This window comes from Petaurus breviceps, unplaced genomic scaffold, assembly GCF_028583685.1.
Source record: "Petaurus breviceps papuanus isolate PSGF00001 unplaced genomic scaffold, PetGlider_PUasm1.0 138, whole genome shotgun sequence".
Classification (NCBI taxonomy): Eukaryota; Metazoa; Chordata; class Mammalia; order Diprotodontia; family Petauridae; genus Petaurus; species Petaurus breviceps.
In genome coordinates, this window is record NW_027185694.1 from 11,499,236 (window position 1) to 11,643,414 (window position 144,179).

The 144,179-nt window shown below is 37.3% G+C and overlaps 2 protein-coding genes and 1 pseudogene across 5 annotated transcripts in view; 2 read left to right on the forward strand and 1 right to left on the reverse strand.

Annotated features, from left to right (window-relative positions):
- The window catches only part of COL15A1 (collagen type XV alpha 1 chain), a 197,300-nt gene extending 184,168 nt beyond the window's left edge, over positions 1-13,132 (forward strand). For both annotated transcript variants that reach the window (XM_069105698.1, XM_069105700.1), the window contains 6 exons: positions 2,812-2,940; positions 3,336-3,395; positions 6,320-6,379; positions 6,840-7,025; positions 10,942-11,057; positions 11,930-13,132. In XM_069105698.1, the coding sequence (XP_068961799.1) occupies positions 2,812-2,940; positions 3,336-3,395; positions 6,320-6,379; positions 6,840-7,025; positions 10,942-11,057; positions 11,930-12,143 (765 nt within the window). In that variant the 3' untranslated portion in view covers positions 12,144-13,132. The remainder of the gene's footprint in view (positions 1-2,811; positions 2,941-3,335; positions 3,396-6,319; positions 6,380-6,839; positions 7,026-10,941; positions 11,058-11,929) is intronic.
- Positions 13,133-34,017: 20,885 nt separating this feature from the next.
- On the forward strand, positions 34,018-104,382 carry TGFBR1 (transforming growth factor beta receptor 1). Of its 3 annotated transcripts, none has more exons than XM_069105710.1 (9): positions 34,018-34,292; positions 71,430-71,672; positions 72,773-73,009; positions 79,855-80,085; positions 83,451-83,618; positions 90,323-90,479; positions 96,159-96,283; positions 98,932-99,062; positions 100,031-104,382. In XM_069105710.1, the coding sequence occupies exons 1-9, from the start codon at positions 34,040-34,042 to the stop codon at positions 100,154-100,156; spliced, it is 1,671 nt and encodes a 556-aa protein (XP_068961811.1). In that variant the 5' UTR covers positions 34,018-34,039; the 3' UTR covers positions 100,157-104,382. The 3 variants fall into 3 exon arrangements, with proteins under 3 accessions (XP_068961811.1, XP_068961809.1, XP_068961814.1); XM_069105708.1 differs by having other exon boundaries at positions 34,065-34,292; positions 72,752-73,009; XM_069105713.1 differs by lacking the exon at positions 34,018-34,292 and adding an exon at positions 34,399-34,417 and having other exon boundaries at positions 72,752-73,009.
- Positions 86,974-88,470, reverse strand: LOC138175335 (nucleosome assembly protein 1-like 1 pseudogene; annotated as a pseudogene).
- Positions 104,383-144,179: the final 39,797 nt, after the last annotated feature.

Consider the following 144,179-nt stretch of genomic DNA (forward strand, 5'->3'; position numbering starts at 1 on the left):
TTTCTTCTTGCTTGACTTTTCTAGCTCCTTTTAAAGATTTCTTTGGTTCCTTCTCCTATATTTTCTGGGGGGGCAGTCAGTTTTCTCTTGATGTTTTGGTTTGGTTTGGGGGTTTAGGGAGTCGGAGGCTTGATTTCACAGTCATCACTGCAGTGATGCATCCTTCCTTGAGGTCAACAAACAAAGTGTCAGATGGATTCATCAGGTCTTTGGCTCTTCTTGGCTAGTTTCAAGTTGCCTTGCTGCTCAGGCATGCTTTCTTTGCTGCCAGAGATGATGGCTTTTTTAAAAAAAACTTTTGAATCACTGCTATTCTATGAGCTTAAGTTTTGGGAGACAGCATGGAAAAAAAAAACCCAGCATTTGGAATCAGAGACCTGGGATTTAAATGCCAGTTCTGCTAACTTGCTACCTGTGTTAACTGGAGCATAATCATTTCTCCTTTATAGGCCTCATTTTCCTCATCAATAAGATGAGAGCATTGGATAAAATGAATTCTGAGCTCCCTTTCAGCTCCAAAACTATGATTCTATAATCTGAAACCTGGTCTCTAAGTTAAATACATCTGTCCTATACTTTCTGTATAAATTAGGGGTAAACAAATTTTTTCAATGAAAAATCACTGTTCCCCAGTAAAAATTTGATAGGGACTTTACAGCTTAATTTGCTTACAGATATTTTGGAGGGAACAACAAATACATTTGGAGAAAAATTAAAAAGCTTCAATGTATGACTTTTCTAAATTTAGAATAGGAAACACAAAACTTCAGCCAATATGTAAAATAATGTGGAAAAGTATACTTGAATCTCATTGAAACGTCACAGCCTGAAGAAATAGAGGAAGAAAAAGGGCGTGGCAACCAAATCAACCAAGAGACAGGGAAGGAAAAACATTGACTGGAAAAATGGGAGCAGCATAAATTTTATGATTTTAGAATCATGAAATGGCAAAGTTGGAGATGTCCTTATCCATACAAGCTAACCTTGTACCAGATGCACAGCCCCGTTGATAACATCCCTCTGCTTAAACTCTTCCAATAACAGGTTTGTCACTAGTTTTGAAAGGCAAGTAGTGCCCTTGTTGGACACTTTGTAATTGTTGGAAATTTTTTCCTTATATTGAACTGAAATTTGTTTCAATGTAACTTCCACTTGTTGGTCCTAATTCTATTATTCTCTGTAGCAAAAAAGGATCAAGCTCCTGCCCATAAAAACAGCATTCATCATCCCCCTATATCTTTTCTTCTCCAGCCTGTCCTTACTTCCTTAAGCTATATCTTATATAGAATGCATTCTTTATATTTTACCACACTGATCCTCCTTCTCTGGATCTAGTCCAGCGTGTCAAAATCCTGCTTATAATTTAGTATCTTAGAGTGGAAACAGTAACCCAGAAGTAGTATCTGCCCAATACAAGGCCCAATGTGATGGAGACATTATATTTCTCTTAATTTAGCCAAAGATAGTGTTTGTCTTCTTTGTTTTTAGGACAGAAGGAGTAAGGGAGATCTATAGGTCAATATCTTCCAACTATCCACAATACTCTTCATGCCCCAGCCCCACCTTTCCAGGGTTTTCTTGTTGTCATCTTCCACTCAATCTGCCAAACTTGTTTGCTCTCCCACCCAAACCTGTTTCTATGAAACTTCCCCCTCATCATGATCATCATCATACCTTATATTTTTATAGTGCTATAATATCTCCTTTGATCCATATAATAAATAGCCTTATGAAGTAGGAAAAGTAGGCAATTCTGTCACCATTTGGCATATGAGTAAATAGAAAGGGAGGTTAAATCATTCACTTAAATAATTATCAGTAGAGATGAATTTAAAAACTTCAAGGTCATTTCCAAAAATTCACTTCAGCTCAGCATTTACTAATCACCTGCTATGCACAAAGTATTCTTCTGCTGCTAATCACATGAAGCTACCTCCTCACCCCACCCCACCCCCCAAAAAAACTAGTCCCTTCTCTCTAAGAACTTACAGAGTGGGGGCAATAGGGTGGTTAGTTAACATAAACACATGTAGAGATAAATTGATACAAATTATTTTAGGAGAGAGGGGTGACTCAGGAAAGAGATCCCATAATAGGTAACAGAATTCCCACTAAGGTCTTTTCTTATCTAAGGTTCTTTTATCCTTTACCTCCCATTGCAGGCCTTAGGCCAGAAAAATACTGAATGGCAGATAACTAGATAAGAGGCCTGGGAAGCCTAATAACTGACTTTAAACTGTTTCCTCCAGGACAGCAACAGTTTCTAGGACTTTGAGAATTAGTATTTAAATACCTCTGCTCTTTTCCCTATTATAAGCCTTTTTTAGGCTCATATCCCTAAATATATTTTCCTTTTCATATTTCTTTGTGTTTTTTCTTCTGTTGCATTCCCCTGATAATTCTACTATTCTCACTAATTTCAACTTTAATGTGTTTAAAAATGTTCAGTAGTAACACTGTTCATAGAGCTTAATAATTATATAGCACCTCAATATCACTGGAGTAGAAATAAAAACATACTACTGAAGTCCAATGCTTTTATATATAATATCAGAAATTGATGAGATTTTACCATTGGAAATGACATTAAGGAAAAGGCACTAACCCCTCCTTTGCTGCTTCACCCAAAGGACCATAGGAGCTTTGCAACTACCTTACAACTGAAACCTTCCACATTATAATATGAACTCCAACATAGCAATTGCTGAATAAATACTTGTTTCATTTATTCAATCATTCACATATAATCTCAAATTTTATAGAAGAATTTGGTTGTGACTGATTAACATGTTTTCTTTTAATGTCTTACAGGTAACAACATTTGGAAATATTGAAAGTATGATGCAAAATGCTCATTTGGTGATAGAAGGCACACTAATCTATTTAACTGAAAGTGCAGAATTTTTTATACGTGTAAGAAATGGATGGAAAAAATTGCAGGTAATTATTTTTACACTTTCCCTTTTCCTTTTCAATGAAACAGTTACATTACCTATCATCTAAAAGGAAAACATTGGTCCTATGAATTTTATTTATAACCTTTTTAATTGAAAGGTAGCATAGTCTTCTGCATAGAGTGCTAGCTGTGAAGTAAAGAGAATTTGAGTTCACATCCTGCCTCTGACACCTAATAGCTATGTGACACAAATGATTTAATATTTTAGTACCCTAGGCAATGCACCAAGGCTGTCCATTGAAGAGAAGGGGCCAATTTGACTTGTTAGAAAGATTTCCTCACCTGAAATCATAGTTCTCTATCCCTGTCATCTATGTGCATGCATATGTATAGTTTTCATTTTGTACTTAATTATTTTCTTCATCATTTTGTCTTTCAGCTTGGAGAGCTTATTCCCATTCCTGCTGATAGCCTACCACCTCCTGCATTTTCCAGCAATGTAAGTATAAATAATTAGTGATAATATAGGCATAATTGTAGATAAGGATATAGTCACCATATTGTAGTCTTTCCAGTTATGTGGCTTACTTTATGGCTTATTTGATTATGCAGAGTGTGGATGTGAATATAGCTGAAAATAATTGAATTAGATGTGCCATGAACAGTTGAATGTCTCTTAAATAACCTAGAACTAGAACTTTAAAGAAGAGATCATCCAATCCAATCCCTTCATTTTACAGATGAGGGAATTGATACTTAAAAAATAAAAATTACTTGCCCAAAGTCATAGAGAATATGGGATACAGCAATAGGGAACAGAGTCCAAGCTAGGTGGTGCAGTAGATAGAGAGCTGAGCTTGGAAGCAGGAAGACTCATCTTCTTGAGTTCCAATATGGCCTCAGACACTTACTGGATGTGTGATCCTGAGCAAGTCACCTAACCCTGTTTCTCAATTTCCTCATCTATAAGATGAGTTGGTGAAGGAAATGGCAAACTACTCTAGTATCTTTGCCAGGAAGACCCTAAATGGAGTCCAGAAGTGTCAGACATGACTGAAAAACAATTCCTGACTCCAAATTGAATGTTCTTTCCACTATAACTAGTTACTTGCTTATTTGTTTTGGGGAGGGGAAGTATCTGTATTTGTCATTTCATTGGTGTAGAGAGCTTCTGGCACAGAAACCTCACTGTACCAATGTAAAACAGCAACTTGTCTGTAACTTACAGTACTATTTGGAGCTCTGAAAAATGAAGTTACTTGCCATGGTTACACAGTAAATAAATATCAGAGTCAGGGCTTGAATCCAAGTCCTTTTGACGTTAGGACGGGCCCTTTAACCTCCACACCAATGCTGCTTCTCATAGCCTCATCAGAGTTCACTACACGCCCTCCAAACAGGGGGAGCTTTATATTCCTCTTCATTGCCATGATAACTCATACTTATGTAGTGCTTTGGTTTACTAAATGAGTTATATACATCATCTCTTCATTGATAGTCGGTAAAGAATTTACTAAGCACTTAATAAGTACCAGATATTATGTTAATAGTTAAGATACAAAAAAGGGGGAAAAGATATTTGTGCCCTCAAGGGGTTTATAATCTAATAAGGGAGACAATATTCAGATGACTACGTACATATAAGATATATAAAGTAAAACTAGAAGATAATCTCGGAGGGAAGAAGGTTGAGGGGAGGAAGAGGAGCAGGTACAGAAGGCACCAGGAAAAGCTTTCTTAAGAAGGTGCTATTTGAGCTAACTTGCAAGGGAAACCAGAGAAGTTAAGAGATGGGAAGTGAGAAGGGATAGCATTCCAGGCATGTAGAACAGCTAATACAAAGGAATGGAGTCAAGATATGCAATTGTGTGTGAGGAGCAGGGAGTAGCCAAAATAGCTGTATTGTAGACTATGTAGAAAGGTGTAAGATGAAAGAGAGGAAGGCACCAGCTTGTGCTGAACAACATTTTTTATTTGATCCTAGGAATAACAGGGAATCATTGGAGTTTACTGAGTAGGGAAAGATGTCCAACCTCTGTTTTAGAAAAAATCACTTTGGCAGCTGAGTAGAGGATAAGAATGGAAAGGGAAGAAACTTGAGGGAGTTTACCATTCAGAAGGCTGTTACAACAGTCCTTATGAGAGTTGGTGAAGACCTGTACCAGGGTGGTATTTGTAGGAGTAGAAGACCTACCTATGTGGGAGATGCTTTAAAGGTAGAAATGACAAGATTTCACAACGGATTGGATGTGTGGAGGGAGTGTGAGTCAGGGGTTGGAGATGGCACCAAGTTTTTGAGCCCGGTTGACTGGAAGGATGTTGGTACCTTCTTAGATTACAAGTTTCTCGAGGGTGTATGCCATGGTTTCTGCCTTTCTTTATATTTCCACAATAGTAATGAGGAAATTAAGAAGCAGAGAGAAGGTGTTTGAGGAAAAGCCAGTGAGTGAGTTCTGTTTGGACATGGGTTTGAGATGGTTATAAATCTGTTCATCCAGTGTTTATTGAGTACATACTAGGTATCCAACATTATATTATCTTAAATTTCTACAACCACCCCTGCCCTGTTATTATTGTTTAATATTAATTTCCAAGTCCCAGAGTAACATATACATTGTTTGGCCACTCATTCATTTACTTAAGTATTTATCAACTCAGGTCTGCTACGTGCGGTTCTGGATACTACATTTTAAAGGAGTCATTGACAAACCAGAGTAAATCTGGAGAAGACAAACTAGAATAGATGAAGCATTGTTTGATTTAGTTAAACACACATTTGTTATCTGCATACTTATTTGTTGCTGTTCATTCTTCATTCTCAAAGAGGGCCACTGATATCAGGAGGACTCAAAAATGAATTGGATTTAAGTGAAGCAGAGCTGTGCAAAGCCATCAGCTTCATTGTCTCCTCCAGAGTCATCAGAGTCCAACGGCAAGACTTTCCTCAATTCTTACCTGGCCTTAATCACTGAATGGGTATTGCCTCAGACAAACTGAGACCTGGGAAAGGCCTTAGCTTTAAAAGGTCAAGGTCTCCCACTGCATCCAGAACCATTACCAGCTATCCTGACCTATGTCTTGCCACTGGATTCCAATGCATACTATTTTTCAGCACTAGGAGTACAAAAATAAAGACAGTAGAGGCAGTGTGGCCATTACAGGAAACATATGAATTCTAGACTTCAAATATGGGTTCAAATCTCAACTCCCACCTGCAAATCATGTAACTATTCCTATTGATAATATGGAATGTGGAGTAACCTATCAAATGTAGTCAAGCATTCTCTGTTCACTTAATGAGAATGGGGAAGCAGAATAAAGGCGAAATAATTGGTATAAAATTGTTTTTAGAATCACTAAAATTTTAAAAAACATTGAAGACAAAATAATGATACAAAAGCATTTACTTCTTTTAAATGACAGGTTCACCAACCTCTACCTCTACCAATTCCAGCTTCAAATGCCAATTATGAGAAACCTGCAGTAAGTATGTGTGTTTAAAAACTATCAGCTTGGTATATTCATGACATAGCTTTTTTCCCCACTGCCATCTTGAAATAACTCCATTCCCTTTCCAACAATAGAACAAATGTAATGAGCAATTCAGCATGGCTCTCCTTTTATAACTCTGCTAAAACATAAATGAAATCAATTCAATAGCATCACCCCTGGCTGTATGCAAATGCCAGTCTTGGCCATGAAAAGCCTGGAATGAAATAATGACAATATTGTAAGTCAGAATTGAAATGCTGTGAAGAGGGAGGATTCGGAAAGGAAAGCTAGCTTTGATGTTTCCACAGCCCATACAGGCAGTTCCTGGTCTCACAAGAGCTCACAAGAGCAAAGAGTTGGCCTGCATTTTTAAAGGAATAAAAAACATGGCTGTCAGTACCAGAGCCCAGCTGTGGATATTCTAAGCTCAAATTTCTTTTTGGCTTTTCAGCTCCGCCTAGTTGCTTTGAACATACCATTTTCTGGGGACATTAGAGCCGATTTCCAGTGCTTCCAGCAGGCCCAGGCCGCCGGTTTATTGTCCACTTACAGAGCTTTCTTATCATCCCATTTACAAGATCTATCCACAATTGTGAGAAAAGCAGACAGCTACAGCCTGCCAATAGTTAACCTTAAGGTAAGAGTGAACTTTTTTTTTGCCTGTTGTTTCTATGAAATCTTTACCACTAAACCCTAAAGCTGCTCTCTTAGAGAGTTTCTTCTTTTTTCTCTCTTGTGCTACCCCCTCGCCACTCACCCTGTACCTAAAATTCCAAATTTAATTGGACAATTCAATTCAACATTTACCAAGCACCTTCTTTGTGCCAGGTGCTACAAATATGAAGATAGAAAAAAAAATTATAGTCCCTGTCCTCAAGGAGCTTAGAATCTATTAGAAGGTGGAGAGGGAAAGAATATGACACATACACAAGTATGGTATGAGGTAGAATGTGATATAAGTGCATAGCAATGCTATCTAGGCAGGGTGCTATAAGAAAATGCAAAAAGGGAGAAATCTTTTCTTCAAGGGAATCGGGAGAGATTTGGTAGAGGAGGTGGCACCTGAGTAAGCCTTTTAAAGAAGAAGGATTTGATACGAGACAGGATGTAATGTAGGCATGGAGTTTGGACAACATGTACAGACAGAGATGGAATGATGAAGGACACAGTCAGAGAATAGCTGAAAGTCCAGTTTGGCTGGTATTTCATCCAGTCCTCCTTCCTTTAATTCAACTCAGGACAAAGGAATAAATAGAAAGAGTAAAATGGGTCAAAGTAAGCTATAGTGTTTAAGATGATAGAATTTATATAAATTTAGAGATGGTCTTTGTCATTGTTCCTTTTGACCTCATCTGAAGAGACTGACCAGTCCTCTTTCTGGCCCCTTAAACCTCAGTAGGAGAGTGAGTGGAAATTCAGAACTCTTTGAGCAGTGCAAAGTAACTGTTAAAAAAATCGTTGAAGGGGTAAATTCACACCCCAGGCATGATCACAGACACTCTGACTCCCTTTGGGGATAACACACCAAAGTAAAAAAAGAAACAAATGCAACACCTCCATCCCCTTGAGTTTTTCTGAGGACTAGCCCTAGCCTTGTGACCTGGGTGCTACAGCCCAGGTGTGTGGAGATGTTTCACAAGAAAAATACCAGAGAAAAGGCATTTTTTTCAAGAGCCTCCCAAAGAAACCAAGAAACAGGCAGAGCCCTTGGCATGGAATCACAAAGCCTGAGTTCAAATCCTTCTCAAACTCATTAGCTACATGATATTGGACAAGTCATTTAACTTATTTCAGACTCAGTTTCCTCATCTGTTTATAATTCAGTCTTCAAGCCTGTTTGCCTAAGACTCTCCTCATTGGTAAAGAATGATGACTTCGATGCTGAGAGGGGCAGAGTTGGCAAGAGCTTGAGGAAGGAGAAATCATAAAGTTTCTGACTTTGAGAGAGGACACAAAAGATTCCAAATTCTCTAAAAGAAGAGAAAGAATCCTGAAGATGTCACCTTAGAGGCAACTTTCACACAGACCTGGAGAGTAGAGAATCCTCCATCAATTAAAAGAGTCTAATGCAAATGAAATTGAGCCCTGGGTTGTATTAAAAATAGAGGGTTTGGATTAAAAAATCTCTGAGGTCCCTTCTTGCTCTAAATCTGTGATCTTACCAACAGTAGTTCAAGGTTGTTGGGGTTTTTTTCCCAAGAAGTTCTTCCCATCCATTCTGTATTCCATTTTCTGGGTTCAATTAGTGTAGGGATAAAATTTTACTAAATTGGGTTACATAAAGGTAGAAGAAGTCATTCTCTCACCAAAAAGACATTCGTGGCCCCTCAGACAGTTTTGTTTTTAATTTCTAGTTTTATTTTTTCAGTCATTTAACCAGAACAATAATCAACTTTAAACTCAAATGAACAAAAAATATTTTTAAAAGGATTAATTTACAACAAAATCTTCTACTTAAACTATTAGTCCTTTTGTGTAGGACCAAGGAGGCCAATAAGTTCCAGTTTAAGCAGCAGATTTGCACAATTAATACATTTTTCTTGCATTTGGTAGCATAAAAACATATAGGTTATTTAACTCCTAATAAGACAACCCCCACCTAGGAGTTATGCAAAGAATAGTGACCTGAAATTCCCTTTCCAAGGTCACTCTTGAATTCTGTTCAAAGGGCCAGGCCCAAGAGGTATTTAGTTGATTCAGTGGCGCAATCTGGCCTCATAAACATACTAGCTGTATGACTCTGGACAAATCACTTAACCTCTGCCTATCTTAATTTCCTCAACTGTAAAATGGAGATAGTAATAGCATCACTCACAGGACTGTGAGGATCAAATGAGGTAGAAATTGTATTTTGCAGAGTGCCTAGCACATATCAAGTGCTTCAAAAATGTCTCCTTCCTTCCTCCCTCCTTTCCTTCTTTCCTTCCTTCCTATCCTAAGCAAAACAACAAAAAGGACAAAGTTTGACTTTAGCATTAATCATCTATTGCCTACAAGTCCATGCACCAAGTCCATACCTTTGGTTCATAAGTCCATGCCACTTATTGCAAAGTAATTGCTTTGGAAGGTTCTCCCATCCCATGTCATCTTTGTGCCTACCAAAATAATGCTAATGTGATAAAAAAAAATAACCCATACTAAAATGCATCCCATTAGTAGTTGGAAATCAGAGTTGATTCTCAGAGTCCTTCCCCCTCACTCTTATCTCTAGTAACCTAAGTTCATTTTAATAGTGAGCTTCAGAAGAAAACCAACCTAAAGGAATGATAGCAGTTTGGGGGATTTCAAGTAGAAATGAAAGAAAATTATCATAGCAGGTCCAGGGCAAGATGGGACAGGTTAAGAGAGTTTAGGACTGTGAGTACCATGGTATCATATTGATCTCAAGTATCTGAATAATCAGGAGTCCTGGATGGTGAGAGAATATGGAATAATGGGAAGAATAATAAACTTGGAATTGGGTGGCTCAAGTTCAAGCCTCAGCTATAATATTTATTAGTCATGTGACATTGGGCATGTCCTTCAACCTCTATGAGTCTTTAATTCTTTATCTATAAATTGAGGATAAGTACACAAGCTATTCACTTTGAGAAGCTGTTGTAAGGAAAATTCATTGTCAACTTTAAAAGTCTATATGTATCGAGGAAGCTAGGTGGCAAAGTGAATAAAGCACTGGAGTCAGGAGGACCTGAGTTCAAATTCAGACTCAAGACACTTGATTTTTACTAGGCTAGTCACTTAACCCCAATTGCCTTGCCTTCTCCCCTCAAAAAAAAGAATGTATGTGTGGGTTGTTATTATTAAGTACTATAGGAAAGGAGTTCAAAACCCATCATGTTCAGATGGAGAAGCAAAGTACAGGAAATTAGGACAAATAGGGAGGAAGTGGATGGGTAGAAGAATTCTTTATTCTCTTGCCTGAAAATATACTGTGTGTGAACAGTCAGTGACTCAGCAAGATGTGTATTTTTAGTCATTCAGCAAACATCTATTAAACACTTACTATGTGCCAATTAAGCAGTTGGAGATACTAGAAAAGGCAAATACCCAGCCCCTGCTCTCAAAGAGGCTACATTCTAATGAGGGTTACAGCATACAGTATACCTAGGAGAGCTATTCAGAGTAGACAAAGGTAATCTCAGAGGGAAAACAATGAGGATGGGAGAGGGGATGGGAAGACCCCTTGCAGAAGATAGAATTTGAGCTGAATCTTGAAGGAAGCCAGGAAAACCAGTAGGCAGAGCTGAGGGGGGAGAAGATTGCAGAATTACTCCAGACTATATCAGAGCAAGAGAGATAAGCCTTCCAGGGAGCACTAGAAGCCACATCAAGACAGGTTGGCGAAAGAAACAGCTTTAGACAAACAGGACCCTCTGGCATCCTTCAAATCTAAATAACTCAAAATCTTATTAGAAACAGATCATAGTTTACTTCTGCACTGTAATACTCAGAGTACCTTGAGAGCTTCTGAAAATTTATTCAATGCTTATACCATGCTATTACAACTCAAAGTTAAGCTCCAAATGTTAAAATATTGCTTTTGATTTCTGCAGGGAGAAGTACTTTTCAATAATTGGGAGTCTATTTTTTCTGGCCATGGAGGTCAATTCAATAACCACATTCCAATATATTCCTTTGATGGCCGGAATGTTATGACAGACCCATCATGGTAAGTGCTTTTTATACTGAGAAGCCCTAACAAATACCTTAAATCCTATTTTATCTGGCATTCAATCAATTGGACAGCTCCATCAGTTAGCACTTTGGAGTTTGTCTGATACAAGGACAAGTGATGCTGATAAAGACCATCATAGATTTTGAACCATTGGGTTGAAGGTCTTCCTCATTTTACAGATGAGGAAACTGAGTCCCAAAGAGATTCAATGGCTTACTTGGGATGGAGAATAGCAGAACCAGTATTTGAACACAAATCCTCAGCTACTAAATTAAATCTCCTTTCTCTACACTGCACTAAACACTACAAGATCTCAAAGTGACTTGATTAAAAGACAAAAAAATTGCCATGTTGGTCCTAATGTAGATTACATTTCATTCATAAATTTTACTCAAGTGGGTCTATAATCTTACTACCACAGGTGAAAATAACAATTACAGTGACAAAAACAGAGAGCACCGTGATGTTAAAAATGACTGAAACACCTAAAAATGAATTGATAAAAATGTTTTAAAATGTTTCACTTGAAATATTTTTACATAATGATTTTATTTTTTCATATAAAACTATTTTCCCTTCATTTAAGCGAGGAAGGACAGCCTTTCTTCTTGGGAAACCTATATTTGGATTAACAAAATGTAGTATATTCAACATGGTTTTAGTTCTGTGTATTTGATGAAATTCTAATCTTTTGGAAATTGCTAATCCTCATAGAAATCCATTATACATGTACATGTATGGAGTATACATATACATACATACATATGGATAGTAAGAATTTAATATAGCTTTGCCTTTGCCTTCAAGATGTCATTTCACTGATAAAGCACCATTTCTAGAAATAACTGTACAAAATTCTCCTGTAGGCCTCAGAAGGTAATATGGCATGGCTCCAACACAAATGGAATTCGACTGGTAAACAACTACTGTGAAGCATGGAGAACGGCAGATATAGCTGTAACAGGAAACGCATCACCACTCAGCACAGGAAAAATCTTGGATCAAAAAACCTATAGTTGTGCTAATAAGCTCATTGTTTTATGTATTGAAAACAGCTTTATGACTGATGTAAGAAAATGATGGCCATCTACCCTACTGAAGAAATCTACAATTTTATTACCTAAAAAGTGGACACTGAAATTTGATTCTTAATGTTGTATATATTGTGTTTTTAATTGCACATTTATAACTAAAGTAACCAAAGAAAACATACCTCAGTACACTCAGTACTAAAAACATAGAAAGAACTCAGATAAAAGACAAAATCTGATTTATACTTTGGTGCTAGAATCTGCAAGGATTCCCCAAGTGGTGTGACAAGAAAACATTCTTACACACATCAATAATAAGTGTGCAAATCAACGTAGGCACAGAAATATGCCCATGCAATATCACCGCTGCTTTCATGCCACTGTCTCCTCAAGAAAGTTGTTTTCTCGTTGTAACTGTCTCTGCTGAGTGTCAGATGCTTTTCATGTTTTCTTAACAAATTTTTAGCAACATTATCCCATTTTAAGTTATATGTGAACCAAATGTTTTATTCCTTATCGTGCATCCATCATTTATAACTGCTATTGTTCACAAAGAGGGGGGGAAAACCCTGAAAATCAACTAATTTTTATTCTTAAATGCTATCAGTAAGTGTTCATTTTCTTCAACAGAATTATCAATTTGCCATCATATTTTAGCAGGCTTACTTTTTAAAAATAATCATAGCTTAGTATGGCATTTGTTCATGTACCATAACCGAACTGACTTGCTGGAAAAGTTGAAATTCCAAAGCATCTTGAATGAGAAATGTGACTATAAATAGATGTTGCCTGCCTCCTTTTTAAAAATGATTTTGTGACTTGTATTTGACAACTCTTGAATTGTAATACTTTTGAATTTCCATGCAAATTATTTTGCTTGTAAACATACATACACATATAGATATATAAAATATTGTTTTATTTTTCCATCTGAATTAACATAAAAACATTTTCCCAAGATTATCCTATGCTCTCTCCAAATATCATATTTTCTTGTTATGATATGGAAATAAACTTTTGAGGGATTTTTGAACCACATGGAACTGTGTACTTGGAGAGCTCAAGAATCCCAGAGAGTAAAAACTCAAGTAGATCTGTTATCTTCTCAAGGTATGTGCTCCTTCCATCTATGCAATTCACCACCAATTCATGCCCACCTATTCTATGTGACTCCTCTCTATGTTGTCCCATAAGTTCTGCCTCTGAGGACTACCCAACATCCTGGGAGCATTTTTCCCAATATTACAATTGGACCAAAGCAACACATGGGTTACCTATCACTTATTCCCTGTTTTCACTATATAACTAGCCCATCATCTTTTTTGATCATACATTTATTCTAATTCTTACTGATACTTCCAATTTTTGTCATGTTCTGTACCCAAAATACACTGGTAAGCATTACAATTTTTTGGATTATTTAGCGTCTTATGACTTTAAACTATACTGCATTTCTCCATATCTCTTGGGATTTCCCCTGCTTAGGATTCAATGAAAAAGATATGAAAAAAAGATGAAAAATATCTCCAAATCTGATGGTTTCTACTGAGCAAAGGTCAGTGGGTAAAGAAATAGAGAACAAGATGAAGGAGGGAGCAAAACTCCTGAAAATTCTATTCTTACTTTTCTTAGAAAATGTCTCTGCAACTACCCACATATTCGAAGGCCTCTTGATTCTAGCTTCCTTCACAAGCATTGTGTAGAAAGGTGAAATTATGAAGAACATTGCCTAAGGCACCCCACATTTCCTCTTTCTACTTCCTTTTCTTCACTTCAGTACTCCCTTCCCCCATCCAAACAATCAGTCAACCAACACAGTATCCATTTCACTCAGGCTTCCCAGAATAACGCATCTGATAGACATTCACAAAGGGGTTAGTGAGTGATCATAGTATCCTTCCTGGTAACATTTTGAACAAGAAGTCCTTATTTTTATTAAGCCTTATATCCTCATCTAACATTGCATTTTTAAAAAATATTTTTGTAGCACTTTAAAGTTTGCAAAATGCTGTATGTAAATTATATTATTTAAACCTCACAATAATGAGTAGTTTCTACAGCTATTATTATTATCATGCCCATTTTACAGATTAAAAAAAAACCTGAAGTTCAGTGATTGTCCATGAACACATGGCTAAAAAGTGTGAGAGACAGGATTTAAACCCACATGTTTCTGACTCCAAGTTCAAAACCCTAACCATTATATTGTAATATCTAATCCTTTTCTTAGTAAACCTCTTAAAATTGTTCCTCTTTGCCTTGTTTTCCTATCATTCATATCATACACTCTTACTTTCTGCTGAGCTTCAGCCATATTTGAGAGAATTGAATTAGTTTTTCAAAGACTCCTTCAAAATCCATCCTTTCCATTACCATTTTACTCCTTGTATTCTTTCTAGCTCACATCCTGTTGACTGATTCCTGTATTTCCACTTCTCCTAGGAGGTGGATTCTACCTATAATGTGCCTCTTGTCCCTTTCTTCATGCCTTTCTCCAATAATTTCTCTTCATGTTCTCTTTCATTCAATTCTCTACCTAAAATCAATGAGCAAATAGTAATTAGTTCCAACTATATGCCTAGTACTGTGGTAGGTGTTACAAGTGACAAAGGGAGAGGTGTGTTAGGTATTTCATAGATCTGGTCAGTGATTGGTCATGGATGGCAAGAGAAAAAGGACTCAGAATGGAACTATAGTGAAGCTGATTGTGGGAGTATGTGAGCATGTGTCTGGTTCTCTTTTAAAGACAAGTTGCGTATGTTGAGCATCAGTCAAATACTTGCACCACTTTCTACATTTCATCTTCTGGACTCATTGTAGATACTTGAAGTAAGTATGTCAATCTCCTACCTCTCCTATATTAGATTGGTGGGTTTTACTTGCTAGTACATTGCAACCTTCTTGTTTCATGGGCTAGTTCATCTCATTCATATTTATTTCTATTGTTATGTTTGCTTTTCCTTCAATCAAATCCTTTTATATTTCTTCTGAAACAAAACAAAGCAAAACCCAGTCAAGCAAACAGCACTAGATATCTGTAGTTTTTATTACATGGAACCATCTGATCCCAATCTTTATTCTTCCAATTCCCCTTCACTTTCCAACACAAAGTCAAATCACCCAGTCTTGCTTCATCCACACCTATTTTCACCTTCTAATCAGCTCTGTAATCAGTTTTATTTTTTTTAGCTGAAGTCCCCTCTCCACTTTTACCTTCTATCTCTTTTATCTCTCCTTTTCTATCACATCCCCAGTCCTCTGCTTACTTTATTGTATTTCTGTTGCTATTTTTTTCCCTTTTTAACCATCCCTTTTTTGGCCCAGGAAAAGATGAGGTTCCCTCTCCTTTCCATCCCTCACTTCTGTGATTGAATAACTTTAACTTATGGTGTCCAAATTACAAGAAGTAATAGTTTTACTTTTGAAAAACTAGGCCAGATAGTCTTTTTTTTTTTTTTAACTTTGTTGACTCTTAAGTAGGAGTAAAAGGGAACTATGACTTTTTCTCCTTTCATTATCTGAACACTGGTAATTACCTAGAACTTTTGAATTATTTAAAATTATTTCCCTCAAACTTCTGTGTTTGAATTTCAGAGATTCTGGACAATTTTGGTTTTCTCAAAAGGAATTACATCTATTTTGTTTTAACTCATGGTTTGTGTTCCCCTCTGTGAGACTATGCTCAACTTTGTAAGGCAATGTGTTATTGGGAATTTGCCTTCTGTTTTTTAGTATATTCCAATAGAATTATTCCAATAATTCATTTTTCTCATTATTGTGGCATAGTCTTATGTGATTTTGACTAGATTTCCTTGGCAAACTATCTGTCCCTTCCCGGTCACTTTCAGTATCTTTTTCTTAACTCTGAGTTTGAGCTTGACAATAAAATTTGTGGGTAACTTAAATTTGGAATTCCTCCCTAGTGGTAACCTTTGAATTCTATCTATTTGTATTTTGTCCATCTGGTCCTGAGAATTCCTGTTAATTTTATTTAACATTTGATATCATTGATCTCATTGCTAATATTTTTCTAACTTACTATTAAGAGTTTTATATTCTCACCATATCCATTTGGTTTTGATCAGTAGAAATTACTCTTTTGTCTCTTTTCAAATTTTCAGATGCACTCTAACATTCTCTCCCTTTCCCACTCTGTTCTCTTCTCCTCAACATTTTCTCTTGAATCCAATTTTTTTTCACTAAAACTGCTACTCTTGGTGTATTTTAAGAAGATAAAAGTTATTTATGAAGTATTTCCTATGCTCTCTTTAACAAGTTTTTTATACCTCATGAGGAGTACATATACCCCAGTTTGGGAACCTCTGATCAATGTACAGCACTAACTGAAATGTAAGAAGACCTAGAAAGTAAGGTAAGAGTTTTTGGTGACTTCAATATAGGTTTTTTGGCCTTATAATCTAACAGAAACATAAATAATGCATTAGGGTTCTGAATAGAACTTTATAATTTTATGCTAGATCTTTTAAAATTATTAAGTGGGACTTTGGAGGATTACAATTATTTTTTAGCATGATATGCTAGTGCATAAAAAATTTAAAAATATACTAAAGAAGGAAATAATATGAAATGCATCCTTTAGAGACCTTAATACAAAAATAGCATAACCAAAAGACAAATAAGAACAAGGGACATAAAGCTCAATGGAGAATAAATTATACTGTCCTGAAAGAATGAGTCAAAGAAAAATCATTGAAATCATAATTTTATTAAAGAAATTGTGACAATGAAATAGCATACCAAAACATAAGGTATGCTAAAGCTAAAGGACAGCTAATGCAATTTTTAGAGGAAAATTTCTGACTCTGAAATTCATATTCATTAAATTGAATGTACAACTATAGAACCTTTGAAAATCAATGAATCCCCAAACTAGTCAAAAAAGTTGACTTTTTTAATTAAAGAAGAGATCATATTTAAAACAAAAAGACTACTGAGCTTAAAAAATAAAACTAACTACAGTTTTACAAAAGTCCAATAAAACTGAACAACCATCAATTAATATAAGTTTTGTTTAAAGGGAAAGAAAAATAAAAATTATCAAAAGAAAAAGGATTCACAACAAATGGAGATGAAAAATGAAAATAACCAGAAATTTCTGTATCCAATTATATGTCAATAAAATTGAAAATTTAATGAAATGGATGACTATTTACAAAAGAATATAAAATACCCATATTAACAAAACAGAAACAATCTCAGTGTGATGTCAGAAAATGGAATTGATCGAACCAAAATTGAAAGTTCAAAGAATCAAGGATCTACTCTCAGTTTATTATGTTAATAACTAAAGAGTAGTTGAATAAAGTTATATTTATTGTTGCATCTATGAAGATTTTTTTGCACGTACTTAATATTCCTGGTAAATACTTTGTTTTAGGAGAATCCTTAAAGTAGAGTTATATGCTATCAAACCAAATCCTTTCTACAAGCAACAAACAATAAATATACTGTTCTGTACCTTTTGGAAAATTATATATAGCTTAACATGTGGTCTACTATATAATATCATTTGTTAAAGACTCCCTAGAGCCAGCTAGTGACACAGCATGGTGATCCAATGCTAGACCTATAGTCAGGAAGGCATAAGTTCAAATTCAGCCTCAGACACTTACTAGCTTTGTGACCTGGAACAAATCATTTAACCCTGATTGTCTCAACAACAACAACAAAAGTATGCCTTGATGGGGCTTAAGACATTATTTGCTAAAGAACTAGTCAAATTCTACATGGTGGAAATAATAAAAACAATATTAAAAATAATGTCAATAGTATGACAACATATCAAAATGTATGGGTTGCAGAAAAGTTCTTAGAGGGAAATTTATTTGCTTAACTGCTTATAATAGGGGAAGGGATAGTAATGAGCATTTATAAAGTGCTTACTATGTGCCAAGTATTGTGCTAAATGTTTTTTATAAATATCTCGTTTGATTTCACAACTTACAAGATAGGTGCTAATATCATCCCCATTTTAAAGTTGAAGAAACAGAGGCAAAAAGAGGTAAAGTGATTTGCCCGGAGTCACCCAGCTGGTAAGATTCTATGGACATATTTAAATGTCCATAAGCTCAGGACTTTCTGACTCCAGGCCCAGAGCTCTATCCATTGTGCCACCAACTGCCTAACAACAATGACGACGACTACAATAATAAAGAAAAAAGAGGAATAATTTGGGTTTACCATTGAAATATAGAAAATCGAATTAAATAAGATCAAAAGAAGAAATTGATAAAATCAAAGGAGAAATGAGCAGAACTAACAGCAAAAGGGAAATTGATTAAGAGGTGTTTTTTTTAAAGACCAATGAAAGCAATAAAACATTAGTTTATTTAGAGTCAGAGACAGTGAGAGATAGAAATGAATGATAATAATAACAGTAATAATAATAATAACTAACTTTTACAAAGTACCCACTATGTGCTAGGCATTATACAAAGCACTGCACAAATATTATCTTAACTAAGAGAGGTGAATAGAGAAAAAGACAGAGAGAGAGAGTAACATAAAAAAACAAAAACAGAGGGAAAGAAGGAGGAATATTGAATTGATATTAAATAAATATAGCATTTGTCAAGTGCTTACTTTATATGTATAAAAAGAAAAGCTCTGCTAAGTGCTGGGGATAGAAAGAGAAAAAAAGCCGCTGCTTTCAAGGAGTTCACATTCTAATGGAGTGAGATAACAACATGCGGAAGTTTTCAGCTTCAGTTCAGATGGAGAATTTTCCTGGTTCTTGGGGTTCAGCAGAAAAGCAAATGTTGATGCTTCTTCTTTAAAGAGAAAGAAAGGAATTTCATACTGGTCATTTACCTTAAACTAGAGAACATGCCCCTGTTTCAGAAGGAAGCTCTAGTCTTTGCAAGGCTGTTCCTTGGTTCTTGCATGACAAGATAGTTGTTTACCATTTATCTTTGATCAATGGTTACTCAGTCCTTCTTAGAGGCAAGAACCATTTCAAATTTTTCCATGAAAGATCCTGTCACACTCTAAAGTCATTTATCTTACGCTCTCCAATTTCTTCTTTCAACAACAGACACAGTTTTACATAACAGGCAGATAGGTTTAGAGTCTTTATTTTATACATACATATATATTTTTTCCAGTTAAAGCTATTTGTGTTTTAAGTTATACAGATGGCACTTACAAAAAAAATGTATAGTATTGCCAATGTGTTTGCAAGTATGGAGTTGGTGCTGCTATAACTAGGTCATCCAATTAAAGGTTTGTGATGTTTTCTTCCCCCAGGTTTCTCATTGGAAGCTCAAACTAAAGAAATGTGACACTCTCTTTCTCTCTTCACTTTCCCCTCCATCAAAGAAAAAAAAGTAACCTTAGGGGCAGCTATGTAACACAGTGGATAGAGCACCAGCCCTGGCATCAGGAGGACCTGAGTTCAAAGCTAGCCTCAGACAATTGACAGGTACCAGCTGTGTGACCTTGGGCAAGTCACTTAAGCCCAATTGCCTCATCCAAAAAAAAAAAAACAAATTAACCTAGACCTTTTGTGTCTTGAAGCACAAGGGATTTTGTTCATACTTTTATAAAAAAGAAATGTTTCTATTTTTAAAAAAATTACTTTTGTGTAACAGAATCAGTTACAAGAAACTAATCTAAATTTCTTCCTCCTATTATGTACAAAAAAAAGCTCTAATTTCTTTCTAATACCAGTATATTCCATAGTAAGTAGTACTTACAAAGTGTTCATGAAGGAGGAAGTCAGTGTCAGATAATAATTTTTTTTTCTTTTTTGGAGGTCAATTGGGGTTGTGACTTGCCCAAAGTCACACAGCAAGTATTTGTGTTAAGTGTCTGAGGCTGGATTTGAACTCAGGTCCTCCTGACTCCAGAGCTGGTGCTCTATTCACTGTGCCACCTAGCTGCCCCTAGATAATAATTCTTTATGGTATTTACTTCATTACTGAAGTTTTGGCTGACTTTTAAATTCTCCAGGGAGAGCTGGCCTTGGAGTCAGGAAGACCTGAGTTCAAACTGGCACACACTAACTATGTGACCACAGGGAGTCACTTAAACTCTCCCAGTCCTTGGCAACTCTCTAATACTGTTAAGTTTCAGATGAGTAGACCAATCTGCATGGAGTCCCTGCCCCAGGAGTTCCACAGACTCATTATATATTACAGATCCTAACCAAAACCAAATTACTGCCATCAACAGCAAAAAGACAAAGATCTAAGCATGTCATCCCCTTGCTCAAAAATCCTCAGTGTGGAAGGTATCCCATCAGTGGCTTCAGCGTTGGTTGATGACAGTCTGTTGAGTGCACTATGGAAGTGTTCAGCCCATCTCTCCAGGATCATCTCCATATCTCTGATCAGTATGGTTCCAACAGCCCTAAGTAGTTGAGATGAACCTTAAGCCTTAGACCCATAAATAGTCTTTAATACAAACTCTGCACTCTAACATTCAAGGCTCTGTTCAACCTTTCTATATTTTTCATGCTAAGTCCTTTTACCAACTTGACTACTTGACATCCCCTAATCCCATTTTGACCTTTCCCACTTTGGGGCATGTGTACATGTTTTACCCCACAGTTTTTGTTTGTTTATTTGTTTGTTTTTTGTTTTTGCTTTTTGGAGGGGGGAAGGTAGGGCAGTTGGGATTAAGTGACTTGCCCAAGGTCACACAGCTAGTTTTGTGTTGTGTCTGAGGCTGAATTTGAACTCAGGTCCTCCTGACTCCAGGGCCAGTGCTCTATTCACTGTGCTACCTAGCCGACCCTTACCCCACAGTTTTAATGGATATTCGTCCTCCTTCTCCAAACTCCCTACTGCAATATGCTAACCATATCTGTTATATCTGTTTCCTTCAAGGGTCAATTTTGGTACTATCTCTTCCATGAAAATTCCCTGATTCTCTCCATCTTCAAAGGATTAGTTATTCTGATTTAACAATCTTACATACTTAAACTTATAGTTGCTTGTGTACATGCCTTAGTCCAGGGGTGGGGAACCTGTGACTTTCTAGGTCCAAGTTTTACAGAACAAATCTTTTTATTAAGGGGATTTGTCCTGTGAAGTTTGGATTCAGTCAATGGGCTACACTTGAGGACCTAGAAGGTCCATCCTTGAAGCCACAGGTTCCCCACCCCTGCCTTAGTCCTTCTATTGGGACAAGAAAGAAGTAGCTGTCCTTAATACCCCAAATAGAACTAAATTCTCCCAGCTTTTATGCTGATTACTGGTAGCCTCAGGGTAGGAGAGAGGCCTCTAGGATGGTATAAAGTCTAACCTATTTTATTGTAGGAGGAAAACAGCTGGTAAGTGAAGGGGCAAGGACAGTTGTAGAGTTTGATGTCGCCCAGTAGAATAGCTCAGGGTAGAGGTCTGAGTAAAGAAGACTGTGATTCAGGTACTGAACTTGTTGAGGTAAAAGGAGAATCTGGCAGTTCACAGATGGTAACAACAAGGATTTGTGCAGGATGGAGCGAAGTTTAGAGGACAGGTGACTTTTAGATAATGGTGGCAGAAAGGAAGTCTGAAAGTGGCACTGCAGAGTAAGGAGTATATATGCCAAGTCCTCTTCCTGGGTGTATAAGGGAGTGTGAAACAGGGGGAAGCCAGCCTTGGAGAAGGTATAAAGGGCTGTGTTGTCTTAAGGAAAAAAACTAGGTTTCAGTAAACACCAGGAGAGGGAAGGAATTAGAGAGGAAAAAAATCTGGTATCACAAGATCATAGACTGAGCTAGACAGAATCTTATAGGTCATGTGGTCTCAACTCTTTGGAGGAAACTGAGTCCAGAGAGATTAAATAACTTGGACAAGGTCTCAAGTGAAAGAGTAATGATTGGGACTCATCTGACTCAAAATATAGAGATTTTTTTTTCCCATTACACAATAGATATCCAAAGGGCACAGAGAAAATGGAGACCAGAGGACTGAGGACAGTTAGTTCAAGGTTTACTGAGGTATTTAGGGAGTACTAGCACCTCTGGTGTGAGGGTTTGCCAAGCCCTTTACAGGGCTACTCATCTACCTTTGGTGCGCACCTTCACCTAACTCTCACCTGTGGCTACAAGAAGCTGTAGCCCGCACAGTGACCACACCCCAATAAAACTGCCTCAACAGATGGGCTAACCCAGGTTGAGGCTAACTGACAGACCTCAGACCTGTCGGTGAGTTAGGAGGATGTCTGCCTCAAGCATGTGAGGACTTTCCTGAGCAGAATGAGCAGAGAAGAACAATTTTTTCCAATGTCCATTATGGTAGCTGAAGCAGGCACTGTGAAGTTCTTAGAGCTTGGCCAGACTCCAAAGATGCCAAGGTCATTCACTGCATTCTGGGCCCTCACCAGTTATCTTGCCTTTTGTCCTACCAGTGAAATTTAATGACTCAAGAAGAGAGAATGAGGCTGAGGCCTTTGTGTTAACTCTGCCTCACTTAAATCCAATTCATGGGCAAGTCAAGACATCACCCTAGATGTCACTGGTCCCCTTCAAAAATGAAGGACAAATAACCGGGGAACTGGAAGGAGGAGGGGAACATAGTAGCAGATCGAAGCAGAATATTTCCTGCCCCCCCCCACTCCATTGCTACAGATCCCAGAAGTTGATTATGGCCTAATCCTAAGAGTCTGAGAGTAGAGTCTCATCCCCCTCACCCCAGGCAGAAGACTTTCTAGAAGGTTTCCTCTTATGACAGTTTATTTTCTCCCACCTCCATCCTCAATGACAGCTATGAATCCCTGGAGTTTGGTGACCTGAGTCCATGAGAGGGATTAATGAGGAAGTAGGCCTATTGAGGTGAGGAAGGGCCTCCTTTACTACCATACATAATTGTACATAATAACATCTGGGACAAACTCCTGGTTACTTCACAATAGTTCCAGCCCCCAGCCTGGTGTTTTTCTCCTTGTATATCAAAAATTCCAAAATGAATGAATGACTAAATGTCTAACCTCACTTCCACTCAAATCTGGGATAGGTTTTCTGAGAATGATATATATTGGACATGTTTCCTGACTGAATGAGAAAATGCTGAGCCATGACACTGAGTGGAGAAGAGACTTATTTCGGTTTGTTTGAGACACACTGAGCAAGGGTCTCAAAAGAGATTGAGAAAGAGGCAAGGAGTGGACTTTTAAGTGCTGGTCTAGAGCTACAGACAAGTAAAGGAGCTCAACTCTATCCTATGTTTTGATCTATCACTTGCAACTGGAGAAACTCTTAGAGCAGACAAATAGTTAGATATAGATATAGAAGTATGTATATGTATTAGATGGTCCCCTACTACCACCTGCACTCATATAACTTATGAACAAATGAATGAATAACATTTAAAGGTTTATTGTGTGCCAGGCACTGAGCTATATGTGTGTGTGTGCATATATACAAGAGAGAATTATGCCTGCTCTAAAGGAAATTTAATTCTAATAGAGAAAGGCAAAATATATAGGGGGATGATGGGTAGGGAAGGGAGTTTCTGTCTGGGGAATCAGAAAGGATGAGTTGGTCCAGAGGTGACTGATTCACATGTCTTTTCCAGGAACAATGGTGGTTCTGACTTGATTACTATGCCCACAGTAGGAAGTGGAAGGGGGAGGGGAAGAGTATCTGTACAGTGTGGTAAATGCTGGAAGATGGCCATGAAACATGACTTGATCTAGGTGGCTGGAGCTGCCTTGATATGGTGATCTCTCAGGCCCAGGGAAGTCCCAGAATTCTTCATCTTGTATGAGAGAAACACATCTTAGATGAAGACAAGTGTGCAGAAGCACTGGGGTTGGCAGCCACTAGCTCAGAAAGTATACTTTCTCCTAAAGGTTTGTTGTATGTTTTATAATACACTGTAAAGGATGGCTCCAACTCTTCACAGTAGTTACCAAAAAAAAATTTCCTGAACCTCTCTCAAATAAAACAACCAGGAATCACGTACAATAATAGCAGGAATAGCCGCCGCAGCAGCAGAGCCTGTTAAATACCCTGTATCCCAGGGGTGAAATCGATATTTGAAGGATGGCATTTGAAATGTTATACATCCTCCTTATTAGTTTTGGTGGTAAAACAATAATATGAGGGAACAAGGGCATGAAATAATAGAGCCCAGTTGTGGCATGTAAAGGTGCCTTCTCTGTCCAAAATCTCTCTTTTGTCGTTATAGTGAATCTTTCCAACCTCTTTTAAAAGAAGAAAAGGTCAGGAGAAAAGTACAGGAAGAACACTAAGGGGATGGCATAATTCTTTCAACCAGCATGGAAGGAAACAAGGTTATTCAGCAATATGAGACTTTGCTAAAAGACAAATATAGATCTATGAGAACGTTCCCACTAGGACTCCCAGAAAATACCTTTTCTTATCATTTAATTATTGCTGTTGTGGTTTGTCCTTCCTTCTCGAAGAGGACCACGGCATCAGGAAGCTGATGCCATGACTTGCAAGTGAATTGGATTTAAGTAAGGGAGGGCTGTGCAAAATCGCCAGCCTCACTTTCTCCTCTGGAGCCATCTGGGTGCAGTGTTAAGACACAGATCAGGACAACTGGAGATGGCCCCCTTATATAAGCACAGGAAGGCATCTTAGATTCACCTTCTAAACTCATACAGATGAGGAAAGTTGATTTGACTGACTCAAGTTAATTCAGTCAACCTTTTATTAAATGCCTACTATGTGCCAGAATGTTGGTACTAAGCACTGATGATACAAAGAAATGAAAAAAAAAACCCACTTTGTACCTGCTCACAAGGAACTCACAGTCTAATGTGGAGAAAACATATAAACAACTATGTACAAACAGGATATAGACGAGATAAATTAGAAATAATCTCAGAGGGAAGGCATTAGCATTAAGGGAATTGAGGAAAGACTTCTTACAAAAGTGGGGACTGGAGCTGGGACCTGAAGCCAGGAATATTAGGAGGCACAGATGAGGGGAAGGGGGAGTGGAGAGTATTCCAGGCATCTGGGACAACCAGTGCTATCCTGCCCTGATCTCACTCCCCAGCAAGGGCTGAGAGGTGGTGTGGTTAGGGTGAAGAACAAGGAAACCAGTGTCATTGAGTACACCAATTGGGAAGTAAGTGGTTCAGTGGATAGAGTGCTAGACTTGGAGTCAGGAAGACCTGAGTTCAAATTCTGCCTCAGTTGACTGTGTGACCGTGGGCAAGTCACTTGACCCTGTTTGCCTCAGTTTCTTCCTCTATAAAATGAGGTGAAGGAAAGGGCAAATTATTCCAGTATCTTTGCCAAGGAAGCCCCAATGAGGTCATGAAGAGTCAGACACAAAAGAACAACAAGAAAAAGGTATAATCAAACTGGAAAGGTAGGAAGGCCCTCAGTGACTTTCTTCTAAGATCACCTTTTATCTACTCTGTATATATATATTGGATGTATATAGACATATTTGCCTGTTTTCTCCCTAATTAGAAGGTGGACTCCTTGAGAAAGGGCAGGGACTATGTTTTTGACAGGCTCTTTATCTCCAATGTTGCTCACATCCTCTGGTATGTAGTATGTGCTTAATAGCCAATCATGGGTTTTATGTCCAATATAACCAACCACAGCTCCAATTTTCACCCATTATACCTCAATACGTTCCCACCATGCAAGATCTTGAACTTCTAAGTCAGAAGTCATTCTCTCTGGGCAGTTATAAGAGAATTCAGAATTAAGTAGCCATGGTATCAGTTGCAAAGTACAATCAAGAAATTTCCCCTTTTCCTTCCTTACCTTCCCCAAATATACCCACCAATGGAAAATAAATACTGATAAAGATCCACTATTGGGGCAGCTAGGTGGCACGGTGAATAGAGCACCAGCCCTGGAGTCAGGAGGACCTGCGTTCAAATCTGGATTCAGACACTTAACATTTACTAGCCGTGGGACCATGGGCAAGTCAACCCCAATTGCCCTGCTTTTCCCACCTCCAAAAAAACCCAAAAACAAAACAAAAAAAAAAGATCCACTATCAAAACATTTGAAGGCCAAGTCTTAGACTCCTCCCACTACAACATGCTGCCTTTCCTCTGAAGGGTAGGGTCCTGGAGACTTAGAATTATTAGAGATAGAAAGGACCACACAATAGCACAAATCCTCTATGAACTTAGTCACTGGTTGAAGACCTCTAGAGAAGGGAAAGTTATTATCTCCTTAAAAAAACCAACTAAATAAGCAAAAAAAAAAAAAAAACCTTTCCCCAGTTGGACAAAAAATTATTAAGCATTTACTTTGTGCCAGGCATTGTATTAAGTATGGAATAGAAATACAAAAATGAGATAATCCCTAACCTCAAGGAAGGGATGTTTTGGTCTGGGGACTTTAGGAAGATAATTTGATTCATGAGACAATCAGTTTTCACGCCCAACCTAGAAATTAGTATTGATGTGAATACTCTGCCCAAAGCAAGATTTGGAATGAAAAATGGAGGTTGTATAGGGAAGGAGAAAGTTGTTCTGGTCCTGGTTAGATACAGTGGGCTATAACTAATTTGAAAGTGTTCCATTATATTGAAATGGAATCTACTTGTCCTTCTCTACTTTGTTTTTAGGTCTAAACTGCAATATAAGTATTAAATCTTTTTTTGATTGTTTCTTTTGCACATATCTTCCACCTAAGTCACCTAAGATGGAAAAAAAAGAATACTTGATTTCCTTTTGACCTATTTAAGCTTATTATAGGGTACAGAGATGGTCTTCTGTAGACTTAATTTATGAACTGTCAGACAACTATTCTGCTGAATGTTGGTGTGAGAAGTTAGAAGATAATATGTCATTCTATGTGGCTAGTGGCCTCACTGAAAAATATTTCCCATGGAAATTTTTTCTTAACAACAGGAAAATTAACATAATTTAAAAAATCTGTTCTTTCTCCTTATAATACATTTAACATTTTCCTCCATTAACATTTTCTAAGTTCCAAGGAAAATGTTCAGGAGTTGTTCATGTATCATAAGATATCGATACACTAATTAACTGTGTAAGGCAGGGCCATGAAGTAGTATACATGTATATCAGAATCAAAGAATGTGCAACTACATGGTGCAGTGAACAGAGCACCAGCCTTGGAATCAGGAAGACCTGAGCTCAAATTCGGCCTTAGACACTTGACACTTAGTAGCTGGGTGACTTAACCCCCAATTGCTAGACTGGAAGGAACATTAGAGTTCATCCAGTCTAACACCCCCATTTTACAGATGAAGAAATTGAGTCCCAGAAAGGTTGTTTCCTTTTTTATAAAATAAGGGGGTTGGATTAGGATTTCAATGATTTTCTTTCTAGCACTAATATTTTGTGATTCCAAGTCACAGGGAGGAGGAGAGCTAATGATAGCATAGAGAATTCAGGATTCCTCATTTTCCAGTTCACTTTTCTTTTCACTCTATCATTGAACCATGCTTCTTCACAGTGGATTAGTGAGTCTTTTCCAATCAGGATAGCTACCTGGGAATACAGTTCACAGGTTGGGGTAGTGTGGAGAAAATAAAGCTTGGTCTAAGGAAAGCAGACTTGTGTAAATCTTGAATGGGCTAGATGACTGAGATTTAAAAATCAACGTGATGAGAGAAGGGGGGATGGGCAATTACAGCAGATCATCCCTAGAATCAGCCCCAAAGGGGGGATTTTAAATAGCTATGGAGGGAGAGGGAGAGTAATGGCTTTAGTTTTCCTTGAAGGCCAGCCAGGGAGAATTAGGATTATAACTAATAAGTAATGGGCAGGTGACTAGTGTTGACTGGCAGAAGGGCTATGGTGATTACTCTAAATTGGGATATGGGCTAGGTCCCCGGGATGAAGATTCTCAGGGCGATGATTTTGAAGCTCAAGAGCCTGGAAAAGGTTGATTTTTTAAAAATAAATTAATCAAGGATTGAATAAAGGAGGGTTGGAGGTTGCAACAGTGCATCACAGTCCTCTCAAGGTTTTAATTTTTTTGTCTATCTGTCCTTCAGATCTCTTAACTACTTGCCTATTTGTCTTCCTCCCCCCTTTTTCCCTTCAGCCTCTTTCCTCTTTTCTATTCATTTTCTCATAACTGGATATCCTACATTTTGAAATTTAAACATATTTTTCAATTTGCTTTGTTTATTTCTTTAAGCTCTGCTCTTAGTTTTTTAAGTGGGTGAGTCAAACATTTTGTATTTTCTCTCTCAATAAGAGCAAATGAAATCATTCCTAAATGAAGTTGCTTTTTATTTAAATATGGCTCTCCATTGATTTTTTTTCCTCTTGTGGTCTCTGCTTGATAGGGGAAAAAAGTGTTCTCCACTCTTTCAAATGAGAATATTTATAAAGCACTTAGCCCAGTTCCTGACATATAGTGGGAGCTTAATAAAAGCATGTTTCCTTACCTTCCCCCTAAAAATTTTACTTTAACTGATACTTACTTCACCTCTGCCAATAGATTAAACTTGTTATACTTTTATTATCGGCATTAACTAACTCATTTTGAACTATTATTCCTTTAGCCTTTCTTTAAGGATATACTTGATTGTGTGTATGTATGCACACACACATTAGTTCCCACTATTTAGGCAAGTTTTGGGGTTTTCCTCTAGGGATCTTTCCCTATTTCAGATATTTTGAAAGTAGATCCTCAGTGCTTTCAAAGTTGTGTCACCTGAACCAGATTCCTTTTATGGTATTAAGTTTATACTATTCCTCCTCTTGACTTCATACTTTTAAGTGTCGTTTCAGTTTCACCATATAGCACAATTATATCATTTAATTATCGATTTAGAGCCGGAAGTCATCTGGTCTAACCTAATCAAGCAGTCAACAAAGATTTTTCTTTATGTGCTAAGTGATAGGGAATACAAAGAAAGACAAAAACACTTTACAGATTAGGAAATTTAGGCCAAGAGACATCAAGTAGCTTGACCAATGTCTTATAGGTATTAAATTACAGAGCCAAGATTCGAAGGAAGGTGTTCTGGTGTCCAGCCTACCACATTTTCTACTATAACTTGCTATGGCAGTGAAGGTAAGTGTGGTGGTTTTCCTATAGTCAGTGATGACAAATTGCTGTAGAGATACTGGCAAATGCATTCCACTTTTCATCTATTAATTCTTCCAGTTTTGTCCATAAATGCTATTGGAATAATCCTCTTAGTTGGATCTGACGGCAAGCTTTCTGGAGAATCATTTTGCCCCCCATTATTTCTTTTGCTGTTACATGAGGTGGCACTATCTATAATCAATCTGTTGCCATCCTACTCTATGTTTAGCAAATAATCAAGAAGAAATTATAAAGATAAATCAATTGATTGATTCAAGTGGCTTATCTTTATAATTTCTTCTTGAGATTATACTTGATAAAAAATATGAGAAGGTAACAGGCAGGCTTTCACAGATTACTTTCCACAGCTTATCACATCTTCACAGCCATACAATTGACTAAAATGTACAGAGCACATAAGGCCAAACAGTTTTTCTAAATTATAAAACATTTAAGATAGTAGAACAAAATGCTTTTCAAAGACTGTTAAGGCTGTAACATTGAGCTTCCTATACCTATATTAAGATTCCTTGATAGATGTAACTACAGAGATATTTTTGTTCAATGATGTTTTCAATATTAATATATGTGGCATAATAAAATGGAGCTATGTGTTGCCATTGTTATAGGGACTATCTTGTGCAGAGCCCAAAGACAAGAAAGATTTCCTATAGATAATTAGGTCCTCCCAGTGTTCTTATTTGAAGATGATATTGGGTTGATTATATCAAGCCTCAGAATTCCATATGGCTTCCTAAGAAAGATCAGGGTCTCTCACAAAAGATGGTTAACCTTACTATTCATGAAGGAAAGAATACATGAGTAAAAAAGAATCATTTCAACAAATTCATCTATTAAGTACCTACTATGTGTAAGGCGCTCCACTAGATGCTGGGGATATAAAGTTAAAAATTAAATACTTCCTGCCCCCAAGGAGTTTATATTCTACTGGGCTGGTTCAATGTGTGTCTGGATAATGATACATGTATTATTTGTATATGTATATATGTGTGTTGGGGGGAGGGGAAGTGAGCATTATAGGAAAAAATGCCAGTTGTCTAGACTATAATATGCATTTGGATGGGCAGTCTATTAAAATATTCTACTAATACATATATCTTAGAAAGACGTTACAGATGGACAATGTTCCCAGTCCAAGAACATAGAAGAATAACGGAATATTAAAAGGTATATATGGGTTATGCAGTTAGAAGTACTCTCATCAATCAGATCATATGTCTGAGGAAATACTGAAATATTTACAAAGCACCCTGAAAAGGATATAGTAATCAAAGATAATTCAAAATTACTTATATGTAATATACATAGGCTGATATAGGAAAACAATTATATTGAATTACAGTATATAGCTTAAAACTTCACTAAGACATACATATATACATCCTGTATAGTTTTAATTAAAAAAAAAAAGTTCACTGACCCAAGTTAACAACTCCCGTTCTAGATATTTCATGAATTATCCTATTTTGCCTAAGACTCCAATATTCCTAATCAGGGAAGTGAAAAATAGCCGACTTCCTTCTGCTATAGGATTTTACCTTCACTTCCAAGAAAGGTCTGATTACCTTTTGCTTACAACTTGTATTAGGAAATGTCCCATGGACATTTATGGAATGGAATCTACTTGTCCTTCTCTACTTTGTTTTTAGGTCTAAACTGCAATATAAGTATTAAATCTTTTTTTGATTGTTTCTTTTGCACATATCTTCCACCTAAGTCACCTAAGATGGAAAAAAAAGAATACTTGATTTCTTTTTGACCTATTTAAGATCTCGCTTATTATAGGGTACAGAGATGGTCTTGTGTAGACTTAATTTATGAACTGTCAGACAACTATTCTGCTGAATGTTGGTGTGAGAAGTTAGAAGATAATATGTCATTCTATGTGGCTAGTGGCCTCACTGAAAAATATTTCCCATGGAAATTTTTCCTTAACAACAGGAAAATTAACATAATTTTCAAAAGAAAATTAACATAATCCCCTCAAAAGAAGGGGAATAGAAGGATGTGATATGCAAAGACATTACTATCTTCATTATATAAAAACTGATAATTTCAAAACCAAGCAAATCGATAATTTAGTAAACTCTTAGAATTACTAGCTCAAAACTAAGGTCTATGTGATGGTATCAGGGGCTTTTTGATATAGAGGGATAAGTAGATATTATTCTGTCTATATTAAAGACCTCTGATATCACTACCATAGACTTCAGTTTTAAGCTAGTGGTTCAGGGAATTTACTAATGAATTTGAAGTATTTTCCAAAATATCATCATAGAACAGCTGCCATAAAATGCAATTCATGAAAATTAACTTGAGAATTTGAGGGTTCACCTGTTATTGTCCTTAGTCATTTATAGTCATCTATTAAGTACCTACTAATCCCCAGACACTAGCTCAGGTTCTGGGGATATAAATAAAAATTCAGAGAGACAGTCCCTACCTGGGAAGACAATTCACAACAGCAGGATGAAAAGGGAGTGGGGCATCTGGCATCTGCTCAGAAACCAAGTTGGGTAACTGATGGAAAATGAAGAGTTAGTTGAAAGGTTCTGAGCTGACTGCTTAGTTTTCCAGCCCCTCCCCGCCCTCCCCCCAATCTAAGGGGAGAGGCCATTGAGGGTGCTGACGAGGTGCTGGGTTATCAAAAGCTGAGTCAATCTGCATGGCAGTGAGATTTTAGGTGAGGGACTTATCCTGGGGGGAGGCATGAATTTCCTAGAGTTGAAACCAAGCAAAAACAGTTGATGATAAATAAAACTAGTAAGATGAAGGCCTATGGAGAGATACAATTGGTCAGTGTCTACCTGGGACTTTCTGAGGGAGAGAAATACTGTATCTGGCCCATGAGCACATTCTAATCACTAGAAAAAAAGCTAGATCAGGAATTAGAAACTTTTGAGAATGTAACATCAAGTGGCCGAACCTTTTTCCCAAGAAGGGAGAGTAAATTAGGAGTGGAAGTGAAGGTCGCCTCCTTTCCTGTTGTTCCTTCTCCTCTCACCACTACAAGTAAGTAGACTGCACATAATGGTCTCTAAATGGGTGGGAGTGGGGAGTGGGGGGGGGAACTGGGGTAAGTGACTTGCCCAGGGTCACACCCCTAGTAAGTCCCTGAGGCCACATCTGCACTCAGGTCCCCCACACTCCAAGTGTGGCAGTCTATCCACTGCTGCTCTGTGTCCCAGACACCAGTGAGTTAATTCATTTGTCTTAACAATTTAAACTACTTAAATACGAGCCACTCTTGGGAGGATTAAAAGCTATATTCATTTGCATCAGACAAACCCCATCACTCCCACTCTTACTAGGCTTTTAGTCTCTAGATTTAAAGTGTTTTCTTAACCACTTTGATTAAGACGTTATCGCCAAACACATTGTAAGGGAATTCATCAATGAAGAGGAGTTTCTTATCCAAGTCAACAAGTCAAATCAATAAACGTGTATAAAGCACCTACTTTGTGCTGGGCACAATACTAAGCATTGGGGATACAAAAACAAAAAGTGCTGGCCATCGAGGAGCTCAAGGTTTAACGGAAGAGACAACAAGCAAGCAACTACGAACAAACAAAATATATACAGAGATAATCACTGAAGGAGAGGTATTAGGGGGACCGGAAAGGCTTGTTGCAGAAGGTGGGATGTTAGTAGTGACTTGAAGTAAGCCAGGAGGCTAAGGCAAGGAGATATCATTCATTAAGTTTAAAAAAAAAGATTTAAATCAAACAGAAAATATTTAAGTTTTCTGTTAAAAAAAAAAGCTCAGTGCTAAAAAAAAAAAACTGCATAGTATTTGTATCGAAAGTAAAAGTATTTTATTGCAGAATCAGAAGTCTGGCTGCTAAATTATTTTGGCACATACTGAAGTGAAGGTGGGAGGGTGTCTCTCAGTCGAGAAAATCAAGAATGGAAAAGTAGTTCAGCTTATTTTCGTCTTGAAGGAAACCAAAGATTCCCCAAAGAGGCACACTGGATAACCGTGGTAATGCAAACACTGTAGGTTTAAAACATTAGCCACTTGTGGTTTGCAAAACGAGAAGCCTCATCTCGGCATATGGTCTCCCTCCTCCTTCCTAGTTTCTCCCGAGTTTATTTGACTTGAATAGAAATGGGCGAGCCGTAGAGGCACGGGCTCCGGTAGTCCTGGGGGCTCTGGGCGATCGTGAGTGAGGAAGACAACCAGACCATCCTTCCCCTATCCCGCCGCTGGAGTTCTTAGAAAACGGAGTTGGGCAGTCTCGGCCTGCTTTCCCTTCCGGGCTCAGTAGGAACAGTGGTTGAGAGCAGAGGGCCCTGAGGTCACGTCTCTGCGGGCACAGTGGGAGAGGGGGCCTCGAAGCTCCAGCCCCCAGCTCCGCAGGGCGGGCAGTCCAGAGGCCGCGGAGCGGGGACTGGCCCGGCTCGGAGGAGTGGGGGTGGGGCACAAGAGTGGCCCGGAGCTAGCGGCTGCTGTGCGGTGGCCAAGGGCGATAACGGTCCCCTGGGAAGGGGGTAAGGATGCCACAGTCCCCGAGAACAAAGTGTGAAGAATGTAAAGAAGCCCCAAGGGTGGCCCCCAGTCCCAGAGCACTTCCCCTTTGCTGGCACAAGATGCTCTCGCCCCGTGGCCGCCCCCCGGCTCTAGGGACCCTAGAGCCCCTAGCTTCGGCCGCTGCTTCCTCTTCCACTGCACAGCTCACTGCTCCCCCCTTCTTGCACCATCCGAAACCTCCGGCGTGGGGGACGCGGGGTGAGGGGGTGGGGCTGAGCAGGGGGCGGGGGAGTTCGGGGAGCCTGGGAAGGAGGCGGGGTGGGAGGGGTGAACCTGTGGAGGGACTAGAAAGGAGGCGGGGGCCCGGCCGTTGCCTGCGCCCTCCGGCCCCGGATTGGCTGCGGCCCTGCGGGCCGGGTTCTCGCCTCTCTTGTTGTTCTCCAGTCTCGGCAGCTGCCGGGAGGCGGGGCCGGGACGTCCCTCGCAGCCAATGGGAGGGCCACCCCCGAGCAGTTACAAAGGGGCCGAACGAGGCCGCGGCGCGAGGCGAGGCTCTCGGGTTCCTCGGGGCGGGGGCAGCGAGACGCGGCCCCGGCCCCTCGAAAGGACCGGACGCGGACTACGACGCGGGACCATGGAGGCGGCCGCGGCGGCGGTGGCCGTCGCGGGGAAGGCGACCGTTCCCCCCCGCTACCAGATGTTTCTCCTCCTGGCGGCCACGGGGCTGGTCCCAGGGGCGGCGGGTGAGCCGGAGGAGGGGGGAGGGGCCGGGGCGGCGGCGGAGGCGGACGGGGGCGCTGGGGCTGCGGCCCCTTTCTCCAACATGGCGCGGGCCCCGGGGGCGCTGGTGGTGGTCGGACGGCTTGGGGTAGGCAGGGGAGGACTCCTCCCGGGGCCCCGCCGCCGCCTTGGCCAGACAGACCGCAGACAGAGATTGTGAGGAGGCGGGGGCGGCGGCGCGGAGGGGAGGGGGTGCCCGGGCTGCCCCGGGCGGGGAGGGTGTATGGGGGGGCGGAGCGGACCGGAGGAGGGACTCGGGACCCTCCTGGGCCGCGTGCGGGGCTGGGGAAGGCAGGACTCCCGTCACCTATCTTTGTATTCACTCCGGGCGCCCAGGGCTAACTAGGTGTGAAGAGCGGCGGCCGCTTCCCGGTGCCTGGGGGTGGATGCAAGTGAATTCCATCACCCGTGACTAAGAATTATTTTCGCCATAGAAACTTGTCTGAATATTTGCTCAGCGCTCCGAAATGTTTGAATGGGAATTACTTTTTTTTTTTTTTTTTACACATTCATCAAACACGTGTTTGGGAAGATTTGTTTTTCCTCTTCTTGCTGCTAAATCATCAGATCTCTAGTGGGAGAAAGCTGACTGTGGTGAACGTAGCAGGTAGCTGCCGTCCTAGGAGGACTGGTGTGGACTTGAGAGCTTGGTTTTCTGGTACCTGAGTGCGAGATCGTTCTAGGAGGTGGAGGGGAACGCAGACCTGCTGTGCTGCTCCATGCACGCACAACGCCCACAAAAAATAAATAAATAAAAGCACCCAAAACAACCAACCTTAAACCTCTCTTTTTTGGAGCTGGGTAACATATATAAAGAGTGAGGTTGGCGGAAAGAGCTCTGGGATAAGAATCGGCCACTCAGCAAGCATTTATTGAGTGCCCGGTGTGCCAGGCTTTATGCTAAAAAACAGGTCCATGCCCAGAATGTGAGTTACCCTGCACTCGAGGTGGGAGGGACCGGACCGGGAAAGACCTGTTGTAGAAAGAGGGACTTGAGAATCTGGGAGTTAGAGGTGAGGAGGGAGAACTTTCCAGGTGTGACAGTAAAAGGTCTTGGAGAGATGGAGGGTGTATCGTGTGAGAGGAACCCATAAGTAGGTTAGCTAATAGCTAGAGAGTGTAGAGTAGGTGGCAGGTTGTAAGGTCTAAGAAAACTGCAAAGGTTGAAAGGGAGCAGGCTTGAAAGGTTTTCAAATGCTAGGCAAAGTGTTTTATATTTGATCACGTTCCTCTGCCCTGGCTAAGATACCCCAGTTACCGTGGGCAAGGAGGCAAAGTCTCTCTGTGCCTTAATTTTCTTATCTGTCCAATGAAGGGAATGGGCAAGATTATCTCTAGGGCCCCTTTCAACTACTGAGGTCTGATCCTATGAAATTACATATATATGTGGAATTCTCTTTGTTGTTAATTTCTTTTCTATCTTTGTCACCTTGGAAGCAGTTGACCCATCACTATTTATTTACCTTGTGGATTTGCCACACAAATTTTAAAATCTCAAAGCACTTTCTTCTGCTTTCCAGTGTTCTTTTTCTTGCTATCAGTATATGTTAAGGGATTACAAATTAATTTTAAGATTGCTTACAAAAATGCTTTGCTTCTTTTGATGTGGAACCCTTCCCCCACCACCAAGCTCATCATTCCTTTTGTCAGATTCTTTTTTGAATGTTTCTACACACTTCTGTGGAGCGTCTCCCCAGCAGAGCCCTTTCTGGGGGCCTTTTGGACTGTCCGTCCCTCTGTTAACCCTTGCACTTGACACAAGGCCAGGCCTCCTGGTCCTGTGTGTTATGGATGACACCTTTTGTGTCAGAATTCTGAAGCTGCCCAAGGAGGTAATAATTAGAAGACAAATCTCCTGGAAAAAATAATAAAGATATTCTAAAGGCTTCATTCATAAATGACTTGTAGATTATCCATACCGTTTAACATGGACAATAATGGAAAATTACTTTTACTGGTTTTTAAAAATTAACAATCTGGCTTTGTTTTTGGGTAACTTTTGAGTACCTTTACTGTGTAGAACATTGCATAGACGTTCAGAAGTTAGAAATTCTGTGTACTGGACTATGCACAGAGAGAAACAGCTTGAAACTGAAGCCAGATGATACCTACTCTATCACTTTCGGCCAGTCATTTAACTGTTAAAAAATAGAGATCATAATTAAACTCCCTCCCTTACCAGATTGTTGTGAGGAAAGAGCCTTTAGTATTTTATAAATAACTTATTATACCTTGGAGGTTCTTTGGAGGGAAGGCACAAACCCCAAAATCAATCATTTAACAAGTATTTATTAAGCAGCTGCCATAGGCCAGGTATTATGCTGAGAATATACCTACAGAGAATGAAAAGAGACAAGTATGTATATAGATAAATACAAATATATACAAAGTAGTAAAATACCAGGTAGTTTAATGGGCTCACTAGCAGTTGGAGGGAACAATGAAAGGTTTCATGCAAAAGATGATCCTTGAGCTGTGTCTTAAAGTAAGAGGGGAAAGTAGAAGTAAGGAGGGATGACACTTCAGGCTGAATGAGGAAAGTACACATCATGTGGAAGGGTATTACAGGATGTTTAGAAATGAATGAATATTTATGTACTTACTGATACACTTAAATGCCCTGCTTTCACCATCCTAGCACTGATTCACCTTGTTTAAAGCTGCTAAAGAACAGTGGCAGTTGAGTATAAGCATATGAATACCCCACAGCTAATGAATAATTTACTTGGTTCTGTGAATTATAAGACCACGTGAAACAATATTATGGGATAGTTTGTTTCATAGCAACAATATTATACATGGAAAGGAGGTTACAGCATGGCCAAAATTTTAGCTATATAAGTTTAAATCACCCTCAACAGAGAACTGAGACTGAGTATTGGGCTGGATGGGGCTGCATGGAAATAGTAACATTGGAAATGCAGAGACATGTGACAACATCAGAACATTTAATGTCTGAACAATCTCGCATGCATTGTATTCAGGCCACAGAATTTTTTAGTACCTTGTCTATGATGAGAATTTCATAGACACAGGGAAGACCAACACATCTGAGATGTATACAGGCACAAACGGGGGAATAGGAGAAGGAAAGGCAGAGGAGAGGAAAGGGAACTAGCTTGAGAGTAGAAACAAAGAATTTAATACTATCCTAGAATAATACTGTGGGCTGGAACTTGCAGGGAAAAGTGGCTAACTGCTTGTACTCTAGAAGTTAATCAGTGGTACTTTATCATATCTATCAAAGTGACTGACATGACAACATAGGAAAATGATAAATATTGGGGAAGATGTGGGAAAATTGGAACACTAATGCATTGTTGGTGGAGTTGTGAACTGATCCAACCCTTCTGGAGAGCAATTTGGAACTATGCCCAAAGGGCTATAAAACTGCATTCCCTTTGATCCAGCAATACCACTTCTAGGTCAGTATCCCAAAGAGACCATAAAAAGGGGGAAAGGACTCATGTGTATAAAAATATTTATAGCAGCTCTTTCTGTGACCAAGAATTGGAAATTGAAGGGATGCCCATCAATTGGGGAATGACTGAACAAGTTGTGGTATGTGAATGTAATGGAATACTGTTATTCCATAAAAAATAATGAGTAGGCAGATTATAGAAAGATTTGCATGAACTGATGCTCAGTGAATGAAGTGAGTAAAACCTGGAGAACATCTGTATAAAGTAACAGCAACATAGTTCGATGACTAACTTTGATAGACTTAGCTATTCAGTGATCTAAGACAGTTCCAAAAGACTCATGATGGAAAATTCTATCCACATCCAGAGAAAGAACTATGGAGTCTGAATGCAGATAGAAGCATTACTATTTCTCTCTCTCTCTTTTTTTTGTTTCTCTTTTTTGTGGCTTTTACATTTTGTTCTGATTCTTTCACTACATGGCTAATGTGGAAATATGTTTAATATGATTGTACATGTATAGCCTATGTCAGATTGCATGCTGTTTTAGGGAGGGAGAAAATTTAGAACTCTTAATCTTATAAAAGTGAATGTTGAAAATTAAAAATAAATTAAAATAAAAAAAAGTTAATCAGTGACATGAGTTTGGATATATAGTTTCTAAAAAAATGTCTCTTTTGTTCATAGCTGGGAACTTCCCTAGTCAGACCTGAGTTGGATATAATCTATCTCCTTAGAACTGACAGATGGATAAGTGCTGTACTCAAGATCAAGAGAAAGGGGCCTGTTGATTAGAACAGGACTCTCATCAGGACCCCAATTTCCCTGTCCCTTTCAGTAATTGAATAACCAGAAGAACAGTGCATTTGATTTGCAGAAGTTGAGTTAAAATTAGTTGTGTTTTTTTTTAATCAAGATGCTTTCCTTTTGTATTTCAGAAATTGCTAGTTGTAATATTTATCTTAGAATCATAGGATTTAGAGCCAGAAATGAAACTGAGCTCTGAAGAAGCCATCACTTGATACATTTTTATGAACGAGTTGCAAATCAAACTAGACATGTATCAAATACTTTTAATATGCCAGACATTGTGTTAGGGGCCATAAATACCAAAGCAAGATAGTCCCTGCTCTTAAGCTGCTTATATTGCCCTGAGTGTGACTTAGAGTGCAGAATACAAAACAGGTACATGGTAGTAATGAAGAATAATGGGGACAAAACCTGTGATTTCATTGTTGTCAGTCTCCCGATGTGTGGAAACTCCCTTACTAGTGCAGACTGACACCCTTGTAATTTGTAGTCTTTAGAAGTTGCCCAGTTGCCTCAGTGCGTGGAACACTAAGAGGTTAAAAGACTTCTCCAGGTTCGTTTCACCAGGCCTTAACAGGACTCGAATCCAGACCTTCCAGACTTCTTGACTTTTTTTTATCAGTGCTGCCTCTTTATACATACAGTATATATATATATATATATCTTTTTATACTCTTGTGTGTTCTTTGTATACTTTGTATACATGTGTGTGTATCTGTTCAACATAAATACACAGTGATTGGGAGGGGGAAACACAACAAGGGAAGTTAGGTAGCATTTGAGTTGACAATAAAAGTACCAAGGGGTAGGGGAATGGGAGGATAGTATTCTAGTTAGGGAGACTTCTGCCTGGGGACAAACACAATTAGGAGATGGGATGTAGATAATAGTATGTATACTAGTTTGGCAGGCTGATAGAATGAATCCTGGAAAAGGGTTAATACATAATCAGCCTGGAAACAGACTGGAGCTAGATTGTGGAAAAGCTTTAAATGCCAAAGAGTCGTTTTTATTTTATCCCAGAAGCATTGCTGAATTACTGAAGTTGCTTGAGCAGAGAAGTAATGTGGTTAGATTAGTAGTATTTTAGTGATATCACCTTTACATTGGTGTGGAAGATAGACTGGAGAAGGGCCAATCTCAGAGTACAGGTAGATTAGTTTATTAGGCTCTTGTGGTAGTCCAGAGAGAGGTGATAAGGGTTTGGTCTGGTATGACTGTACTGTGATTAAAGATTAAAATGAATGGATAGGAGTGGATAGTTAAGAAGTTGGGATTTATAAGACTTGGTAAGTGATTGAATGTTGTTAGGAGGAAAGTAAGATTGAAGAATTAAGGATGGCTTTTAGGTTTTAAACATGAGTTATTAGAAGTAAGGTGGTATCCTCATCAGAAATGGGGAAGTTAGGAGGATCCTGAGTTTAAGAATAAAGAGAATGTGTTTGTTCTGTTTTGCATTTGTTGAGTTGAGATACCTGTGGGGCATCCAGGTTTGAGAAGTCTTATCATACAACTGGAGATGGAGGACTGAAGCTTAGTAGAGAGATTAGGGCTAGATATGTAGATTTGTGGGTTTATCTTCTTAGAGATGATGGTTGACTCTTTGGGAATTGATGAAGATTATTCAGAGAGTATGTAGAGAGAAGCGCAGAAGGACTAAGACAGAGATCTGGGATATGCCAATACATAGGGGGTAAGATATGAGAGATTATCTTGCAATGAAGATTGAGAAAGATGAATCAGAAAAACAGAAAGACAGGACATAAGTAGTGTCAGAAAAATTAAGGGAGTAGTGTTTCCAGAAGAATAGAGTGGTTCATAGTATTAAGCTTCAGATATTTAGCAGGATAAGGACTGAGAAAAGGCCATTGGTTTTGCCAGTAAAGAGATAATTGGTGACCTCAGACCATAGAATGATTGTGATGGAAGGAGAAGTGAAAGGCAGGTAAGGAAGTGGAAGCAGTAAATGTGTACAGCTTTTTCTAGGATTCTGATTTAAAAAGGGAGTTAGGCCAAAGAAAAAAATTTTAAAGATAGGGAAGATCTAGATATGTTGGCAGTATGAAAAGGGCCAGTGGATAAGGAGGTTGAAAATTAGAGATGGAGGAAGGACAGTGGAAGGCACTGAATTCTTGGAGGTGATAGAATGGGATGGGATCAAGGGCATCAGTAGAAGAATTGGCATTTACAAAAAAAGGGGCATTCTAGCAGAATTAAAAGGATAGGGGATTGTGTTGGGGAGATTCTACAATTGAGAGGGAACTTTGTTGGAATGGCCTGGTTGTTTTTTTTTTTTTCTTCAGTGAAGTGTGAGGGAAGATCTTCTGTTGAGAGAGGGTGGGGATGTGGTGATGAGGAGTTTGAGAAGAGACAATTTGGGACAGCCAAAGTGGGAAAACTGATAGAGATAGAGAGTGGATCAAGGAAAAGTAAAAGGATTAGCTATGTGGACCTAGTTGAGGGAAGAGTATAAATTGTAATGATCTCAGGTCATGAGATTTGTGTGACTCATCCAGCTGTGTTTAGCTGCACTTGATGGAGCAGGCAGAATATGGGAGTATTTCAGAGCTGGAGTTTGGAAATGCTTCCATAGGAATGGGCTATAAGGTTCAAGGACAGAGCATAGTTGAATTGGTTAAACTAAATGATTGAAACTTTTTGAGACCTAGAGAGGAGAGAAAAAATGGGGGGGGGGGTAGCGGGGGAGGGTGTAGTGTATCTTAATAAGTATCTTAGATACCTATTAACTGTATGTTCATGACCAGATTTGTTTTTAAAAGGTCTGTGATATAATCCTTCATGAGTTGTTTCTGTAAAGTCTGAAATTGACATTTCTCCTCTGCTATACCCCAGAGCTGGTTTGTTTCATCTTGGGAACTGAAAAACCTATATGGGGAACCCTATTTTAGAGTAGGGCTTAAAGTGTGGTTTAAAGGAAAGCATGCTAGACTTTATAAGAGACCCTCAGTTCAAATCCTAGCTTTGTCACTAACTAGTTGTTGAAATCTTAGGCAAATTATTTAATCTGTTTGGCGTTAGTTTTGTCATCTACAAAATTTACTCATGCAACATGTAAGTACTTATGTCTTGGACGTTGTGTTTAAATGCTGGGATACAAAGACAAAAACACAACTCAAATTCTGTGGGAGAAAATAATACAGATAAAGACTGCAAGAATACCAGGTTTGTTTTTGGAAAACTTCCATTTGAATTCTGGCTGCTACCTGTGACTGTGGCAAATCACTTATCTTTTCTGGACCTCAGTTACTTCCTTCGTAAAATAATTTAGAGGTTGAATTAGATGGTGTCTAAGATCCCTCCTAGTTTTAACTTAGGATAAGTAAATATAAAGCAAGAAGCAGCATGACATAATGGATACAGAATAAGCTAGCATAGGAGTCAGGAAGATGGGTTCAGGTCTAACCTTTTATATATAGGCTTTGTAATCCTGGGAAAATCACTTAAACTATTAGTGCCTTAAGACAACTCTCAAGATTTTATGATTTTGAACAATTACTACACTATTGGTGTTTCCTTGTCAGGAATTCTTTTTGTTGTCCAGTCATTTCAGTCATGTCTGACTCGTGACCTCATTTGGGGTTTTCTTAGCAGGGATACTGGAGTGGTTTGTCATTTCTTTCTCCAGCTCATTTTACAGATGAGGAACTGAGGCAAACAGGGTTAAGCGATTTGCCTAGAGTCACACAGCTAAGCAAGTGTCTGAGGCCTGGATTTGAACTCAGGAAGATGAGCCTCATGCTCTATCCACTGTACCACTTAGCTGCCCTACATCAAAGAAATTCTCTACATCATCGAAATTACAGGTCTGTGACACTGCCCCCTCCCCCTTCCCCGAAAGAGCAATTTGAAGGTCGTGGGGAAGATAGTAGCAAATGCATTTCCTATTTATTAGTGGCTTTCCACAATGTATTTTGGGTGTTCCTTAGATATTGACTATCTAGTAGGTTAATTAACTTTGTTCAGTTTTTTCACCTATAAAATAAAAGCTCATCAGTTTTAGATTTAAATTTCTGTGATTTCTGATAAAAATACCTTTTATTTATGTAGTATGTTATAGTTTTCAGAGTGCTTTTGTGCTTTTGCCATGTGATCCTGTTCCATAGGAGGAATATAGGACAGAAGTATTTTTTACTTTTGTGTGCAAATGAGAAAACTAGGGCTCCATGAGATTCACTGATTTGAATAAATCCATACACAATATTTTGTAAGTGGTCAAGCCAGGATTAGCAGTCTTGTGATTTAGCCATCTTTTGACACCTGATCCACTGTTAACTCTTGAAAGACTTAAGTGTATTAGGAATTGCATTTTTTTTTAACCTTTGCATCCTCTGAGGTGCCAATATGCACACATCTACACAGATGCTGATAAATAAATGAAGGATTGTGCATGTTAAATGCCTACTATGTGTAAACATCTGGCTAGATGTTTGAAAAAGTACAGAGTTTGGAGAAAACACAAGCTTAAAGGCTAGAGGAACATAAGATCAAAAAGTTTCTAATACACATTATGTAATAAGTGCATTAGAGAATTTCAAAGCAAAATTCTGAGGGATCTGAGTGGGAAGGATACAGCAGGGATTGAGGGAGAATTAGGGAAGATCTTCACGGAAGAATTGGTACTGAATTGTTTTTAAAGAAAGGATAGGAAAGCCATTTCAAGCATAGGGAATCATTTAAAGACTGTTTTGAGGATCAGGGAAGACTAGTTTAGCTAGAATGTAATTTTTGGAGGTGGGTAATGTGAGATAAGGCTAGAAAAATGTAGTCTGATTATAGAGGGACCTCAAGTGCCAGATAAAGGAGTTTGAACTTTTCTTTTTTTTAGAAATTGATAAAATAGAAGAATTTTATTTTAATTAATTTGTTTCCTTTGAGTTTACAGGATTCAATTCCATATTTCCTTGAGTTTCACATTTTGTCCTCCTCCCTCCTCTCCCCACCATGGCGGCATATAGTCAAGTATAGGATCTATAAATACTTTCACATTATACATTAGTCAGGTTATAAAGACGGATTGTATCAGATGGAATGAAAAATGGTAAAGAGGACATAAAACCAAACAAGAAAAGGATAAAGATCATGTATTTTACTTCCATCTGGATATAAACTCAGTTCTTTCTAGTTCTTTCTCTGGATGCACACATTTCTCTCCCATCATGAGTCTTTTGGGATTGACTTATATCACTGCATTGCTGAGAAGAGTCCAGTCTATCAAAGTTGGTCATCACACATCCGTTGTGTCTGTAATTGTGTACAAATTTCTCCTGGTTCTACTCTTCTCACTCAGCATCAGTTTGTATAAGCCTCTCCAGGTAAATATGAAGACTGTCTGCTCCTCGTTTCTTATAGCACAATAGTATTTAATAATATGCATATACCACACCTTGTTCAGCCATTCTCCAATTGATGGGCACCCCCTTAATTTCCAATTCTTTGCCACCACAAAAAGAGCTGCTATAAACATTTTTGTACATATGGGTCTTCCTCCCACTTCTATGATCTCTTTGGGATATAACCCTAGGAGTGGTATTGCTGGGTTGAAGGATATGAAAGTATTTATAGCCCTTTGGGCATAATTCCAGATTGCTCTCCAGAAAGGCTGGATCAGTTCACAACTCCACCAGCAATGCATTAGTGTTCCAATTTGCCCACATCCTCTCCAGCATTTGTCATTTTTCTGTTTTGTCACCTTAGCCAATCTGACTGGTGAGATGTGGTACCTAAGAGTTGTTTTGATTTGCATTTCTCTAATCAATAGTGATTTAGAGCATTTCTTCATGTGCTTATAGATATCTTAATTTCTTTCTCTGAAAATTGCCTGTTCATATCCTTTGACCTGAACTTTTCTTAATAGTAAATAGTAAATAAAGATTTTGAGTCATGGAGTAAGATGTAAGAATGATTATTCTGCTGCTGGTATGAAGGAAGACCAGATGAGATTGACGTGAGTAGGGTCATGAAGATTTATCAGGAGGTGATTACTACCACCTAGCACTCTGGCTAGGTGGTAGTAAGAACTTATACTAACATGGTGATGGTGGGAGAAGAGTGGATATGAGACAAATGTCTAAGACACGAAATACATCTTACAGGGAATGAGAGGTGAGGAATATAGACAAAGCAAAGATACAAGTTTTAACTGCTGATGGATCTGTGGACCTCCTCTGTTGAGGTGTCCTAAAGCTAGATGGAGATACTCCTTTAGATTTAAGAAGCATGATCCTGATCATGCTAGAGATGGAGATTGGTGTATAATTATCCCTTCCACTTGGCGATTAGGTATGTGGCACCCCCTCGATCTGGAAAATCCTTGTAAAATTTATTGGTCCTCCCTTTGTACCAGAAAAAAGTCTGAATTATTATTTTCTCAGTTTCTGTGTCATAACTCCCCCAAATTCCCATTTAATTTCTTATGCTGACTCATGATATAGTGAAATTTCAATAGAGAAAGTCATAATGTGGAAGGGACTACTGTAGTCTCTTCATAGAGGTAGGAGTTGAAATTTTGAGAATGAATGTGATTATTACAGGAGAGATGATAGATAGAAGAAAGAAAATTACTGGGCAGCAGCCATAAGAAGGCTTGAAAGAGGACAATGAATGACAGTGAAGGCACCTTTTAAGGATCATGAGAAATAATGTTTCTCAAGTCAGGGAACGCAGGAGTACCCAGGAGGGAGTGGTCAGTCATGTCAAAGTAGAGGATGGGTCAGGAATGACTGACTAAAGGAAGATGATCCGATCATTGGGTAGCCATTTGTGTCCCTTGAGCAGTTACTGTAGAGTGGTGAGGACAAGAGCCAGATTTTCAAGGAGTTGAGACAGCGGGGAGTAGGAAAGCAAAAGTATTAGGCATGGACAGGTAACTGGGTGGGTATAGGTGAGATAGGAGAAAGTAAGCTAGGGAAGGATAGGAGACTGAAGGATGAAATTATGGAGATAAAGGAGTGATGAAAATGTTTAAAGAGTGATGTGGAGGCACAAAAAATTAGTCATTGACTTAGATTGAACAATTGTGTGTGTGTGTATTATATACATGTGCACATATTGTTTCACCCTATAGAATATAAGCTTTTTGAGTTTAGGGATTATTATTTTTGTCTTTGTATTCTTGTGCCTAGCGTGGTGCTTGGCATATAGAAGAGGTCTATTAAAGGTTTTTTTGATTGAACAAAGATTTAGAGTTTAATAAAGGTTTTTTTTTTGATTGAACATAGACTTATAGAAATAGAAGTATGGAGAGTTAATGGAAAATGAACACAGAAGCATAGCATGATTGTAAGACTTTTCAAGAGTGTTGACACTCTGGCTCTAGTGAGGAAAAATAAGACCAACAGTTTTTTAAGCTATGAGAAGACAAAGCTGAAAAAAAGGCAATAGAACTGCTGTGTTTAGGTTTGATCAGATGAAACAGTGGAGAGAAAGTAGAACCATTCAACTTTTATTTTGCTCCCTTTTTTGTACCAGGATAAAAATGGCTAGTAGGGAGCTAAGAAAACACTTAACTGCCCAGATGCTCATGGTGCTGAAAGAATAGGCAGAGGTGATTTCTGAGCTCACAGTCAAGAGATCTTTGAAAAACTGTGAAGAAAAGAAAGGTGATACTGTAGCATTTGAAAAGGGCAAATATCTCACTCTCACTCTCCCTCTCCCCCCCTGTCCCTCCCCCTCCCTCTCTCCCCCTCTCCCTTCCCCTCCCTCTCTTTCCCTCCCCCCTCTCTCTTATTTAAGGAAGAGAGGGAAGTCTAAATGAAGGGCCATTGAGCTAGAATTAAATTCTTGGCCAAATTCTGGAACGTGTTATTAAAGGTTGTTTCGTGAATGTCAAAAAAGAAACAGTGAACAGAAAGAGCAAATATAGTTTCCTCAAGGACACACCAGACAAATCCAAGAATTTTTTCGTTACAGTTTACCCAGATTTTCACAAAGCATTTGACAGATTCTCTCCTGCTCTTCTTGTGAACAAGATGGAGACAGATGGACAATAGTACATTTAGGTAAATTTGGACCTGACTGATTGATTAGATAAAACTGAAAGTGATCTTTACTGAAATTCCCAGGAATGGTGCACAGTTTGCCTTTTGCTGTTTAACATTTTTTTCAGTGACTTGGAAAAGACAGAAATGGTACCCTTATATTTGCAGATGATAACAGGTTGGGAGAGATAGTTAACCCACTGGATAACAGGATCCAAAAGAATCCTGACAGGTTAGAACATTGGGGTGAATCTTAAGATAAAAGTTAATAAGGACAAATGCAAGATCTTATACTTAGAGTCAACTTCAATTCACAAGGAGATGAAGGTATGTGGCTAGACAGGACAGCAAGATAGCAGTTAATTTGAAAAAGATCTGGATATTTTAGTTGACTTAAAGCCCAGTGTAAGTCAGTAGTGTAATATATCAATCAAAAAACCTAATGCAGATGAAGTCTTCATTTTTTTTCATTCCATTAGTTTTATTTTGCATATGTGTTTTTTTTAAAAAAAAATTATTTATTTTGGTTTTCACTATTCACTTCCATAAGTTTTTGAGTTTTAAATTTTCTCTCTGTTCCCCCTCCCCAAGACGGTGGGCTCTATATATACATTCATATTAAATGTATTTTCACATTAGTGATGTTGTAAAGAAGAATTAGAAACAATGGGAGAAACCACGAGAAAGAAGAAACAAAACAACAACAACAAAAAAAGCGAGCGAATAGTATGCTTTGAACTGCATTCAGGCTCCATAGTTCTTTCTCTGGAAGTGGACAGCATTTTTGATCATGAATCTTTTGGTGTTGTCTTAGATCCTTGCATTGCTAAGAAGAGCCATGTCTATGGAAGTGTAATGGTAATGGTAATTTGAAGATCTTCCCTGCCCCTTAATAAGCCTAAGGGAATTTGAAGACCTTTCCTGCTTTGAAAATAAACTCTACCCCCTAATAGGGGGAATGTCATCACATGGAGCCTCTGGTGGGAGGAGACTGCTGAAGGGTGGAGCAGAGCCCGCTAGACTGTTGGGATGAGAGTTTGTTTTTGAGGGAGACAGATAGGCTTGGGAATAAATATTGGTCACATATTGGTTTGGGGGTGACTAAAGGATGGTGTGACTCAGTGCTATTGTGGTTTATTATTTGCTGCTATTATGGAATTGTCTTATTGGTTTGGGGATTTGGTTTTCTAGTGTCTGAATAAATGTTTTGCTTCTGTCTTATATATGGAGAGTCTGTTATATTTCGTGGTTGAGCACCATGTTGATATATTTATAGTGATTGTGGGCACTGTAAATACTGGATTGGTGCTCCAGAAAGTTAGTCATCAAACAATATGGCTGTTACCATGTACAGTGTTCTCCTGGTTCTGCTCACTTCACTTAGCATGAGTTCATATAAATCTTTCCAGGCTTTTCTGAAGTCTGCCTGCTTATTATTTCTTATAGCACAGTATTATTCCATTATATTCATATACCACAACTTGTTCAGCCATTCCCCAGTTGATGGGCATCCCCTCAGTTTCCAATTCTTGGCCATCACAAAAAGAGCTACTATAATTATGTTTGTACGTGTGGGTCCTTTTCCGATTTTTATGGTCTGTTTGGGATATAGACCTAGAAGTGGTACTGCTGGATCAAAGGGTATGCACAGTTTTATAGCCTTTTGGGCATAGTTCCAAATTGCTTTCCAGAATGATTGGATCAATTCACAACTCCATCAACAATGCATTAGTGTTCCAGTTTTCCCACATCTTCTCCAGCATTTATCATTTTCCTGTTTTGTCAGGAAAGCCAATCTGATAGGTGTGATCTAGGTGGTATCTAGGAGTTGTTTTGATTTGCATTTCTCTATTAATAGTGATTTAGAGCATTTTTTTCATATGACTAAAGATAGCTTTAATTTCCTCATCTGAAAATTGCCTATTTGTATCCTTTGACCATTTATCAATTGGGGAATGACTTGTATTCTTGTAAATTTGACTCAGTTCTCTATATATTTTAGAAATGAGGCCTTTATCAGGGATACTGGCTGTAAAAATTGTTTCCCAGCTTTCTGTTTCCCTTCTAATCTTGGTTGTATTGGCTTTGTTTTTTCAGAAACTTTTCAATTTAATGTAATCAAAACGACCCATTCTGCATTTCATAATGTTCTCTATATCTTGTTTGTTCATAAATTCTTCTGTTCTCCATAGATCTGACAAGTAAACTATTCCTTACTTTCCTAGTTTGCTTATAATATCAGCCTTTATATCAAAATCATGTACCCATTTTGACTTTATCTTGGTATATGGTGTAAGATGTTGGTCTATGTCTAGTTTCTGCCGTACTGTTTTCTAGTTTTCCCAGTAGTTTTTGTTAAATAGTGAGTTCCTGTCGCAGAAGCTGGAGTCTTTGGATTTACCAAACAGTAGATTATTATAGACTGACTAATAGATTGACTATTGTATCTTTCATGCCTACCCTTTTACACTGATCCACCAGTCTGTTTCTTAGTTCCAAACAGTTTTGATGATGGCTGCTTTATAATACAATTTTAGATCTAGCAAGGCTAGGCCACTTCCCCTTGCATTTCTTTTCATTAATTCTCTAGGTATTCTGAATCTTTTGTTCTTCCAGATGAATTTTATTATTTTTTCTCGCTCTATAAAATAATTTTTCAGTAGTTTGATTGGTATGGCACTGAATAAATAAATTAATAAATTAATTTAATTTAGGTAGGCAGCTCTTTTTGTGATGGCCAAGAATTTGAAATTGAGAGGATGCCCATCAATTGAGGAATGGCTGAATGAATAAATTAATTTAGGTCATTTTTATTTTATTACCTCTGCCTACCTGTGAACAACCAATATTTTCCCAGTTATTTAGTTTTGACTTTTATTTGTGTGAAAAATGTTTTGTAATTGTGTTCATATAGTTTCTGGGTTTGTTTTGGCAAGTAGATTCCCAGACATTTTATAATGTCTACAGTAACTTTAAAGGGAATTTCTCTTTCTATGTCTTGCTGTTGAATTTTGTTAGTAATATATAAAAATACTGATGATTTATGTGGGTTTTTTTATAAATTGCAATTTTGCTAAAGTTATTTATTATTTCAAGCAATTTTTTTACTTGATTCTCTAGGATTCTCTAAGTATACTATCATATCATCTGCAAAGAGTGATAACTTTGTTTCTTTGCCTATTCTAATTCCTCCAATTTCTTTTTCTCTTATTGCTAAAGCTAACTTTTCTAGTACAATATTGAATAACAGTGGTGATAATGAACATCCTTGTTTCATCCCTAATCTTATTGGATAATATTTCTAATTTATCCTCTTTATATATAATGCTTGCTGATGGTTTTGATGCTACTTAGCATTTTAAGAAAAACTCCATTTATTCCTATGCTCTCTAGTGTTTTTAATAGGAATGATTGTTGTGTTTTGTCAAAAACTTTTTCTTCATCTATTGAAATAATCATATGATTTCTATCAGTTTTTGTTATTGATGTGGTCAATCATGCTAATAGTTTTCCTAATATTGAATGAGCCCTGCATTCCTGGTATAAGTCCTACCTGGTCATAGTTTATCATCCTTGAGATAAGTTGCTATAATCTCTTTGTTAATATTTTATTTAATATTTTTGCATCTATATTCATTAGGTAAATTGAATTTTCTTTCTCAGTTTTGACTCTTCCAGGTTTAGGTGTCCAGACCATATATATGTCATAAAAATTTGGTAGGATTCCTTCTTCACCTATTTTCCCAAATAGTTTATATAGTATTGGAATTAATTGTTTGTTAAATGTTTGATAGAATTCACTTGTAAATCCACTTGGGCCTGGAGATTTTTTTTAGGGAGTTCATTGATGGCTTGTTCAATTTCTTTTTCTGAAATGGGGTTAAGTATTTTACCTCCTTTTCTGTGTTAATCTGGACAATTCATATTTTTGTAAATATCCATTTCATTAAGATTGTCAAATTTATTGGTATACAGTTTTAATTTCCCCTTCATTGGTGGTGAATTTTACCCTTTTCATTTTTGATACTGGCATTTTGATTTTCCTCTTTCTTTTTATAATCAATTAACCAAAGGTTTATCTATTTTATTATTGTTTTTCATAAAACCAGCTATTAGTTTTATTTATTAGTTCAATAGTTTTCTTAATTTTAATTTTTTTTAATCTCTCCTTTGGTTTTCAGAATTTCTGATTTGGTATTTAGTTAGGGATTTTAAATTTGTTCCTTTTCTAGCTTTTTTAGTTGCATGCCCAATTCATTGATCTCCCTTTATTTTCAGACTAAGGCTTCATTAAGAGAAACCATAGTGTCTAGGCCTAGGGATTAGGGAAGTGATCAACACCCTCAGGTCTGTTCTGGTCAGACATATTAAGTATAGTGTTTAATTCTCTAAGTATTATATATATAACATATTTTATATATATATATATATATATATATACATATATATATATATTTAAGCAATTGGGGTTAAGTAACTTGCTCAAGGTTACACAGCATTATGTCTGGGTGTGGCGCTAAGTATCTGAGCCCGGATTTGATCCCAGGTCATCCCAACACTGGGGCCAGTGCTCTTACTTGCAGGGCTACCTGGCCACCCCTAAGCATTATATTTTAAGAAGAATCCAGAGGATTGTGGCCAAATTGTGAAGTATCTTGAGATCATGCCACAAGGGAATTTGTTGAAAGAATTAAGACTGTTTAGACTGGGGAATACATAGGAGTTTCATGGTACTATCTTCAGGTATTTCAATGACTGTTATGTGGAAGAGGGAATAGACTTGTCTGACTTGGTTTCAGAAGGCAAACAGAACTAGGAACAGGGGCTAGAAGTTTCAGAGAGGCAGATTTAGGCCTGTTTAACTTCATAACAGAATTCTGTAAAAAACTGCCTGGAAAGGTTATTGGTTCCATGTCACTAGAATACTTTCAAGCAAATGATCGATTACATTTTGTTAGGTATTTTGTAGAAAGGATTCTTTTTCAGTTATGAACTCTGAGGTCCTTTCCAACTCTGAGATTCTGCAAAGCGCATGGTTAGGATTAGAAACTTGGGTTTCATATGAGAAATAATTGTGATTTACTTTGGGAACCTAAGCAGAAAAGTGACATGATCAAAATGACAGTTAAAGGAAAGTAATATTTGCTGCTATGGGTTGGGAAATAAGAGATTGGAAGCAAGAAATTTTGCTTAAAAGCTTTTGGAATTAAAGTTTGTTAGTATCTGTATTTTTAAAAATTGTACATCCTGAGCAATTACTAAGGTTTTTACAGCTGAACTGTGTATTGAAAGATCACATAGCTTCTCTGATGTTGAAAACCTTTCAGTCTTCAATATACTCTTTTGCAGATATTTGAAAATAAATGTACTATTTTAGTGTTTAGTCTTGGTTACTCACAGATGAACTTTGTGGTGGCATGTTTTATGAGACTATATCACATTTTCATTCCTACTTCCTTGATTGAGATTAGAGATGTTTGCTTTGGGGGGATCTTTTTTCATTTAGCAGGACCATCTGATAGTGTACTTAGGTTGACTAGCCAGTAAATATTTTATTGATTGAGCTACCAGTTTAGCTTAGCAAAACTGTTATATTTAGAATATTTTTATTTTTTTTACTCAATTAGCAACAGAAAGGTTTTTTAACCATATTATATTACATATAGCTTAGAAATATAATTTTGGTTATGATATGTACTAAGTTTTCTGGTTTGTACTTGCAGATGGAACATGTGCACATTTTGGATTTTTTATTTTCCTTTGCTGATATACACTTTTTTTCCCCGAGATCAGGTAGTATAAAGCTGTTTATTCAATATTCAATTTATATAAATTAAATATTCAATTTATATAAACTTAATCACATTGTTTATAAAATTAGTTCCTTATTTTGACCATCACAGAGCAATAAAATGGTTGATAGGGATTCAAAATTATGTACTTTGGAGCTAAAAGTGACTAAGACTCAGAGAGCAGTGACTTCCTTGAAGCCAGGTATCAGTTAACCAATGGCAGAAGTAGGCTTATAGTCCTACGCTATATCCAGTGTCTTGAATGTGTATATACAGGGAAGAAGATGGAAAAGGAATTTATAGCAACTTTTGGAATGTTTTATTACAGATTATTTTGTAGATGTAATGGTCTTTGTGGCATTTTGCTAATATCACTAAATGGATTTTTTTTTTCATTTCGGCACCACATTTGAAGTTTTAATTTTTTCTTACAATTAGATAAGAATACATGTTTCCTTCAGCTCATCTTCCTTATTATCTTGTTAATACATTTGTTTCCCTGTCAATGAATTTAAGATAATTTGATCTTTATTGATAAATGATCATAATAACTTCCCCTTTCCCTATTTTAAATAACTTTTATTATTCATAATAAACTCGATGATAAAATCATCATTAAAGTTCTTTGTAATTTTAGATAGCTTACTTAAATTGTTACGCTGTACATTTTGTTACGCTGTACATTTTAAAGTTGCCAGAAGTTCAGATCCTCTGTAGAAGAAGCAACTGTGATAATCAATCATCTTGCTTTTATCTTAAGTCAGTCATTTGAGAGCTATGATGTACAGTGTTCTAAACTTTTTGGGGGTTATAAAAAAATATGAAACTTTGGTCTTGCCCTCAGTCAACTTTTACTTTATCTGGGAAAGCAAAAGCAGCAAAGTAAAGTAAGTCAACTGTGCTTATTGCCATCAGCTTTTACCAGTTTTCACCAGGTTTTCTCCCCTTTGTTTTCCCCCTCCACCCCACCAAATAATTTTCTCCTTAATTCACCCAAATAGCAATAGAGTTTTGAGAGCTTTAGTGAAAACAAAAAGCAAAATAAATATCTATTTTTTAAACTTCATTGATGCTTCCCGCCCCATACATGTTATTTCCCTATATATCCTTTCTGTCTTAATGAACTCTCTTCCCACAAAGAAAAAGTTAAGCAGAACAGACTGATAGAACAAACCATGTCTGATAGTATGTATTTTGTTTCCATAGCCTCCCACCTTCATCATATGTTTTCTGGAACCAGGAGTAGAGTAATATGTAATCAGTTTGGGAAGCTAGGGTGGAGCTAGATTGTGAAGGGCTTTAATTTTCAGCTATAATAAAAGAAAGGTTGTTTCATCATAACAGTTGTACATGCTTCAGAAAGATCAGTCTTATGTTGGACTTTGAAGGCTATATAGAATTTCTGTAGGAGAAGAGAAGGAAAGGCATTCCAAGGGAAGCAGAAAAAAAATGATAAATGAAAGATTACATATGTATAAGATACTATTAGCAACCAGTACTTAGTCATTGCCACTAGTACCTGTGTAGTCAAGAGGATTGTCACTAGATTATCCCTCTTTCCTTTTGCATTCCCCTATGGTAATCTCTTATTGTCCACCTGGCAAATAGAACTGTGCTTCCTGTTCAGAAATTGGTGATTATGATCTTAGCCTATCCTGATGCTTCCTTATTCTGCTACCTTTTTCTGTCAGCTGCTCAGTATTGTTTCTTTTTGGTTTTTGCGTCTGATCTCTGGAGCTGGTTATGTGACTCATATATTGTTTGAGCCCTACTTATTTTAGGTTAGCAGCTTTATCCATTTTTTCCTAGGTGCAAACCTTACTGATTACATAATAGTTTCTATTTATACTGTGAGGACACCTTGTACAGGCATTCTGTTACATTTTTACAATATAATATCTTTAAAAATTCATAAAACCTGAAATATAAAACTTCTGCCAAGGTTAGGACCAGAGAGATTTGAGAGACATCAGAATAGAGGTAATATAAAGTCATAATAATAGATGAGCTCTCTGAGGAGAGTTGAGAGAAAGATGACAGTCATCTGTGTATTTATCTAAGTAATTTAGTAATTTTAGTACCAATCATAATGGAGTAATGAGAAGTCTTTTTGCTACACACATACTTGTTGATTTATTTGATAATGTTTTCTCCTGTTGAAAACCTAGTGTTATGGTTCTATGAAAAACATTACTTTGTAGGTAATTTTTAGATCCTTAAAATAAATCATTTTGTCAAAACAAGCGTTTTTGAATTATTAAATTATTTAGTTCTAGTTGTAATTTATTTTATATTTGTGTACATTTATAGCCAAGCATGTATATATATTTGTGTGTATGTATATATATACCGTGTTTCCCCGATTATAAGACACTGTCTCATTATTATTTTTTTTTTGGACAGAAAAACACCAGAGGGCTTATTTTCAGGGGAGGGCTTATTTTAATTAACATTGACAGCAATTTTAATAAACAGGTAAATGTGAACAAAAAAATGTACCTTTATTCAATAATGATCATGTCATCTTCTTCAACAACATTGTCATAAGTGTCCATACCCTGAATTCCATCCTGGATGTCTCCATCCAAATGGATGCCTCCATTTCCTTGAGAAGAAGTGGACCCAATCTGTCATGTCCAGCAATATAGCTCTCTTTAAATGAATATGTCTTGTCCAGGTAACCTGCTCGTAGTGCCTTAGCGACACAGCTGTCAGTAATTTTATCCCATGACTTCTTCACCCAAGTCACGACTTCTTCACCCAAGTCACGACTTCTTGCAGACAGGGCTTCACAAAGTTTCCACGCTGATTTCTTTCCATTCTATTTTCAATGTAATCATTGACTTCCATGCGCAAATGGTCCTTGAATGGCTTCTTTATTGCAATATCAAGGGTCTGGAGATAGGCAGTCATTCCTGCAGGAATCATTACTTGATCTGTTCTTCTCTCTGCAGGGAAGTTCTTCATTTCTTTAGCGCGGTGAGTGCTGGCTGAATCCCAGACTGTCAGACCTCTTTGGTTACCTCGCATAACAAGTGGCAGCATTAAATCAACCCACTTTCTTATAACGGCTTGTGTACACCAGGCTTTTTCAGTTTCAAGAACGTAAATGCCAGATACACGTTCAATCTTATCTTTCTTGCCCTTATTGATGATTAGAGGTGTGGCTTTCTTTCCATCCAAACGAATTGCCAAAACACAGGTGACCCGTGCACTTTCATAGCCAGTGGTGGGAATGTAGATTGACGTTGCACCCCTGTGATGAATTGTTGTTTGAGATCTTTGTCCCATAAACACCGCAGTTTCATCCATAGCAATCATATTGCAGGTTTGGTACTTGGAAGTGTCGATCCTATCAATAAAGGACTTGAATGCAAGTGCACGTTTAATAACTTCAGCATTTTCCAGCTTAAACAGTGTTGTTGATCTTCTTAGGGACAGTTCATACCGTTGAAGGAAACCGTCCAACCAGTGTTGTGATGCTTTGAATCCTTCTGAGACCATTTCAAACTCTGGTGCCATTGAAAGGGCAAATGCTTGAATATCAGCCCTGCGCACAACCAAGGCCTTTGCTCTCCTGTCAGCAATCCATTCACCAATGAGGATCTCCAAGTCAGGATATAAGGGCTGCTGACCTGATCCAAACCTGCGCTTTTTCCCTTTTCCCTCATCCACCTGTTGATTGAGGTTATTATAATCTGCTCTCCATTTTCTGACCATTCGAAGATCCAAAAGTTTTTCTTTACAGAAAACTGCAAGATTCTTGCCATGTGACTCCTCTACAATTGCTTTCTTATACTCAACAGTATAGCTCTTCCTTTTTGTATTCATGTCTGGGGGTCAAAACAGACAGAATAATAAAATTATGACCATCAGTCCTTCTTTTATCCTCCATCATGTCCCCTCACTCCCGCTTACATACCGGGTTTTTATGTTGTCGTGCCTCAGCTCTCCTCTGCGGCACTGCTCTCAATGGCACCAGCAAGCAAATCACTGGGGAAGAACAGGATGACGTGCTCACTGCTGCAGCTCTGATTGGATGCAGCTCAGAGCGCGGCATGTGTTTCCCGGGGGAGGGGGACAGGACGGTGCATACAGAGGGTACCGTAATGTGGCGTGTAGCGGAGAGGATCACCTTCACTACAGTAGCAATCTCAATAGGGCTTATTTTTGGGGGAGGGCTTATTTCAGAGGAATCTTACACAGTAAGGGGAGGGCTTATTTTCGGGATAGGTCTTATTATCGGGGAAACACGGTATGTGTATATATATATATATATATATATATATATATATATATATACACATACACACAGAGTATATGCATAACACATTTTTAATAGCGGTATTTACTTGGAACCACCATAGAAGGAGTCATATCAAAGGTATCATATTTCTCTTTTTTGATGTGGTCAGTAGCCAGTCAAACAGTAGTTTCAGGGTTTCAGTAAGGCATCTGACAGTTCCTTATGGTGTTCTTGTTATCCAGATAGTTAAAAAAATATATAGGTTAAATTATAATAATATATTTTAGTGTATGTGTAGCTATTTGAATGACTGTAGCTAAAAATATTGATTAATGGATTTGATGTTAATTTGGAGGAAAGTCTTTCTCAAGGACTTCATCCTCAGCCTTTTTGCTGTTCAGTATACTTATTAGTCCGTTGGATAAAGTTAGAGAAGGGCCTATGCCTTCTGTCAAATTTGCTGGTGAAGAAAATCTGGGAGAGGTATAATTTTGGATAATCAAATCAGGATCTAAAAAGATCTCAACCACCTGGAGGCAGGCCAAAACCAGCAAGAGTGAAATTGAATGGAGGTAAATATGTTCACTTAAGATTAGGAATAAGGGATAGGTACTGTACTTGTGATTTCACTGGTATAGGAAATCCCAAACAAGGAAATTCCTTTTATCAGTGCAGGTCAGTTAGTACCTTTTTGGTGTTTTATGGTCAAAGAGTTGCCCAGAACACTGAGAGTTATAAATTGCCCAGGGTCATACAGCCAATATACTGTAAAACCAGTACTTTGGTTCCAGGCTTTGCTTCTAAGGCCAACTCTCTTCTTTGTGTCACACTAGCTCTTATTTGGATTTGAAAAGTTACACACAGAGCTAATACCAATCGATAATGAGGAAGGTTTTTCTTAATAGGTCTTTTTTTTTTTTTTGCTTTTTGTGGGGCAGTTGGGGTTAAGTAACTTGCCCAAGGTCACACAGCTGGTTTTTTTTTTTTTTTGGTGTGTGTTAAGTGTCTGAGGCCGGATCCAAACTCAGGTCCTCCTGACTCCAGGGCTGGCGTTAATAGTTCTTTTTATGTGAGTCAATTCATAATAAATACTAAACAGATTTAGTTTGCTTCAAGCTTAACATAATTCTGCAGTGTAACAAAAACTAATGTACTCTTAGGCCCGAAGTAAACAGAGCATAGGAGGTCCTAGCCCCTAGTTCTGCTCTGGTCAGATATTGATAAAGTTCAGTTCTGTGCAACACATTTCAAAAGTGAACTGACAGATTGGAGCAGGTCCAGCTAAGAATGACCAGGATGGTGAGGGGCTCACAAATTCATGTCTTATTAGGAACATTTGAATTGAGAAGAAAATGCAACAACAAAAATATTGATTAGGTGCTTATTATGTTTTACTTATTGGGGTTTGAAATAAGATGAATTCTTTGTCTTCTCTATCCTGGCAGGATGGAGAACGTTTGGAAGTAGCAGTTGGGGGAACAAGGAACATCCTGCCCCTGTGTTTTGGGAGCAGGAAAGAGTCTAGTATAAAGGGAAGTTTGTTAATAATTGAACAGGCATTCCAGGAGGCAGAGTGGAAGAAGAGGGATCAGGAGATATACCAGGGTAGGTAGGGCAGGGCAGAGCTAGAGTCTAGCATTTATATAATTCCTGCTATGTTCCAGACACTGTGCGGAGAGCTTAACAGATATTTTCATATTTGATCATAATAATCTTGTGAGGTAGGTGCTATTATTATCCCTGCATTACAGTTGAGGAAACTGAGTAAGACAGAGGTTTGAAGTGACTTGCTCAGGGCCACATAGCTAGTATCTGCGGCAGAATTTGAACTCATGTATTCTTTCTGATTCCAGGACCAATATTTTGTCCACTATACTACTTAGTGTTATCTCAGTTCTGGAACAGGATGCCTGCTTCTTGATCCTAGAGATCACAGGATCATAGGACCATAGATCTAGAATTGAAAGGTCCCTTAGGAATAATGTAATCCAACCCCCACCTTATGGAGGAAATAACATGTACAGCATGAGGCAGGTCACTTAACCTTTGTCTATTTCAACTTTGTCTTTCCTCAATTGTAAAATGGGGATCATACTATCTCCTCCCAGGGTTGTTGTGAAGACCAAGCGAGATACGGGTAATGCTCTTAGCATAGTGCCTGTCACATAGTGTAAATGCTTAAAAATGCCTATTTCCTTCTCCTTTCCCTTCCCCTTGATGCTAGAACACATCCCTGGTCATAAGTGGTCTCAATGTTCTTGTTTTTCCATGTAATCTCTTATGTTTAGGAGTTGAATGCTCTTACTGTTACATGATGGGAAGGGTGTTATGACTTACAAAATGCTAACCAGCAACACATTCAAGTCATGTCGAGTTAGACATTAAAATTGCTTATGTAAGAAGCTTATATGTGCATGCCCTCTTGGACCAGGGAAACCCATTCTTTCAATATTCTCAGAAATTTAGGCAAGCTTCAGTTGTGAGCATTTCATAGCCTGATTAAAATACATTTGTTTTCATCTAAATTTCTTTTTTTGTGAACTTAAGTATACACTTAAATTCCCTATCTTCATCTCCATAATATTCATTTATCTATCTCCTGCAAATCCAATACTCTCTATTTCCAACCATATCTTAAATTACAAATATACACACTTCAACCACCAGAGTTGGATGGGATTGATAAGAGTAGAGGGAGTAAGTAGGAGGGGAAATTCTAACAAGTATAAGAGAGCAGAAAATATGGAAGTTTTCTAGCCATAGGATGTAAGAGTATTTACCCTCCAACATGGCATTGATTCTTGAGAGGGTACTGGGGTCTTCTCTGATACCTGGAATCTTCAAAGACTTTGCTTTACCTCAGGCATCCTTAATTTCCCTGACCTTATAGGGTCATCATTTGGCCCATTGTATACTATGTCTTTCATGGCTCTTCTAGTTTTGGATAAAATAACAGCTTTACTCAGCCTGAATTCTTCTGGTGATAGAAAATACCCCCTTTATAAACCTCTCCTGCTCCATTGGCCAACTGAGCTTTATTCTAGAGGCAAAGAATCGCTATTTTGTATCTCCCAATCTTTTTTTTTTTTGGTGTTTGCTGATGTGTCAGCTGTCCATTGTGCTTAGTTCTCTGACCACCTTCTACTTTCCCTTTTTTATTAGCTTGCCCCTGGAGGAACTTTTTTTTTGCTTTTGCTTTTTGGAGGGCAGTTGGGGTTAAGTGACTTGCCCAAAGTCACACGGCTACTAAGTGTGTCAAGCATTTGAAGCTGAATTTGAACTCAGGTCCTCCTGACTCAAGGGCCCATGCTCTATTCACTGTGCCACCTAGCCACCCCAGGAACTTTTTTTTTTATACTAGATTTTATTTCCAGTTCCACATTCTCTCCTTTCCTTCTCCCCTTTCCCTACTCATTGAGAAGGCAAAAAAAAACCCCATTAAAATATGTATAAAATATATAAATATATATATATATAAACAAATTAGCTACCCCCCCAAAAAAAGGAAGAAAAAAAGAAATAGAAGAAAACATGCTTCAGTTTGTATTCTGATTCCATCAGTTTTCTAGAGAATGGATAGCATATTTCATCATGAGTCCTTTGGAATTGTGGTGATAAATTGTGTTGATCAGAGTTATTAACTCTTTAAATTTAGATTACTTTTACAACATATTATTGTATAAATAGTTCTCCCGGTTCTGCTCACTTTATTTTGCATCAGTTCATACACATCTTCCCATTACCTTCATCATTTCTTCCAGCAGTTGTCCATCACATTCATATACCATAACTTGTTTAGCCATTCCCCATGTGATGGGCATCCCCTCTGGTTCTAATTCTTTGCTAGCACAAAAATAGCTGCTAAAAACATTTTTGTGTTATGGGTTTGTTTCCTCTTTCTTTGATTTCTTTGGGGGTAAAATAGACTTAGTAGTGGTATTAAGCAGCAGCCAGGTGGTAAAATGGATAGACTGTTAGGCCTGGAGTCAGGAAGACTCCTCTTCCTGAGTTCAAATCTGTCCACAGATACTAACACGTCATTTAACCCTGTTTGCCTCAGTTTCCTAATCTGTAAAATGAGCCAGAGAAGGAAATGGCAAACCACTCCAGTATCCTTATGAAGAAAACCCCAAATGGGATGATAATGAGTTGGACACAACTGAAAGATTACTGAACTTCTAAATTGCTCTCAGAATGGTTGGACTAGCTAAGTGTACTTATTTTCCCACATCTTCTCCAATATTTGTCATTTTCCCTCTTTGTCATCTTAGTCAATTTCATGGGTATGATTAGGTACCTCAGATTATTAGTGATTTTGAGCATTTTTTTTCATATGGCTATTGATAGCTTTGATTTCTTCCTCTGAAAACTGTCTTTTCACATTCTTTGACCTGAATTAATTGGGCAATGGCTCTTAAGTCTTGTATATTTGAGTAAGTTCTTTATATATTTTAGAAATTAAGCCTTTATTAGAGAAACTTAACTGTAAAATCTTTTTCTAAATGTTTTGCTTTTCTAATGCAGTCAGAATTACTCAGTTTACTCTCTGTGAACCTCTATCTCTTGTTTGGTCATGAACTCTTCCCTTATCCATAGATCTGATGGGGAATTTTCTTCCATGTTCCACTGATTTGCTTATGATTTCACCCTTGATATCACGAACTCTTTTTTAAATTTTTCTTGGCTTATGGTGTGAGATGTGGCTCTGTGCCTAATTTCTGTCAGACTTTTCCTGGAGGAACTTTGTTGTCAGAGCCTCTGATCTTGGCCCTCTCTATTTCTTACAGGGTTTTGTTGTTCTTCATTTCCTTAACTCTTTCTCAGTTCCCTTTTAGTCTTTCTTTTTGGGACTGAGAAAAATAGCCCTCTACCCATGATCAAATTGGTAGCTTCCACACCACTCATTTCACCTCTTTTCCACCAGGTAGTCTTGGGAGAAGAGCCTTTTACATGTTGAATGATAGGGCAGACTTTCTTTTCCTAAAAGACCTTAAGTCCATCCTTTTCAGGAGGTTTGACCTTCAGATCGATGTATGTAGGGCTGTTGGCTTATTAATGGGATTATTAATTATTGTAAGAATCATCTATATCTAGTAAGCAGTGATAATGAGGTGATGAGATCATTTTCCCGAGCACTTCACAGCTAAATCTGGTAAAATGCAGGCTTCTCTTAATCCTTCTGGATAACAGATTCTCTTTCTTTGAAGACACAGCTAAACCCAATTAGTCCCATAAAAGCATTGCTATAAATGGTAAATAAGTTCATGGACAGTCAAAATTATTTCTTCACAAAAAGACCATACTACTAAGCACCCCTTAAAAAGAATACAATTATTCCTGGCCCCCTTTCTTTCCAGATACAGCCTTCCTATAACTTGACCCTTCCTGTAGTGACCTTGGTTCTGTCCTTTCCCTGATGACTAGAAAACTCATACTCATTTGGGCCAGAAATATTTTTAGCTTGCCAGGGCCAGAATGTCCCATTTTCCTGCTTCCTCCCTCCCATAGGAAGTTGCCCAAGAGCCTGCCTAAACTCTCACTAACCCAGAGAGATATGGTCTCTCAGTTATGAAACTTTTCCTTGGTAAATGTATCTTGGAAGAATGACTAATGTTGCTTAAGAATTTTTAAAAGTTAAAATGATAATTTTTTTATGAACAGCCAACTGTGAATACTAATGCATATATCTAGAGAGCTTAGTGTTATAATAAAAAAAACTTAGGTGATATGTAATTGAGCTACATGATGAAACAGACTTAAATGATAGGGGAGGTGGGAGGCTAGGGTTTAACAAGTTTCATCTTCAGAATTTTGACTTGGGTCAGTTCTACCTATAGTTCACGTACTATACTCCCACCCTGTTTTCTAAGGGACACTTTTCCTGGTCTGCTGCTGACTGTCCAGTACTGGGCAGGAGCTACAGACTTTGCTAATGTTGAGTCTTGTCCCAACCTGGAGCAATAGCTCTGGGAGAAAGACTTGGAGCCAAGATCACCAATGAGTCATAATTCACATTCCTTTTCCCCAACCCCTCAGAGAACAAAGGAATCCAGTGGTAATCAGCTATGGGAAAGGGTTAATTAGATGGAATAATGCCAGCTAGTTGTCATGGTGGGTTAAGTGCCAGTCAGGTGTCACAGTGAATAGAGTACCAGCCCTGAAGTCAGGAGAGACTTGACTTCAGAACAGGCTTCAGACACTTAGTTGCAGTGTGACTCAGAGCAAGTCACTTAACCCTGTTTACCTCAGTTCCTCGTCTGTGAAATGAGCTGGAGAAGGAAATGGCAAAAATGGTATCTTTGGGAAGAAAACCCCACATGTGGTCATGGAGAGGTGAACATGACTTAAATGACAACAACAACAAAAGATGGAATTAGGGATTACTTTTGAAATCTTTTTTTCTTTTCTGACTGCCTCGATATTCCTATGGCTTGCCTTCTTGACTAACTGGCACATCTGCCAGTGGGTTCTACTAGCCAGGAAGTGATAGTGACATTTTCTTTTTTGATGAAGACTTTTGCCTTTGTTTTATTGACTGCTAAAGATGGGAACCAAGGAAACCCTGATCTCAGGCTTTTATATCCTAATCGGATAGGAGACAGAATTTGAGTTGCTGAAACCTCTCAGCTTTACCCCCTAGCTCAGAGGAGGGGGAAAAGACCATTTGTTTCGTCTGCCCTAGAATAGGGTTGGGGGCTACAAACCCTTTTTTGTTTTTATTCTATTTGAACATAGCAATCACTTTCTATGGAAAAATTCTTTCTTCATCTACACACAAACCTTTATATTTAAAAAATTAAGCAAAATTGTATAATAGGGTAATATAGTAGCTTTTTATATATGTCACTTTCTAAACTTAAGCTTTATTTCTACAAATATTGATTAAACACCTTCAGTGTGCAATATGTGTACAAAGGAGCAGGGATTTAATAAGAATTCTTTGTTCATGGGGACTAATTATACACCTAATTCCCATTATAAATAGGACTTAATAGATTACCTGTGCTTGTTGGTAGGCACACTTTGGACCAGTGTATAGCCATTGGACCAGTGTATAGCCATAGGAATCTAAGGGCATCACAGATATGCTATTGCTTAATCTCAGATAGAACGTCACTTGTTCTAAGAAATTGGGACATTGATCACTTGGGGAAGAGAGGAGGTCATGTAATTAGTTAGCATGTCAGTCTTGTTCTTTATCAGAATTTACAAGAGAAAATAACTCCATCAATTAAGAACAGCCATGCATCACCACACGCAGAACCTACAAAGAGCTATCAGTTTGTGTTCAGACAAAGTGAGGCTTTCTTTTTGGTGTCATGACAAGGGGGAATAGTGGATAGAGAGGTGACCTCAAAACCAGGAAGAAGTAGATTCAAGTTCTGATTCAGACACATACTAACTGAGATGAGAAGGGACTGTCTTCTAAGCATCAGGGCAGAATGTATAAAGAGAGAAATGGAAGATGGAATGTCCCATTTTGAAAATATCAAGTAAACCAGTTTGTATGGAGGGGGTATTTACTTTATTATTGTTTTATTTTATTTATTTATTTATTTTGTTATTTGAAAGGGTAATAGTATGAAGTCAGGCAGCTAGGTGCTGCAGTGGAGAGTCAGGAAGATCCATGTTCCTAAATTCAAATCTGCTATTGCAGTAGGTCAAAGCAGAGGTGATAAAGGATTAAACCAGGTTGAGGTTCCTATGAATATATAAGAGATGTTATCCTGGAAGTATAACTTGATTGGATATAGGGTAGTGAGTTGGAAGATTCCTAGGTTGTAAATATGAGTAGAATAATGGTGGTATCTTCCACTGAAATATGCAAACGAGGAGGAGGGATTAGGCATTGAGGGCATAATAAGTTCTCTTCTGGATATGTTGATTATGGGATTTGGCATCCATTTGGAAGTATCTAATAGGGATATAGGGCTAGAGCTCAAGAGAGAGAAACGGGGCAGGGGGCGATAGTAAATCTGTATGTAAGTGATAGTTGAAAACATGGAAAATATACCTGGAAGCCCTCAGATAGGACCTTGGGAGAATACCCCCAAAAGAGGCAGAGAAGGAACCTTATCAGGTGGAAAGAGAATTATGCTTTCTCATTCTGGATCCAGTAGCCTATCAACTTTACCTAATCACCCAAGATCATAGCTTCTGATTATAAAAGTGTCAACGTAAGGAATTTCCCATGTAAAATTCTCTAAAGAAACCAATCTGTTGAAAGACTACTCCAGTAGTAGCAATGTTTCACAGCTTGGTATGGCTTAATGAACATTACCTTCTACCATTCCCTTTTAAGAGGGAAACCATTCAGTTTGCTCTCCCTTAATTTTAAGTTTTAGACTAGTCAAAATTTCTTATCAGATACCTATCTCCCCTTTTAACCTATATAATCACATGTCTCCTTCAGAAAACCTTTTTCCTAGTAAAGATCTCTTTGAATAGGTAGTTAAGGAACTCTAAGGTCTGGTGTATGTGATCTCTTTAGTTACTACCTAACATTTATATAGTGTCTTTAAGATTTGCAAAGGACTTTATATTATTTTGATGCTTTGGTAGTTTCCTGAAGGATAAATCTTGGTGATCCAGAGGCTATGTTTTGGTGTTCTGATATCTTTCTTTAGATCCTGACAAACTATTTAAAGCCTTCTCTCTCCTGGTTTTGTTTTGTTTGGGGGGAGGGTGTAAGCAAGAGGGGGTCTGTTTAGGAATGGAATTGAATTTTCTTCATGACCTTTCAAAAAGTTATATATTTTTTTTCTTTTTAAATCAGCAAAACTGCTGTCTCTACACACCATCAAAAAAGAAAGAAAAATAAAACTCTTTACAAACATGTATAGTCAAGCAAAATAAATTACTTGCATAGGCCATATTGAAAAAAAAAAGCTGTAAGCAAACAGTCTCAGTGAACACTTTGAGTCTGTAAATTCAATCAGGAGTTCGGCAGTGTTTCGTTATGAGTCCTGGAATTGTGGTTAGTCGTTTTGTTGATCAGAGTTCCTAAGTCTTTCAAAGTTGTTTGTCGTTATAGTATGGTTAATGTATATTGTTTTCCTGTTTCTGCTCCCTTCACTCTGTATCAATTCATGTAAGTCTTCCCAGTTTCTCTGAAACCTATATAATTTCTAATAGCCCAGTAGTATTAATTTCCTAATTGATGGGTACCCTTTCCGTTTCCATTCTTTGACACTGCAAAAAGAGCTATTACAAATATTTTTGTACATATGAGACTTTTTTTTCTTCCTTTGATCTCTGTGGGGTGTAGGGGCATTACTAGGTCAAATAGTCTGTACAGTTTAATAGCTTTTTGGGCACAGTTCCAAATTGCTTCCCAAAATGACTAGACCAGTTCACAGCTCCATCAAGAGTGTTTTAACGTATGGTGCCAGTTTTCCCACGGTCCCTCTAGCATTTGTAATTTTCCTTTTTTCCCCCAACTTGGTCAAGTGGGTATGAGGTAGAACCTCAAAGTTGTTCTAATTTGCATTTCTTTAATTGTTAATGATTGAGAACTTTTTTTCTTTTGATTTTACAAAGGAATATTTACTTCAGAGGTATGACAAGGATGAGTGTGCAGACGTTCTCCCAACATTTGAGTGCATACTCTCTTCCTCTCCGCTCTTAGGCCACCTCCATCTCTGGAGGGAGGAGAGGAATTAGGTTCACAGTTTAGCTCAATTCCTTTATAGCACAGTCCCAAGTTCCAAATCCAGAACTCCTCCTCCTTCCTTGGGCTTAAGTCTTGGGCATCCTGGCTGTTCAGAATTTCTGTGCTGGATTGGCTGGCTGCATATCTGGCCAGCAATCTTGGCTCCAAGATCACCATGGCTGGAATCCAGGTCTAGTGGGGATTATACCATCTGCATCTAAAATTGAAAAGGGTGAATAAAGCAGAACCAACCAAACCAAAACTACAAACTCATTTCTTAGGGCCACAGGGTAAATGGAGAGAGCAGACCCTCATTAGGGAGAGTATTTTTTCCCACTATACCTATTTATAGCTTGGATTTTTTTCCTTTGAAAACTTCTTGTTTGTATCCTTTGGCCAATTATCAGTTAGCTCTTATTCTTGTAAGGTTGAATCACTTCCCTATATAATATAGAAATAAGACTTTAATCAGAGAAACTCGCTATAATGTTTTTCCTCATTTATGTACTTGTCTTCTAATTTTAGTTACATTGATTTTGTTTGTGCAAAACCTTTTAGTTTTAGGTCATGAAAACTGTATTTTTTCACCCTCCAACAGTCTTTATTTAGTCATGAACTGATACACTGTCCAGACCTCTGACAGGTTATTTCTTCCTTTCTCCTCTAAGATGTTTACTTTCAGATTTCTTTTAATTCCTCTTTTCCTAACCCTTGATTCATGAGCCTGGTCCGGAGTTCTGGGAGGACAAGTAGTGAAAGTAGATGTTGCTTGCGAATACGTCTCTTAGGGACTGTTAGAAATTTCCTGTGAGGCTCAAAATTAGGATTTGTATTTTAATTTCCATAGTTCTGGTGAACATCTCCTCAAGTTTTGAACTATTTAACACTAACACATATATTTTTAAGACCTACTGGGATCCTTTTTTTCCTCTTGCTCTTTCCTGTTACTTTGGCTTTTAAGGCATAACCTTTAACATATGATGAAGTGGAACAAAACTTTTATTACCATTCTCCAGGTTTATTTGGCTCTGCTGAAAAAAAAAGTGATTGTATTTTAAAAAATACTGTTATTAGGGGGTGGCTAGGTGGCTCAGTGAATAGAGCACTGGCCCTGGAGTCAGGAGGACCTGAGTTCAAATCTGGCCTCAGACACAACACAAAAACTAGCTGTGTGACCCTGGGCAAGTCACTTAACCTCAATTGACCTCCAAAAAAATAAAAGCAAAAAAAAATACTATTATTCACAGACTCTGTGGAAGGCATTGTTATAGGTCTAAAATAGGTTTGGATATTTTGTACCTTATTGATTGGAATCAGTAGGGAAATAGATTAAGTTGGGATTTTCAACCATTGTAATGTGAAATAAGATCAAAATTAGGATTCCATCTAAACTTTTCCCTGGTATATGTACACTTTGGTGTAGTGGCAAGAACATAGGACTTATGTCAGAGGATCTAGGTTTGAGTTGTGACTAGACATGCTTTACCTATGTTTTCACCATTAGACTGGGGATAATACTATTTGTACTGTTACTTATAGGGTTGTTGTGAGGTGCTTAACGCCTTTTTTTGGTCCCCTTTCTAGGGTTGTTATCTTATACCCTCCCACTTATCCTTGGGTGGTTCCTAGAGCAGCTTCTTAAACTATGGGTCACTACCCTATTGAAAAATTTGGCAACAGTAAAAGATTTCTGAATGAACAATGACCAAAAATAATTAAAAATAAAACACATAATGAATCCAAGGTGTTTCTGGCGGCACTTGCCCATGCAACTCAGAACTTCACTGCAGGCTTGGTACTGAATACACAGCATGCCCACTTTTCACTGCACATGCTTCTCAGGTCGTGGAATACCAAGGAACGCTGCTAAAACACAAAAAGGGGTTGGGAGTGGAAAAAGTTTAGGAAACCTTGGCCTAGAATTTTCTCTGGTCATTTTCTCTGGCTGTCCCCCATTCCTGAGATTCTCTCCCTCATCTCTGCCTCCTGACTTCCCTGATTTCCTTCAAATACCAGCTAAAATCTTACTTTCTACAGGAAGCCTTTCCCAATTTCTATTAATTTTAGTACCTTCCGTCTGTTGCTTATTTCTTTTTTGTCTTGTACGTTGCTTATTTAGATATAACTGTTTGCAGATTGTCTCCTGCATTAGATTGTGAGCTCCTTGAGGGACTATCTTTTGCCTTTATTTGTATGCCCAGTGCTTGGCACGTAGGAGTTTAATAAATGTTTCTTGACTGATTGACTGACTAATTGTATATTCTCTCTCTTCATCAGCTTCCATGGATTCAGCTATCACTTCTGTGCAGATGACTCCCAAATCTGCTAACCCAGTCTTTTCTCTCTGGGTAAATAGGTATCTCCCATTTAAATGTTTCGTTAGTCATCTTAAATTCAACATATCTAAAATTAATTCTGCTACTCATCTTTTCCTGTAACCCAACATTCCTCCTAATTTTCCACATTTCAGTTGAGGGGACCATTGTTTTGCTAGTAACCTATGATTAGAAACCTTGTAAGAAGTATTCATAGTCAAGGAAAGCAAAATCCTTCAATGCCATGTAAAAAATACATGACACATTCTGCATTTTGAATACCTTTACCTCTTTTTCAGGTGGTAAGTAGCATTCCTTCATTACTGGTATTCTGAAGTCATTGCTGGTCGTTACATTGATTAGAGTTTTTAAATCTTTCAAAATTGTTTGTCTTTATGGTGTTACTATAGTATAAATTGTTCATCTGGTTCTATTAACCTCACTGCATCAGTTCATACAAATCTTCTGAGGTTTCTCTGAAACCATTCCATTTGTCATTTTTGTGAAGCAATGATGTTCTGTTACACATTTATATAACAATTTCTTCAGCCATTTCTCACTTGATAAGTACTTCTTCAGCGAGCAGTCCCCTTTCTAGTTCTTTCCCACTACAAAAAGAGCTGCTATAAATGTTTTTGTGAGTTATTTTCCTTTGATTCTTTGGGGTGTAGGCATTAATAGTATTGATATGTCAAAGGACATATGCAGTTTAGTAAATTTTTAGGCATAGTTCTAATTTCTTTCCATAATGACTGGACTAATTCGCAGTTCTACTAACAATGCTTTAACATGCCTGTTTTCCCACAATCTCTCTAGTATTTGTCATTTCTTCTTTTTGTTAGTTTTGCCAGTCTGAGGCAAGATGCCTGTCTCTTGGAACCCCTTCCCCCCCTTTAAGGCTTAACTCCAGTGCTGCCCCCTTCAGTAATTCTGTTTTGATTTCTCCAGTTATTAATGTTTATTCTCCATTCTATCCCTTCCCCCCAGTCATTGTATATTTATTTTGTATAAGCTTGTTTTGGGGGTGAACATGTTGTCCCCTCAGTAGAAAGTAAGATTCTTCTGTACAAGAACAGTGTTGTATTTTTACCTCCAGAGTCTAGCTCAGCCCATGTATATTCTTAATAAATAAATGTTTGTTGTTTGAAATGTAAACTTGGTAATTTGCCTTAGTTATAAAATTTATCCTTCAAAGGAACCAAGAAGGGGAAATTCTATTCTTGATCTCACTAACAGGGAAGAACTGATTGCTAAGGTGGATATAGTAAGAACCCTATAGGGAAGTGACGACTTACTTGGTGATACAGAAAGAGAGCATACCAGGACATGGTCTGACAGGCACACTAGATTTTAGGAAAGCAGATTTCAGAGGGTTTGGGGAAAGATAGTTAAGAGCCCATAAAGCACATTGATGCAGGGAAGTCATCCCAAAAAGGATGGGAGATTATGAAAAATGAAATTCTGAAGAGGCAAAGGGAAACAGTTCCAATGAGGAAGAAAAATAGAATTCTGTAAACTGTTAGACAAGCTGAATCTAAGAATGCACTGAGGTTAATGAGGGATGTGTTGTCCTTTGTTTTTGAAACTGAACAACAGATTTTTTTAGTAGCTTTATTGGAAGAAAGTGGAAGGTCAAAGAAGAGCTAGAACTTAGCTTGGGGTGAATAAGCTGCAGCTGAAAACAAATAGAAGCTAGAACTCAGTTCTTCTGCTTAGTTTTTTTTTTCTGCCAGTTTCCCCCTGGACCCCTATTGTGGAAAAAACAAAACAGGACACTAAAAACATGAGATCTGGAGTCAGACAGATCCACACAGTGGCCATGTCTAGAAATGTATGTCTTTTTAGGTACCTTGAATCCATAGTTTTCCCAGGAGATGGGTAATGTGCTTCATTATAGGTCCTCAAATATATATATTTGATCGGCATTCTTACTTCCTTCAAAGTTGTTTTTTCTGTACCATGTTGCTTGTTCTTCTAGGTTCTCACTTCATTCTACATTAGTTTTATCACCTTTCTCAGAGATTGTCTTTCATGATATCATATATTCATGTAACAGTTTTCTCAGCCATTCCCCAGTTGATGAGTACTTCCTTAGATTCTAACTCTTTTCTTTTTCTTCTTTTCCTTTTTGATTGCTCTTAATTTCAGTATTAGGAAGTTTGTTTTGCTTGTTTTTTTGAGGCAGTTAGGTAGTATAATGGGAAAGAGCTCTGTATTTGGAGTCACGAAGACCTGAGTCCAAATCCTGCCTCAGACATTTACTTGAGCAGGTTGTTATGTCTCTGTTTGCCTCATGTTTCCTTATTTATAAAATGGGTATAGTGACAGCACCTACCACACAGGGATGTTATGAGGATCAAATGAGGTATTTATAAAACACTTAGCATGTAGTAGGTGCTATATAAATGGGGGAAGAAATGGGAGGAGCATGCATATATCTTCTGTACTATTGTTAACCTAGGCAATGACAGGCAGAAAAGACAGTGAAGAGTGAAGTGATGATTTCAGGTTCTCTCTTTAATTACCTTAATAGTAGTATACCTAGCTCCTTACTCCATACATGTTTTCTTTATACATAAAAAGAAAAAGAATGCAGGTCTAGATACAGGCAAATTTCTCTACACAACCAGAAGTAATTACCAGATGTTGCAGATCCCAAGTATGTTAAGTATCTTGAGATAAGTTTGATTGGTCAGTTTAATATAGGTAGCACAATTGTTAACACAATTTTAAGTATTATGTATTATAATTACTATTAAGTATTATTAATATATTGTAATATATTATATATAAAGTATTATAGGGCTACTTAAAGTTTTTCCTCACTTCAGAGCTTTTTCTAATGATTGCATTTTTAACTTTCCAGGTTTGCAGTGTTTCTGCCACCTCTGTATTAAAGAAAATTACACATGTGTGACAGATGGACTTTGCTTTGTTGCTGCAACACAGAGTGCAGACAAAGTTATATACAATAGCATGTGTATACCAGAAGTTGATTTAGTTCCCCGAGACAGGCCATTTGTATGTGCCCCCTCTTTAAGAGATGGATTTTTGATGTCACCTTTCTGTTGTGCCAAAGACCACTGCAATAAAATAGAATTACCAACAGGTAAGTTTGTGGGTTTTTTTTTCTTAATTGTTTAGAATCATATAATTAAATATGCAAATAGAATTTCTAAATCGGAAGTTCTGAAACTTATTAGTCTCAGGACACATTTACATTCTTAAAAATCATTGAGAACCAACTGTCTACCCCCACCCCCAAATTTTTGTTTATGTAGGTTACGTTGATCAGAATCAGAAGCCAGGTGAGATGATGAGATGACTGCTCTTGGTGCCTTAAGTGGACTCTATGGGAGTTCTCCATGTCTCCCCTTCTAAAAAGCGAATTAGGGGTCACTGTTGTATGTGGTTCCTTGAAGGCATGGAGCTTAGCAGATAGGAAGGGTGGTTAAGAAAAGAATTATTATTTATTGGGGGGTTAGTGAATATCTCTCCTCTTTACAAGTATTATTTACTTAAGGAAATGAAAACTGTGACTGAAGTTCCTTAACTTCTCTGGATCTTAGTTTCCTTGTCTGTTAGCTTGAGCACGGTCAAACTAGATGTCTAAGATATAACATTTAGTTTAGCAATCTACCCATTAGTTTGTAATACTGTGAGTGAATTTGACAAAAATTGTTATGACTTGGTATTGGACCATAGTAGAAGAATTTTACCAAGGAACTTGATCAAGGGAATAAGAGTGAATACTTTAGTGTGACTACAGTTAGGTAGCAGCTTCACCAACACTGTAAGTCAAAGGAAGCACAAGTAGGGGATTTCTTTAACTCTGCCTAGAGTCTGGATCAGTATGCATATGTACTTGAGCAGCATAGTTAGGCTTTTTTCTACTTCATAGGACACTTTTGCCATTGTTTAGTAATAAAGAAGTAAGTAGAACTGTTATCATGCAACACCATTCAGCATGGTTTTTCCAATATCTTTTTTTATGTCTGTCTTTTTATGACATTGAAGTGACTTATCCATAGCCATACAAATAGATCTGAGGCTAGGCTAACTCCACCCTAAAACATCCATAGTTACAGATGCATGTAATTTAATCCAGAAGTGTCTGTTACATGAAACATGTAATAATGGCAGATATACAACATTGAACTGAATTTCAAATCAACTTACTGGCTACAGTTTCTTTACTCTTCTCTTTAGGTACCCCAATGAAACATTCTAATCTTGGTCCTGTGGAATTGGCAGCTGTTATTGCTGGACCTGTCTGCCTTGTCTGTATTTCATTGATGTTGATGATCTATATTTGCCACAGTCGTACTGTCATACATCATCGTGTTCCAAATGAAGAAGATCCCTCCTTAGATCGCCCTTTTATTTCAGAGGGGACAACATTAAAGGACTTAATTTATGACATGACCACATCAGGATCAGGGTCAGGTAATGCTTTTATTTTTCTTTTTTATTAAAAGATTTAAGTAATTTTTAGTTTAAATTATCCTTAATTATTGTATCTGTCACTCAGACCTTTTAGCACAATTGATTAAAGTATGGAACTAATGAAGAGGTATGTCAGATTTGATCCTCATGGGTGCATTGACTTGTTATAGTTAAAACCATAGCATTAATTTCTCATTCCCTATCATTTAACTTATATGTTGGGTCTCAGGGGATTTTATGCAAAAAGATGTAGCTTTTTACGGAATAATAATATTTTACATCTGGAAGGTATGTCAGAAGGCCATTAAGTTCAGCTTATTCACTTTGCAATAGAAGTAACACTAGGCCAGAAGTCAGAAGACTGTATTCTCATCTTTTCTTCTGTTAATTCGTGTTACTTTTAAGCAAGGCTTTTATGCTCTATGGGTTTCAGTTCCTTATCTTTCAAGTTTAGTAAATAATAGTTAATATCTTTTTTAAAAATTCTAAAGATCGGGGCAGCCAGGTAGCACAGCGAGTAAGAGCACCGGCTCCAGTGTTGAGAAGACCTGGAGATCGAATCCCGGGCTCAGACACTTAGCACCCACCCAGAAACACCTGGCCGTGTAACCTTGAGCAAGTTACTTAACCCCGATTGCTTTAAAAAAAAAAAAATTCTGAACATAAGTGAGAGTATACATTTAAAAAACTAAAAGGAGGCATTCAGATAAAAGATTAATGTCATAAATAATTTTCAGAAAGAATGTAAAGTGAAACAAAACAATGAAAAATTGAGATTTGAGGTGTTTTACACTAGGGAAAAACATGTGCCTTTGAGGTGATAAGTTTCTTGATCAATAACATCTAGGGTGATAAATGTCATTATATTAGTCATTTTCTAATGATCATAATTTTATTGATATAACTTTCACTGGGGTATAATACAGCCTCGAGGAAGTCTCAGGAACTGTTATAGCCAAATTAAATTCCTTTTCTGGTACACCAGCCTTCTGGAGGTGACTTTCTCTAATCTTAGCTAGCCTGGTCCTCGAATGTTAAGTACAGAAAGACCACTTACTATGCTCAGCTGTTTCATCTTGGAAGGCTTTGCAGGAGCTTATATTCTACTGTCATAGCCTCATAAGAACCTAGGGTTACTCTCATAACATAGAGTTAGACTCCAGAGAAAAATTTTATGGGAGAATTATGAGTTATACTAGCAGAGATCAAAGAAGTTTGCCTTTATTTCATAATTAATGATGTAACATATGATAACCTAAAGCCTTGCTTTATAGAATTTTTCCTTTATAGAATCTTTGTGCTAGTAATATACCCATATTCTTTTACTTCATTTGGGACTATATATACCAATAGGTTTGTTGAATTGAGTTAGAAAAACTGCCCTTGAAGGTTTGTATAATGAAGTATAAGTGTGTGTTTATATCTAATAGAACGTATAGTTCTTTCATGTAATTATATCTTCATCTTTTAATATTTCACTGTATCTCCCTTCTTTCCTCTTCCCCTTCCGTTTCCCCCTGCAAAAAAAAAAGGCAGAAAAAAGCCTTGAATATGGAATTCAGGAGAAAGTGATGGGCATATAATATTGAATTATTTATCAGCTCTTTTCTGTGTTATATTTAATTAAAAAACAGAATTTAAGGTCCTTTTTTGTCAAAGCTCATTATATGCTAAATGCCTTTTAAGATCTACCTATGGGGGTGGGGAGAACTGTTTTTTAAAAGATATGGTTCTTCTCTATTCACCACAGATGGCTTATGAAAAAGTCTGTCTATTTTGTATTGGCCTAAGATAGTCACCAGTTAGGGTGTATTGGAAATGGGCTTTTTAAAGTTTATTTTATTTGGAAGAAAATACAAAAAAAAAAAATGTATCCATAATGTGAATGTGTGTACATTTGTTTATAATTAAGTATTGTAGTGCTTAGCACAGTGTCTGGTACATAGTAGGTGCTTAATAAATGTTTATTGATTGATTGGTTTGAGGAAAGGCCTGATTAAAATTCCTTGACAGGGACTACTCTTGAATTTTAAATTCAGTTTGAAGTAAATATAGTTTACTCAGTAGTAAGTAGTAACAGAGGACAGAAGGTAGTCACATTACCTTCTTTTGCACAAGCTTGTTATCAGCCAGACAAGTATACATTTGAGTTCTAAGTAAATTTTAAAATACAGTATTTTAATTTTTGAAGAATTGTTAATACAGTAGTATTATATCGTGTGCATAGGCATAATCTCATATTGTATGAATATCATTCAGTTCATTTATTGTTTCTATTGGGTTTCCCTTGTAAAGGTACTCAAGCCATTTTTGTAATGGAGTTTTCACAAGCAATTTTCAAAATGTGGAAGGGCTAAGAAGAAGAATAGAAACATTTAAAGTTTCTTATTCTCAACTTTTGCATGCTTATCTAGGATTTTTTTTAGTGATGGGATAGATGTAATGTACCTATATGCTCTGCCTATAGTAGGCAAGCAAACGTTTGGTATATTCTATAAGCTTCTGCTGTAATTCAATTCCTGTGAACTTTTTGTTATTAGCTACTAGAGCACAGGTGTATGTACTGTATGCTTTACTTCAAGAAAATTTGAATAGATATCTAAACAAACTTAAAAGATTAATTTAGGGTGTGGTTATTCATATAACCTAATGCTTTGATTTTTACATAAGGATTCCCTGTGGGTTCCTTTAAAGTATTTGGTTCTCTAATACATTTATACTTATTGCTTAATCATTGACTACTGCAGTGAGGAGGTCAGGAAGTTTAGAAAATTAAATCTAAAGAAAAAACCTCTGATCATTTTAAAATAAGGATGATTGATCATTGATTCCATAATGTAAAACAATGGAAAAATAATTGCAGATATTTTTCTTTCATGTTATACTTCAGGAATACATTGCAGAAAATGGTGGGTTTCTGGCAAAAAAATATTGCTCTGTACTAGCTTTAAAATAAACTTCACAGCATTGTTTTTAAATACATAATCTGACACCTTGATGGCTTTCTTTCTCCACAGAGTGTTACAGATAAAATTAGACTAACCCTCCTATTTTGTAGTTGCAGTTTTAGAGAACTAGAGAGAAGGGGTGGTTTTAAGTTAATGTTTTATATTTCTACTGTAGAAAATTCTAAAGTTTAGCAGTACCTTCCACTTATTTATTAAAAGTCTTTTAAAAATAACAAGGCATAAATCAAGATAGTATTTTTGATGGGAAGATTTGATTAAATTGTGTAGGACTTTATTTCCTCTTTTTGGTCTTCAAAATTAAGTTTAGTTAGCATCTCAGCAAAAGCAATCCCCTTTGTGAACATGAGTCTTGCCTTTTTTCTTTACTCCCTCCAGACGGACTAACTTTAAACATGAATATCTTTTGTCACCAGACTAAACATTACTAATCAGAACACTGGCCACTGTTTACAGAGAAGAACAATTAAGTTAGTGAATTATGTTGTTATTTATTACATTTATATCTTCAAAATGTTTGACCTTTCATATCCATGGATCCAAGCTTACAAAAATGGTTGTGTTTACTCTCTGATGGTCTTCCAACAAAGGCTTAATGAACATTTATCAAGATACTGTAGTAAGTGTTTGTTACTTAGCTAGAAGTTGGAATAATTGAACTCTGAGGCAAACAGCTTTGAATTAAATAAATAGGCATGTTTGCCTTGAGAAGAGGCATGTAAATAGCAGCACAATTTACTCATTTTCCCTTGGATGGATGATAAGGTTTTAATATATTTTACATTTATTTGTGTCATTGTACTACTATGAGTAGTTCTTAGAGGACAGGAATTAAGTAAATACAGTGTTACAATCTACTAGGAGGCATTTAGATTTTAAGGTCAAACACATTTTTAACATGAGGCTAGTTTAGTTTAATTTACCCCATTAACAAAAGCAAGTGATTTGTTATCTTTAATGTAACAGACAATAGTTAGATGCACACTGATTTCTTTTCAAGTCGTGAGCTAGATATTTTTTAAAGCTTTTAAAATTTTGACTAAAACTCATTTTTACTTGTGGGTTCCTTGGAGTGTAGTCTTTGACACAGTTAACTTTTACATAAATCTCTTAAATGGTCTGCTTTTCAGTCTTTCTGCTTCCCTTTTGCTATATGAAGTAATTTTTTTATCATGTCACAAAACCACAAATTTATGACATAGTTTGAACCGGGCTCTCATTGCAGCGAGGCAATCCTTTTATATATCATCAATCAATTTACTAACCCACTCATTTTACAAACCTATTCACAAATTTCTCATGGTTCCCTCTCCCTTCACCCCTCTCAGTTGAGAACCTTTCCTTTATTTCATTGAGAAAAAAAAAAACAAAAACAAAAAAAGAGCTTCCTCATCTCCCCTCCTCCTCTACCCTTATCTTCCTTGAAGTGGTGGCCCTTCCTTCTCCTTGCTTATGCACATGTGATCCTGTTCCATCCCTGCTTCTTCAGCAATTTGTCCCCTTTCATCCCCACTGTTTCACTAATCTTGAATCTTTCTTTGCTTCCCTCAGTTTTTCAGAGGGGTCCATGCTAGCTTTCATTCCCTTCCAAGCTTTTCTTGGCTTCCAGACTTCAGAACCATGCCCCCTAAACCTTTTCTTTTCAACTCCCCTTTTGTATTTTGTCTTTCCCCATTAGAATGTAAGCTCTTTAAAGGCAAGGACTATCTTTTGGCTTGTATCCTCCATATTTACAGTGCCTGGCACATAGTAAGTGCCTAATGAAGTCTTGTTTGCTTGCTTCTTTCTTTTGTACTCTTATCTCCTCATCTTTAAAAAAATATCCACACTTAATCTCTTGTTTTTGTTAGTTCTTGTCTTTTCTTCCTTTTTGTGGCTAAACTCCTTGAGAAAGAGCTCTGTAATCATTGTGTCTGCTTTCTTTCCTCTTGCCCTTTCTTAACTTTTTCTAGTCTGTCTTTTGACAATGAAACAAAATTGCTTTTTCCAAGAGATCAGTGCTTTCTTAATTGCCAAAACTAATGACCTTTTCTCAGTCTTCATCTTTCTTGATCTCTCTGCAGTCTTTGACACTGCCCCTCACCCTCTTTTCCTTTATATTCTCTTTTCTCTGTTTTCATGACACCCCTCTCTCCTCAGTCTTCTTTGCTGGATCTTTATTCAGACCGTCACCATTAATCATGTGTGTGTCTCTCAAGGCTCTGTCCTAGAGCTCTTGCTGTGTTGTCATTCTGTCATTTCACTTACGTCTTATCCTTTGTTCCATCTAGATGCTTTCTTTCCCCATAACCCCCCACATAGATGTGTATGTGTACATACATACGTACATACATACTTACTTAGTCGCTTGATGGTTTCATCAACTGCCGTAGATTCTATGTCTCTAGGTAGATGATTTTCAGGTCTATTTTTCTAGCCTAAACCTCCCTCTGGTCTCACATTTTCAACTTCTTATTGGATACCTCTGTCTAGGCCTCTTAAATTCAACATGGTCAAAACTGAACGTCCCTCTCCTCTTCTTTACTCTGAAGAATCCCACCAGCCTCCTGATGACTGAAGCTCGTGAGCTAACTGTTGTCCTCAGCTCCTCACTCTCCATTGACAAAAATCCCACAGATGATCTATCTGCAGCATTTTTCACCCATCTCCTCTTCTCCTGACACTGCCACCACACTGTCACAGGCCCTTAGCACCTCATGCCTGGATTGTTGTAATTAATAGTATTCTTGTTGGTCTCTCTGCCTTCAGTCCCTCCCAATTCTAGTCCATATTTTCTCTGCTACCAGAGTAATTTTTATAAAGTGAAGGCCTAACCATGTAATAGCCCCCTCCCCCAAATACCTTCAGGAACTTATATGAAATCATTGGGTCAGTCATAAAATATGAGATCATTGTTGTTCATCCTGCATTTTCGAAGAGGACTAGTGACATCATGGGTGATGCCAACTTGCTTGTGAGTTGAATTTAAGTGAGACAGAGTCACACAAAGTCTCACTGTCTCCTTCAGACTCATCAGAGCCCAGTTGTAAGACAGAAGTTGAGATGACCAGATGCAGTGGATGACCTTGGCATCTTTGATGTAGGACCAAGCTCTTAAGCACTCCATAGCAGGTGTTTTAGCTTCCTTGATAGCCATTGTAACAAATTATTCTCATCTGCCCATTCTGCCAAGAGGATGTCTTCTCATGCTTGGGGTATACATCCCCCAGCTTCACCAATTGAGTTTGAGGCTTATCAGTTACTCTCAACCTGGTTTAGCCAGTCTAAGATGGTTTTACCTAAGTGTGGCTGCTGCCCATGCTGTAACATTTTGGAGCCACAGGTGAGAGCTTTGGGCTCAGATACTCAGCACCACACCCAGAAATAACTGGTCGTGTAACCTTGAGCAAGTTACTTAACCCCAATTGCTTTAAAAAAAAAATAAAGTCATTTGCTGTGACTCTAGCTTGTCTTTCTAAAGCTATTCCCATTCTCTGCTGAGTTTAGTGTTACTTATCTCCTCATTCAACTATTTTTGTGGCTTTACTTATATTTACTTTTGCCTGAAATTCCTTCTCTGTTAGTTTATACCTTTAAATACAACTGTCTGTCAAAGTTCCACTCAGATACTAGCTTCTTTGTGAAGCATTCTCATCTAGGTGGAAATTTTCTTTCCTCTGAACTATTACAGTATTTAGAAGGTCCTTATTCTGCTCATGAGTTATTTTATGTTTCTAGCTTACCTAATAATAGTCCAATTGGACAGCTCTATAAGGATAGTGACCATGTTCTTACATGGATTTGTACTAGCTTTCATAGTCTTTTTCCATTGTTTCCTGTGCACTATGTAAGAAATAATGTTTGGGTATATTTAGTAACAATGATAATTTTTTTTTAAAGGATTACCATTACTTGTTCAAAGAACTATTGCAAGAACTATCGTACTGCAAGAAAGCATAGGGAAAGGTCGATTTGGAGAAGTCTGGAGAGGAAAATGGAGAGGAGAGGAAGTTGCAGTAAAAATATTTTCCTCAAGAGAAGAACGTTCCTGGTTCCGTGAGGCAGAGATTTATCAAACTGTAATGTTACGTCACGAAAACATTTTGGGGTTTATAGCAGCTGATAATAAAGGTTGGTGAACTTTAAATTGTTACAACAAAATCAACTTAATATTAATGAAACCTTTAAAAAAAACTACTAACTAGTGAAATTTGGTCAGAAATAGAAAAGTACGGGGCAGCTAGGTGGCACAGTGAATAGAGCACCGGCCCTGGAGTCAGGAGGACCTGAGTTCAAATTTGGCCTCAGACAGTTAACACTTACTAGCCGTGTGACCTCGGGCAAGTCACTTAACCCAGTTGCCCTGCCCTTCCCCTCCAAAAAACCAAAAAAGCAATAGAAAACTACCATGTAAAATACAGTAAGACAACACATCATATAAATGTGAGCATTTATGATTGAAAATGAGGATAAAACTTCATATTCATCTGTTAAATTTCATCTTATTAAATTCATTCCATCTTTTCAGCCTACCAGGGTCTCTTTAGATCTTAGTTCTATTAGTCAGATTATTAGTTGAATTCATTTTGAAACCACCACCCCAAATCACATTCCCTTCTTAGTTCTGTGGTTCTTTTGAAGTATCACCAGTCTGCTTGTCTCCTACTTGCCATTTTTAAAGGATTGTCAGCATCAAATGGAAACAATGGTGGCAAAGTGCTTTTTAATGGACCATTAGTCATCATCACAAAAGTTGGTGGATGTCATAGAAGTCTAATTAATATGCTGTCCATTGCACAACTCTATTTTTCATAGTTTTGATTTTTGATCTTCAAATGGATGTTTAGGAAGAATGCTGTAACAAGATTGTAGACAAGGAGCAGCAGGAAGGGACCTTCAAAATAATTTTGTCAAAACCTTTTTCCTTTTATTTTTATTTTCCTTTTTTTTTTTTGCTTTTTAGAGGGGGAAGGCAGGGCAATTGGGGTTAAGTGACTTGCCCAGGATCACATGGCTAATAAGTATTAAAGTGTCTGAGGTCAAATTTGAACTCAGGTCCTCCTGACTCCAGGGCTGGTGTTCTATTTACTGTGCCACCTAGCTGCCCCCCTTTTTCCTTTTAAAAGGCAGGAAATTGAGCCTAGGGAAGAAAATGACTTGCCCAGATTCACCATAAGTATTAAGTAATAAATCTAACATTTGAATTCTTCTTAACTCCAGATCTAGCACTCTTATCCAATACCTACCTACCTTTAAAGAAAAAAAGAATAAGAAGGGGGGGAAAAAAGCTAGAACATTAAGGTTTACAAAGCACTTTATAATCTCATTTTATTCACATAACAACCCTGGGAGGTAGGTATTACTTATCCCCATTTTACAGATGAGGGACCTGTGGCAGAGAGAGGCAAAGTGACTTGCTCAGCTGCTAAGTGTTTGAGACCAAATTTGAACTCAGGGCTTCCTGACTCCAGGTTCAGTGCCCTCGGCCACTTAGCTACTTCTAGGTATTTTGAAACATGACAAATTAAGATTATTCCTATGACATTTAGATAATGTGTATTTTATTACTCATATCAGGAAGCTTATTATAAGTTTCAAGGTAATCATATGTATTAGAGATTTTTCTGCCAATCATCCTGAATTGGATTTTTGCTTTGTTTGGGGCAGGGAAGAAAATAGTTTTTAAAAGACTAGATTTAAAAAACTGGATTTCAGCTATCTACTTCATTCTTCATTCTCCAGAGTTGTGAAGTTAAACATTCCATCTTTACCACTCTTAGATTCTTAGTATTTGACATTATTTTTACACTTTTGAGATAGAAGCACTTTGTCTTTTTACCAAGTAGGACTTTTAGACATATTTCCTGGTTATTTTAAGATTATATGATTTTGGAACACTCAAGTTTTATGAACTATCCATATAATTAATCAGGCATAGATTTGTTAACCCACTTCCTTCTTTACCTTTCATTCCACCAAAGCAACACATTATTTTCCATTTCAGAACATCTAGAGAGTAATTGACCTAGAGAGATGCTATTTTTAAATTTCTCTTTTGTAGATACTCAAGTAAAAAGAATTATTTGGAATCTAGAGACTCAGTAAATAAGTAATTCTATTGAATTCCTATGTGGCCACACCTCTTCCCCAAGTTCTCATCAGTTCTTCCTGGTGAAGTGTGTTTTTGAACTCAGGGTATTTTATAGAGACAGTTTAATAAGTAGAAGATATTTATAGGTGTAGGTGATTATTTTTCACTCCAGATATTTTACGGATGAAGAAACCAAGGATCATACAGCTACTAAATGTATGAAACCAGTTTTGAATAAGTTTTCCTAACTCCAGATCTGGTACTCTATTCACTGTGCCACCTAGCTTTGACAATGGAAATAACAAAAATCAATTAACATTTATTTATACAGGCTTCTGGGTTTGCGTTGGGGCAGTAGATAGAGTGCAAGGCCTATAGTCAGGAAAATTAGTCTTCCTAAATTCACATCTGGCCTCAGACACTTGTTAGCTGTGTGACTCTGGGCAAATCACTTAACCCTGTTTGCCTCAATGTCCTTATCTATAAAATAAGCTGGAGAATGAAATAGCAACCACTCTAGTGTCTCTGTGAAGAAAACTCTTGAGTAGTTGCCACTGTAGGTTATCTGCTCAGGGTTTGGTTATTATTGTCCTGAGGGGCCAGGGTGGAAGAGTGTTGGGGTAATGAATGAAAAATAAGTAAATGTGACTTCTCATCCTCTGCTTGGCTGATTAGATACTCTATTCCTTCAATGTTGTGCCACAGTCCCCCCAGGGCCTTCTGTTTGGGCAAGAAACCATTGCTGTAAGATGAGCAGACAAATCTAAAGGTGTTAAATGGTATGTCTGAGGTCATGTATGTAGTAGTAATAGAACTGCAATTCAAATTTAGGTCTGAGCATCAAGGATCTGGTTTTTACACACTGATTACAAATGCCCTTCAGGTTAGTAGATCATCTTTTAGAAATTTATCTCCACATAGCCAGCCTGCTGAAGAGCCTTTCCAAAAATAGGCTAGTCATTGAAAAATGAACATGCAGGCCATACACATATAAAAAATTTTAAATAATACATTGTTATAACTCAGTGGAGTGGAAAGAAGAACACATTAGGAGACAGGAATATAGGCCTCATTGCTGAGAAGTCACTCAGTGTCTCAGCCTTACTTTTCTTTCCTTTTAAAATCAGTTTTAATCTTTGACCTGATTAAACTAAGGAGTTATTTTAAGGGTCAAATAGATTATGTATATTTGTGTGTATACACATGTGCTTATATGTATACACATGTACACACACAAAAGCTCTTTGAAAAGTATAATGCAAATATAAAACAAAACTTCTAAAGTACATATGGGATGGTATTACAGTGGTGTTTTAGTATTAAAAGCTAGATATGACAATTTATATGACAATTTTAAATGTTTTGTGTAAATCTTAGAAAATTTTGCTATTCCTTTGTTTTGCAGACAATGGTACATGGACTCAGCTATGGTTGGTTTCAGATTATCATGAGCATGGGTCCCTTTTTGATTACTTAAATAGATACACAGTTACTGTGGAAGGAATGATAAAACTAGCTTTGTCCACGGCTAGTGGACTTGCACATCTTCACATGGAGATTGTTGGCACTCAAGGTAGGTTTTCAGGTGCTACTTCATCATTCATATAAATGCATAATGGTTGCAGTGTGATGTGTTTATATGTGACTGTACTAAGAGATGATTATGAAGAAACCTATATTTCTTTCTAATTAATCTCAGGTTGAATTGTGACATGAACTTTGGAATGATTTCTGTTGCTAATTCTCTTTCATCTACTTTATCCCATTGGTATATCACTTCGAATTTGAAAGTATAGTATCCACACTTGGTTCTAGTGTTGAAAGGACTTGTAGTACTCTTAAGAATTAGACTAAAATGATGTGTGTATTTATAGTAGAATGTTTGGAGATGTTAGAGAATGAGTACTTCTTTTGAAATAGGATTACATGTATGATCTGGCTCCATAATTTTTATATATCCAAGTAGGAAACCTTTTCAAGGGCAGATCCTTTTTGAAAAAAAAAATTAGTTTTTCCCCATTTACACGTAAAAACAATTTGTAATGTTTTTTTAAAACTTATAATTCTGAATTCTTTCTCTCCCTCCGAACCCCCTCTTTGAGAAGGCAAGCAATTTGATATAGGTTATTATACATGTGCATTAGTCATGTGAAAGAAAACAAATCAAGAGAATAAATGAGAAAAATAAAGTTAAAAGTGGGCTTAGATAAGTCACACAGTATTGCTGCTGTTGTGTATAATGTTCTCCTGGCTCTGCTTACTTCACTTTGCTTCAATTCGTGTAAGTCTTTGCAGATTGTTCTATCACAATCACATTACCACAACTTAGCCATTCCCCAGTTAACAGGCATGCCCCCAATTTCCAGTTCTTTGCCACTACTAAAATACCTGCTATAAATATTTTTTTGTACATAAAAGTACTTTTCCTTTTTGATTTTTATCTCTTTTAATCTTTGGAATTCAGACCTAGTAGCAGTATTGCTGGGTAAAAGGATATGCATTAGCCCTTTTGGGTATGATTCCAATTTGCTCTATGGAATAATGTTTCAAACTTTTCTACATGCCCTCAAGTACTTGTCCTTTCCTTTTCTGTCTTATTAGCCAATCTGATAGGTGTGGAGTAATAGCTCAGAGTTGTTTTAATTTGCATTTTTCATATGACTAGAGACAGCTTTGATTAACTTTGTCTTAAAACTACCTGTCATATCATTTGACCATTTATAAATTGGGGAATTGCTCTTTTTTTAATAAAGTTAACCTAGGTACTGTATATTTGAGAAAGACGGCCTTTATCAGAAAAAACTGGCTGTAAAAATTTTTAATACTATTTCATTGTCTGTGATAACCCTTTCAGTAAAATGTAATTTCCCTGATTATCTCTTTCAATTAGGTCTGTTTTAGCTTTGTCTGAGATCCTGTTTGCTATCTTTCCCTTTCTTACCTCAGCTGAAGCAAAATAGATTTTGCTCCAACCCTATATTTTACTTGGTATATCTTTCTGTTTCAAGTGTGTTTCTTGTAAACATTAACATACTGTTGGATTCTGGTTTCTAATCCATTCTACTGTCCACTTATAATTTATGGGTGAGTTCTGAATATATTCCAAGGCTTCTTTAACGTGGAAACTACTAAATCTTGTGTGATACACACTAGTTGAATGGTTTCTTTCTGGCTGGTCACAATATTTTCTCCTTGATCAGGGAGCTCTGGAATTTGGCTGTAATATTCCTGGGAGTTTTCATTTTGTGATCTCTTCCAGGAAGCAGTTCTTTCCATTTCTGTTTTGCTGTATGGATCAGAGCAGTTTTCCTAGATGATTTCTTGAAATATGATGTCTAGCTCTTTTTTTTTTTATCATGGCTTTTAGGTAGTCCAATAATTCTTAAATTATCTATCCTGGATCTATTTTTTAGGTCAGCTGGTTTTCTAATGAGATTTTTCACATTTTTTCCTATTTTTTTTTTCATTCTTTTTATTTTTATATTTTTCTTGACATCTCATAATATCATTAGTTTCCACTTGCTCAATTCGAATTTTTAAGGAATTTTTTCCTTCAGTGAACTTTGTGTCATTTTTTCCATTTGACCAATTTTGGTTTCTAATGGTATTTTCCTTAGTATGTTTTGTGCCTTTTTTTGCCCAAACTGTTCATTCTCTCTCTGTAATTTCCTTGCATCATTCATTTCTTTTCCTAGTTTTTTCCTCTACCACTCTTATCTCCTTAGCTTTTCCAAAAATTCTCATTGGGCTTGTGTCAAGTTTGCATTTTTCTTTGAGGCTTTGCTTGAGACACTTTCATTTAGTATTCTGAGTTTGTGTCTTGGTCTTCCCTGCCACCATAGTAACTTTTCATATTCAAGTTCATTTTTCCAGCCTATTTTTTCCTTTGAACTTTATTTTTTTTAATTTCTGACCTTTTAATGACCAAGAACAATTTTTATATAATGTAAATTAATAAGCCTCAACACTCTTGTGAGGTAGGTAAGTAAACAATACTACCCATTTAAATATATGGATAGATTAGAGGTATGAGTAAATAATATACTCACATATTAAGCAATGAGAATTGGAATAGAACTCTCCCTAGCTTCAACCCCAAGACTTTAAAGTTAAATTTAACTTTAACAATAATGATCTTTAAAGGGTTATTATGATTTAAAATTTTGTCCACTTGTTCTTCATTCACACTTATATATTGGTAGATGCAGGACTGCTTTTTAAAGTCCGGTCCGTTCTCCCAAATAATGTCCATTAGTTACAACTATCAAGGTCAACTTAATTTTTGTGTCAAATTAAGACATTATCTTGTGAGGACTAAATTATGCTTGGTAATTTATTTTTAAATAGCAAAAAAAGAACTTGCAATTGGCTTCTACTAGGTAGTATGGGTAATAATTTTCAATGAAGGTGCACCACAATACCTTAATAATAGAAAAGGAACAATGCTTTCAGTTTGGATGGACACAATTACCCAAGTAGAAGAGGACGCTGACTTCTGAAAATACTAGGTTTTATTCACCCCCCAGTGGTGAACAATGACCTTAATAGGATGACTAAGTTTCTTTGTAGATCGCTGTCACATTAAAATACAAAAATCCACAAACAAGCAGTTAACGAACATTAGATGTGGTCTTACTGGAAATTCTTAACTAGTACTAGTGTACTAGTCTCTTCTCAAACCAAATTTCAAAATGCTTTGTTTCCTAGTTAATACGAGTCACTGCATTTCTCTAACAAAGTAATGAAGGCACAGCTAGTGCAAGCAGACTTAAGCCCATTCAACTACTGGGCTGAAAAAATACTTCGGTTGGTTCTTCAGAAGGATTTCTTTTTTCTAAACCAATATTGGTCTCAAATAACAGTTTGGATAATTTTCAAAGCTGCAGTCTAATACCTACATGACAGAAGACTCACAAGAACCAAACTATGTAGCAATGGACATGCGTTAGGGAATTCACTGCATTCTACATATCCAGCAGAAATTATACTACTAAAATGCTAGGTAGAATGAATCTATATAGTTTGAACTGGTTCTTAAACGTTCATTTTTTCTTTTTTTTCCTTTTTTAACAAAAATTGTTTACTTGATTCTACCAAGAAAATACAAAACATAAGGCTGTAAGTAACTACGAGTAGTGTTTAGGCTGGGACAGTGCAGTGATCCTCAAGGCCACAGCACATACTGCTCACTGCTGCTTGCACTCAGCTGGGTTTGGGTCTTTCTTCGGATCATATTCTGGATCGTTTTCCTCATCAGCCTCTTCACCTTCTTCATCATACTCATCACCATCATCTTCAGTAGCTTCTCCTGTGCAGTATAATACTGATCTTGGGACTATACGCTCACGTAAAAGTGACCAATTTCAAAGTCTGCTGCAGGGATAGCTTCCGCGTCATCATCCAGGTCTCCGCTCTTCAGGAGGAGAAAAGAAATTGAAAAAAGAATCAGTGGAAACTGTTTTTGTCATGGTTCAAACTGTCCCACGTCCCTTGTGTTTCTGTTTCTTAATAGTTTTCAAAATGACATTTTTCCCTTTTTTCCAATCTACCTGACACCCTGTGCAACTCATAATTTCTGGTCCATCAAAGGAGAAGGGATCAGAATCATCTGGCTCTGACCGCATACGATTTGTCTTTGTCAACACCTCATTTGTGAGATATTCATTGGGCTCAAAGTGAAATTCTAATGTAAAACTCATAGGTTGGCCAGCATCTGAGAACTTCACTTTAATATCTTTCAAGTGCTTCAGAATAGGTTCATCATGTTCCTGAACCATATCACTGAGCAAGTCAACATTTTTAAAAACAGTCAGCCAAAATTCAGGAATTCCTTTAGGGTCTTCTTTTTCTTCATCTTTTTTCTCCTCTTCAAGCTTAGCCTTCTCTTTCATTTCCTCTGAAATCTCTTCATCATCATCTGGTTTCCATTCACATTCTTCCTCTGTGGGTTCATAAACTGCATTGATGATTTCACTTCTCTTATCAAAAAGTGGCTGGTAAAGAACAGCATACTTTCTTTCAAGAGCATGAACCTCTTCATAGAACTTGGCTTCTATCTGTGCACATTTCACCTGAAGATTTTTGAGGGCATTCACACGTTGCTTAACTACTTTTGGCAAGCTTTCAATGTATCCAGTTGATGTTCCCACTAAACCATCCAATGTTTCTTGAAGAGCTGCAAGAATCTGAGGATTCTGCATCATCTGAACAGTAAACTGACGAGCTTTGCTCTTTGCATCTTCACCAGTTTCTTCTTCCTCCACTTCTTCCAACAAGATATCTTGTTGGTCAAGTTCAGCTTCTTTGTTGTCAATGTCCGCCATGTTGTAAGACTTCTGAATATCTGAGATCCGCGGCTGCTGCAGGGACCAAGCGGCCGGAGCTGCACAGGCTGTGACTCAGGGTGGCGGCAGCGTCAGCGGGCTTGAACTTTATTTTTAAAGTTGGGCTCTGCTCACCTGAAAGTGGAGAGGCACTGTTCCAAATTTAAAGGTTTTTTTGCACTTCTATTTTAGAGCTAGTTCTGGGGTCTACAAGTTCTCACTGCTTCTGGGGTGGTGATACCTTGACAGATGTGTAGTCACTGCTCTGCGCTCTGGTCTTTATGAAGGAAGGGTCCTTGCTTCCCTGTAGCAATAATTTCTGACATTCCTTACTGCCCTAGAAGTGTAATCCAGAAACTCATATGAGCAGTGGAGTTGCCACATAACATCTGATCCTGTGCAGCTCGGGGTCCCTATAATCTTTCTGACCAGGTTTTCAGTCTCTGTACTGTCTCTGGTCTGAGAGTTACAGAAGTTGCTGTTGCTATCATCACAGCCACCTCCAAGACCCACTGTTAGTGTTGCTGACGAGTTTGGGGCCAGTTCTTATTCTGGTGGCACAATCTCTCCTGTTGACCTCCTAAGCTGTCTTGATCCGGCAAAATGTCTCATCTCAACCTTTTGTTGGCTCTCCCACTCCAAAACTTGATTTTATTCATTATTTTCAAGTTGTTTGAAGGGGAATGTTGGGAGAGTTCAGCTAGATTGCTGCCTCTACTCCACCATCTTGACTCTACCCAGAAAGAAATAGTTTAAAAAATAGTATAGTTAGGTGGCTTTGAGAAACATTGAATACCTGCATGCACAGAGTTGTTATTCGAAGAGCTAACTGATGCCAACTAGGACGTACTAAAGAGGTACAATTTAAAGTATAAGAGCCATGACATAGTGAGAAAAGTACTAGATTTAAAGTTAGAGGACTTGGGTTCAATTCTGGCTCTGCCTCTTTTATGATTTGGGGCAAGTAATTTTTCTTCTTTGGACTTCAGTTTCCTCATTAATAAAATAAGGGGGTTTTACTTGATGATCTCTGTAGCCATTTCCAGTTCTAGAGCCATCATCCTAGCTGAGAGTAATTACTAATACAGTGGAGATTTGGGGATCCAGTTCAATACAACAAGCATTTATTAAACACTTACTGTGTACCAAGCCCAACTTTCAGTGAGGTTACCTTCTCTTGGAGAGAGAGAGAAAATAGATACAGTTAAATCAACGCAAATTATGCACAAAGTAAATACAAAGGAATGTCCTAAGCAGGGGTAAGGAAAGCTCTAATAACAAAGGATTTCAGATTTTGGGGAAAACATATTTTTAAATATTAAGGCTTAATATAGACAGTTTTACAATTATCCATAATGATAGACTAAGATTAGTTCTTTTATAGTAAACTATAAAAAGCAATCTTCATGTAATTTTCAAAAATTAGATTTTTTTACTGTCCAGGATAATATTAAACTGTTCTTTTTATCAACTTTGACAGCATAAAGAAGTAGCTTGGTAGTTTGATAGAGGGAAAAAGCAAACTGGTATCAGAATTTCTTTGACTAATTTCCAGGGTGATTGTTTTTAAGACCCTGTGTTAATAAAACAATAGAATAATAGAATTCTTCAAACTGGAAAGTATTGCTAGAGAATATATTAGACATAGTCTCTGAAATGTGTTTCTACCTACATTTTTTTTTTTTGCTTCTTGGAGGGCAGTTGGGATTAAGTGACTTGCCGAAAGTCACACGGCTAGTAAGTTTGTCAAGTGTCTGAGGCCAGATTTGAACTCAGGTCCTGATTCCAGGGTCAGTGCTCTATTCACTGCACCACCTAGCCACCCCTCTACCTACATTTTCATAGTATGCATTTACTTATATATTTTATTTTTGTCCTAAAAAAAGACTGATAACTTGTGGCTGCTGACATGTGTTATCTTTTCTATAATCATGTTTAACTTTTGTTACTTTAGGCAAACCAGCAATCGCCCATAGAGATCTGAAATCAAAGAATATTTTAGTCAAGAAGAATGGAACATGCTGTATCGCAGACTTAGGACTTGCAGTAAGACATGATTCAGCCACAGATACAATTGATATAGCTCCAAACCACAGAGTGGGAACAAAAAGGTAAAAATTATTAAATAGTATTTAACATACTTAATTATTCCTCCCTTTCTGTTTTGTACTTGATTATTCTTGATCTCAGAACTCTTATTGATTTCACACACACTCCCAGTAGTTAGAGGGACTTACGTTCTTTGCATACTAAGTGGAAAACCCTGAGACCAGCGAACTTAAAGAAAAGGTGCACATTCGTGAAAGTGGGTACTTAGTATATCACATACCTGTAACCGAGAAACTTTTCAGCTTTCAACTTTAGACTCAAGTAGTCCTTTATTTTTGGCTAGAAGAGTGACCTGCTTCTCTCCAAAGTTATATAGTATCTGGGCTTTGTTGGGACCTGGAATTCCTGGGACCTCTCAAAAACCTCAAATGGACCCCAGGACTACCTGTTCCCAAGAAGGGGAAACTGTGGTTGGTAAGATTAATTTTGATTGCTGGGGAAATTCTAGAATGGATCATTAAGGAGGTGGTCACTGAAAGTGAGACTGTAATTTGATGCTCAGTATCACAATCTACATACCAACTTTTAGAACTTAAAAACAAATTACTGTTTAGTTAGAAATATATAAAACTCTCCCCAAACTTTTGTATTTACATAAATATACTTTACATGTGAAATGCACAGTGTTATACATATGTGTAGATGGGTGATTAGTTTTTTTTTCTTCAGCTGTTATATATTCTTAGCTAATGTTTAAGGCCATTCATATTGGCTTTATAAACATACCTGAAATCAAAGGATCTTAGGACTAAAGATGGGGGGAAGCTTAGAGGTCTTATAATTTAGCTACTTTTAGTTTGTAGCTGAGAAACCTAAGGTTTGGGTAGCAAGTAATAGAACTTATAACTATTAACCAAAAATCTCGGTCCTTTAACTCTCTATCCCGCCCTCTTTTCATTTTAGAACTCTTCTCCAGCCTGGTTTTTTAAATGTGTTGTTGCCACAAAGTCATCTGGTGAATTCTTTCACTTCTCTGTAAAATTGGTATTTCTGTACATAGCATTAGGTCATTATGGAAAAATATTCAGAAGACTTTTTTTCTTGAGTCATTTTAAAACTGTATTAAAAAGGTTTAAGTTCTGTTTAGAAATATTTGTTTCTGTAGGGATAAAGTCTTATACATCAGGCCTAAAAATTCTTGTAGAAGAAGTATTGTCTCATTTTGTGTGTGTGGAAGAAGTTGTTAGGGCAGTTTCTGAAAAAAAGATGCAGTATGCAAATTTTGAGCAATACTTTGCACTCTTGTTGAAGAATAATTGGAATAAAGAAAATCATAGGGGGTATTAATATAGTTATTAAGAGGCACAAATATGATTACAATTTCTGATGCATAGGGAAAAAGTATCCAGAAACATGTCATATATTTTCTAGCATGGAATATTTATTCAGTAGATATTTGAGTTCCTTCTGTATGCAAAGTACTATGAGAAACACTGAGTTATACTAAGAAATTAGCTCTGCTTTTTTATAACCTTATCATCCATTAGAGGAGAAAAGACATAAATATATAAACAAGAATACACATATATTCACACGCATAAATATGTAAGTATGCATTTATACAAAAGAAACAAGAACCAGGAATCTCCTGTAGTCCATGCCTTGTAAAAAGGCATTTAAATATTAAGATGCTCCATTTTCTGTTTTTAAAAAATTTTAAAAAATATCACTGGGATAATTTTTTAAATGCCATAGGAAAGTTTTTCTAGGGAATAGTCTTTAGCTCAGATTTTACCACCTGTTCAGAGACCCCTGCCCCCAATAAATCCCTCTGAAATTCTAAGATTACTAACAAAAAGTAATCATTAAGCATTTCATTTATAAATAGCATTATTTTTAGATAGGCCATGTTTTTGATACAGTAGAGTTATGTATGTTTTTTTTTTCAGGAGACACCAATTTACTGCAATAATAGAAATTACATTTACAACCATTTTAGAGGATTTTATTTTTTTAAGGGAGGTAGCCCTGTGTTTTGGTAAAATTAGTGGATATCAGGTCAGGAGACCTGTGTTCCAGTCCTGGACCTACCACTAACTACCCAGCTTATAAGACCTTGAGCAAATCTCCAGGGCTCACTTTTATTCTTATGGAAAGGTAGGTTGGGGTTGAATTGTGGAGGACCTTGAATGCTAATCAGATAAGTCTGGCCTTTTTTTTTCAGTAAGCAAAGAGAAACTTGAAAATTTTTGAGTAAAGAAGTAATAATATGGTTATACTCATGCAGTAAAAGATTAATATGACTGAATCAATCAGTCTACGTTTAGCATTGGGATGGTGAGACACCAGGAAGCAGGGAGCCACCAGGTTGCCCAAAAAGAGAACAAACTAGCCCAAGATGAAGATTGGATAGTCAGAGCTCCTCTGCCAAACGGAGTGGACCTGGCCCTGTGAGTGGCCCTTGGACTTCCGGCCTGGGAGAAATAGGGAGACCTAGCTGTTGTTGTTTTTGTCCAAGGAGATAGTCTAATCAAGAAAGAAATGGCCCTTAAGTGGAAGTCAAGTTAAGGCTACTCTGTCTGTAGTCTCAGACAAGAGGTAATGAGAGCCTTGGAACAGTGGAAATACTGAGCTAAGTTGACTCCAAATTCCAAGCCTGAGTTTTCTGGGAGGATGTGACAAGTTCCCTGGTTCTGTCCTTTGGGGCACACCAAAGTAAGTCTAATTTCTCCTCCATCTAATAGTCCTTCAAATATGTGTTATTCCTCCCCTCCAGTCTTTTCAGCTCCACTCTTAGCATCTGAGGCTTCTTCTAGTTACACTGATATGACAGTCTATCCTAGCTACCCTCTTTTCAATGCTCACCAGTTAATCGCTGCCCTTTTTCAAAGTGAGGCACCCAGAACTGGACACAGCACTCAGGATGTGGTGGGACCAGGGGAGAGTATGGCTTAGATCATTACCTCCTTCATCCTGATTACATTAATTGGTCTTTCAGGGGTGGGCGCTATATCGGCTCAGCTAATTTTCCACTAAAATCCCCAGATTTTTTTCAAACTGCTAACCATACCTATTGTAGCTTATACACATTTAAAGCTTTTTTTTAAAGTGTAATTTTAGAATAAAATGATTTTATAAATTTCTGTAATAATAACTGTTAGGTGTCATCTTACTAGTTTCTGCCCTGTATTCTAACTTGCCAGATCTTTTTCTTATCCTGATTCCTTGTGCTTGCTCTATCTCCTAGATTTGTGGACAGTGATTTAGTTTCTATAGGAATGATCATTGAAGCCATGGCAGTGGATAAGATCATCAGGAGAGATTTGGAAATACCAACAGGGAGTAAGAGGTTTCTTTTCCTGTGGAGTTGGGGGAAGGGAACTCATGAGGAAGTCAGTGATTTTTTTTTAAACATAAGTAAAATTATTTTTTAAAAATTAAAAGAACTGGGGTGGCTAGGTAGCACAGTGAATAGAGCACCAGCCGTGGAGTCAGGAGGACCTGAGTTCAAATGCAGCCTTAGACACTTAACACTTACTAGCCATGTGGCCTTGGGCAAGTCGCTTTACCCCAGCTGCCCTCCAAAAAGCAAAAAAAATAAATAAAAAGAACCAATGAACTAATCATAGGTTCCCAAAGTGGGTGATACTGCCCCTGTAAAGGTCACTGGAATGAGGGGGTGTTGGTAGTAACCTCTGGTGCAATTGGGGGGGGGGATATTGAATAAATATAAAGGGGTGGTGGAAGAATAAGAAAAGAGAAGAAAATTTTGAAAACCATTTGAATGCTGCTTTTTTTTTTTCTTTTTGGAGGGCAATTGGAGTTAAGTGACTTGCCCAAGGTCACACGGCTAGTTTTTTGTGTTAAGTGTCTGAGGCCAAATTTGAACTCAGGGCCGGTGCTCTATTCACTGTGCCACCTAGCTGCCCCGTATGCTTCTCCTATTGTGTAACAGAGTTAAAGTTGTAGTTATTATATTATTTTCCAAATCAACACATAAAATGCAAGTTATAACCCATCAGTGGTCAAGTCTGTGAACAGGTCTTAACAAGCAAATGTTGACAGGCAAGTCACACATTGTCAAAGTCTAGCATGCATTGGCAGGAATATATGCGTGTAATGACTTGTTTACAATACAATGCTTTTTGGTTACATGATGCAATATTGCATTATCAAAATTTCAGTAGAGGGAAACACAAATTTATGATAAATTATTAAATTTAAGATGCATCATTTTTAAAAATAAATGTATTACGTATATTTTTGAAATGATACAGATTACCAAAAACAAAACTGTTAAAGGGCTAAAGAAAGTAGATTTCCAGGGAGGTGCTGAGTAATTTTTTTGTTTTAAGGGGGGTGGTAGGCTAAATAAGTTTTGGAACCTCTGAATTAGACAGAAGAAAGGGTTAGGAAAGTTCAGTGCGAACCAGAAATATTCATTATTCTAGAAGCTGTGAGAAAAGAATTCCAGGAAGGAGGATCATCTTCAGTGACAAATGTAGAAGAAATATCACTAAAAACTGAGAAAAGGGCTTGAACCTTGAATCTCTTCCTTCCCTTTCCTTCCTTCAATTGGTGGGAAGGTCTTTTGTCCATTCCACTTTCCACCCAGATCTTTTCCTTGTGGCAGTTAGCTAACTCAACAGTCTCCCTTTATCAAAAGATCAATTCTGTGTAATATAGGAATCATTCTGTCATTGATAGAATGAAATTAGTTAGAATGGTATAATTTTAAAAAACATTTTGGTCTGAACCCATAATTTCATTAGTGTTAGAAACTCTCTGTGAAGAAATTTTCTCTGCCAACACAGATGGTTCTGCTCTGCAACTTTATATACTTACAGAGTTGCCTAGGTCACCGGGAGCTTAAATATTCACATAGCCGGTAAGTATCAGTGGTAGTACAATATTAAAAGTAAATAAAAGTTAAGATTTTAACAGTATTCATGATGAAGCAGTTAAGATAACAAAGGTTAGCAATTGCGTTAAGGATGTTAACAGTTCAACCATATATATATCAAGTTTGAATATGGGAAAGGATCAAGAGATTGATGTTTTTGTTTAATCATTTTCAAGTGTGTATTTCTTTCTTCCATGAGTAAATAATTCAGCATAGTCAGTGCACATGTAATTTTTCTGCTAGACACTGAGAACAGTGCCTTTATAATAAGAATAGATAATATGACATTTTATTTGTTTAATAATCAGGTATCTTCATACTTCATTTATTATATATTGACATAGGTAACACTTAATTAGCTTATTTAGTTTTAAGGGTATTTGATAGTTTTTCACATGTAATTTTCAGTGTAGAGAGGAGAGATGGAGGAATTCTTCAAAATTTTATTTTATGTATTGGTTGCTTGCTGAAAATAAAAGATTATGAAATGTTTTTAAATAAGGGAAAAAAATCATTCAGGTGTTTTTGAATGCTTTTCCCTTCTCTGCTGTGATCACATACCTCCCTGGCTTCTTTGAAGTCCCAATTAGAATCTCACCGTTTACAGGAAGACTTCCCTCCTAAGTCCAGTGCCTTCCCTCTGTTGATTGTTTCCTGTTTTTTTGCATGTAGCTTGCTTTGTACATATTTGTTTTCATGTTGTCTTCCCCCCTCCCCCATTTGATTGTAAACTCTGGGAGGACAAGAACTGTCTTTTGCCTCTTTTTGTATCCCTAACTCTTAACTTGGTACCTGGCATATACAAAATTCTTAATATTTGATTGATTTTTTAAAATAGGTACATGGCCCCTGAAGTTCTAGATGATTCCATAAATATGAAACACTTTGAATCATTCAAGCGTGCTGACATCTATGCAATGGGATTGGTTTTCTGGGAAATAGCTCGGAGATGTTCAATTGGTGGTAAGTTACAGTTTTAAACAATTATGTGAATTTTTTTTTGCCTTTTTTTGGAGGGCAATTGGGGTTAAGTAACTTGCCCAAGGTTACACAGCTAGTGTTTTTGTGTGTGTGTGTGTCTATGTGTATGCTAAGTGTCTGAGGCCAGAACCAAACTCGGGTCCTACTGCCTCGGGGGCCGGCATTTTACTCACTCTGCCACCTAGCTGCCCCCAATTATGTGAATATTGTCTCACTACTTCAAAGCATTGTAAGAAATGTACTTCCTAAAAACTACATAAATAAGGTATTTTTAAAAGTATGTTATACAGGGGCGGCTAGGTGGCTCAGTGAATAAGAGCGCCAGCCCTGGAGTTAGGAGGACCCGGGATCGGTTTTGGCCTCAGATACTTAACACCCATACAAAAAAACTGGCCGTGTAACCTTGGGCAAGTTACTTAACCCCAATTGCTTTAAAAAATAAAAATAAAATTGAAAAAAAGTACTTTATACATAAATTAACATACATAAAATAAAACCTATTTAGTAAATCTACATTTTACCTGGATAATCTTAATTCCAATTAAAAGTGGGAAAAGGAAGAATTTTTGATTAAGAGAGAGAAAATAATTTGCTTCCAAATATCTCTGTCTTTGGCCTTTCTGTCTCCATTTACCTTTTACTATTCTAAAGTTTGGAGACACCTGACTATTAGAGATAAATTAAATTCATATTATACTGGAAAGTATCCATAGAACAGTTGTCACTTAGGAATCTACCTTTATGTATATGGGTCATACTTTGAACTGGCAAGAATTTCATCAGGTATTTGTCCCAACAAATATGCTCATTCCAAAGAAATTTTCTCACTTAAAACAAACATCAATTCCTATAACATCTTTATTCTATTCCTCTTATTTCTTTTATGATTTGTGTGTGTGTATATATATATGCACTTATATATACACATACACATACACTTAGAACATGTCATTATACTCAATGTTTTTTGTTCTCACTCATAGTTTAACAACCAGCATAGATATAGATACATGCCATATACCCATTTTAAAACATACTAATACTTGAAAGAAATTATTTTTTAGAAATGTAATAATAGTGCATTTGCTGGTAGTTCAGAGAAAAGATAGACTGAAGCAATTACCTCTGTCCTAGAAATTGATGCCAGACAGGAGATGATGCTGATGTACTCCCTCCTTGCTTCCAAATCACTGGTATTATATACATTTATGCAATCTACTCATATGCCCCCTCACATACAATTCAAATAGCTTGGGCCAGCCCCAAGAACTAAATCATTCTTCTAGTCTTCTGGGTTCTAGGACCTCCCATAAGCTAATAGTTTGTCTTTATTAAATGTATTGACTTGTGTGTTTTGGAACTGTTGGTTCCCAGACTGCCACCTGGATGGATGCAACGTGTAAAGAAAGCAAATTATAAAATTTTAAAGTATCTTCAGTTTGATCATTTTAATGTATTGGATGAAGGGAATAAGGATGGGGAGGAAGAATTATGCCCTTTCAAAATAGCATGAAATCGGGCTGTAAATATCTAAAAATAAAATAAATAGGAGGGAAGGGAATCCATACAGAATATTTCTCCATCTTGTAAAAGAGCAGATTGTTGAGACAAACAGAAGCTGAATTAAAAAAACTTTAAAACCAAGTCATGTCTTCTGGGTAGAGAAGACAGACACTAATTAATAAAGAGGTCTATTTATTTTTGTGTGTGATATAAATATGTATAAGTATTGTACCCATATATGACAATATGTGCTTATGTGGCAGTTTTTTATATAGCAATATAGTGTAAGAGGTGCTCTTAAAGAAGTGTATCTGCATCTAATGTATATCACGCTACCATAGGTGCATATAAAATGATATATACAAATAGGTACATATTCTTTGTTAACTTGACAGCACATATATATCGCTGTATATCAAATACACATAATATTGATATATAGGTAATATAAACATCAATATACCAACTTATTGTTGAGGTATTTGAATAGACATTATGTTTGCTTTATCTTAGAAATTAAGGCTATATGTACTGTCAAATTAATAAAGAAATTTCCCTATTTGTGTTTATTTCATGTGTGTGTGTATAGGCAATATGCATTATATTAGTATATAAATTATGCTACAAATATATATATGTACACGTTATGTACAGATATCTCACAGGCCATTAATTGTATTTTCATGTGATAATTTGAATGCAAAACAACATGACATCATGGATAGAGGATTGAAGAAGCTGGGTTCAGGTCCTGCTTCTGACACATCCTAGTTGTGTGACCCTGCACAAAAACAGTACCTTTCTATAGCCCTAAAAATACCTTTGCTTTGGTTGACTTAGTGGTAGACATATCCCATACCAAGGAAAACAAAAATGAATCAATATTACATTATTTTTGTATAGTCACTTGACCCAGGCTACTCTAAAGAGATACCTTCAGTGCAGATACTTACCTCCATAGAGATACTGACGTGTCCTGTATTTTAAGTTATAAAGCATGCTTCCCTGTTATGAAGAAATCATTATACTAAACAAAGAACATTATCCCTGATTAATTGCAGCTTAGAGTAAGTACTTACTTTGTAGGGTACATATCTCAGATTGTATGTATTTTTTAAACAACGTAGGAATTCATGAAGACTACCAGCTGCCTTATTATGATCTCGTACCTTCTGACCCATCAGTAGATGAAATGCGAAAAGTTGTTTGTGAACAGAAGTTACGGCCAAATATCCCAAATCGATGGCAGAGTTGTGAAGTAAGTATTACTTATAATTGCTGTATAATTTTAAACTTCCAATATTTAGGGAAAGTTTCATTTTTTGCCTTGAAGACAAACATAATAAAATTACTTCCATATGAACTAATTTAAATGCATGGAAAGAAATGGCCATTGACATTTTGGTTGGACACCAGTTTGTGCAGAACACTATTCAAAACATCATGGATAGTTTTCAAAACAAGCCATACTGCTTCAAGACACACCTATTTGAGCCTTCCTATACAGCCAGTGTCTTAATCATTAACTTCCTTTTGTCTTCTTTGCCATTTTACAAAGACTGTGTTGTGGGAGGAAGTGGTAGACTGTGGGATCTCAGCTCGTAGCTCCAGTGCAGATCTCTAGTAGAGATTTTGAGCATTTTGATGCTTGGATAAAGACAGCCTGAGCATGCATTTGTACTACTAAAATCTAAATGTTTATTTCTTTTCACAAATACACCTGGGGGTAGGATGTAGAGCTGATATGCCAAACAGTGTATTTCCCATTCAGTATAGATTTGTTGAATAGTTCTGTTAGTCTTAGTATCTAAGTACTTTTTATCAGTCAGGTAATCATGAACTTCTTTGAAGAGGTTAATTAGCATTTTGTTAATGAGCAGTGATGACTGGAGCTTATAATATTCTTTTGAAAGAAGTATTTAGAACAAAACCTTCAAAATTAACACAACTGTAAATTTTGTAATATTGCATTAGAAAATTCAGCTTAACTCTAGAATTAAATTATATTGATTCTGTTTTTAAGTTTAAAAACATAACATTTACATTTTGTAGGATATATGTGATTTTGGGCTAGTTATTTTGGCTCTGTGCCTACATTTCCTCTTCTATAAAATGGGTACGGTATCCATTCTTGATGCCATCACAGCATGTATCTATAAACACAAGTATTAAGGTTATTGTCTGGATCACCTAAAAAAGTATTGATTTTATTTCCTTTTCCTGCAGGCCTTGCGAGTGATGGCCAAAATTATGCGAGAATGTTGGTATGCCAATGGAGCAGCTAGGCTTACAGCTTTACGTATTAAGAAAACATTATCACAACTCAGTCAACAGGAGGGCATAAAAATGTAATTCAGCATTTCAGCTGAGCAACACTCTACATCCATATCTACTCCTGGGTTTTCATTTGGAAGGTCAGATGTTCTACCTCACTGAGAGGGAACAAAAGGATATTGCCTCCTTTTGAAACATGGAAGTAACAGTGGATTACTAACCCCCAGGATTATTGTGGACCCAAGAAGAATCTGTGTGGGATCTTCTGTGCACTATGAACACCTCTTTCACAGGACAGTTACAGAAAAAGTTGTGTAGTCTCTTTATTTTTATTAACATGAAAGTTGTTTTTTAAAAGTTGATTGCCAGTCTTAACCTTAGTTAACTCTGCTAAAGATTTATCTTTTTAAAAAGGGGAGCTGAATTGTACAGGACATTATTATTATTAATGTAAGTGATTTAATCCTGGTTAGTACAATCTCAAAGTATTCTGAACCACTAAAATTATCCTTGATTCAGACTTTGAATGTACTGCAGTTTAATTTTCAGGATCTTTTAAAACTAAACCACCCTTATAAAATTCTTACCTTGAATTTTAAAAAGACCTCACCCAACTGAGAACTTAATTTATGCAGTTATATTTTGTATACTATTATTTCATTTACTCAGAATCACAAGCCTTCAAAATGAAATTGTACTATACCAGTAAGTGCCACTTCTGTGTTTTTCTAATTCAAATTAGTAAAATTGTAGAAAGTGTACTTTCATAATTGGATATACAGAGGCTAAATTGGAAAGGTCAATTTAGCTGATTGAAAAAACAGTATTTTTGGCATATAATTATACCATTCTTAAAAATCTTACCAAAATATGCTTTTAAACCACTATGGAAATTAGATAGTATTAAAGTTAGCTAATTTAGTTATGGTCACATTTTAACAATTTGCTATTGAGTTTTAATTGTGATATCTATATAATTTTTAAAAAATCAAGTGGCACTCTTTAGATGCTTGTAGTATTTTAATAATTTAAAATGAGCATAAAGACTAATTTTTTTAAAAGGGAAAGTTTGCTATATTTAGCTGCTTGTAAAAAGGTGTTTGTGTGTGGCTCTTTTTTTCTTTTATCTGATCAAAAATAGTATTTTGTTTTTTCTTAATGTAATTACCACACTGTTAAAAGTTCAGTAGATTTTTTTTCCTTAGAAAAATGAAAGCAATTTATAGATCGAAAGATAATGGTTGTACAAGATACAAGTGCATCAGTTAAGTAAAAATAAACTTGTCCTGTGACTTCTGTTGATATTTTGTAATTAAGTTGAAGCTAGAGTGCTTTTTTAAGGTATCATTAAAACCTGGAAGGTGATGAAGCTTTTAATTCAACTTTTCCTCTTTGTAATATGAGTAGAATATTACAAATACTTACTATGTATTTGAATTTAATTTATCACTTGGTGTTTAAGACAGAAAACTCTGAAAGTATCGGGTGAATTTCAGCATCCGTAACTGTTTTTTTAAATCAAGTACATAAAGTAAATTTGTCATAGGCTTCAAATTATCAAGTTGAGTTTATAGCTATCTTTTTCTTCCAGTGCTATAAAATCTTTTCAGTGTTTTTCCAATTTTCAAAAATTTTATTTAATCACTGCGATCTATCCAGTTCTAAAAAAAATCCCTCAAGATAGCTGTAATAAGTAGTTGTCTTTGAATTTAGTGTTATCCATTTTAAAATAAATAATTGGAATAACTTTACAGTATTTTTATTTTAAAAATGATAGCCATGCAGCTGAGTAGGAGTTGCATTACAATATCTTGTCTCTTAAAATCTGAAAGAACAAATTTGAGAGACAATTAGTCCAAAACCAAAGTAATAGTAGAATTACGTGACATTATTTACGAATTTAGCATTTATTTCACTTAGATATCATGAGTGAAACCATAATTAGTAGCCACTAATACATACAGCATAGTATTCTAATTTGCATAAATTTGAGGTTGTTTTTTCCCCTCTAGTTAGCCCAAAAAAAGTTTCTTTGGGAGATTCATTTTTGTAATTGTTATATTATTAAGCAGAAAATAGGTACCTCTTGCTTCGTAAACACTTTAAAAAAATTAAGATTTGTAAACTCAGTTCATTTGCTTTTATTAAATTCAGGGGACCAATACAATTTTATCATTTAGAGATTTTGTATCATTTTAAGACTATACCAAAATTTCTTGTCTAATTAAAAAAAAATACTGCATGATGTTATGATTTGTGAAAGGCAAAATTTCAACAAAGAATGTATTTAATGTCACCAGAAGGAAGGTTGAATTAACCTTAGACTGTTCCTGGCTACCTAGGCATAGATATACTTTTGTTAAATCAGGGATTTCAATTAGTACATTTCTTTATTAGGTTCTAATATAATTTTATTTATGAATACAACTCTTACCATTTGGGTCAATGATGGCTTAAATAACCCCAAATTATCTAATATTGGAAAAGATGACCTGAAAGTAAATGAATATTGGTGAGGCAGTAACTATAAGTGAAAACAGCCTGATGGTGTTAGTTTGGTAATATGGAAACAGTTGCCTTCTTGCATGCTGTTTACATTTCATATATTTAATCCTAAAAATAGACAACATGAGTTAAAATGTCATCTGCCCAAAAACTCCATCCCCACCCTGGAAAGAGAGGGAGCTGCAAAACAGAGTGTATGTTGTGTCCACAAGTGGCACCAGATCCGCCACATTACTCTTGGCCATCTCTTTAAGAGTCTACGACTTTTCCCTAATGGATTTCTTTGAATTTCCCCAGAGTTTTATGGTTGCTGACTGAAGTTGTCCACTGTTTTAACAACATCCCTTAATTCTCTGAGAGTGAGGTGTGACAGTGGCAACCAGTTTTCAGATTAACCAGGCATTATTAAAATCTTCCAACAGACTTGTATGAGATTTGGTGAGATGACAATTTGCCAGTTATGGCTGTGCTGATTGAAGCTGGAAATCATGAAAAGCACAGGGGAGACTGTCATGTGGGAGCTATGCCTTTGCCTCAGCCAGGTTCATCGTACAATCAAAAAGTGCCTACACTAAGCAAGAATGGACATTGCTGTAATAAGTACTAAATTTCCCTTCCCTTAAACTAAATTTAGAAGGGTTACTGAGCCTGTCGTTTTGCATCATGTAAACAGATGTTTCCTAGTTCCTATTCGAGAAAAGGTATGCTATGCAGATTTAAAGTAGTAGTAAAACAAAATCTGTATTACTTTTTGCTATTTCATCTATATTTCATTCATGTCCTTATATTGAACCAGTGATTGAAAGTGAAATGTTCAAGGTATTTCTTTTGTTTGGCAAATGAGAAAGGGGATTCTTGTTCCAATTTAGTAGATTTCTAGTCTAGTTGAAAAGAAAATGACAGTTCTCAGATGGTTTCAGTTCTTTAAGAGTGGTTCTGGATTGGACTGCCACTGATGCTTTGGGGTCCCGTTTAGAATGCTGGAATACTTCTATATGCTGGAATGCTGGATTTCTTGAATGTTTAAGAGATGATAGTACAACATTGGCACTTTTCACTCCAATGCTAAATTCTTTTTGAATGTTGTTATACCTTTGAAAATGTGGCTAATAACGTTTGACTCTTTGTAGAGCATAAGCTTTCATTAATTTTTAAGCAAAATTTGTAAAATAAGTCATGAACCATTTTTTATATCCTTTTTCACATCGTGCCATTGAAAATGATTATAGAGGTATTTGGTGTTAATTTACATGTAAAAAATGCTTCAGTATATCATTTGCTTTAAACCTAAATTACCTCTTGAAAGACCAAGGTACATTTACCTCATCGTGTATATAATGTTTTAATATGTGTCAGAACATTCTCTTAATTTGCAGTTGTTTCTATAAACTATGGGTATTATATCGCTAAATTTACAACTCCAATGGTACTGTTGTTTATAATTGTGCCCCATGTGACACCATCTGTCCTTTCTATTTTCTGTGTTTTATTGTATTTTTGCAAAATGTTGTGGCTTTCAATATAGCATATGCCCTTCTAGAGATGTACAAATTATGCCCTGTATAAAATTTACATTTTAGGTGACTAAATTTGCAAAGCTTATACAGATGACAAAAAAACATATCACAAACCATATTTCCCCATAAAATTTTGGAAATTATATATTGTATTTGTAGTACATACCCAAAATGGATTTGTAAGTAGGAAGTAGAAGAGTAATGCTTTATGTTAGCATTTAACACTACAATAGAAAGATTAAAGCAATGCAAATAAACTACTCTTTTTCCAAGCACTATTAATATAGGTTTAAAGTGTGTTAATTATACTATACACTATGATCTCAAACAGAAATAAGTCTTCACTATTAAGAAACATATTTATTAAGCAGGTAGAGGACAGGGACTTTTGGGTGAGATGCTTGAGTATTGTCATGTTTAAGCCCAGCTTTCCTTCATCACCTCATGAGAGCCAAAAAAGCAACATATAAAGGGGACTTGGCGGGGAGGGATATCCAAGGAAAATTTAATAAAAACAGGAGAGACTAGAGAGAGGAATAAGCAATAGTGTTGCTGTTATAAAATGATAATAAGTATTAGGTACCAAAAGACAGCAAGTAGAAATCTCCACAAGAAAGGAATAATATTGCAATAATAACTAGACCCCACTCACCTCAAAATGAGCCTGGAACAAGCCCAAGAAACTCCAGAATGATTTTTAAATCAAGATTTTTGGGAAGACAGTACAAGGTGGGAAAATAGGCCTATCATTAATAAAAGGACAAGAGAATTGATGATTTAGAACAAAGGGTTAAATCTTAATATACAGTAAAAATAGCAGAGATGGAACAACAAATAGTACCCATTTGAAAGCTGGCAAGGTAAGGGATTTGAAGTCCTTACAAACCAAATACAATCATAGAACTTATAGACCTACCTTGGGAAGATTATCTGACACTTGGTCTCCCAGAAAACCATAGTGGCCATATTTCAGAAAATCATGCAGAAATGCTACAGTGAAGATAACAATCCCCAGGCTATTGTCAGAAATAAATCTTAAGTTTCACTCAAATGCAGGCACCAAGATCCATCCTTTTAGTATCAAAATCAAGAGAAAGCATTTTACATGTTGAATTATTAAGGGATATTATTAGTGACAAGAAATGAAAGACCAGTATAATATAACCCACGGGAAATTGGCTGATACTGAAAATACAATCCTTAAAGCTTATATTCCCTAAGAAAAGATTGATCTTCAAACATCCTAAGAAAATCAGAGATGAGCAGTACATATATATATGTATATATATACTCAGATTATAGCCTGTAATTCAACAAAATTGTAGCTATTAAAGGCAATATGAACAAAAGATAGAGACCTAAATAACAACTAAATGCTGAGTAGATTTAAAGAACAACTCATTGAAATAATCATTACGTTAAAAGAAAATGAAACAATTTACGGAAGAGATAACTTGGCACTTTTAATAACAAAAAATTGTTCATAAAAATGGGTCAGCCCTCTCCTACAATAAAACCTAAGTTTTATTCTAGTTGTCCTACTTAAAATTTTGTGCATAAATCACGTTCTTAAGGTTTTCCTTCTTAACCATTCAGTCTGTAAACCCAATGATTATTACCGTGTTTCCCCGATAATAAGACACTGTCTTATTAATTTTTTTGGAAAGAAAAACACCAGAGGGCTTATGTTGTCCTGCCTCAGCTCTCCTCCGCGGCACTGCTCTCAATGGCGCCAGCAAGCAAATCACTGGCGAAGAACAGGATGATGGTGCATACAGAGGGTACCATAATGTAGCGTGTAGCGCAGGGGATCACCTTCACTACAGTAGCAATCTCAATCAATAGGGCTTATTTTCGGGTGAGGGCTTATTTTAGAGGAATCCTACACAGTAAGGGGAGGGCTTATTTTCGGGATAGGTCTTATTATCGGGGAAACACGGTAATCCCTAAACAAGCACAAAATAATTTTGAAAATCAAAAAAGGAGGGCTAAATAAATTTGAAACTATTGAACTGATAATTCTTTTTAAAGACAAAATTATTAGTTAATTTGACAAAGATTGGAAGAAAAGAAAAACGAAAATCAATTTTGAACCAAGTTCGAAAAGGAGGAAAGCAAAGTAGAGAGTTTGAACAGATAAGAAAAATACAATATAAAAAAAAATAACTGAATTGGGAGTCAGAGGACGAACATTCAAATCCCAGCTGCCACTTACTAGCTATGTGACCTCAGACAAGTCATTTAACTTCTGCCTCAGTTTCCTCATATTAAAAGAGATTGGACTGGGGGCGGCCAGGTAGCACAGCAAGTAAGAGCACCGGCTCCAGTGTTGAGAAGACCTGGAGATCGAATCCCGGGCTCAGACACTTAGCACCCACCCAGAAACACCTGGCCGTGTAACCTTGAGCAAGTTACTTAATCCCGATTGCATGAAAAGTAGAAATTGATTGATGATTACAAAAATATAAACACTGATTAATTACAAGAAAAGGATTGCCTCGACCCAACTCAGAAAGAAATTTAATAAGCAACAGATGAACTCCCAAAGAAAGACTTTGGGTGAATTCAGTGGAGCGTTTAAAGAAAAAGTAATTCCTGCAGTATATAAGCTTTTCTTAAAAGTTGAGGAGAGGGGCAGCCAGGAGCACAGGGAGTAAGAGCACCAGCTCCAGTGTTGGGATGACCTGGGGATCAAATCTGGGCTCAGATACTCAGCATCCACCCAGAAATAACTGGTCGTGTAACCTTGAGCAAGTTACTTAATGCCAATCGCTTAAAAAAAAAAAAAAGTTGAGAGGGAAAAGCCTTTACCAGACTTCCTGTTAGGCAAATGTGAGCCTTAACCTGAGAGAGAGAAAAAAATAAAAGTCTACAGGACTCTATCAATAACAGAAATTGATGATGTAGGGCAGCTAGGTGGCACAGTGAATAGAGCACTGGCCCCTGGAGTCAGGAGAACCTGAGTTCAAATCCAACCTCAGACACAATAAAAAAAAATTAGCCGTGTGATCTTGGGCAAGTCACTTAACCCCAATTGTCCTCCAAAAAGCAAAACAAAAAAAAAGAAAAATCAATGATGTACATACAGATAAGCAGACAATAAAGCAATGCCCCCCCCCCCGAAAAAAAAAACAACTTCATTATTACCATGAATTCAAATCAAGAATGTAAAAATGATTCAACTTTAGGAAAAATGCTAAAAAAAAAAAAAACAACAACAAACATTTCCTTCAGCACAATCAAAAGCATTTATCTAAAGCAGAGGCCAAGTATCATTTGCGATAGAGAAGCACTGGAGCCTTTCCCCAATGAGACTGGTGGTAAAGGATGTCCACCGAGTTCACTGTTACCAGGTGTATCAGTAAAAAGGCTAACTACAAGAATACAATGGAATTGAAGATACAAGAAAACAAAATTATCCCAATTTGTAGGTAAAGTCCCCAAACAAATAAACATCAAATTAAGACAATAACTTGAGGAAAGTACCAATAGACAATCCACAAAAAAATCTGAATATTTGTATATTTCTAACAATTTCCGAGGGGAAGAGAGGAGACAAGTCAGTAGTAGTAAGTGACCCTGTTGAAAAACTGAAGTGCATAAAATACCTGAGTTAACTTATTGTGACTCCAAGACTCACTTAGGAATGATATAAATAGGACTACAGAAATAAAAGAAAATCTAAATAATATAGGAATTGAAGAGTTCCTGGACTCTGGGAACTTTGGGTAATGTTGTCATACCATTTAAAGCAGAGCCAGTACACTTCAGTAAATAGGGGGATAAGTGGTCAATGAATATAAACAAGCGCTCTCAAAAGAAGAATTAAAAACTAGTGATAACCATATGAAAGATTTTCTCTAATAAGAGAAAATTGTCAGAACTCAGGTTGCACCTCACATATAAGCAAATCAAAAACCAAACAAATAGCATTGGGTAAGCTATGAAAAGACAAGCAAATTACCCTACTATTGGTGGAACTGTGAATTGCTACAGTCATTCTGGAAAATGACCAGAATTAATTTTTTTTAATGTAAAATTTCCATTTGTTCCAGGAATTCCTACATTAGTCTTATACCCTAAAGTGGTGAATAATTAAATAGGTCTCATAAGCATCAAAATGTTTTTAGCAGGACTTTGTTTTTAAGGCAGTAAAGAATTGCAAATTCTCATCTACTAGGGAATGATTTTTTTTTCTTTGCTTTTTTGGAGGGCAATTGGGGTTAAGTAACTTGCCCAAGGTTATACGTCTAGTATTTTTGTGTGGGTGTTAAGTGTCTGAGGCCAGAACCAAACTTGGGTCCTCCTGATCCGGGGGCCAATGCTCTACTCACTGCACCACCTACTCGCCCTTACTAGGGAATGATTAAGCAATTTTTTGGCATGTGAATGTGATGAAATACTGTTACAAGAAATGGTGAAAATGACTAATACAGAGGAGCAAAGGAAGACATCAATTGAAGCAAACAGAAGCAAACCCAGGAAAATTATATACTAATGATATATGTTGGAAAGTAAGAACAAAACCTGACTACTGTGAATTTTTAATGGTCTCAAAGAAGATACATGAAAAGTCACCTCCCCATTTCCATCTAGAGTTGGGGGGGGGGGTTGGAGAAGACTATGACTGTACACACTTCATATATTATCAGACTTTTTCACTTAGACAATTCAGTTTTCCAATTCAATTGGTTTTGAAGAACTGGTCTTTTCCTCTTTAAAAAATTTTTGTTGTAGGTGATTAGTCTCTGGAACACATAAGAGAAATTAAATTGTGGGTGATATAAAAATAAAAGATACCAATGCAAGTTTATTTTTAAAATTTTTACCAATTATTACTTTAGACGTCCTTCATTTCCAAATATATCTTCTTTCCTCAATCATCAACCATCCCTTGTTGCAAGGAATAAAAAAAAGGGGGGGGGGAAGGCATTTCAACAGAACTTAACCAACACAATCTGATACAATATATGTAACATTCCACATCCCTAGTTCACACTTCTGTGAGAACAGGAGGGAGAGGAAATTTAGAGTCCCTCAGACTTTTCTTTTTTTGCCAAGCAAATGGAAGACGTCTTACACTCTCTTGATCCAATGAAAGCTGTTAATGTGCTTGTATTTCCAAGGGGATTCCTTCCCCTTCTCCCCACCCAGAGCAGGGAAATAAAAGCCTTTCTGGTATCCTTCCTTATAGGTTAGGCTGCCTAATGGCTTCCACTCCCCTTCATGGATAATGGCTCCTTAGTGATCAGTGTAGAGTGATTCCTCCAAGAAAGTTCTGAGAATCAATCTGAATGATAAGTAGGTTCCAGCTAGGATAAGAAATGCCAGCTCTTTCTGGACTCAAAGTCATGACTTGGAATGAAATACCTCTGCTCTGGTAGATCAGTTTTTAGAGAGTCTAGCCTTGCCCATTCAGGATAAATGAGCTTTGGCAAACATGGCTAATGGAGTTCCACTTCCCTTCATGGTCACCCTTGTACCAGACTCTTCCACACATTCCTGCTTGTTAACTGGGAGCTATTAGTTGATGGAGGGTAGCGAGTGGCACAGGGGGTAAGGTAAGGGTGGCGGCTTTACTGATATAGCTTAGGTGGAAGTTATGTGATGAAGTAAGACTTCCTCTTCTGCCTCAGACATTTAACAAGCGATGTAATCTTAGGCAAGTCACTTAAACCTCTGTCTACCTCAGCTTCCCCATTTATAAACCAGGCATAATAATAGCACTTATAGCACAGAGTTGGAGAGATCAAAGGAGATAATATATGTACAGTGCTTTGCAAACCTTTAAGCACAATATAAATGCAAACTCTTGCAGGGCGTGTAAAAAATTGCTGTGCAGGACATGTAAAAAATGCCAGCTATTTTCATCATTTGTCATCCAGCTCTGCACAGTCCACCTTTGCCTTCTGATCATAGAGTTCCACCCAGACAAGGAACCACTCAGGGATTGCTAACCAGCTTGGCACCACTGCCAAGGAGAAAATGTCTCACTTCCTTTCATACTTGGATAAACATCACCCTCACCATCCAGAACTTTGAGACAACCGCCAGAACCCTAGATATTGTAGGGTCCAGCTCTAATGGACTTGGAGAACGCTGGAAATTTTATGGGCTTGGGACTGGTTCAGGAAACTTAATACCCCAGAAATGCCATGCTCTTCTGGTGGCTATTGAAACACTCCATGACATATCAGTGGCCCCAAAGACCAAACCCTTACTGATACAAAGCAGGGAAGGGGGACGACATGGAGGCCTGAATATTACCTCCCTTCTTTTCCTACTAGTAGCAGGGATTGGTGGTGCTGCTGAATACAGCCATCATTTGAGAGAGAGAACCGTCTTCTGTTCTTAATACTTTCTGATTGATGGCTTTGCCCAGCCTCCAAACACAATTCTGAAATTCTCTTCCTGGCCTCCTTCCTAGTGTCAGGACTATTGGTATGTATTTCATGTAGTCTAGGCTGAGAAGCTACCACTATGTACAACAGGTTTCAAAATACAAGGCGAATCATATTTTGCTTAAAAAGTTTTAGTGCTCTTTATTGTCCCTAGTATAATACAGGAACTCCTTTGCTTGACTTCTAATGGCCTTCAATTATCTGCCTCCAACCTGTCTTTTTTTGTATTACTTCTGTGCTCTTAACCAGTGTCTTAACCAAACTTGTTTCTTATACATGATATTGTATTTCCTGCCCCTTATGAAAGGAGTGCTTTCCCTTTTCATCTCCATCTCTTATACCCCCTACCTCCAGTCAAGTCTCTATCTCCCACTCTAAGTCTTTCCTGGACAATCTTAATTATTAGTGGTATCAGCCCCCATCCCTGCCACCTCTCAACCCTCCTAAATTACTTTGCATCTATTTTATATGTCTTTATTTGCTACCTGTATGTCCCTGGATAAGTCACTTACCTTTTGTCAACTTGTTTCATCATTTAGAAAACCAAGATACTAACGTCTACTTTCCAGAATTGTTGTGAAGATAAAATGAGATATTTGAAAACACTTTGTAAACCTTAAGGCACTCTATAAATGTTAGCCTAGCTATTGTTATTATTATATTTATCTGTGTACATGTTAGTTACCCCCAGTAGAATGTAATTTCCTTGAGGGCAGGGACTATTTTGTCTCCAGTAGCACCATAGGACCTGACACGGAGTAGGTTTCCAGGAAATGCTTGTTGAATGTAGGCCACTATAATGGGTGATTGTCCCTTGGATCCCCAGTCCTAATTAACCAAATCAAGTCTGAATCAGAGGAGGAGCTAAGGTTCAAGTTGCATCTACTTTACTAGCTGCTTGCTGGTAGCCTCTGAATGTAACCAAATGGCTTCTGAGTCACCTAAGGACATAAAAAACCTACCCAACTTGGAGTCAGATGCCTTCAGGCTTGGTAGATGTTCTAAAATTGTCACTTCGGTCTGTCCTGCTGATCAAAGGCGTTTCCATTTGGGAATGAGAGAGTTGGGGAAGACTGATTCCAACATGAATCAGAACAATGGGCCACCCCCAGCAGAGACCTTTCATGTCTGACTCCAACCTGTTTTTCCAGAATTATTTCACACTCCCGTTCATATTCTCTATGTAGTAATCAAAGCAGATTGTTAATTGTTACCAGATCTTTTCCTTCATTATGGTTTGTTCAAGAAAATCATCTTAGGGAAAGAGGATATAGTCCTTGTGCTTAAAACATTTCTCTCAGCTCTCTGTCTGCTGAACTCTTTTTTTTTCTTTTTGGAAGGCAATTGGGGTTGTGACTTGCCCAAGGTCACACAGCTAGTTTTTGTGTTAAGTGTCTGAGGCCGTATTTTAACTCAGGTCCTCCTGACTCCAGGGCTGGTGCTCTATTCACTGTGCCACCTAGCTGCCCCCTGAACTCTTTTTTCTTAATGGCCCAGTTCAGATTCCATGAAGCCTTCTCTGAACCTCCTATGTAGAGATGATCCCTTTTTCTATAATCTTTCATTTGACTCTAATCTCTCCCATGTATTATCACATTCTAATTTGTATGTAGTTGTCAGTCCACATGTCTTTTCCGCTTTTTGGATTATAAACTCCTAGAGGGCAGGTGCTATTTTTTTTAACCTGCTAGGAGATAATAGGTCTGATGTCTGTTGGTGATTAAGAGCAAGTAACAAGTTTGAAAAATGAGCTCTCTTAGGGATAAAGAACCTGATTCTACAGGGGATTAAACAAGGTAACTAAGAGATATCAGGTATCAGGTCAAACAAGAGTTCTTCAAAGGGCTCTAAACAGGAAGTGGGAATGGGGTTTTTGACCATGGTCTAAAGCTGTGACATTCAGCACAGATGCAGAGGGCACTCTATGAAGGAATAAGTTAAATCATATCTTTTTTTCCTCATGGAATTTCCCTCTCAAGGCATCATTCTTTTAGTGTGATAGAATCCTTGCTACAATCCATCCTTACTCCTTGGCATTGGTGTTGCCCCTGGCCTACACATTAGAGACTATTCCCATTTCTAGGACCCAGCTCAGTGCATTGTACCATGGTAAGCCTTTAATGATTGTGTGCTGAATTTAACTGATTTAAGATTCTAATATGATATTCAGAGAGCTCTGGGACTTCCACAAAATAATACTTGAAGTTTGCAGGGCCTCACCTCAGAAAGTAATTAGCTCATGACTTCTAAGGTCAAGTTAACAAGCATTTGTTAAGGTCCTACTATGTGCTGTGTTCTGTTCCTTTCTGGTTCTCAGTCTATAATTGTACAATTTCTTAACTGTCGATTAGAGAGAAAACGATATATTGGTATTTTCCCAACCAGTTCTCAGTAGATGGCAGTATTGGACTTTTAAAACTCAGCCTCAGAAACGAACAGCTCTAGCTTTCCATTCATTATAGGCCTGGGCCACATGTGACATGTGTAAATCAGCAAGGGGACCGTTCTCAAACAAAGCACCTCTTATGCCTTTTATTCCCATTCCTCAGGAAGCAGTGAATAAATAGGAAATCAAGTGCAAAAAATAGTTTTAAAATGTTTTTGAACATACAAATGTTTTTCAAAATTTTAACATTTGGAACAATCGATGGGGGGGAGGAGGGAGAGAGATACTGGTGTTTTAGGAAACTGGAAATCAGAGTCAACTTTGATTCTTGGTGATATGAAAAAAGTGATTTATATCAGCCAACTGTCATAAACCCCTGTTGGCTTAAGGAAAGAGAAAGTTCAATTTTAATCTAATTTCATCTTCACAGGAATCCTTATGCATTAGGGACTTTAGGGATGTTCTTTTCAATTGCACCTTGAATTTACACAAGTAATTTTTGGTAGATTTACATATTTATACAAAAATGCAAATTTCCATAAAGTCCACAGCTTGCTAGTGTCCCTATTAGATACCCCTCACCTCTCTTAAGGAAAGTCATGTTTTGAGAGAAATTCAGTCCACTTCAGTCCTCTATTGAGGAATATGAGAAAGGAATAAACATTTATCATGTGTCTACTCTGTGCCAGACACTGTGCTAAAGTCTTTACACATTACCTCATTAGGTATTACTCATGTGAACAAGATTTGATCTTGAAAAATGTAGCAACAGACTGAATTCTGGAGCACAACTTAAATAGACATTTATAGGCACTTTAAAGTTTGCAAGGCACTTTATATATATATTATATATATATATATAATTTCATCTGAGGGTCTTAAGTCTATGATGAAGACTCTACTGGTATCAAAAACTCCACTTCATAGGTGAGGACACTGAGGCCTAGAGAAATACTGGCATGTTAAAAGGAAACTGGAAATCAGAGTCAACTTTGATTCTTGGTGATATGAGAACAGTGATTTATGACAGCCAACTGTCGGCTTAAGGAAAGAGAAAGTTCAATTTTAATCTAACTTCATCTTCACAGGAATCCTTATGACTTGCCACATAGTCAGTCACACAGCTAGTAAGAGCCAGAGGCAACATTTGAACTCAGTTCTTCCTGAATCCAAGTCCAACTAGCCACTAGGCTACACTGCTGCTTAAAACAGAAAAGAGAGACTCCTGACCAGGGATGAAGAAGAGCATGTAACAAAAGCCTGGTAAGAATTTACTTGCCCACTGTCTTGTCAATATTATGAGAGTTTTAAACTAAAAAGGGAGTAAGAGGTAGAAACTTGCATATGTGTATATATATATATATATATATATATATATATATATATGTGTGTGTGTGTGTGTGTATAATATATATATATATTTTACACATCTATGCTAAACCAGATATCAGAGACAGCAGCAATTTGGAAGAAAAACCCAGATACACCAGTCAATCGCAAGAGAAGAAAAAAATAGCACAGCGCCCTGGTGATTCACAGGCGAAAAATGTCCAAGAGGAGAGTCAGCAATAAAACTCACGGCCTCGGGTGCTCACCTATAAATGGGTAAAATGTGGGTAATAAACCTAGTGATGACTCCTTCAAATAAACCAATGAACTAGAGGTCTTAGCACAAGGTGATCAAACTAACCACATGGGAATCACTGTGGCTTGGTGGGATGGGACTGGAACGTGGTTCTGGAAGCATATAATTATCTAATAGGAACTGGATGGGTACAGAGGAGGTGGGGTTGAACTGCACATTGCATATTGGGGATCCTCAGGTGAAGAAATCCAGAAATGGGAGGAAGTGGAACGGGCTGATATTGCATAGTCCATTCGAGTAAAGAACAGTGGAGACAGATATCGAAACAATTTTGTCCTTGGGGTATTCCATTGACCACCTGGATGGCGAGAGGAAAAATATGAGAAGTGTAGGGAGTCCATCACACCTGTGGAATAATGGGATGATATAGTAGGATCGGGGACTGCAATTATTGGGACAATTATCTGCTAGAATTGGCTCCCTCTGTCTTCTTCCCTGAGAATAGCTAATATTTTCTTGATTTGCTTTAATAATAATTTCATCTCTTAAAACATATAAGGAACTCAAACCAGAATTGTTGTTATTCGGTTGTGTCTGACTCTGTGATCCCATTTAGAGTTTTCTTGGCAAAGATACTGGAGTGGTTTGCTATTTCTTTCTCTGACTCATTTTACAGATGAGGAAACTGAGGCAAGCGGTGTTTAGTGATTTGCCCAGCATCACACAACTAGTCTGAGGCCAGATTTGAACTCAGGAAGATGAATCTTCCTAACTAGTCTTCTTGATTCAAGGCCTGGTACTCCATCCATGGTGCCACCAGATGCCCTTACATAGTAAGGGGGAACTATTTATTCCATAGTTGAATCTCTCCAACAAAGAGGAACTAGTTACTGTGGGTGGAAATGATGGGATTCTTGTGAGATAGAGGGGAAAAGTAGTGACTGCCTGATGAGTCTGATGAACTAATTTGGACTGGGATGGGTAGATTTCAGAGAAAGTATAGGTAGGCTCCAATGACCTACAATGTTATCAGGGAAGTTGGTCCAAGAGGGATGGGAAGTCTTCAAGAATAAAAATTCTGAAGGTACAAAAAATAAATAATTATTATGGGGGTGAAAGGGGAGAGCTGTTTAAAGAGAACGATTTAGGTTCATTGCCTAATTTAGATTTTTGAAAGATACTTACAGAAGACAAAGCAAAAATATATAATGGAAGATGAATATAGCTCAATACAAATAGTGTCAGGAAAGTTCAAGCTAGTTATGAATGTTAAGATGGTGATATGACTTGCCAAGAGTCACATAGCTAGTAAGAATCTGGGGCAGAATTTGAATCTAGGTCTGACTCCAAGTCCAAAGGTCTATCCACATAATACCATGCTGTCTTCTTCCTTTTGTTATATTTCTCTTTCCCCAATATACCAATGAAATAAGGTCACTTCTTTTTCTGAAACAAACACAAATGCAGCAATAAAACAACCAAGGATGCAGAGCCTTGAAGCAGGAGATGATGGAGAGACTACAGCTGCCAAGTATAATGGGAGTCATGCATGTTACACAGCTAAGAATCAGACTTGAAGACAAGGAAGATTGACAGGAAAAGCAGGGAGAAGCAAGGGAAGAGGTAGCCACCACAAGGTGGTAGCTGGGCATCTTTTTTCTCCCCTTGGGCTCCTTCATGGAAGCCTGAAGACTTCTATTTGATCGCCGGCAAAGTTTGTTGGGCTTTTTTTTTTTTAAAGCATTTTAATTTGTCTTTATGAGCAACGTTAACCATAGGCTTCTGCTTGCCTGTGTCGACTCACTGGAAATAGTTAGGCGGAGGTAATTGAGAGGGAAGCATCCCCAGAGAAGAGAAAGGAGATAAATCTAAGACTCTGGTGTTTTGTAGTAATATCACCTCTGACTGGGAGCTTGGATCTAATAAAGGGCAAAAGAGGATGGGAGACCTTTTTCTCACAGATGCCCAGAGTAGAAAGAGAATATTCATTTATACTGGGGAAATCCATCTAGGCAACGAGTCTAGAAATAAGGTTGGGGGGAGGAATAGAAGAGACAAACGACCCTGTTCACCACACTACAGGACTATCGTCCCATAACCTACATCACCCTGAGGGAATCTGAAAACTAGAAGTACAAACAGATGAAAGATAATAGAGTAGCATGAAGATTTTTATAATATGCTAGTTTAACGGTCACTGAATCCACTACATTGGATGCTGCTACTGTGATCCCTGAAAACTGAATTGGAGAAAACAAAGATGGGAAAAGCAGTTTAGAGTAGATCAAGTATGAAGAGAGGTGATCCATGCTTGGAGATGAAACAATTCTGAGGGACCAGTTTTCAAGATATTTGAAAGATGAGAAAGATACAGAAGTCATAGGGAAAATTTTATTCCAAGTAGACAATATCATTCTGATTTTATGTTCCTATTTTCTCATCTATATAAAATTTTTATAAGAATAATCACATTTTCATCAAAGACGTCCTTGATAAGAATACTAGAAGGGAATGGACAGGATTTTGCGATGTTATTCCACAAAGGACAACATAATGGCTAGTAAACCATAGCATAGGACCTACTTACTATGTACCAGCTATCTGCTAACGGCTTTTTTATAAATATTTTCTCATTTGATCCTCACAACAACCCTGGGATGGAGGTGCTATAATTATCCCTATTTTATAGTTGGGGAAACTAAGGCAAACAGAGCTTAGGTGATTTGGTGAGGATCAAACAACTTGTAAGCATCCAAGGCTAGATTTGAATTCAAGTCTCCCAGACTGCAGGCCCAGCATCATATCTGCTTCACCACTTAGCTACTTCTATCAGCATCGTTACCATCCTCATACTTCCTTTGTTCACTAAAAAATAGCATCTAAGCAGAACAAAATTCTGCCTCAAACACTTTTTATGCATGTCAAAATTATACACAATTCATTGAAAGATATAACAGACATAACATAACATCATCTAATGACCTTCTAATCATTAATATAAAATTATTATGATAAAAACTTACTCAAGTTGTTAATTACTATAATATTTATTTCACTAGACTTCCCTATGATCTACAGAAGAGGGGTCAAACTCATGCTGAGCGAGGTCCAAGCCACGTTAGAATATAATTAGAAAATGTTTGACAAACATAAATAAAAATGCAATTCAACACAGAGAGTGGTTTTTTAAGTCAATATACAATTCATATGGATCTGTTTCTATTTGACATCAACACCACTGCTCTATGGTTACTGTTGTGATCACCTTTAAGAGAGGAAAATTGAAGGAGAGGAAGTCTGGTTTGAATATTTAGAATTACAAAAGTAACTGCCTGTCATGTCAGGTGCTATTTCCTACATGGATAAGGAGGGTATTTTGTTTAATGTGGATCTATGATATTAAATTATAGAGGAGATAGAAAAATTATTGAGAGGGGTGGCTAGGTGACACAGTGAACAGAGTACTGGCCCTGGAGTCAGGAGGACCTGGGTTCAAATCTGGCCTCAGACACTTAACACAAAAACTAGCCATGTGACCTTGGGCAAGTCACTTAACCCCAATTGCCCTACCTTCGCCCCTCCAAAAAAAAAAAGTAATGAGAAACTAATAACTCTCAAAGTGATATTTCTTTTTTTTTTTTTGCTTTTTTGGAGGGCAGTGGGGTTAAGTGACTTGCCCAAGGTCACATGGCTAGTTTTTGTGTTGTGTCTGAGGTCAGATTTGAACTCATGTCCTCCTGACTCCAGGGCCAGTGCTCTATTCACTGCACCACGTAGCCACCCCTTAAAGTGATATTTCAAATGAGATAATAATAACTAATAACTCTCAAAGTATTTTGGGAAGAAAATTATAAAGATAATTTTATGATGAATAAAAGCCTGAGAAAAATTGTTTAGAGTGATGGCTTGAGAGATACTAAAGACACTGTTTGGGGAGAAGTTAGGAATAATAGAAAGGATGAGGAGGACTTTTTTCTTGATAGAATTGCTTTAACTTTTATTTTGCGAAAAAGATAATAGAGAAAAAAAAATCCCTGGGGTCACCTTCTGAAAGAAACCACAAAAGGAAAATCCCAACAATGTCATAACTAAAATTCAAAACGTTCACATCAAAATAAAAATACTACAAGTATCCAGAAAGAAATACTTCAAGTACCAAGGGGCCATTGTGTCCCATTCACATGGCCACCAATTCTAGGGAAATGAAACTGTCCGGAGTAACAAATCATTCATGACCTTTGCATGAAGAAATGCCTGTTATAAAATTGGCATTCCTTAATCACAAGAGGGAGCACCAGACCTGGAGTCAGGAAGTCCTAAGTTCCAATTCAGCCTCAGACATTAGCTGTGTGACCCTGGGCAAGTCATTTAACTTTGCCTCAGCTTCCTCATCTGTAAAATGAACTGGAGAAGCAGATGACAAACCACTCCGGTATCTGTGCCAATACAATCCCAAATGGTATCATGAAGAGTCAGACATGACTGAAATGACTGAATAACAACAAATCACAAGGGAAGGAACAAACCTATCCCAAGAGCACCTTTCTAGGCTATTTACATTTTCCCTTTCACAACCTGTGTATTCTGGTGTCTTCGCCTTTTTGCTTTTCCTTCTGTTTGACGTTCCATCTCCAATTCTCTGCCTTCAGTCAGGCTCATGCCTAAAATGCATTCTTCTCCTCACTTCTTCCTCTTAGAATTCTTAGTTTCTTTCGAAAATCAACCAGGAGGCACCTTCTCTCTGAGGCCTTTCCTGGTCCTTCTTTCCCCCCTCTCTCTTGCTAGTACTTTTTATTGCTTAGATGCTACTTAAATTACTTTGTGTCAGGGATATGTGTATGTGTTGTTTCCCTCAATAAAATGGAAGCTTCTTGAATGCAAGCACTGTTTTTTGGGCCTCTGTATGCCAATTGCCCAGTATGTGGCCTGACCCATAGTCAGGGATGAGGAACATGTGGCTCTCTAGGTCCTTGGGTGCATCCTTTTGACTGAGTCCTTGTTTTACAGAACAAATCCTTTTATTTATTTATTTATTTGGTTGGTGTTTTTTTTTGTTTATTTAAAGTATCTTGCCCGAGGTTACATGGCTAGTTTTTTTTTTTGTGTGGGTGTTAAGTGTTTGAGACCAGAACCAAACTCTAGTCCTCCTTACTCCGGGGCCGGCACTTTACTCCCTGCAACACCTAGCCACCCCAACAAATCCTTTTGTTAAGGGGATTTGTTCTGTGAAGCTTGGATTCAGTCAAAGCACCACACCTGAGGACTTAGAGGGCCACATGTGACCTCAAGGTTGCAGGTTCTTCATTCCTTATCCAGACCAAACTCAAAATGAGTACCTTTACATTGTTGGAATCAAAAGGAGAATGGAAAAAACTGAGAACAAACTGATGTATTAAACCTACAAAAAAATGCTGAAATCCAAGTTGACACAAGTCATTTAGGGACCCAGAGCAGTTCATTTTGCATGTTTTAAAGTTCCAACAGAAGGGAAAAAAAATTAAATTGTAACTGGACAAGAAGGCAAACTATGAGGCCACAAAACTTCCCATGAAGGGAGGAGAACATCTTGCTCTTCAGATTAAACTGAATTCATGCTAGAATTTTGGTTTGGATTTGGGAAAAGGAGAGCTGCAATCAGTCAGCCAGTAAACAGTCATTAATCCTTGGGAATACAGAAAGAGGCAAAAGACAAGCTGCCTTCAAGAAGCTGGAGTGCCACATGTCGGGAATGTTTATCTGAGGGACTTGTTGACCCCCTCTGGCAAGTGAATAATTGATACTATATTTAGAATTCTGGGTCTAAGCAATTTACGTTCTTTGCAGGTAATATGAAATTGATGGATTTCAAATTTATAATTAGATGGAAATTGGGTTTGAAATTAGTCTAACTGGAAACATTTATTTATTGTTTGGGGCAACATCGAGTTGTTGATATTAGTTGAGGACACAATTTTTATCCATGGCACATTTGATTATTATTTTGAATAGAAATTGATGGACAATCATGGCACACTTTTGTAGCTAAGATGAATTGGTATTGATGGTTGTGCTCTCTGGTGGGTTTTTATAATGCCCAAATTGGGAAACATTCAAATGAAGCAGTTAATCCATATGGACATGCATTCAACTGAATTTCAATGGTCCATTGTTATAGGATGGGTAATGATAAGATTTTGATTTTAGATTTCAATTGTGTTCACCAAGTTTTTATGTTTCTTTATGGATTTTTATCTTTAGGATCATGTTTAAGTTCAGAAATTCCTATGAAGCCCTGTTGTTGATTGTTAGGAAGAAGGGGTTTTAACAGTACTGATAGTGCCTAGAGAATAATTTAAGCTATATGAAGATTGACACAGAGCTGTCTCTGAGGATCTGAGTCATATAATTTTAGTTTATGAATAGAAACTAGCTTTAATTGTCCCAAACTAGAGAGAAGCTGCTAGGGTTTTCCTTCTTTTCTAATTTCTCTTGTCTGCCCTGTGTTGAAGCTGGATGATACGCTCTGGGTGGTATCCTTTCGGTAAATTTATGAGGGGAAAATGGAGAAGTATCACAAAGGATGGACAGGTACGGCTGGTTTGCAATCTGCCTCAGTGAGGACTCCCCTCCACTGGTGAAATCACAGACATATGCCCTTTTTGATGAGCCTCAGGTGATTTGATCCCTTGCCTTGACAATTTTTTCACTAAATTAAGCTTAATTTTCAACAATGGTAAAACTTGTTTAGGATAATTTACCAGTGATTGCCTTACTACTACTGTGTTCTTCTTTGGAATTGGTCCTTTTCTTTGAGGCTTGTGTTTATTTTCTAATATACTGCTTCCTGCTCCCCTCTTCTCCATCTGTCTGTTGACTTATGGACAAAAAAAAGGTATATCTGGATTGGGATTTCAATAAAAGGGCTTCAGATGACCCCTGGATGGAAAATGGCAAGAATATATTTTGTACTTAATATTTTTCAATAAACATTCCATATTTTCAACATATTCTCATGTTCGCTTACAGGAGATTCCATCCTTTTGATCTAGAAATGACAAATTTGGTTTGATTTTTGGACAAGATGACAGTATTACTTACATTTGTTTGCATTAAGAAATGAAGATAAGCCAAGCAAGAGCACCGGCTCCAGTGTCGGGACGACCTGGGATCGAATCCGGGCTCAGACACTCAGCACCCACCCAGAAATAACTGGCCGTGTAACCTTGAGCAAGTTACTTAACCCCAATTGCTTAAAAAAGAAAAAAAAATGAAGATAAGCAAATCAGTAAGCATTTCTTAAGTGTCCACAATGTGCTGGGCACTGGGCTAAGCTTCAAATGGCAATCTACCACCTTACTTATTTTCTTTGTGTTCTGTAATATGAACCCTCAGGATCAGCCCCATTTTCCATGGCTAAAGGTTCTAGTGGCTTAGTGATTAGTTCTTCACTATGTATGCCAGGTCTTATAGCTAATAGATGATTTAGATATCATGCAGTGGGGGTTCTTAACCTAGAGTGTATGATCTTTAAAAAAGAATATTATTTTGATAATCACAGTTCAGTATGATTGGTTTCTTTTGAAATACTCTGTATTTTATCTTAGGCATTTACAAATCTATTTCTATATAAAACCTATAATAGGCATTATTCTGAGATGGGTTTGCTAAACTGCCAAAGGTATCCATGACACAAAAAAAGTTTAAGAATATCTGTCATATGATCGAGACTCAGAGGTCATTCCTGATATATTTTTATAGCAAAAATAGAAATTTGTTGAATAGTTATTTTTTTTCTTTCCAAGCCATGGGAACTACAAATGGCATATAAGATTCATTTATCCAGGCAGTTAAGAGTTTAATATAAGTGATGTAATACATGTGAGGGACCCAAGACTCCCATTGATTACCTGTTTCATAAACAAAACTGGTGCATATACTCTCAAATACAGAAATAAAATTTTGTCTCTGGGATTTAAAACTTAGCTCACTCTAACAAAAGGTAATTCATATGATTGACTCTTTTATGACACATGATGAGATTTAAGTAATGTACATCAGTGGCTACAAAGTACAAATCACTTGAGGAAACAGAACTAGAAACCATAACGTTTCTAATTATGCAGTGTGGTATCATGGAAAGAACACTGGCAATGAAGGCAGAAAACAAAGGTTCAAATCCCACCTTTGTTACTTACAACCTGGAGGACCCTGGGCAAGTCACTAAACCTGAGGACTATGGTCCTCAGTTTTCTCATCTGTAAAATGGGGGGTGGGGGGAGTTTGATTAGATGTCCTCCAGTGTCCTTTCTGTTCTAATTCCATGACTCTGTGGTCCTATGATTATCTGCTATGCTGATAACTACGTAACATTAAGAAACTACTATGTGTCAGCTCAATAGAGATGATATTAAACCCATTAGAATATATAAGATCACCAAATGAGACAGGATATAGAGATAATAGAAGAAAGCTTAACTTAGAGATTTTGGGATATACCCACCATAGGGGGTGGGGTGGGGCATGATTGAAATTGAGCTTTAAGGGACTTTTCAAATGACTTGCTTTTGTTGAAATTATGCTGAGTTGGATGAGATGTGGGAGTGAGAAGGGGATGAGACTTTGGGGAAAACACAGGCATCCAGCCTTTGTAGATATCCTACATCCTACCTAATCTAACAATGGAGTTATGGGAAATTTGCTGGTGCACTGATGGCTTCATCCATTTGGCTTATCTGTGTTGAAATAAAGCTAAATATCATATAAACTGTATTTAACAGAAATTTCAAAAAACTTTTTAGGGCTCAAACTCCAGTGGCTATTATTACTCCCAGATTAAATACATCAAAGGGGACTGACCAATGAGGACTCAACATATGAAATCTTCTGTTTGGCATAAAAAGTCCTTCAAAACCAGTCAACTTCCTACTATTCTACTGTTTTACACTTAATCCCCTTTCTGGACCTGCTACACCGACCTATTTACTATTCCTTGCATCTGACATCCATCTCCCACCCAAGACACTGCCAATACCTCTCTCCTCCCCTCTGCCTTGGCTTTCTGCTTGCCTTTATGACAGTTCACACTCCACCTCATGTCAGAGGTCTTTTCTGGTGATCCCCATGCCTACTATCTTTCCCCTGATATTATCTTCCATCCACTTAGTGCTATACACAACTTGTATGTACCTCATTATTCACGTGCTGTTTCTGCCGTTAGAATATAAGCTCTTTGAGGGTAACGGGCTGTGTTTTTGCCTCTTGTGGTATCTATCCCTAGTGCTTAGCAGAGTGCCTGGCGTGTTGTGCTGAATACTTTGTCAATTTGGCTTACCAAGTAGACATCATTCTGAAGGTTTAATTAAAATATTTTGTGTGTGTACATATGTGTGTAAAAGAGTAGATTTGTTGGTGAAAAAAAAGGTGTTATTAAGTCTTGAGGATTTCCTTGGGCACATACATAAAACCTAGAGTAGAGATAACAGAAATCATTTGCTGCCCAGATTGTATGTTCTCTCTTTGAATTTGAGATGGCTAGAACATTTATTCAGTTTCTTTTGTAGAAAAAACTTCCTGTTATAGCTAGGGTTTTGTTAAGTGCAATTGGTGGTCAAACAAGCTTTTGTTTGTCTTTAATCACTTGGCACAGAGTAAAACTCCCTGTATAGGACAGTGTAGAAATCGTTTCTGGTATTCAGAGGATAGCTATGTGCTTGGCTGCAAAGAAAGAATGATTTTTAGAGCACTTATCTCCAGACTACAATTCTACAAAATAAACATAAACTAGGATATGGAATAGAACTCACTTACAACATGCTTCATTTTTATATAGATTTGGATATTTTTCAGGTTGAATCACATTATCTGGTTTTGCCTAGAAATTTAATGGGGACCTGGGGAGAAGGCTATGTCATCCAACAAAGGATGAAATGTTAAAAAAAAAAAAACTTTATCATTGGTCTAACTAGATCAGAAATAGTAAGAAGGATAGAGGGAAGAAATACATAGGACTTACGATATCTTTTCTGGCATATATAAGAGGGGGCCTGTTGGCAAATCTGTTCATCTTGTGCCTGTCTCCAGACATGTCCAGAAGGCCACTTATTGTCTCTCTGTTTTTGACATTCATGTGACCTCAAATTAAGGGGACATAAAGGTTTATAAGCTAATTTTACCTTCTGGGAAAGAATGTTTATATGTCTTGAAGGAAAAATGGGGGAGTTTGGAAGAAGGGTGGGTTATATGGGGGGAAAACTCCGAGTTTTGTTTTGGTTGGATATGTTGAGTTTGAGATAGCAATGAGACATGAATTTGAAATGTCCAATAGGCACTTCATAATGTGTTACTGAAGTTAAAGAGAGGGACTGGGGTGGATATATAGATCTGAAAGTTATCTGTATAGAGATGATAATAAATCTATGGAGCTGATGAAATCACCAAGAAAGGGTTTAGAAAAGAAGGGGGAGGCCTAAGACAGAGCCTTGTGGTGTACACTTAGTTTGTAAAAGTGACATGGATAATGATCCTGCAAAAAAGACTGAGGAGTTATGGGATAGATAAGAGGAAATTGTCAACAAAACAAAGGGAAGTAGCTGGATGAATTAGAAAGTAGAATCAATGAGTTTTGGGTTTTTTTTTTTTTTACAAGAAATGCATATAAAACATAAAAACTCATGCAGACTTAAATAGAAGGGTGAAGTAGAATTTAGCATGCCTCCAATGAATATAAAAAAGGGTGAAGGTGGTGGTAATCATGATCTCAGACAAAGTAATAGTAAAAATAGACATAATAAAAAGAGCTAAGCAAGGAAATGACATGTTTAAAAGTATTATATGTAATAAAATATATTAATATTAGTATTAGTTACTAAAGGAAAATCTAATTAAACTGCAGGAAAAAATAGCAAAATAATAGTTTTTGGGGAACGTGACCCTTTTAGACTTGGGCAAATCTAGTCAAAATATAAACAATGACCATACATAGAAAATATTTTAAAAGCTGAACAGAATTTTAGAAAAGTTAGACATGATAGATCTTTCATTATTATTGAATGGGAATGGAAAGGAGTGTGTGTGTGTATCTGTGCAAAATCAGCTGTGTATTCTACCTTTATAAAAGTGAAAATAAATGCAGCAAAAGAGAAATACTAAACATCTTTAACTGACCACAACAAATAATGATTAAAGCAAGAATTCTAATTAATAAGGATAATTTGAAGAAAAGATTCAGTCTTAAATGGGGACTAAGTAATATAGTCAGTCAAGCCTGACTGTGTGGCAGGCACTGTACTCCACACTGGGGACACAAAGAAAGACAACAAAAAGGTCCTGTTCTCTCAAGGAGCCCACAGTTTAATAGAGGTGACAATTAGCCAACAACTATATACAAACAAGATATATACAGAATAACTGATGATAATCTCAGAGAGAAAGCACTAAGATTAAGGAGGACAGGGAAAGTCTTCTTTGAAGAAAGCACTATATTAGTTGGGACTTGAAGAAAGCCAGGAAAATTAGGAGGTAGACATGAGGAGGGAGAGAATTCCATGAATAGGAGACAGCCAGTGAAAATCTTGGGTCAAATAACAAGTTATAGAAACAATAAAAATTTTATCAAAGAAAATCAAAACAATGGGATAACATGCCAAAACTTGTGGAATGTAGCCAAAGTCATGCTTAGGAGAAAATTTATATTTCTAAACATGTCCATTAAAAATAAAAATAATGAACTGGTCACATAACTAAAAAAAAAACACTGAATTAATTAAGCTAGAAGATTAGCCAATTTGATTTTTAAAAGAAAGGAAAAGCAAATAATCATTATCAAATATGAAAAAGGAGAAATTACAACAGATGATATAAATTCTTAAATTTTATTTTTACAAATTACTTGCTAACAAAACTGATAACTTCAAAGAAATAGCTACCATTTACAAAAATAAAATACCATTAACAGAATAAGAAGTAGAACAATTTCAAAATAAGAAATAGAACCATTAGTGAACTCCCAAAAGGGGAGGGGGGGAAGCCCAGAAGGATATACAGTAAATTTGATAAAATATTCCAAGAAAAATGAATTCTAATTATACAGAAACTACTTAGGAAAATAGTGAGTGTCTCTTATAAAATTCTTTTTGGGAAACAAATACGGTCTCAATACCTAAATCAGGGTAAGATAAAGCACATTAAGAAAAATAACTCTAGAACAAGATCTCTAATGAATATCGATGCAAAAATTTTGAATAACATATTAGCAAAGAGATTACAGTAACATATTCAAAGATTATTGACTATAGTTGGTTGGATTTGTAACAAGAATGCCAGGAGAGTTCAACGTTAGGATAATTATAAATATAATAGGCCATATTAATTCAAAAAACAGGGGCGGCCAGGTAGCACAGTGAGTAAGAGCACCAGCCCCAGAGTCTGGATGACCTGGGATCGAATCTGGGCTCAAACACTTAGCACCCACCCCGAAACACCTGGCCGTGTAAACTTGAGAAAGTTACTTAACCCCAATTGCTTTAAAAAAAATTCAAAAACAAATTTAAGATCATATTATATTAATAGATATATTAAAAAACTTCAAAAATACAATACTCACATATGTGGAAAAACACTAAAAAGCGTAAGAATAAAAATGGATCTTTTCTCAAAATGGTAAACAATATTTATCAAAACCAAAGAACTACTAGACTCTATAATGCAGAAACATTAGAGACCTTCACAACAAGATTAGAGGTTAAGCAAGATGTTCATTTGGCACCAATATTATTTAATATACTTTTAGAGATCTTAATTATAGCAATGAAGCAATAAGAAAACAAAATGGGAAGAATAAACATAGAAAAAGAACAAATAAAATTATTTCAATTCGCAGATGATATAATGGTTCACCTAAAAAAATCTAGATTCAATTATATTTTAATTGAAACAAGAACTTCAGCGAAGTAGCAAGATATATAATAAATCCATTAAAAAAGCAAATTTCATATTTCTAACAAAATCCATTAGGAAAATATAGAAAAAGAAATCCCATTCAAAATAACTACATAAAATATCAAGTATCTAGAAGTTCATTACCACATTTACAGAAATAAAGACAAATAATTGTGATATTAAATTCTCATCATTGGTATAATATGATAAAAATTATTTAAAATTAATTTATAGATTTGGCATTATAACAATCAAACTAAGAAGGGGTTATTCTATAGATCTTGATAAAATGGTAAAAATTCATTTGCGGTGACAAAAGGTCAAAATCCTCAAAGGAAAAAATGAAAATAGCAGGAACAAAGGAAGCCTAGCAGTACTAAATCTCAAATCATACTATATATTCTGGATATTCTTCTTCAAAAACATGAATATTTCTTAAAAACTTAAAACCGGAAGGTATTTTTTTTTTAAAAAGATGCAAAACAAACACATAGAAACAAAGCATAGGGCTATGTCACTAATAGTCTTCATTTAGCTTTTCCTTTTTTTTTTCCTTCAAAAATCATAAAATTTCAGAGATGGAAAGGATTTAATGAGCTAGACCCTCTTCCCCACTTAAAATGTGAACAAACTAAGGCCCAGAAATATGAAGTGATTTGTCAATTCCTTGAATTGTTGCCAGCTTACTTCCGCACACCTCCTATGTTTCATCCTCAAAGTAGAAAACCTCACCTCATATTTTACTGAGAAATAGACCATTCACTTTGATCTCTACTCCTTGTCTCTAAACCCCATGACATCTGAAAACACCATCGCATTATACTCCATTCCCTTCCTCCTTTATTTCAGTCTTTGAGGTAGCCAAAGCCAAATCACTTATGTGATCAATTTGACCCAATCTTTCTACCTTATCTCTACAATTACCTCCCCTCTATCTAATCTTTAATCTTTCTCTTTCTATTTCTTCCTTTTCTGTTGCCTACAAACATGTCCACATATATTAGTGGTTCCCATCATCCCGTCAAAGTATCACCTATATCTTTCCTTCTCTTTCATAACCCAACTCACAAGAAAAAAAAAGCTGCCTGTTCATTACTTCTACTTTCCTTTCATTTTTTCAATGCTTTGTATTCAAGTTTATCTCATCATTCTGCAAAATTACTAGTGATGACTTAGTTGTCAAATCTGATGACTTTTCATCAATCCTCATCCTTCTTGACCTCTCAGTAGCATTTTACTCTGTTGATCAACCTTTGTTTTATCTCTTCTTCTTTTTTTTTATCTCACAGGATATCCCCTCCTCCAATCTGCTCTCTCTCATATTTTCTCCCATACCCCTTTCGACTTTTCCAGTGGATCTCTATGCCTTAGTACCTGTATATCTTATTTCCCTAATTACGTGTAAGATGGTATTAATAATAGTATATATATATATACACACACACACATATATATGAATATTTGATTTTAAAACTTTCAATTCCATATTCATTCCCTTCCTTCCCCATCACCCACCCCCACTGGGAAGACAAGCAGTTCAATATAGGTTGTACATGTGTGGCTAATGCAAAACAACAACATAGATATATTGTAAAAGACTGACTACACTTCCCTCCCTCCCATCCCACCTCCCACCCACTCCACTCTCCACCATGATCCCATCCCTTTTCAAAAATGGGTGCTTCCAACTTCCCTCTCCCCCAGCCTGTCCTCCCTTCCATCATCGCCCCTCTCATCCCCTTCCCCCCTATTCTCCTGGAGGGTGAGATACCCTATTTAGTGTGTATTTCACTCCCTCCTCAAGCCAGATTCAATGGGAATAAGGTTGACCCATTCCCTTTTGCCTTCCTATTCTTCCCCTCTGTTGTAAACATTTTCCCTTGTGTGAGATAGTTTACCCCAATCTGTCTCTCCCCATCTCCTCTCATTATATTCCTCTCACCTCTTAATTTCACCTTTTAAGTATCATGCCTTCCTGTTAAATTTGTCCTGTGCCCTCTATGTATACCTGTAAACATATATACATACATTCACATATGTATTCATATGCCCATATACCCTCATATATAGACATATATATGTATGTATGTATATATATTTCTAATCCCTTCAACTACTGAGAAAAGTTTCATAAGTTGCAATTATTGTTTTTCCATGTAGGAATGTTGATAGTTCATCTTTGATAAGTTCCTTATGATTTCTTTTCCCTGTTTACTTTCTCATGCTTCTCTTGCTTCTTGTATCTGAATGTCAAATTTTCTATTCAACTCTGGTTTTTTCAGCAAGAATGCTTGAAAGTCCTCTATTCCACTGAATGACCATATTTTCCCCTGAAACATGATACTCGGTTTTGCTGGGTAGGTGACTCTTGGCTTTAATCCCAGCTCCCTTGACCTCTGGAATATCACATTCCAAGCCCTTTGATCCCTCAGTGTAGAAGCTGTGAGATCCTGGGTTATCCTGATTGTGTTTCCACAACATTTAAATTATTTCTTCCTGGCTGCTTGTAATATTCTCTCCTTAATCTGGGAATTTTGGAACCTGGCTATAATATTCCTCGGAGTTTTCTTTTTGGGATCTTTGTCAGAAGGTTATTGGTGGATTCTTTCAACCTCTATTTTGCCTTCTGGTACTAAAACATCAGGGCAGTTTTCTTTGAGAACTTCCTGGAGGATGCTTTCTAGGCTCTTACTTTAGTCATGGCTTTCTGTTTCATCTCTTCTTTCTGGGTTCCCATGACACTACTTTCTCTGATTTTCCTCTTACCTATATGACTGCTTCTTCTTACACTTCAGTCATTCCCAGTGACACCCTACTGCTATCCCTTGTGCATGATATGTCTGTCATGCCTCCTCATTTACCACCTCCTGATTTCCCTGGTGTTCTTCGAGTCCCAGCTAAAATTCCACCTTTCTATTCATTATCTCCACTTTATCCTGTCTATATCTTGTTTGTACATAGTTGTTTGCATGTTATCTCCCCCATTAGACTGTGAGCTCCCTGAGAATAGGCACTATCTTTTGCCTTTCTATCTCCAGCACTTAGCACATAGTAAGGGCTTAATAAATGCTTATTTATTATTTAACTGACATTCAAGGTCTGCAAAAAGGCTTCACACATATCTCATTTCATCCTCACAATAGTCCTTTAAAGTAGGTGCTATTATTATCATCTCCATTTTTATGGATAAAGAAAGGGAGGCTGACAGGGGTTAAGTGACTTGCTCAGGGTCACACAACTACTAAATATCTTAGGTGAGATTCAACTGCCTATCTCCCTAACTTTACAACACTATCCACTGAACTGTCAATTATAGAGACTTTAAACAGCAATCTGGTCTTCAGATTCCCAGTTAAGGGAGAAGAGGAGTCCAGGAACAAATTGTTGAGTCCCAAGGTGAGTTCTGTCCATCCACACATCAGTAGAAGGAAAGTTAAAAGACATAACTAGGAGGAATTTAAATATAATGGATAAAGATATTTATTTTTAAGAATTGTGGTATTGTCCTGTATTTGTAATTAAAAATACTTTAGGATGAACTATACCAAATTAGGCCTTGTAATTTCCCACTGCTTAACAGTCAAAGTGTTAGGGCACTGGGCACCTTTACAGCTAAGAGTTAAAATGGCTAATAATCTTTCCACAGCCCTTATACCTTTTCTACTGTCCTCCAAGGCCATTCATCAACTATAACCAAGGCCGTGGGAGCAACAGTTACTAGCAATTAACCTCCAGTTATGGGAACAATATTTTTTCCTCTGGAGTATAGTATTTTAATTTGTACACCCAATTACTTTAAACCCACATTTTGCCAAACAAAGGTCCTGTTAATTGAGAAGGCTAGAAAGTGAAAGCCCTCAGACCTACACAGCCTAACTCAATAACCTCAAAAGAAGCCATTAATTAACGGGAAAATGCTTCAAAGTTAAACCCCTTTTCAGGCTGTTAAATGTTAATTGGCTATTTGCTTCCAACCTCCCCTTTTAGGTTTGTTTTCCCCTCCCTTCAGGAATTCAGGTTATAGGAAGCACATATACAAATTTGATTTTGTTTTCATTCACTTAGCATGAAATTCCACAGTGCATGTGCTGTGTTTTATCTTCACCATGGTGAACATCCAGATCTAGGAGACACCACTTTTCATTTGGACAGTAATAGCACCTCACATTTATATAATGCTTTTGGGTTTCCTCTCTCTTAACTCACATCTATTCTCTTCTCTCTATATATATTCTCTTACAGTGATCCCATCTCTTCCCATGGCTTCAATTATCATCTCCAAATGGTTAACGACTAAATCTATATATTTAGCCTTTAATCTCTTTGCTAAGCTCCAGTCCCATATTGCTAACTAACTTTTAGACATCTCTACCTGGATGTCTCATTGGCATCTCAAATTCAACATTTACAAGGTAGAGGTGATTATCATTCCCCTTAAAACTATTCTATTGCTCTTGAGGGTACTACAATCTTCCTAATATGCCAGGTTCATGATTTCCAAGCAGTTGAGGAATCGGAGGCAAGCAGAGGTTAAGTGACTTGCCCAGGGTCACACGCCTAGTAACCTAGGCTGGATTGGAATTCAGGATTTCCTGATTCTAGGACCAGCATTTATCCAGTGCACTGTCTAGCTGCCTCTGAGAATTGGGGATACAAAGAAAGACAAAGTAGTCTCTGCTCCGCTCTCAAGGCACTAAAGAGTCTGGGGGGGAGGGAGGGAGGGAGGAACGAGAGCGCGCAAACAAGCTAAATACAGGATAAATGAGAGATAATCAACCAGTAAAGGCACTAGCATGGAGTGGGGTTGGAGGTGTGGGGAGGCCAGGAAAGGCTCCCTTTAAAGGGTAGCATTTTAACTGGGACCTAAAGGAAGTCAGGGAAGTCCCAAAGACAGAGATGGAGAAAATCCTAAGCATGGAAGACAGCTGGTGAAAATGCCTAGAGTCAGGAGGTGAAATGATGTGCTCAAGAAACAGCAAGGAGTCCAGCATCACCAAATGACGGAGTAGAAGCAGTAGAGCATGTGTAGGTATAAGAGCAGGAAGAGCGGGAGTGGGGAGGCAGGTCATTAAGGGCTTTGGATGCCAAACATAGGATTTTATATTTGATACCAGAGGTGATAGGAGACTACTTGAGGGTGTGTGTGTGTGTGTGTGTGTGTGTGTGTGTGTGTGTGTGTGATTATCAAGCCTGTGCTTTAGGAAGATTATTTTGGCAACTGAATGGTCCATGCAATAGAGTGGGGAGAGACTTGTGGGGAACCAAGCAGCAGCTAATACAGTGGCTGAGGCATGAGGAGATGAGGGTCTCCACAAGGGTAGTGGTGATGTCAGAGGAGAGAAGATGGCATGTGACAGAGATGCTGCAAAGGTGAAATTGACAGTCCTGGGTAACAGACACAGGAAAGGCTGGGGGGGAGGCATGTAGAACTGACCTCTCCACACTACAATCAGACAGTAACAACGCTAATTAATCCCATTTCGACGTTTTAAGACTTAAACATAATTCTCCTGTCAATATCCTTGAGAAACAGAGGGTGCAAGTTTATTGTACCCATTTTACAGATGAAAAACCTGAGAAGTTATTAACATCTCCCTTGAAACTTATTCCTCCAAAGTCTTCTTTTTATCTTGAGGGCACCACTATCCTCCCATTCTCTCAGGTTCACGATCTTCAAGCAATTCTTAATTTATAAGAAAACTTATAAATCCAATTTATAAAGAAAACTTAAATCCAATGTTAAGCAATAGAGCCAGGAGTCCAGCCTCCTACTGATTTCATGGACTACATCTGCACAGAAGACAATGACCTTGAAGTTCTGGCAATTATGTCATGAATTAACTTGATGCATAAAGTCAATGTAAATAATTTTGATAAAAAGATATCTGGCCTATAATCAACCTGTGTCAATTTAAAGAGGATAAGAGTTTCATCCGATTAGAGAGTTACAGCCGGAGGGACCTGAGAAAGATGTCTAGACCAAAGCCTTCATTTTACTGATGACCCAGAAGGGGTGAATAACTGGTCCAAAGTCACAGAGGCAGTGAGTGGTAGGGCCAGCACCAATTACTCCAAATCCAGTAGAATCTTTTAGTTGGCAGAGGTAGGGATAAATATGACAAGGTAGCATGGTCTAGTAAAAAGGCTAGACTGGTAATGAGAAGACCAGGTTTCTAACTTAGGTTTTGCCATTGATATGCTGGGTAACTTTATCAAGTCATTAAATCTTTCTATGCCTCAGTTTCCTGAGATAGTACAATGGTGAATTTGGAGCCCAGGGGTTCCTGTTCTACACTTTGCTCTATCACTTGCTCCTTCCTTAATTTTCAGGCAAGTCAACTTTACTTTTGAACCTCGATAAAGTGAGGAGTCAGTCAATAAGTACTCCTTAAGTGATTACTATGTGCAAGGCACTGTGCTGAGCACTGGGAGTTAGAAGAGCTCAGCCACTCAGTCAATAAGCATTTATTAAATACCAGCTGTGTGCCCGGTGCTGTGCTGAGAACCAGAGGTTAGAACAGATGATCTCTCAAGACTCTTCCATGTCTAAATCTGTGATCTCCTTCTGTATCCCCACTTGCCTTATCAAGTTGTGTGATTCAGTTCAACAATTTAGCATGTCAAACATTTATTAAATGCATGCTGTGACAACTTTTGTTGTTTTGGTTGAGTCATTTTCAGTCATGTCCAACTCTTAGGACCCATTTTGGGTTTCCTTGGCAAAGATGCTGCAGTGGTTGGCCATTTCTTTCTCCAGCTCATCTTAAATTTGAGGAAATTGAGGGAAACAGGGTTGAGTGACTTAGCCAGGGTCCCACAGCTAGTAAGTGTCTGAGGTCAGATTTGAATTCAGGAAGATAAACCTCCCAGTGTTCTACCCACATAGCTGCCCTAGGCACTGGAAAAAGAGAAAACTTAGATAAAAGCTCAGATCACTACATTTATGGAACTAGTAGGAAGATATGACATACACAAAATGCATTAGGAAAGTATAAATAGAGTGGTCTTATAGTGGGGGAGAAGGTGAGAGGGAGTGATGGTGATTACCAACTGGAGCTGGGGGGCGAGGTGGGGCAGAGAATCAGGGAAAGCTTAATGGAAGAAATGGCTTGTGACCTAGGCTTTAAAGGAGGGATAGAAACTTCATAGGGAAAGAGTTAGAACAAAGAAGATTAAACTGAATGCTGTGTAATTATAAATTTGCCAGACTTTCTCTCTACCAAAGGAGAGAGGAAAAAATGCACGCCCTCCCTTTCATTGCTAGGGTGTGGGACAATGCCTGAATCGTTTGTTTATTTTTCTCTTCATTTTAACATCTTTGTCACTGATCAGGGGAAGTATACAGGGATATATTCCAAAATAAAGATTTTAAAAGACATCAATAAAAATTAGAAGTATGAAAGATGTCAAGACTTAAAAAAAAAAGATTATCCCAGGCAAAAAATAACAGGTTAGAAGCTGACAGAGGGGATGGTAAACATCCTAAGAATAGGCAGATAAACCCAGAAAGTGTGTTTGGAGAACAAAGAATAATCCAGTTTAGTTTGGTTAGAGGCCCATCTCCAGTGTGACGCTGGATCCAAAAACTGGGGAGTGTGTATTACTCTAAATAAACTGTCTTTCTTCTAGCAACTAGCCAAGGTGGGGAACTGGAGATTTGAAGTGGAGGAGGGAGAGGAAAGAAGGCCTTTAGGAACAAAGTGCTCTTCAAAGAAAGACTGGCCTGGGTGGAAGACCTCAGTGAAAGGAAACAGGAAGACTAGGCACCTTAACAAAAAGCCTTGGGATGAGAAAGACACTGAGCATTCCCCCCAGATGCGTATTTTTCTATCTTACAAGATATCATTTTTAATGTAGAATTTAAGATAGTGGGGCAAAGTGAAGGATTTTTCATGCTGTGACAGTTACTTTTGAGCAACAGGGATTCCCAACAACTCTTAAAGCTCATTAGGGAACTGTTTATTTAGCCCACGTGCCCAGCTCATCCTCCCATATTCCTTCAAGTCTTCCACCCCACCCTATCCAGTGCCCCCTTTTCCTCAACCTTCCCACCTAAGAAAATGTAGTCTTCTGTCATGTTTAATAGTGGATGTCATAATAGAGAACAATCTGGAAACTAATAAGTTAATAATATATACACATTTTATAGAGCTTCAAGGTTTACAGATTGCTTTACAACTATTTTCTTATTTAATATTCATAATAACCCTGTGAGGAAGGTGCTACTATTGTCTATATTTCACAGGAAATGATAAGGATTAGCATATTACTCCTTAAAAGATATTTTCAGTGTAACAGAGAACAGGAGTTCTATGCTGGGATGGGAGGCAAAGGGATGTCATTCCAATGCTGGGACTTCAGGCATGATGGCAGGCAATCCTAGAAGACATTTTGACTTCCTAAAATCATACTACCTAAGATACCACTATTAACCACAGGGTGACAGAGCTTATGTGAGTGACAAGGCAGCGGGTAAGGTTAATAGCCCTGAGGAGAGTGGCAGACTTAAAGGCACATGGGGATGCTTGCAGAGAGCACATAAAAGCTGGGATAAACAGGGATTTTGCTGCCAGTGTTTGAAGCTAGCCTTCCTGTTATTGCTTGAGCAAAACCATAATATTTCTGGCTGGTGGAGAGAAGAGCCAGGAATGGCCTTGTAACAAATCAGCACGGCTACAGGGGTAGTCATGTTTGTCTCTCTTCCTTGGGCTTAGTCTTCGGTGCTGAGCTGAGGAGTGAGCTGTCCAAGGACGGAGACACAGAGAACACCAGAGAAAAGAAGCTACATTACAAGTGTGGTTCCTACAGAATGATTTCCTCTTTCCCAGGCTTTGTCAGTGTCAGAGGGAATAGAACCCAGACAGCAATGGCTTATCCCTAAAAGTCTCTACTCTGCCTACATGTAAGACTAGTTTTAATGTCACATATTATAAATATGGTGTGAGACTACACTTAGCTTTTGCCATTGAGATCTCAGTACTTCCTTATTCATAATCACCTTGTGTGCTTACTGCATCACTGTATAATCTATGTCCCACACTCATTCCTTTAAAGTAGTATAATTGGATAGGGGGAAGGGGAGAACATCGACTATGACAGTAGTTTCCATGGATTTTACGGAATAAATTTAAAACAAAATCCATTTTTAATGGAAAAGTTTGCGTGAACTGACATAGAATGATAAAAAATAAGAATGCTAACACCAATGAATACAATGACAAATAAAAACAACTCCAAAAAGCAAATGAACTCAAATTAATTGCAACGACTTTGTCCTAGAGAAAAGATGATAAACACACTTTTCTTGGGAAAGAGGTGGAGAACTATGAGTGTTAAAATGTGTTATAAGTTGGAACACTTCCAGTTGGTTTTCCGTGTTTTTCTTTGTTATTAGGGAGGGGTCTATGATGGGTTTGGGTTTATGCTAGGAAATATCTGTGGTCTAAAAAAAATTGAAAAGGCATTGATGAAAAGTTTTAAGATTGTTTTAATATTACTATTTTATATGAATGATTAAAACTTCTAAAATTTAATTTTACCTCTGGATTAATTAATTCTAATTTAAGAAATCATTAGGAATAGAAAAAGAAAGGAAGTTACCTTTTTAGTCTCATAACAAAGAAGCAGAGAAAGTTAAAGAGGTGCCTTAGTAGTACAAACTGATATTTTAAAGTATTTTGCAGTTTGCTTTTTAAAATTTCTTGTTTTAAAAACATTTCAAATTAGCTAAGAGCACAAAAATTGAATATACATGCATATTTCTTGTGTATTCTGTACATTTTCTAAAAATGAAGCCTGTCTCTGAGATGTGAATTCTAAGGTCATATCAAACAAGAGTGTGTATGTACCTGAAAGGAAAAAAAAAAATTAATAGAGTATTCCTGGCCAGCGATTTTAAATCAAATCTACCTTGATTTAAAGAAAACAGCTTGGAAATCTGTATTCAAAAGAAGCCAAGCCAAACCTTTCTCAACCTGATTCTGACTAAAAACTTGTTTTGTGTTCCAGCTGTCAGGTCTGGCTGATGTCTCAGGAAAGGTGGTGGCAGTTCTGTTGTAGGAACATCTGGACAGCAGCCATTTCTCTAATAAAATTAAATCTGTGTTTCAGTGTAGGCACTCAGCTGCCTTTGTCAGAGTCATGAATATTCTGCTCACCACAATGAATATTAGATCCCCATTCAAGCTGATGTTATTAGAGTTTCCTGTTGGGACCAGATGCCATCCTGAACCATTAAAATCACATTCTCAGAACTGAGGGTCCTTAAAGATCACCAAGTCCAAAACCTTTATTTTACAGAGGAGGAAACTGAGGCACAGGGGAGTTAAAACAACTTGGCTGAAGTCTATAACAAGCTAGTAACACAGGTGATACTAACACCTGATTCCCAATCTAGTGTTTTTTTCTTTTGCCTAGTAGAAAGAATCCTGTTACTTTCTAAGCCTTGCAGAATTCCACCTCCCCCCACCCCAAAGAAATAATGCTATCAGTACATCTTGTTATGGGTTAAATTAAAATTTTGTGGGCCCCTCTGGGAACCCAGTCACCATTTAAAAACTTTTTTTTGTTTGTTTTTTTAAGAGGATCATTTTAACTGCATTCTAAATTCCATACATTCTCAGACTCCAACTTATTCCAAATGGAATTGGATGGGAAAGTGTTATCATATTGGGTCTCATGGTAATCAGATGCATGACTGGTCTTCCTGGACCTGGCCTAGATTAGTTTGGTCATTAGAGCTTTAATGCTTATTGTCCAGAGATGACAAGATTATATAGGGTACATGAGACAGGGCCAGTAAATAGCCATCAAGATTTGATTTGGGTTGCCGAGAGGGGGAGGCTAGGTAGTACAGCATGTAAGAGCACTGGCTCCAGTGTCAGAACGACCTGGAGATTGAATCCTGCCGGGCTCAGACACTTAGCACCCACCCAGAAACACCTGGCCGTGTAACCTTGAGCAAGTTACTTAACCCCAATTGCTTAGGGGTGGCCAGGTGGTTCAGCGAGTAAGAGCACCGGCTCCAGTGTTGGGATGACCTGGAGATCAAATCCTGGGCTCAGACACTCAGCACCACACCCAGAAATAACTGGCTGAGTAACCTTGAGCAAGTTACTTAACCCCGATTGCTTTAAAAAAAAAAAAAAAGATTTGATTTGGGTTATGAATTTGAATAGTGTGAAGTTTGAAACAAAGTTGTCAACATACAAGGGAGTCTAAAGGTGGCAAAGGAAAAGTGAGTATTCAGTCCCAGGGATACAAATCTGTGTGTTCTAAAAGATGGAAGAAACCTCAGAACAAGAGAAAGTTTTAGTTATGGCATGGCAGTTCCAGACAGTAGAAAAGAAAGGGTGGGCAAAGTTGAACTGGGAATTGGGGAAGGTAAAAGTAAGGCAGAAAGGTATGAAAACAGATAATTGGACATGGGGATAAAGATGCTTAATTTTTAGAGCCCTTGACTGTTTATTACTAGAATTAGGAGGGCAAGAGGGTTTGCTAGGCTAGAAGGGACAAGTTAAGGCAAGGTAGCAATGAATGAGAGCCCATCTACTGGGAGCATAGAATGTCTCATTCTAAGTGCAGGTGGAGTTTTCTTTCTCTACTTCCTTGTGCCAGAAGCCTAATATGAACCTAAAAGGACCCCTAAGGATTTCCATAGTAGGGAATACAAGAAGAGACTTCTAAATTCATCAATACTCTGCTAGTAAGATTGTCTCCCTACTTCCCCTTCACCCTCCTTCCTTCATAGTGATTCATCGAGGACCCTTTGTTTGTGGTCTGCTCTAACCAGATTCTGACCAGAATCCCTTGTTAATGCTAGCTTTAGTGGCTTCATGCAAACACAGTGTCTACTGTTTTCATTTCTAATTCTCATCCCTCTTAGGTAACAGAATAGAGAAGAGGCAGAAACCATGACAGAGTCTTAAGTTCTGAAGCCTGATAGCCATGGATTGACTTTTTCTCTTGGTGTTTTATAGAACTTTTCAATGCATACTGGATGACCTTAAAGTTGTTAGGATTGTTGGCTAGAAGTTGGAGGAATAAGGACCTCAGGCCATACTTATTAGCAACTTTATTTCCCTTGGAGTAGGGTTCACTCCAAAGTGTCCTTTGGTATAGGCAAAAAGTTCCTGTCTCTTTCTGTCAAAAATATAGTCTGATTAGTCCTGTGGACAATGAATAGGAGTTCCCAAAGTGCGCGATTTCACCCTCCTGGGAGGCACTGGAATGATGGGGGTGAGGCGGAGAGGTCATAGCCTCAGGTGCAATTGAGGGGCATTGAATAAAAATAAGGGGGCAGTGGAAGCACAAGGAAAGAAGAGAAGAAAATTTTAGAAAACCATTTTACATGTTTCATCTGTTGTGTAACAGAGTTAAAGTCGTAGTGATTATATTATTTTCCAAATAAACAAACCAAATACAAGTTACAACCCAACCGTGATCAGGTCTGCCAACAGGTCTTAACTAAAGACAGACAGGCAAACGTGTTGCCTGTTGTCAGGAAGTCCAGCATGCATGGGCAGAAAAATGTGCATGTAATGCACTTGTTTATGATATGATATTATATGGTTACATGACGCAATATTTCATCATCAAAATTTCAATTCAGGAAAAAATGATAAATGATACAATTTTTTTTTAAAAACTGTTAAAGAAAATAGATTTCTGGAGGGGTGCTGAGTAATTGTTTTTAGAGGGAGCAGTAGGCCAAATAAGCTTGGAAACTTCTAGGATAATATGATGAGGCCATCTGGCTAATAGCCTTCCTCTGCTCCCCTCTTCTCCTTTCCCTCCCTTCCCCTGGGCCTTTTATGGTCAGAGGGAGCATCTCACTCAATGTACAGATATTGCCCCAGTTCTCTCCACTATACTATGCTGTCTTTGAGTACTCAAGATATATTTTGGAGTGAATATGGGAAGTAAGCCATACTTCACTATGTTGGGTAAAAGGTAGCTTCAGGGATGAGCATTCTCATTGTTATCAGAAAATTGATTTATTATGAAATTGTTCTACTTGAACCGAAGGAGGGAAGCATTGATCTAAAATGCTTCATTTTCTGCTGTTTAACCAAATGTTGCATTGTTTAGATTTCTACATTCTGTATAAATATATGCTAACAAGATACTAGATCTTTCTCTTTATTTTGTTTCTTCATGTGAGTCAGGCATAAGAAAGTACTTTGAAAGAAGATAGCTTGGTTCGCTTTTGTGATTTTTGTGCATTTTTATACTGTGATGATTTTATTCAAGAATTTTGCTTGAATGAGTATACCTATACTAGAATTACCATTACTGGAATGAATGCACCTGTACCTAAGTACATCACGGGAAGGAGCTCTTGCGTTGTTTTCTTCTTGTTCCCCCCTCACCTTTGTCTTAAAATCTGATGTCGCTGAAGACTCAACACAAGCTCCCCAGTTGGTAGGAGGTCTTACCGCCTTACTGCTGGTGCCTTCTGTCTAAGTAAGGCTATACATAGGCTTTTTCTCCCATTAGATGTCAGCTCCTTCAGGGTAATGGCAGTTTGAGTTTGTCTGTTGTATCCCTGGTGCTTAGTACAGTGCCTTACACATAGTAAGCACTCATAAATGCTTGTTGATTGATGGGTCTTCAACATGCAGATGCCTTCATTACTTCTAGCTTGCTTATGATTTTTAGTTATTGTTCACATTTCTCTATCACATCTAGTTATATTGTCATCTTTTCAAGAAGGCTCTTCTCCTGTAGTCATCATGGTGCTTTGCCCAGCACAGAGTAGGTGCTTCTTAAGCATTAGTGCTGAAGGATGGCAGGGATGGACTATATTTCATTCTTTGGCAAGATGGAGGATTCCAAGTTTGGCCCTGTTCCGTTCAACGCGTTCATCAATACCTTGGATGAAGACTTAGTTGTGGCATACTTAGAAAACTGGCAGATGTTGATATTGCTGGCAAGGATTGCTAATACAATGGATGACAGAACTAGGAACCAGACTAGAGGAATGGGATGAAATCTAATAAGATGAAATTTTATGAGGATAAATATAAAGTCATACATTTGAGTTAAAAAAATCAACTGCAAAAGCACAGTACAGAAGAGATGGGCTAAAAAATAGTCTATTTGAAGACTTAAAGGTTGAAGTAGAAGGCAAACTCAATACAAGTCAAAGATGTGAAATGGCAGCCCAAAACAAAACCAATGCAGTCCTTATTTTCAAGGAACTCACAGAAGCCAGAGTGAAGAGGGATAAGAGAAGGATAAGAGAAAAGAAGTGGGGGGCATTGTTGTAGATAATCTTCTGAAAGAGTTTAGTAACACAAGAGAGAGAAGATAGACAGAGACAGAGACAGAGAGACACAGAGACAGAGAGACAGAAAGAGGAGATAACTAATGGAGACTGATCAAGGAAGGAACAATTTCCTAATAATTAAACCTGTTTTATATATGGATTGAGTTTTGAGTGTCTTGTTGCTGGAGATTTTAAGAGCCAGGGTGGGGACCCTGTGGCTTTGAGGCAACGTGTGGTTGTTGAGGGTGAAATGCCTCAAATAGGGATCAGGCCAGATTACCTAGGACTCCATGGTTTTATTTTTATTTTTATTTATTTAACATATTTAACACAAGCATTAGTATATATGGAATGAAATTACATTTCACTCACAGTATAAATCTATTCCAGGTACATCCTGTGAACACAGTATACTCTGCACACAGTTGCAGTTGTGAAATAAATGAGTGAATGAGTCAAGTCATAATTTTATGTCCCATTTATTGTATAAAAGGAAATTCTAATTCCTGGGAGATGGTGCTACTTTGCCAAACTGAATTTAGGATCCAGACAACTTAAGTCTGAGAATCGGCTTCTAGAGAATATAAGTAGCAAAAGCGAAGAAAATCCTTGAGGTGGAAATGGGCCACAGCAATCGGAACATAGTCAGTTGAAAATCAAGCTGCTTAAAATTTGTTTGGCTTCTCTGGTAGCCAAGCAAAGTCCAATTACTGGAAGAAGAAAAAAAAACCCTACACTGCTTGGGTGATCTTTCCCATTTGTATTGTTGTCTTTTCATTTATTAGTGGCCTAAACCTTATAAAACCCAGCTTCCTCCCATCCCCATGTGGCAAGCATGTATACAAATGGCAGGTACTGATGAAATGTTTACTGAAAAGATTAGCTTGTCAATGAGAGGAAGAATGGATATTGATCCTCCTCCGTGTGTGTCAGCCTCTAACCTGTTTAAGACAAGGCCTGTGGCAATGCAATCCAATCAAGAACTGTGTGCAGCTGCACTTTTCCAGGAATACAGGGTCAGGGATTCAATCATAATCAAGGAAATGCACCACTTATCATACAAATGAATGTAGAGCAATTAACAGGTTGCAAATTTGAATGGGTGGCATGGTTACTGAAACCACAGAATCTTCTGTAGCCTGGAGCTCTGGGATTCAGTGCTAAAGAGAGATCTGATGGAAGGGGGGTGGTGGTGGTGGTTTTTTGATTTGTTTTATTTTTTAAAAGTGGTTTAGCTGTAAGAATGAATATAATAGTCTATAATGGGTTCCATACATAATAGTGTGCATTTATATTAGCAATTTTCTTCACCAAAGTCCCAGGCAGCAGCCACAATGTAGAATGCAGACAACTTTGAGCAAGTCAGTTTCTTTAGTAAAAGCCTCTCATTTTACAGATGAGGAAACTGAAGTCCAGAATCTTATTAGGGTCTTCTAATGTAGAGGAAAGGAATAAGCATTTATATGGCACTTACTTTGTGTCAAACATGGTGCTAAGCACTTTACACATATTTCATTTTGTCCTTACAACAACATTGGGAGATGGTGCAATTATTATCCCCATTTTACAAGATGAGGAACTTTAGAAAACATATTAGGTGTTTTGGCCAAGATCAAACAGCTAGGAAGTGTCTGAGGTTGGGTGTGAATTTGGGTCTTCTTGACTCCAAGCTCTTTCCAGAAAGTCCACTGGTTCTCAGCTTTGCCTCTTACTACTTGTGTAACCTGGGAAGGTGACTTAATCTATTTAGACTTCCTTCACTTAAACCGATGGGTTTGGAGGACTAGATGACAATATAAGATTCCTTCAGATCTGACCCTCCCAATCCAGCACTGCATCTAGAGAATATTACCTCTCATAAGTGAAGATCATTAATTGAAATAAATCTTCTCTTTTTAAATTATTCCAGTACCACTTCCCATAACGATTCTTCTTTTGAAAATAAATTTGTATTGGTTTTTTCCCCCATTACTCCTATATTTCCCAATATATGCATCCCACTTCCCCCTTCTAAAGAGGCATCCTTTATCACAAAGAGTTTAAAGAGAAGAAAGATCTCTAGTTCAGCTCAATTAACTAGCATATCAAAGAAGTCTGATATTAATGCACCATCTAGCATGCCCTTCATCACCTGTCTATAAAAAGAATCAGGTGGAGGATGTTTTCCATATCACTTCTTTGGAGCCAAGGTTGGTCATTATAATTCCAATCTTCAATTTTGATTATTTTGTTGTTATTTCCATCTACATTATTGTAAATATCATGTATATTTCCCGTGAGTTTCTGTATTCATCATATTCACTATTTCTCACAGCACAATAACCTTCCATTACAATTCATGTACTACAGCTGTTAAGCCATTCTTTTATCTGTGAGCATGTACTTTGTTTCCATTTGGTCATAGCAATTCTTAAGAATGCTTGTTACTACAACCATGGTACTTTATTTTTATTCAACCTGAACTGAAGTACAGAAGGGTATTTTTTGTCTAAAACATTACAGAGATCCAAATCAAACTAAAAA

What these genes read in the sequence shown, in the direction of transcription:
- TGFBR1 (XM_069105710.1), top strand. Translation starts at nt 34,040, where the DNA reads ATGGGAGGGCCACCCCCGAGCAGTTACAAAGGGGCCGAACGAGGCCGC. An exon ending in CACATCAGGATCAGGGTCAG is followed by an intron (nt 73,010 to 79,854) that starts GTAATGCTTTTA and finishes TTTTTTTTAAAG; the next exon opens with GATTACCATTACTTGTTCAA. An exon ending in GGAGATTGTTGGCACTCAAG is followed by an intron (nt 83,619 to 90,322) that starts GTAGGTTTTCAG and finishes TTGTTACTTTAG; the next exon opens with GCAAACCAGCAATCGCCCAT.